Raw genomic sequence first — 124,643 nt, 5'->3', positions numbered from 1 at the left:
AGGTAGATGTTTCATGACTTTTATTCTTTCTTGGACTTTTATTTTTTCCAAAGAACAAAAAGTACATGCACGTTAAAAACACATGTAATAAAACTCATTCTATCTTACAATTACCACATGGGCCCATTGGATCCTTTCATAATTAATGAGCTTAATGGTCACAATTTCCTCTAGCTTTAAGCATTTTGCCATGTTATCATCCTAGGAATTATTTCAACATTACTCAAAAACTATTCCCAACTATGCTAGAAAAGACAAAAATCATAAGAAACCAAAAGAATTCAGAATTGCCTGGAATGTTGATTTCAATAGTAAAATAAATCATCACTATTGCATCACCCTTCTGTTACCGTGTTGTATCGCCCAAAGCACTGTATCATCTTGTAAGAAGGTATAAAAGAATCTGGAGACATTATCTTCGTGTAGTTTTTTTTTTTTTTTTTAAAGCTTTCATTAATTACTGATGGGAATTCAGAAATTTCATTTTCTTCCCATAATGGCAAAGAAAAAAATTAATAGAGGAAAACACTTCAAAAGTAATAGAAACATCAGAAGATAAATGCAAAAAGACAGACAGAAGCACTCCAGATATTAATGATGACAATGAAATTTATCATACAAGTAAAACTGCAGACGATGAGTCATTAGATGATGATATCCTGGATAAATTTTCTCAAACTCAGGAATCAATGATTCAACAATATATATCTAAAAATAACAAGGAAATATGGCATTCTTAACCAGTTAGCCATTCAACAAGAATGACTTAATTATTCAATATTTTGCAACAAGAATGTGAACTATCCTACAAAGATGTGTGGGGGTGACCAGTTAGTTCTGTTCGTTAGAGTGTGGTGCTCATAACACCAAGGTTGCCTGATCCATCCCTGCATGGGCCACTGTGAGCTGTGCCCTCCTTTAAAAAAAACAAACAAACAAAAAAATGTGTGATATATTCTGCCATTTCTTAGGATGTTTTGCATCAAATGTACTTGCTATGTCTTGTAAATCAACAAGGATTAAAGGCAATGTATATATACAAAGCGGACTGGAGGGAAATGCATAAGGTCGAGATGAAAACTTCACTGAATTGCTAATCCCCCCGCCCCCAGATTTTTTTATGTATAATTGACATTTAACATTGTGTAAGTTTAAGGTGTACAATGTGTTTGAATTGCTAATTCTAATTGGTGTTTATAAATCTAAAAATGAAATTGTTTTGTGGCTGAGTAAAGAAGATGGCTTATCCTCTCTTCAGCAAAATTACAGGCCATCAAAGTTTTCACAAGTTTTGCTTTTTTTGATTCAAGTGCAAGGAAAAACAAAAATGATAATAAGCTAGAACCATTAGAAATGTGTGTGAAATCTGGGTCAGTGTTTATAGGATGATTGTGCCCCTGGTTTGTATATTTGATTGATCAATAGTTGTATTATAAGGACATGATGTATTAGGGTTATTTTCCTTCAAATGTAGGAAAATATAGAACAAAAAAATTGAGTTTGCTACATTTAAATATTTGCTAAAATTTGTTAAAAATTATTTTCACTATTTCTTTATTCTTGCGTCTTGTAAATGATTTGCAAAATGACTTAAAAATATGAAACCACAGAGCAGGTCCGTTGGTCATGACTGTTCTCCGTGGTATACTGAGGGTTAAACAGGCAGGGCTCTCACATACCAGCCATCAAGGACAGCAAACAAGACGACCCTCTCTTATAGACTGCTTTTGGTTACAGATAATAGAAATATCATCTCATCGAGTCGGGGAAGGTCAGTTTAAGGTAAAGGGGTTGTGGCTCAATAATGTTATTGAGGACACAGCTTGCTTCCACCTCTCTTGCTCTGCCATCTTGCAGCCCTGGTTTCATGTTCAGGCTAGTAAGTAGCAAGATAGTTGTAGCATTACATGTAGACATACAACCTCCAAAGGAAGGAAAAAAAGACAACGAAAACAAACCCAAACTCCACGTCTCTCTTTATAGGTCTCTACTAAGTGAGGCAACTTTCCCCAGTATCACTGCTCCTTCAGCTCCTTTTCCTCTTGCCTCCTTGGCTAGAATCATCACACATGCTCATTCCTGAACTAATACCTTGCAAAAGGAATGGGATTATGCTTAGATCATTAAGACTAAGATTGGGGATAATGTCAGTTTACCCTGAGGGACCTTGGCCTAAGTGAGGGATGGACACTGGAACAAAACTGAGGTTCTGTTAGGAAGAAGGGGGTAACAGATATTAGATAGGCTGCAGTATCCATGGCAGTCTAATTGTAGAAGCAAAACTCCTAAAGTAACTGACAGAACACACACTAATTAATTGGAGAGAGCTGTCACCAGGACTCAGAATGGAATCGGGTAAGTCAGCCCTTTTACAATTCCCCCTCTCTCATCTTAGAGTTCCTTTGTCATCTCAAGGAATTCAGGATATTGGCTTATCCCCTCCCCCTCTTGACAGCTGCATACAGGAGCAGCCAGCTGAATTTTTTCTGAGACATAGTGAGTGGGATGAGGTGAATGAGATGGATGGCACTGGGAGATGAACCGCACACACACCCAGTGCTGGAGACTTGGGACTCTGACAAGCCTAAGAGATGAGGGCAGTAACCAATGGATGACAGGCAAAAAATGTGGGTTTGAAGAGACTTTGAACCACCAAGAAAAGAAATGATGAGAATGAATGAGGGATTGGAGAGCTGTCTAGAGCTGTCTCCCAGAACCTTGCGAGTTAGGATTTTTGTACACTTTTAAAATCCCAAATGAGAGATGTGGCCAGAACCAGGATGAGAAAAAATGTGGTGCTGAGAGGAAGCAAAGGGAGAAAAGGGAGAGAGGGGGACCCTTTGAGCTCCTTTTTTCTCCCCTAACTGAAGTCTGTTCTTAATCATTTCAAATAATTTCTCCCTTTATTGTTGCCCAGTCAGGACCACAATTGAGGATGATGGCTGGGCAGGCTGTCTTTTTCAACTGTCTCTTTTGGATGATCCTGCACAGTTGAGCTGACCTGGAACTGAAACAGCCCTTGGAGGTGAGGGACAAGGGACACCACGCCAAAATCCTCTCAGTGTGCAGCTACAACAGCTGCTAGGCACACCAAAAATATGCAGATTTTCATTTGAAAAATAAAGGACATTGATTTTATTTGTATACTCCAAGGATGGGGTACGGGATGGTAGCATGTTGCTGGGCCATAATATAACCTGGGACTGTGTCTTAATCAAGTCAACAGATGAGGCCAATCGCATCTTTACAGGATACTGACCAATACTGGCAGCCCTGTGAGGTAGACACTCCCAGAAAACAGAAACAACCAAGTTGCAAATCAGGGTTCTGTGTACACTCCATCGTGTACAAGGAAGATTGCTCACCAGCATGAGTACTTAACCCACTATTTTAACAGTATAAATCTGAAGGAAAAAAGTGAGTTTCGATTTCTATCATCTTTCCCTTACCTTTGTGAAATTTCAGCACGTCATCACTCATAGCTAGTTTCCTACCATAGCCGGAAACCCACACAGTAAAAATTGATAATGCAAATTAAAATGCGCCCAGAAGAGATTTTTTTGATTACTTGTACCTATGGAATACACTTGCCTCTTTGAGTCCCACGAGCCCTCCTCTGAACAAGTCTAAGAGAATCCAGGTGGGAAACTGTTCACTGCTCATGAAGAAGGAGCCAGGAGAGTCAGGGTCCGGAATCTTACGAACTTTATTATCCATAATCAGAAAAGCTGGAGAGCTAAGGTTATAACGTAGGCTAAGAAGCTGCTTTTGAGTCTGGTAAGGTCGTGACCATCACAGGCTGTTTGGACAGTTCTGCACCGAGGTTGAAGTTCTCATGGCGATTGGATGGGACTGGGAATTAAAGTGAACTCAAATATACTCAAATACAATAACTTCTCCCTATCCCAAATCTAATAATATCTGCCATTGATAACAGGTTATTATGTGCCTTGATTGTTAAGTCTGTACTGGGAATGCGTTCCCTTGCTATAAAAGAGCTTAAGTTTTCTAAATCTATGTAGTGAATTCCACGGGTTCAGTTTCACGTGCAACTTTTTGTGTAACTATGGTATGGTGGCCTAAGATGCCAAACAGAGCAAAAGGTTCGAATAAAAAGTTAAAAACAAAAAACGGAGAAATCTAATGCAATCTGGTAAAAACATGCCAACACCTTGGGTGTTGTGAGATTCAAATAGTCCAGTGAAACAGCAACCTCGTGTTCTACACCCTTTTCCCCAACACACGCTTTCTATAAAGGAGCCCTTGCACCTGCACAAAGCGAGGACTCAAGTTCAGGGGCTTTGTCTCAAAAGCACAAAGATCGGCCCAGCTGCGATCTCCTCGTTTCCAAAGTACGAAGCCACCTCGGGAACGGCGCCCCTGGAGCAGCCCACCCCCGCCGCTCGACGCCCGCCCCCGCCCCTCCGGTCCCTTTAAGAGCTTCATCCTCCCCCGCCCCCCGCGTGCCAGGAGCACGGGGCCGCCCGATCCCGGCCGCGCCTCCGCCCGGGTTACGTGAGCCCGGGGCGGGCAGCCGCCGGGCCAATGGCCGCCGCTGGGGTAGCCGCGCTCCTCCCGCGCCGCCGCCTCCGCCGCCGCCGCCGCGGCCGCCGCCGTGGGGCTGCGGGCTCCTCCCGCAGGAGATAACTGTCAGCGCGCGAGGCAGTGGCGGCGGCGGGCCGGCTCCGTCATATGACCGGCCGCCGGCGGCCCCGGCGCCCAGCAGTTACTCAGCCGCAGCCCGCGCTCCCGCAAGGCTGAGCGGCCGTGCCGCCGCCGCCGCCGCGATGGCCCCGCCGCCGCGGCCGTCGCCCCCGGCTGCGCGCTGAGCCGCCGGCCCCCCGAGCGCCACGGCCGGAGCTGCAGCGGCGGCGGCAGCATCATGGCCCCGACCCTGCTCCAGAAGCTCTTCAACAAAAAGGGCAGCGGCAGCGGCGGCAGCTCCGCGTCGGCGTTTGCCCAGGGCAGGGCTCCCAAGGAAGGACCCGCCTTTAGGTGAGGGGGCGCCGGGGACGAGTCTGGCGCGGGACCCGAGTTGGCTGCGGTGCCCGCCGGGGAAGGGCAGGGAAGGAGGGGAGTGGGCCGCCCGGGACATCGCAGCCCATCGCCGGCACCGGGTCCTGGGGCTTGGCATCGTGGACGCGCGGGATCCGAGTGTGGCCCCGAAACCTCCGTGACCGGGAAGCTCCTTCCTTTTCCCTCTCCCTCCCTCTGTCTTTCCGGACTGCTCTGGGTTCCTTCCTCGTTTCAAAGAGTTGTTCCTTGGGGTTCTCGGGCGTACGCTTCCTTGGCTATGGAGAGGGGGGATTCGCTGGGAATTAGGGGTGATCCCCTTCCCGGCAGAGCTGCCTGGGCGCCTCTGCGGGCGCTGCAAAGCTGTAGCTGTCATTTTGAGGGCAGCTCCAACCTATTGTGTACGTGACAGTATTTTGAAGTTGTGAAGGAGCAACAGTCACGAAAAAGGCATCTTCCTTCCTTCTTGCTCTACATGACGAGCTCGCAAACGGATGAATGAAAGTATGTAATTTCCACAGCGTTTGAAAGGTTGATGCCGCATGATGTGTGCAAAGGGGGACTAAAATGATTTTTACGAAATGGCAGAGATTTCAGTTTAACAAAGCTGATGCATGTATTTAATAGACCCGAACTCCGAACACACACCTCTGAATAATCATACCTACTAGCATTTATGGAGCGTTTAAGACCTTAAATGACTTATGTCGATTTCTCGTTTATTTCACACTAACAGCCCTGGGAAGTTGGTGTTATGTTTCCCATTTTACAGGTGAGAAAACTTAAAGTCACAGAGAGAGTTAAACAGTTTGCCCAAGATCCACAGCTGTACGTGGCAGAGCCTGCATTTTGACCCAAGCAGTCTGACCACAGAATCCAGTCTTTAAAGTCTCTTTGCTCTTTTGCTATCAGGGACTAACTTTTAAAAGATGCCTTAAAATGACTTATACTGCCTTTCAGCACACAGGTTAAGTTCATTTATTTACCTTTAACAGTTTTTTTTTTTCCCCAGCAAATTTTTTATTGAGCATCTACTTCCAACTCTAACTCTGCTAGGTGCTTTTTGGCCAAAGTGTCTTGCAAAAGCAGTTTAGTATGGAACAGGTATAGACCCAGTATAGTAAACCTTTTTAAAGTTTCAAGTGAAACTTTGAATAAATTTTGGACTAAGTTTTACGTTCTAGATTTTGCCTTTCACGAATCCATTCATTTAAAACACACACACAGCTCCTCACTGCATTTATGTGAACATTAAAAACCAATATTCTATATTTGCGGGGCGGTCGGTGTGTACGTGATGGTTGGAAGGTGAATTATAAGGACTTTAAACTGTCTTAGTGAAATTCTCCTATTTCCTTTAGGCTAACTGAATCTTTAGAATTTGAGTACAGAATTCTATTCCTCCTACAGCTTTGAGTAAAAGTGATGCTGGCTGGCTGTGTTGCTTCTCAGAATGGTAGAATTACTTCAGACCCAGGGTGTGTAATTTCTTCTCTTCCCTCCCAGTAACCCAGACTTGATCAAGGGAACAAAGCCTGCAGAGAAAAGGGCATGTGTGTTACAGGTGTCTGCTTTGGCAGCCATTTGTCAAGGGCATTTAAAGCCATTTTAATGCTACTGGAGATAGTTGAGTTACACTGTCATTGTTTCCTGTGCTCTCTGCCCAGTTGCCCACCGCTATTTCCTCTATCCACAAATTTAATTCAGTGTATTTTGAACAAAAAAAACCCGTGGCTATATTTAGGGCCTGCCCATATTAGGGAAATTGATTCCCGCGTGGTGGGAGCATTTTCAGTATAGTGTTCTGACTTTCCATTGGTGTCTGATGAAGAGCATAAAATTGTGCCAAGGACTGCTTTTTTGGGGGTGTTTTTTGTTGTTGTTGTTTTTTATTTGACCTGATTAGGATTTTCCACAAGTTTTTGAGGTAAATGTTTTTGGGAGAATTGGAGACCTCAGTTGAACATCTCAACGCGATGACAGCCTATCAGCTTTGTCCCTGCTAGGGGTCCCCATGGAAAGAGAAGTAAAGTAGCTCCGTCAGTAAAGACCCAGGAAGATGGGGACAAATCAGCCAGGGCACACCAGATCAACAAGGACACCCAAGCAGTCTTTCCTCCTGCCGTCTTCATCTCACTTAACTCTTAGATGCTGCGTAGCCCTCTTGGGGGAAGCCTCCTGGAAAATGTCCCCTTCTTGCCTTACAAAATAATGACCTCGTTTTTGTCTTATCCAGATTCAACCAAATAGGAACTAGCACATGCTTTTTGGAGAAGTGGGTGCCTCATACAGATCATTAGCTGCCCTTGGGAGCCCACTCTGTCGTTGAGTAGATTTTGAGAAGTTAAGGTAAAATCCTTAGATTAAAAATCTAGTATTCCTAATATGAATTTGAATTTGTATCCTTCAGTGCCATTTAAATACAGGATGTAACTTGTAGATCGTGAGAATGAAGGGTGCCCTAAAGATTCAGAGGTTCAGGTGGACTTTTTAGGCAGTTTTGTAGCATATATTGCCATATATTTTGGGGGGAAATCTAAGTAAACATAAGATCCAACTTTATTTAGGTGCATATAAATGTGGTACTTTGTGTGTGTGTGTGTGTATTATATATATTATATATACATATATGTCTTTTAGAGTTTATAAAAGCCTTTTATATGTTCTTTCTGTGATGAACTTAGACTAGTTATTTTAAACTTTTCTCCACATCTCTGGAGTTCTGCCCTTCATCAAGTTTTGCCGGAGATGTTCCTCCATTCGCTCTTGGGCACGGCCTAGTCACTGTCCTGGGTTTCTTACTGTTCTCTCATTCCTCCAGGTTTCACATACTATAGCTAATTGGCGAAATGTGTTGTCCAGTATAACTAGCTTATATCACAGATCACTTTCAGATCTTCATGTTTTCTGGCATTCCATCTAAAAAGAGAATCATCACAGTCAAGAGTCCTTCTTAAGTGTATTTCTTTTAGGATCTTGACAAAGAGCCCTTTTCATAGCTTTCAGGAGAGAGGTTGCTAGGAAAACAGAAAAGGAATCAAAAGAGATTGAATTTACATGTTTGGAAGAAGTAGTTAGGAACACTATATAATTATGGCATTTGTGAATTGTAAGCTGTATGTAAAATTATAAAATTGCATCGTGGTCTTGAAATTTGAGAGAATTCTCTTATTTGCTGGTCTTCAGAATGCTTTCACTTTTAATTAAGTGATACATAAATATATATTTGAATAACTCTTTGTTCCACGAAGATAAATTAGAACAAAAATAATTTGTTTAGTAGCTCAAGTTAGAAGTAGAGTTGGGTTCTTGGTTACCTTGGATTTAAAGTCAGCATGTTCATTTAGAAATTTTTAAAAGCCAAGATATGCCCAGTGAAATGCATGTTTGGTTCAAGTTTGAAGTTTTATTTTAAGCTGTTTTTTTTGTTGTTGTTGTTTGTTTTTTTTTCAATGTCTCTGGTAAATTAGTATACTTGTTTCCACCTAAAATGTACATGCAACAGGGAGGTCAAAAAGATCATGAGTTATCAAATGTTTTATTTTGGACCAGTTAGATGAAGTGAGTAAGCATATATATCACCTGGGATACGAGGAGTAAAGGAAAGCATTTCAGCTGCTTGGCAGCTGGCTGTGTAAATGATGGAAAGAGTAGACCCCTCTCCTCCTCCCCTGCAGTCCTGAATGGCCTAGTTAGTGCTAATCTGCATTGCTCTGTTAGAACAACTTTAAGTAATCTGTTACCAGGTTAGTATAAATATAATCTAATCCATTTATCGCCATTATCAAATAGCATCTGATGCCCGTGTTCTTGTGGCTTTGTCCTCCAGTTGTGCAATTCAAGGTAGGACACCCTTGTTCCCACCTACTGGAGTTTACAATCTAAAGGAAAACAGATTTTACACCAAGATGAATAAACAGCAAATAGCACATTGGAAACTATAACAAGAAGATAATTCAAACACTGAAAAAGTAAATCTTTACATTAGGTACAGCATTAAGAACTCACAGTTCTCATCCTTGCTGTGACTGAGGCCAGGACCAGGACTTACTCTTCCCTCACACAGAGGGAAATTACACAAGCGCTTCCAGCTGCCAGGATACAAGCATTTCTAATGAGATTTTTCTGAGGTAGGGTAGAGAATATTCTGGAAAAAATACAGTTTAGTTGCACTAGGCTCATATTTTTAATGCCTATAACATAAGATGCATGAGACATAAATAGCAGTTTTGATTTCTTTTTACTACTTTCTAAAAGTCTTCCTGGAAGTTTCCTTGCCTGTTGTTTTGGTTTTACTGGCACACTCATTACATCATATCTCCTTGTCCTGAAATGAGCCGTATACCATGGGGGTTTATTAGATATTTTTGGCAGAGGTACAAAAGGGATTGTTCCATCTAATGCAGTGTGTTCTGTTAAAAGCACCTGGGAGACAAATTGAGGAGACCATTGATGTAGTGTGGCCTCACGCATCATGTGAGAGCAAACAAGTCTCTTCATTTCTCTCGTCCTCTGTTTAGTCATTTGTAAAGTAATAGCACCTATGTAATAGGGTTGTGGTGAGGAGGTAATATGATGAGTTTGGAAATCTTGGAAAAGAATAAAATGCAATACAAAATGATTTAAGTATTACCAAGAGCCTTTTAAATCATGGAATTCAATATTCATATTGAGGCTTTACTAGAATTGAACCATTTTTCAGAGACTGTTTTCTTTCTGTAGGTGGGAGACTTGAGACAGAACTGAAGTGACATGCTTTTATTTACTTATTTTTTTACCTTGATGTTGTCGATGAAACAGAGACCCCAAGTTTTCAGAGGAGTGTTAAAGACATTTAGCAGGCAGTAACTCAGACGTGGATGGAGGTCACCGGGAGTTCAGAAATATTCTTAGGAGTCTGGTGTATTTGTATTTAGAATTATTTGCAAGTTTTTCTTATCAAGAATACAGTTTTATTTAGCCAAAGGGGAAATTTGTTAAAATTTTAAAAAAAAGATGATACTCTGCCGCAGTCAAATCATTATTTTATATATAGTTTTATATATACATATGTAAATGTATATTTTATATATAAATGTATATGTACATATATATAAATATACATATATATGAGGTGTGATAAAAAAATACAGTGAATGCTGCTGCTGAGTGCCATCCAGCAGAAAGGGAAGGATCTTCAATACAGGAAGTGGCACGTTGAACATTAGTAACAGTGTGTGACAGGTTTCAGCTTGGTCGGTGCAGACAGTCGGGTGTGAGCTACGGTTGAGAGAAGGTGTGTTTTAAAGTGTGCCGTAAATCATGGATCACGTACAACCCATGAAATTTTGTTTCAAACTGCAAAAAAAGTGCTAAAGAAACACACAAAATGTTAAAATTAGTTTATGGTGATGCTGTAGTGACCATGATGTGGCACTGTGTGACTTCTGGCTCTTCCCCAAAGTCAAAATGACCATGAAAGGTAAACGTTTTGAATCAATTCAGGACATTGAGGCAGCCGGGACAGCCCAACTAAAGATGCTCACGAAAGAGGCCTTCTAGAACTGCTTCAGAAAGTGGCAAGGACGATGGCATAAGTAAGTGTGTTCAAAGCGAGGGGGAAGCATTTTGAGGGGGATTAATGGCAATGTGTCTTTAATACTTTTTTTTAATTAACTTAAACATTCACCGTATTTTGTGATCACACCTCGTATACACATATACCCATGCACATATACATACACACACATGTATATGTGTATATATGCACACACACAGAAATGCAGTCTCAATAGAAAAAGTAAAAACGAGATATAAACTGATGTGAGCAATATTTTAAAACTTGAAGTGTGTAATTGAGTATGCATGTGTGGAGGGTTAGGAACACTGCACCAGCATATTAACAGTGGTTGTCAAAGGGCAGGTGAAACTTTTTTTCACTCTTTTGTGTTTTATTTTTTGTTGGTATTTTGGATTTTGCTCTAATGAATTGGTGTTACTTTTTTAATTTAAATTATTTCAAATGTTAAATAGTCTTTGGGGTATTTTATACTGTGAGGGAGGGAGTAAGCATAATATTTGTGGAGAAAGCTGATATAAAAACTATAGAATTTTCCCTCTTTGGTAAAATAACTGGTATTTCCTGTTATTAAAAGTAATATGCTGTGAATTTTAATGTACTTAAAACCAAGTTCATTATAAACCTCAGGAGGCCAATGTAATTGGTCATGTTGATAATTGTAGGCAATATACATGAGCAAAATGTTTATTAGTCGGGCAGGTCGCTGCTTCTCCTGAGCCTCAGAGCCCTGTGGTCTTCACCCTCACCAGGTCTTGAGCTGGTGATGGAGAAAGATCTAATTAAGATTTATTTCAAATGTGTTTAGAGAAAAGCGACACCACCTTTTAGATTTTGGGAAAACTTGGATAAGTTAAGGGGTTTGGATTCGATGTGTTTAAAGCTAGGATATGTGTTACAGTTTTACGTTTTGAAGTCTGAATTGGTCATTTTACACATTGTCATTTGACTTCATAGGGGGTCTTGAGAGATGGTCCAGGCATGTGGTCTTGTACTGCACAGATTGTAGATCTAAAGAGAGCATTGGCTTTTGTTGTGGCTTTAGGTTGTGTGTCTCATGGTTTGCTTGTGAGGTCAGTTTAAGGAATCCACTTTGCTGTTGTGTTTCCTTGGCAAAGGAAGTTGTAAAAGATTGTCTTTGCAACTCAGGAAAGTCTTCAGCTGTCAGTGTGAACTCCTGGTGGGTGAATCTGATTTGGGAACTGGTCCTGTGCTTATTTCTCCAGCCACTGCTTTTCTTGGTGTGGGTGAAAAGGAACAAATGTTTTATCCTGACTGTACAAATCCCTTGCCTAGTGTGAATTGTTAGGCTTGCACTATGAGATCATGTCCTTGGCTGTACAAGTCAGTCTTTTCCTTTGTGTATAACAGTCCTGAAATACTAGGTGAAATCCTACTTTCCAAGCGTTCTTTATCTCAGGTTTGTGAAAAATGATTATTATGTCAAAGAGGAAAACCAGGATGGACTTTTCCAGCTAACTGGGCATGAAATAGTGATTTCCCTCAACTCCACCCCATCTGCAAATGGAACATCCATGACTCACTTCTCAGGGCCACACAGGCACTTTTGTAACCAGGGCTTGAAGGGGAGGGTGGGATGGGGATGGAAGGAGATGGGCTGGCATCCCACTTGTGTTCAGCCAGAATCTGTCCAGCTGCCTTCATAATGGACTTCTGGAAAAGGACAATGTGCCTTCTCACACATCATACTACATATTTTTTTTCTTATTGCATTTTCTGTTAGTGCGAAAATAATACAGTATATTAAGTGCAATAAATGCAGCCATTAATGCTGTAATGCTGCAGATAAGTGTTGCATAGCAGAGTGCTCTGTATGTTACATCAGATTTTAGTATTAGCGGGAGTCTGGAGCCCTGGTTATCATATTCCTCTCCTTTTAACTGTATGCCTTCCATTGCTTTACATATTAAGAATATTTTTCTAGTTATATGTCGCTGGATCTTGCTTAATTTGTAGATTGTGCTCTAGAATAAATGCTCAGCATAGTATTATAAAGGGATACATGTACTGCTTTCTGAAGATGATTTTATCACCACATCTAAAACTTTTTAATCATAAATAAGAGTATTTCTGTATTTGATATACTACATCTTTCAATAAATGATCATTGGTGTTTGATTATCCCCTGATATCTAATTGAAAATGATCACCAATTCATGAGGGACGTCTAAGTCAGAGTGGTCATTGGGGCAGGGAAATTCATCCCCTAAAAGCTGTGGGGGACAGACTGAGAACCTATGTATCTGGTGAGGCCCTCAGTCTAGTTCCCAGAAAGGATAGTTGCATGTTGGACATTAATAATTTATGCAGCATATGTCGACAACCTTAATTCTGTGTATTTTTGATGGAAATATTTTTCTAGGAAAATTGATGGTCTACTTATTTGAATGTACCCGAGGTTATATTGCGTATGTGGATATCAGCAGAAATTGAACATGTACATGAATTTACATGACAATTTAACACAACTTAAGAAATATAACCAACTTTAGGTCTGTTTGGGGAGGAGGATTATCACTTTGTGAGGGGTATAAATGTCTAACTATTAGATTATTTTGTACACCTGAAACTTTAAAAAAAAAAAAGTATCTGCTTTTCTTTGGTTTAGGAATCCTGAAGCCCCTGTGATGCTAAATGCAGCATTGCCAAGGTTTAATGGTCAGTTACTTGTTTAAATTTATTTATTTGTGGCCTATTCTGACCAAAAGGTATGTGTGTGTGTTTTAATATTTCATTCATGAAATATTTTCACAGAACACATTAATATTTGCTTTGACAGTTTTACAAACAGAAACCTAGAATTTGCTTATAAATACAAATATACTATATATCAGTTAAACGGAATTGAGAGGATTTTTGCATTTTGTTGGATAAATTCTACTCACTAAACTTTTCATTCAGTTGTCATGGCAACTCTACTCTTTCACAAGTTGAGGACCAGTTAGATGTTATCCTGCACATTCCTCGAGATGAAACAGGTGTTGATTTAGGATGTGTTAGGAAGCAGCAACAAAATCAACAGCCTAATCAGTTCAGCCTTTAACACACCTATAAATACTTCATATTGCCAACTCTCTTTCCCTGGTGTATCCAGAAAATTGGACATTTTCTTTTTTCTATCTTACACTTGAAAAGTTTGGGGTGATGGGAAAAAAATTCAGCTCTTAATTAACCATCCTCGTTTACTCAAGGTCTTTAATAAAATATGATTGAGAAACTGGAAATATTTTTACATTTTGCCACTTTAAAGCATTCATTTGAAAGTAATTGAATGAAGCAAGGAAATGTACGTGTCATGGTTAGAGCACAGATATGCGAGTTCTAAATCCTAGCCCTGCTTATGTATCTGTAGTGCTTAATGCAGTACTTGGCACGAAGTTGCCTATAATAAATACCTGTTGAATGAATGAATGTAAGAGTTTTACAAACTGATGATTCTTAAAGATTCTCTGGTATTCCAGAATCTGATCTCTTGAAATATTAATGCTTTATAGTAGGGAACTGCCTTTCCTGATGTTTCTGGCATCCATTGTGATATTTTTTTAAAGGGAATCTGTTATAGACAACTCAACTTCCTTCTTTCTATTAATACTAATGAGTTGTTTTTCTGGTATCAGATTCAGAGGATAAATACTCCAAAGGGACCTGTCCCCCTTCAAAACAAGCAAACAAACAAACAAAAAACACACAAAACCTGAAACTAACAATGACACTTAACTAATATATCCACTGAGATCCAGTTTTAAAATCCCACAGCTATTAAACGTGACCTACTGAAAAAGTATTTCACTTAAATATCTGCAAACCTCTGAAATTATTAACTGTATATTGATGAATGTGAAACTCTGTTCTATACTTTTTAGATCTATTTGAATTTTTGTGTGGCTTGGAAAAACTGAAATACATTATAGAATGAAATTAGCCAATTGGTTCTTTCAAATTTAAGATATAGCACGCTTAATTATAAAAGTATCTGAACCCTGTAGAGACTTTGTTTGCATGTTACATGAAGTAAGTGCTTTAGAAAACAGATGGACTCATCTCTGCTTTCAATGTACAATTTTTCCATTTGAAAAAACTGACTTAAAAATGCGTTTATACATCTGACCTGCCGTTTAAGAAGAGTATAGCCCAGACTAACACACCATTAATGATGGCCTACACTGTGTGAGGAAGCAAACCATTAGTAAACATTCTTCCTGAGCATATCAGGCAATGACTGTTTACTTTAGAATGGTACATTGAGTAAGTTAGTTGCTAGGGCAGAAGGCGATAGTAGGAACTACTGTCTCTGCCCAAAGGGGGGAGGTGGACCCTTGGCAGCCACTTGGTTCTTTCCAAGTGTGCAGGGCTCCCTGGACCTCTATGAACACTGGTGCCTGGTGCCTGTTCTGGGATAGTGTACATTGCTCAGTGCCATGTGTTCCTGAAAAATTGTTTACAAATTAAATTATGATTTTATTTTGCTCAAGATTATTCATTTTTAAATGCACCTGATTAAAAATCAAACCATCTAAAATTACGTACATTGAACTTTAAGCCTCTTGCTTCATACTCTTACTCTTCCCAAAGTCGACCTTTATGCCAGTTTCTTTTATATTCTTCCAGAAATACTCCATACAAATACAAGAAAAAAAAAATCTCTTTCATGTCACAGAAAATGATAGTTGCTGTGCACACTGTTCAGCATTTCGCTAATAGTTGCCTAGTATTCCATTGACTAAATGCATGTATAATACTGTATTTGACCCAGAGGTTCTCAAGTCTGCCTGGACATTACAGTTACCTGGAGAGATTTAAATGCCCAGACCGTGCTCTCAGATCCTGATTTAATTGGTCTGGCTTGGGGCCTACATGTCTGTCTTTCTGAAACCCTCCCCAGATAATTTTCATGTACAACCAATCATACTAATTTTAACCAATCCCCCATTGATGGCTATTTAGATTGTTTTCAGGATTTTTTTGTTCTAGAGTGAAATTCCAGCTCAGAAGACCCCTATGCATAAGCTCAAGTACATTTCTAGGATAAGGACCCACGATGGAGTTTCTGCCACATTGCTCCTCAGAGATGCTGCACCTATTTATATTCCTGCCAACAGCATAGTGGCTGTTGAGTGGCGATGATTTAAAGCACCCTAACGAAACAAGTGAAACTCGGTCCCCAGCGCACTGTTGGGAGTTTTCAGTCACTTGTGCAGTCCACCGTCTGTGCCGCGTGTTTGAAGCTCTTGAGCAATTCAGTATGGCAGCGCTTTCCAGACATAAACGTGCTTGTACTTTTTTGACCCCAGTGATTTAAACAAAAAAAGTTCTCTGCATAAAGTTGTTTAAAAAACAAATAAAATTTCATGCATGGAGATGTCCTTTAGATATTATCATTATAATGATAAAAATCTAAAAAGAATCCTAACAGTTGTCTAACAATAGGAAAGTGGCTAAAATGTGATGTTTGCTTCATGGGATGTTATATGATGGTGAAATGATTATGAGGATTGTACTAATATAACCAAATTTTATATTTAATGCATTGACATATGATTAAGTATAATTTACTATAATGAATATATTAATTATATGTAATTATCAACCAATTATAATGAACATATCAATACTTAAAATGTCACTACAATCAAAGGTTTGATATGTTAAATGAAAAAAAACAAAATTGGTGCGTACAAAATGGCTATATAGCAAAATATGTACACGTATGACCAAGGACTACAAAGGAAAACAAAAATACAACAGCTGATATGATGTGATAGCATGATTGCGGGTAAATATCCTTTTAAAAAAATCCTTTATTATAAAATTGTGTGGGCAAATAATAAAATTAGGAGAAAAATTGGTTTTATAATGCAAATAGCCATTGATGGTTTTAAAGATGTACTTTCATATTGATTAGTGGATATATTATGGTATATGTATGTAAATGGTTTCTCTGAAATCTTTTAAGGTGTCTGTAGCTACCTTTCAAGAATTTTAAAAGAGACCCCAAAAATATTTGTAGAAAATGAAACTATCGTGCTGGGCACTGTGCTGAGTTCCTTCTACTTACTCATCTCACTCATGTCCCATTGTTATCCTTTGAGGGTAGACGTTAGCTAATTTGTAAGGTTATAGTAATTTATAGATGAAAAATTGAGGCCTGCTGGAGACAACCGAGTGGTTAGTGATGCTGGGAACGCAAACCCGGGTCAGTGAATTCTTTCCTGATACATCATCTGTAGTCCTCTGCAGATTAATACCTGACGTACCTAAGAGGTTAAAATTCTGTGCAGTTTATAAGGAAGTATAAAGGCTAAATATTATTTCTAGGAAACTTCCTGTTTAATTGTGCAAATAATAGATGTTAAGTTTTAAAAAGTAATTGGTAATACAAAACAGCCGTTCAGGACCATGTCTCTAAAGTCAGGTGGAGATGAAAGGAAGGAGTGAGGGCTATTTAGTCTGGCTGGTTAGGGCAGGCTTTATGGAGGAGACAGACCTGATGAATAGGATTCAGAGAGGGAGGGAGCAGGAAGACTTTTTGCCTTAGAATTGTTCCTGGGTTAATGAATGGACCAGCTCTGAAATAAGAGAGCTCCTGTGAGGCAAGAGCCACTGCGACCAGGTTGGCCGAGCCTTGCAAGCATTATTTTAAGTTTTAAATCTAGGTGACTCCAAAGAGTAGATGGGGGGGGGGGGGGCAAAGGAGAGGAGTCTTCAATCTATGCTTTGAGGGTTAATAGGAAGAGCGGGGACTTTCTTATGGATTTGTATTCTTGACTTCAAACCTGGCTCTTGCACTTGGCGACATAGGGCACATTATCCATTCTGAGATTTTTCACCTGTAAAATGGATGTCAAATTGTTTTTCTTGTAAGGTTGTTCTGAAGACTAGAGATAATGTATGTCAGTCGTACCTACTACACGGTGCTTGGTGCCTATTATGCATTTGATAATAGCGGCTCTTATAACTCTCAGAGCCTTCAGTATTATCTGTCTCTTCCTGCAGCTACTTCCCTAAGTGAATCCCATCTCAGGATTGCAGGGCCGTGGCAGGCAGCTTGTCTCCATCACAAGGTGGGGGGACCCCTCTCTGAAGGCACGGCACTGGGGAGCCACTGCAGTTTGGAGTGGTGGATTGCTGAAGCAGCTTGCTCAGCACCTGCACCTTAACTTAAATTTGGGGGCTGGGCTCCAAGTTAGTGCCGTGTTACCATCTATAATATCAGCAAGCAGAACCTATTTCTGTTTGTAGTCTTCCCTCTCTCCCCCAATCTTAGACCTCTCTTATCTCCAAAGGGAAACAAACAAAAGTGATAACAAGCCAGAGACATCATGCTCCTGCCTTTATGGTTTCGCTCCCAGCCTGTGGCAAAATCCATACTTGGTAAACCTATCAGATCTATCTATATATCTTCATCTCTATCTCTGTCTTTCTCTTTGTCTCTCTCTTCCTCTCTTTAAAAATAAAGACTTCATTTGTTTAGAGAAGTTTTAGGTTTACAAGAAAACTGAGAGGAAGGTACCGATTTCCGTACATCCTCTGCCCCCCTCCCCCTGACACACAGCCTCCCCCCTTCATTATCAGCATCACTCACCAAGGTGGTACATTTGTTACCAAGGACGAACCTACATTAACACAATACTCACCCAAAGTCCATAGTTTACCTGAGGGGTCACTGTTGGTGTTATACATTCTGTGGGTTTGGACAAATGTGTGATGACCTACCATTTTCCCCCGAAAATAAGACCCAGGTGGACAATCAGCTCTAATGTGTCTTTTGGAGCAAAAATTAACATAAGACTCGGTCTTATTTTACTGTAAGACCAGGTCTTATATGATATAATATAAAACCGGATCTTATATTAGACCGTCTTATATTAATTTTTGCTCCAAAAGACACATTAGAGCTGATTGTCCGGCTAGGTCTTATTTTCGGGGAAACAGTGTATATCCATCATTACACTATCATACCGAGTATTTTCACTGTCCTGAAAATCCTCGTGCTCTGCCAGTTCATTTCCCCGTACCCCCAGAAGCTCTTATTCTATCTCAGGAGCTCCTGTTTTGTAAGTAAATTCCCAACAGTTCTTCTCGTATTGAGTAATTTCCCAAACGTGTGAAGAGCCAGTTGTGGCTGTCTCCTAATATTCCATACTTATTCCAACGAGAGGAGTTTGTGTTTAAAGACTGAGTAATTCAGTTACTCACAATAGATTTTTACAAACAGAAAAGGCCGGTGGGGGTGGGACGAGAAAGGCATTTGTTTCAGAAGCCAGAAAAAGGGGAAAGTTCCAGCTGTCCAGTAATCTTATCTTGCTGAAGTGCTAAGTACTGCCCCTAATTCATGGGGCTGCTTGTTTAGATAATGTGCCAAGGGAAATACGCAACTCCTGCTTGCTCCAAATAAAGCTGGGGAAAAGCAGTCTAGTTCCATTAAGTGCAAACCCAGTTTGTTCATCACTGTGTCTCCCTTCTTCCAGTCTTCCTCCCTTCAAACCCAGGTTGTATTGGACTTTGCTCTGAGAGCTGATTGCTGAGCTGCGCTGCTCTTCAGGTTACTCCAGTGAATATTGGGTTTTACAGCTCAGACGCTTAAAGTCAATATTGTGTTTAGCACAGTGGCAGCAACGGGACTGTTTGGAGATTGCCTTGACCCTGTGGCATGCTAAGTAGCTGTTTAAGAGGAATGTTCTTTTCAGAGTGATTGTCAAAATTAGCACTTGATTGTCAGAATTGTTGTGGTCCAGTCAGCAGATCAGATGGCAGGTAACTTCCCAGGGGTTAAAGTATTGCCAGGACGTGTTAGACCTGTTGTGCTCTCTCCCTTCATGTTAGAGACCATTATGTGCAAGGCACTGGGCCTGTAGTGCCCCACATACTTTAGTGGGGGAAGGGCAGTTATTCCCAGGAGAAGATAACGGGGTCTCTCCTCTTTTTCAAAACAAATCCCAAAGTATTGTTAATCTATCAGTTATCGCCCCTCTGTTCAAAAGACTCCCCATTTCTTCCCATTCTAGAAATATTGGGATGTGGGACCTTGACCAACTCTGCCCTAAGCATTGGGGCAAGCAGACTTCATTTTTCTTTTTTCTTTTTACTTTTCTTTTTTATTTATTGATTTATTTATTTTTGCAGGCTGACATTCTCAGTGACAATCCATCAGATTAATTCCTGTGCGGCCTTTGTGTGGCAGAGGAAGAGGTCATTTGACCTACAAGGGTTTAGGCTCTGGGTGGCCTAAAATCCTCACAGCTGGAATTCCCCACTTGGTCCCATCCAGTCCAGAGCCTGGTCCAGGCTAGCTTACTAGGATTTGAGGCTGAGTTTTGGCATCAAAGCTTAGCAAGTAATTAAGGGTTTAGCTATCTTCCATTGCTTTCTCTGAATGTCGTTTCCTTGGGGACTGAACTGGTATGCATGGAGGAATGTACATGAAGCATATTTCAGAGGAAAAAATGACACGGGGGTGTGAAAGTGAAGGAGAAGCAATTGTTAACAAAATGCATAAGTAATTTTAAAAAAGTAGTAATATATGAAATAGTTTAAAGGTTTTTGAGCCTGAGAAACCTGGGAGAATTATATCATCATTAATGGAAATAACACAGCTATAAGGAGAAATGACTTTAAAAAGGGAATATATATGTTTGCTTTCGCACATCCTGAATCTGAGATGCAGTTGGATGGACACTCCATGCAGTGATGTTCAAGAGGCAGGGGTTGTCGGAGGAGACGTGAAGCCAGTGTTTGCCAGGGCGCCCGGCAAAGCCGTATTTTGCTCCTAAGATTTTTTCTGTTCTCTTACCTAAAATTACTTTTGTCAGAATTCTCTTTGTTCTTCCAAACTCAGTTCACGTGCCACCTCTGATTTGTCTTTGCTGAGTGCCCCAAATGGGCGTGCCTCCTGAACCCTGTAACTTAGTGTTCTTCCTTTTTAGGGCACAACATTTTACTAGCTGTTTTCCTAATTATCCAAACACTACCAGGTTATTTGCTGAGTGTAAGGAACGTTGCATGTAGAGGTCTGACAATCAAGTTCGCAAACCTTGCAACGATGTTGCTACTGTGTTTCCCTGAAAATAAGACCTAGCCGGACCATCAGCTCTAATGTGTCTTTTGGAGCAAAAATTAATGTAAGACCCGATCTTATATAAGACCCGGTACCCAGTATTATATTTATTATATTATATCATATTATATAAGACCCGGTCTTATATTAAAATAAGATTTTAAATAAGATTTTTCTTATTTTAATATAAGACCGGGTCTTATATTAATTTTTGCTCCAAAAGATGCATTAGAGCTGGTGGTCTGGCTAGGTCTCATTTTCGGGGAAACACGGTAACTTTTTTTGATATCAGAAGGATTACTCATTATGAATTTGTACCAACTGGACAAACAGTTAACCAAGTGTACTATTCGGAAGTGCTGAAAAGGCTGTGTGTAAAAGTCAGACGACCTGAACTTTTTGCCAACAATTCATGGCTCTTGCATCACGACAAGGTACCAGCTCACATGGCACTGTCTGTGAGGGAGTTTTTAGCCAGTAAATAACTGTAGTCGAACACCCTCCCTACTCACTTGATCTGGCCACCAGTGACTTCTTTCTTTACCTGAAGAGAAAGGAAATATTGAAAGGAAGACATTTTGATGACATTCAGGACATCAAGTGTAATACGACGACAGCTCGGATGGCCATTCCAGTAAAAGAGTTCCAAAGTTGCTTTGAAGGGTGGACTAAGCACTGGTGTCGGTGGATTAACTTCCCAAGGGGAGTACTTTGAAGGTGACTGTAGTGATACTCAGCAATGAGGTATGTAGCACATTTTTTAGGATGAGTTCGCAAACTTACTTGTCAGACCTCCTATGTCTCTGTAGTGTATAGTGTAGTACTGACTACATTAAGAGGAGCTAGAAAATGTTCAAATATATTTATTTGAACCTGTTTATTTTCAACTAGTACCGCTGTTTAGAGGAATACAAATTATGAGCCATTATATAAAGTTCCTTTAAATTTTTTGCACAAATTTGCCTTTTTGTATCTTTAAGAACATCTCCCAGTGTTTGTATTTCAGAATTTAACTAATGTTTTAATCCTGTTTCTGCCTCTATGTTTATCCCTTTTTGTATTTTCTTTTCAGCTACAGAGTTATGTCCTCAAGAGACTCTTCTTTATAGATCATTTTATTTTTTTCTATGCAAGTTCCACTTTCAATTTCTGAGGTTCCCCACCAAGAAATGTGTGACTTATTCTAATAAGAATATACTTGTTTTGGAGTTTTGGTCTGTCGTAAGAATAGCTTGAACAACCTCTTTCCCTAAAGTGACCATGCCTTTGCCCAAACTGAAACTCATTTGCCACTTATCTGTTCAAAGAACCCTGAAAGATCTTACTGTGTATTCCCTCTAGTTGGGCATTTTCCTGGTAAAAATATTTAGTGCCACTGTGTTTCCCCCAAAATAAGACCGGGTCTTATACTAAGTTTTGCTCCAAAAGACGCGTTAGGGCTTATGTTCAGGGGATGTTATCCTGAAAAATCATGCTGGGGCTTATTTTCCGGTTAGGTCTTATTTTCCAGGAAAGATGGCATTTGTAAATACGGCCCTAACCTAGGCCAGTCTGTCACTCAGTTATGAAAATGTTAAGTTCAATCTTCACACCCATCACTGAAAGACCATTCTATTTATATTTCTCCTTCGATAGAAATGGTTGTTTATTCCTACTTTTGTTTTCTGGTCCTAATCCAGTTCTCTGTCCAAGATAAATATTCTCCTGGCTTCATGCTCTTTTAGCCTCATAAAAACAAGTGACCAGGTACCTGTGGGTTAATGTAGTTCACATAGTAAAACATGTTTGGCAGATGAGATTCAGATGAATAAAGGAATGCTTGTTCTGGTTTCTCATGGCCATAGTTTAAAAATACATCCTAAATTTACTAGTAAGTTTATTAGTACATAAATCATATACTCTTACAGCTTCAAGGGACTATCAGAAGTTAGTTCCTCCCATTTGAGCTTTATGCATATCAATTTTTTGAATTAAGTGAACCAACAAGGCCTTGAAAATATTTATTTCACTCATAAGTTGCGGCTGTCCTCAAATGGTGTTGAGAATCGACAGTGGTTTTTATGCCAGTAGTCACCCTCTGCAACCTTTATTCTGTGAGATTCTTTTTCTTTTTTTTTTTTCCTAAAAAAGTAGTGACAAATTAACCAGAGTTAAAGGTATTGCGATTTTGACCTCCTAGGGTTTCCTTCTCCCTGTGACTCTTTGATTTCCTCTTAATGATGCTCTGGCTACCTTTACTTTGCCACTTTGATTGACTTAGATGAGCAAATTTCTTAGTGGGCAGAGGATAGGAAACACACGGAGGAGAGATTACTTTCTGAATCTTGACTCTCAAGGGCCTAAGATTTCTTTTAGTCCCCAAGCCTGTGATTTGAATTTTACATCTGAGACAGAAGCTCCAGAGACTCCAGGTGGCTGCTGCCATCTCCCCGTAGTCTAGGAGGTGGCACATCAGGGATTGGAGGATCTTATACTTAGCTGTTGATGAGAAAGTTAGGAATATACCCCCCCCCACCCCCCATGAGTGCAGTTAGCCAGAGCCTCTCTTAATTGAATCGTTTCTGTTCCTTATCAAAGACAAAGAAAGAGTTGTTTAGCCTGTGAAATGTAGTGGTGACGGTTTCAAAGCAGTAACAAGCCATGCTGGAGGTTTAGGATGCTGGAGTTACGAATTACACGTTACACAAGCCAGTTTTCCCCCATGGTTTCCTTTTCTATAAATAATGGTGAGAGAAGGGTGCATATTGGGTTAAATAGGCTGTTGTGTGCTAAAGACCAGTATTTCAGAGAAAGCGTAATTGATAAGGGACTTAGCTGTAATAACTCGCTCTTACATGGCTTTTATTTTCCAAAGCAGTTATATGTATGTTATGGACTAGGAAACAGGCTCACTGGCCAAGGTCACAGAGAGTTTTCCGTATGGGTAGGGCCAGCTCTGGAACACAGACCTCTTGATTCCTGCATTGGGCCTCAGCCAGTTTTCAGTCCAGTGGGTATGGCAAGTTCCCTTGTTTTGCCCTTGTTAGAAGCTATTATGAATTCATAGCTAAAATGCATTTTTTTGTTTTTAATGCTTATAAATCTGCATTCTTTCGTGTGCTGTTGAACCTTTGTGTTATTTTCATTCGATTGGAGCCCTTTTCTGACATTGCTGTGCTCAGAAGTGCACGTAAAAATCAACTCCAGACTCCTTCACATGGTTTGCCGTGTCTCATTTCTCTTCGCTCTTCCCCTAACACTCCTTACACCAGTCAAAGTGAACTTTTCTCAGTTCCTCAAACAATTTTGAGCTTTCCCTTTACAAAGATGTCTTTGCCTGGAACTCGCCCTCTCCCTTCCGCCTAACCTCCTGACTCCCACCTAGCGTGGTGGTTCGGCGTGGGCGTGGGCTCAGGAGCCGGCCTCAGGTTTCCATCCCGGCGCCATCGCTTCGCGGCTGTGCGGTCTGTGTGATCTACAGAGCTGCTCTGTGCTAGCAGGTCTGCTGTCGTCGTCTTGGCACATTGGGAATAATAGTTCCGGCCTCCTGGTGTGGTTATGAGATTTCAGTGGGTTTGTTCTTGGAAAGTTACAACAGCGCCCGGTACATGGTAAGTGCTCAGAGCGGGAAGCCGGTGCTGATAGCGCCCCCACCCCCCAGTAGATAGCTCTGCTCTTTCTCCTCCTCGTCTTTGCACTTAGCACCCTATCCCGCCCGTTTGGCATTACCTCTGCATGACTCGACCAGGTCTCTGTGAGGACAGGGATGGCTGAGCCATGTCGGTGTTGTTCCCTTTGGGATGGAGCACGGGGCATGGATACAGGTACTTGGGAAGTGTTTGAATAAATGAATAAGCAAAGGACCCATTAGCTCACTCTGTAAGCTGAATGTCTTTGACCTCAGCTGTCCTTTCCTGGAGTGAAGATCAGCTTTTGTTTGGAGCTTTTGATGGCGCTGATTTTAGGAGAGGAAGCTAGAAAAGACCATCTCCTAGTTTAGCCTAGGTTTCTGTGTGGAAGCCTTTGGCATTGAAACGTACTAGTGCTTAGCATAGAAGAGGCTGCACCTATGGGCAGGCCTCCCAAAAAAGGCTCCAGAGGTCACCAGTCATTGCTGACCACAGCCTGGACTTAACCTAGTACCTGCCCAGCCTCCCTGCCCCAGCTCTCTAAACACACTCACGGGATGTCCCGGCATCCAGCTTTTGTTGGCATCAGGTGTGCTGTGGTGGTCATGTCGCAGTACAAGCCACTTGACTTTTCCCCCTTATGTGGTCCATTGTTAGTCAAGAACAAAAACAATGTAAAAGGAAAAGCTTATGCAAGAGGAGAATATCTTCTGTTTGAAAGTGAGGAGGATTTTTTTTCTGCTCTAGGAGTGGTGGTGATCTGGCTTAATCCTGGCGGTTCCTCAAGTGTTGGGGAAATTCAAGGTGAAACACGGCCTTCCTTAAGGGGAGGGGCAGGGAAGGAGGCAGGGTTTGCTGTGCTGCCGGGAGTCCTTTGCTTAAAGCCATTGAAGGACTGGAGGACCAAAGAGTGAGACTAGCAACTAATTGCTGTGGAATCTATCTGATTTTCAGGGGACGGTAGGGAAAAGCAACAACTAACTCAAACTGTTGAAAAACAAGTTCCATTTCTTGAGCTTGCTCCTGTCTTCCTACATCTAATCTGCCCTGATAGAATAATTATAGGGGCTAACAGCACACCAAAAGGTAGAGCTAAGGAGGACTTACAGAAGAGCTCAGTGAACGTTTGTTAAATGACTAAGGTCTCTAAGTTTTCATTTAAGTATGTATCGTTCCTTTTGGAGAATTAGATACTAAGCATATGTAGTTAAGTCGTTTTCATATTTGAGCTCATAATGTTTTTATTGTTGTCTTTTTATTTTATCTGCAGGTGATTTTCTAAAAATAAAGATCAGTTTATCATGATTAGAATTTGTTTACTGGTTTTCTGAAAACCTAACCGAATGGAATGGACAGGGTTGAGGGTGAGAGGTGGATGGAGGAGGGGGCAGTAAATGAGAAGGTGGAGTTTTCTGATAGAATTTGTGGTTTCTCCCTAAATACTCTCAGGCAGTATTGCGTCCAGTCCCTTCTATAGCATCATTTTTATTTTTAGTGTCCACAAATACTTTAGTGTCATTTTTATATGTTCCTTCCACATTGAGAACCCTTAGGATTTCTCACGTTGGTATGTTTGTGATACTAGGAATTTTACAAGTTAAAACCAGCCGCTGCTCAGATGCAGGAAGTCCTCTTTTGGAAAGTCATGGTTTTCCATAGGCTCACAGGGTGGATGGCCTCCCGACCCCGACTGTCAGTGTGGACAGCAGTAATGACCCTGTGTGTTTCATTCCCCACACGTTCTCTGCATTGCATAGAATAAAAAATGAGGGTTATATAAATTAGTTATCCTGAGTGCATTACATGCCACATATAGAAGGGTTGAAAGTAGGTAAAGGTGGAGGTGGTGGGGCAGCTGATGGAACACTGTCCCCGCGCGGGTGAGAGACAATGAGACCCAGAGATCAGGGTCTATCTAGTCTTTTTCTTAGATTAGAAGAAGCAGAACTTTTCCCCATAGAAGGAGGCAAAGATGAATGTGGGTTAACAAACATTTGTTGAGCGCCTTCTATATGCCAAGCACTGTGATAGTTTCCGGGAACACACAGAGGACTGACACATGATGTGCTTTCAGGGGGCGAATAGTTCAGTAGAGGAAATGGTCACAGAATGCCATCAGGGACTAAGTACAGTCAGTCCTCATTATTTGTGGATTCCATGTTTGTGAATTAGCCTCCTCACTAAAATTTGTTTATAACCCCAAGGTCAGTGCTTATGACGCTTTTATGGTCATTCAGGGACATGGGCAGAAGGGCAAAATATTGAAGTCCCTGGATGTGCACGTTCCCTGCTTAGGTCAAACAAGGCAACACTCTGCCTTCTTATATCAGCTCTTATACTGTAAACATTTTCCATTTCACAGTCTTTGGTGTTGAGGTGGGTTTGTTTGTTTGTTTTGCATTTTTATGCTTTTTGTTGGTGATTTTGCTGTTTAAAATGTCCTCCACAATGGTGCTGAAAGTCTAGTGTTCTAAGGCAAGAATGCTGTGACGTGCCTTACGAAGAAATATGTATTAGATAAGCTTTGCTCAGGCAAGAGTTATAGTGCTATTGGCTGTGATTTCAGTGTTTTGATGCAACAGTCAATGTATATATTAAATAAACAGTCTTTAAGCAGAAACACCCATAAAACATGGGTAAGTCTTAATCAGTTAATGAAATGGTTGTGGCCAGAGGCTTGCAGGAACCTACCCTTGTATTTCCCCTAAAAGCAGTGGTGCATTACTCGCTAATTCAGTTTTCACAGAGACTTCATAGAACATGAGTACTGTGAAGAACGAGGCTCAATCGTACCGTGGAAGTGCTGCGCGGCACTCAGCAGCCTGAGGTGGAGAAGGTGAATGGTCAGCTGACCTGAGTGAGTTTTAAGGGCTATGCCAACTGAAGGACTGATGGCTGGGGAATCAAAGCAGTGACTCTGTAGGACTCGAAAGATAAAGCAGTGAAGCCAGAATGGGTTTGATACAGGAAGACTACGTAAAGGCAGAGGGCAGGCTAGGAGGGAAGACGGTAGCTGTAAGGGCAGGAGGCTGTAGTCAGAGTCATACTGGGAAGTGGGTCCGGGTAGAAATGAAGGCTGTGAAAGAAGAGCCAGCAACACATTGGTTGTTGGATCAGCCATTCACAGGAACATGGGGCCCCGAGGGCCAGCACAGTGATAGCTCAAAGCGCCCAGCGAGCTAACGAAGACCACTTCATCGCCCACTGAGTGCAGCTACGTGCATCTTTCCACAGAGTCCAGGAGCCCCAACATGTCCAGAAGTCTTAAAAGTCCGGGTGTAAAAGTGGGTATAAAAGGCCTAAAGCAAAATATCAAATGAGTGGTAAAGTTCTTCACTGCACAGAACACAATGTACTTTTTTGGTGTACAAGCCCTACCCCCTTTGTACCATGGGAAGGACATGGAGGAAGAATCAACAAGATTGTTTATCGATTAGATTTGATTTAGGGAGAGGAGGGGAGGAGAGCAGTGAATGTTGTCAAGGGTTGCACCCTAATGTTGACTAATTGTCATGAGATGCTTTTTCCTCTCCAGAGAGCTAGATTGATGTTATACTTCCAGAATTTTCTTTGTTATCTCTTCATGCTCGTAGTTCTTCAATTTTCAGTTCCCTTGTCATGTGATTTTCATTATGGCATTTGGACTGGCGAATGTGTATGCATATGGTTTGATAAATAGAGGTAATGATTCCTCTCAGTTCTGTTTGTGTGGGGGTTGGGGAGTTAGCCAGCTTCCTCTTGACTCTCTTTAAGGTTTCACTCACACCTCTGGACAGTCTGATTCAAGGCTTCCAAACTTTCCCACGGGCCGCGGGATTAGGTTTTCCATCTTTTCTCATTGGTGGTCGTGGTGATGGGGTTTGGAAATGGAGGAGAGGCAAATCATACGCATCCTCTACCCCTGTAATTCTTCTTCAGAGCTTCCTAGAGCTGTGCCCCCAGTTTGGCAGCCACTAGCCCAGTGGCTGGTGAGTGCTTGAAATGGGACCAGTCTGAATGGACAGGGGTGTTTTCTGTAAAATTCACACTGGATTTTAAAGACAGCATGAAAAAAATGAATGAAAATATTTAATTTTTATATTGATCATATGTTGAAATAAGGTTTTGTATATGTTGTGTTAATCAAATAAATCATTACAATTGATTTCACCTGTTTTCTTTTGCTTTTTTTTAAGTTTGAGTACTAGAAAATTTTAACATATATATGTAGTTCACAGTATTTTCTGTTAGACGGTGTTTCATTGCTTCCTTTGAATTTCCGGGGAATAATTTGAAAATGACTATCAGATGGCACCAAAGACCAAATTGCTGGGTCCACTTGTATTTGTCGTGCTGTTGAAGTTGCTAGTGTCCCTGAATGGAGCACTTGTAAACAAAAGTAATACTGTTATGAATAGTAAAAATACTCTCTGAGAAGAAAACTTCTCCCTAAGACGTGTATTCTTTTTCTTTAGAAATCCTTCTGTAGTAAATAAAGTGCAACATTCATGACAGTTCTACTGGATGAAATATAACTGAATCCCTTTAGGAATTGATATCAAGGTTAGCATTAGCTTGTGTTTTGGACTAATCAAACAGTCAGATTTTTAAATATGTAATTATTTTTCAAAGGAGCATTTGAATCTATGTTACCTTGAGCCAAGATATAATGAGGTTTTGTTGTCCCTGTGAGTGACAGGGACTTAGGTGGAGAGTTGTTTGTGAGCTAGAGACAGCCTGAGTAAATAATGAGAGAAAAGACGTTATTTCTAAGTTAAGAACCGTTTACTAAGTGCCTTCTCTCTCTCCACTGTTAGCTTAATTAACTACACAAGCGAAGAACTAAAGAAATGAAAGATGGCAGTGTCCGTGTCCTCAAGAAGTCCATCATCTGGTTTCTAAGTTTGTAAGGGACATTCTAACACTCTGATGTCTGTGATGGGGTGTGAGGAGCGAGTAACACCTTATACTGGTAGCTCAAGCATTCAAATCTACTCATTATTTATTAAAAAAATGCAGGTTCAAGTTTACTGTGAATCAACACAACTTCCATGGTGTTCTTACATGGGAATTGTGCGTGGCCTGCAGCTGGCCTTGCCTACACTATGACTGTCCCAGGGTACAAGACGTAGGGACTGTCATTCTAAGGTATAGCCAAGGGGAAAAGTTGAGCCATGGCTTTTGGGAAGATTCTGAGCTATAAGAAACAAATAGAGAACCCTTCACAGGCATTGTCCCTTCTGTCTTCCCATTGTAGATTTGAAATAACTTCAGAAAAGCGTCCCTGTGGGGGGTTTTTACAGGTTAGATGGCCTTGGTTTGGATCCTGAAAGAACTTAAGAGGATTTGACTTGGAGAGTTAGATGAAGGGTATTTTAAGAAGGGACATTGGTGTGATTGAAGCTACATAGGAGGTGGAAGAGGAATTTATCCGTGGAAGACAGAATGCCTTATGTTAATTTGAAAGCTAACTATTTCATAGATAACATTTTCTAGCTGTTGCACCAATTTGTTCTCGAGTTTATTGTCTGCAAGGGACTTCGCAATGAGTTTATTTTAGAGAGCTTAATTGCCTGGGGCTTCCAGAGAACTGGCTGTGTTTCGGTGTAGGGGTTAGGGAGGCGACTGACTATTTTGGATAAAATTATTATTTGCCAGATGTGACTGTGGCCAAAGTTATTTATCTTGGCTTCATATTGTGTAAATACAGTACAGTCAACTATGAACTTAGCAACTCAAATAGCACAGTGAGTACTTTTGGATGCATATTTTTAAAAAGCCACATCACATTTGTCTAGACCTGTGCAGTTTTTCAGAGGGACTTCCACAGGCTCACATTTAACAGTTTGACTCCTTTCCAAGATGGGTGGAGTATCATGATCACCCGTGTGTTTGCAGCTGAGGAAACTGAGGCTAAGAGAGACGGAGCATCGTTCCCTAGAGACGTGTGGCTAGTGAGGGACTGGGCCAGCGCAGATAAAGGCTGGCCGTCAAGCCAGGGTTCTTTTCCCTGTGTGACATGCTGACGGCACTGCTCGTGTGCTTGCCGGCGTCTCCGGAGTTCCTAGTTCTCAGCCTTGTCATGAGGAACTGACTCAGAGAAACGACAGCCTGCTGATTCAGAGCTGAATATCCTTTTCCCAGCCTCTCATTTCCAGCTTTCTCTTCTCAGAAATTAATTTCTGTCCACTCCCAAGCAGCTTTCTTTGTCTTTGTAGCTCTTAAACCTCTTAAAGCACTTTAAGAGTCTTTCTTACTTAATTGGCCAGTGTTAAACATATTATAGGAGAAGTTTTTCATTTTAGCAAGATTAGGATTGTGTCACTACTGGTGTCTGTCAAACCAAAACTGAAGGAGGACAGGAGAGAAGCGTCTTCTGGTATCACTGACCTACCTCTATCCCAACCTCTGCACAGATTTATTTGAGAAGCTCTCATACCTTTGTTCTGCTGTGAGCACTGACTGTCCATTGCGTGGATGCACAGTAGGCCAAGAATGAATGGGGTACTGGTGAGCGGCTGCTGCCAGAGTCCTGGTGAAAGGCGGGGCTTTCACTAGGGTGGGAGCAGTGGGAGCGGTCATGTTTCCATGGGCAGGGTCGAGAGGGTGCCTGGGCTGCCACGCATTCCAGATAAAAGTTCTTCCCTTTCTCCAGCTGTCATATCACCAGTGGTGAGTGAAGAAAGTGTCTTAGTACTCTGAGTACTTCTAGTAAGAGACTCCCTCGCCCCTCCGGCCCCCACCCCCCCAACACTGTCAGCCCATCGCACCGTCACCGCATCTGCCCCAAGATGCTTGCTTAGTGCACACATTCCATTTCTCTCTGCATCGTCAGCATCCTGAACAGGCCCTGGCGCATCAAATATTTGAAAGGGTGAATGAATGGAGTCCTAAGTCTTTAGACAGCGTGTTTTAAAGGCAGGTTGTAAATTATTCTGCAAAACCAGTGAGATACCTTTATAAATTGTAGAAAAGTGTCAAATGCTTTTTATTTTGTTCAATCCCATCTGGTGGCTTACTTAATTACAGCACGGATTAATAAATAACTCCCAGTAGTTCCAAAATTATCCCATGGCTATAAGAATTACAGTAATAATAGTTATTGTTTGTGTGATGCATTTACAGTCGTTTGAATTATTTATTCCTCTGTGAGATAAATAGTTGTATCCCCATGTTATAAATGTTAAAAAAAAAAAGATAAATGCTTACAAATGTTTTTAAAACTGTTATACATGTGAGGGAGAGAGAGGGAGAGAAAGGCCTTTTGACAACAAAACTTTTCTCCAGGAAGACTCAGAGACGAGTCTGGTGTGGGACACGGGTGTACTTTACCTGAGTGGAACAAGGCATATGAGAACTGTACGCAGCAATGAGACAGCTTATTGCAGAGGGTCTCAGTGCTCAGCTAAGGGAGCGAAAGCGTCCATGTGGCCTTGGCATGTGAGCTCCTGTGTGAATACCGACGGCATCTTAGGTTGTGATTTTGCCTGTACAGCTCTGCTGTGCACTGAGTGACCCAGGCTGCATCTGTTCCAAGGCATCAACGAAAAGTTTGATTATGTCATAGCCGTACATCCAAATAGACGGGAGATGGAGATAGCTGAGAGTTCTCCCCTAAGTCAGTTTTGAAACATGCTCCTTATGAATTATACAGTTTGGTGAGAATAGTGACAGTTTTGATGAGGAGAAGGGGCGCACCGAAAACTGGCAATACCGCAGAGCCGTTTATGGTCAAATAGGTGTAAGGGAACAGGTGTGTCCCACAGGAATTTCTGTAACAGCTCTTCAAAGCAACCTCTACTTTACTTTGTGTGGCCTGGTCACATGCTTTGTAGAAAATGAGAGAACTGCGAATGATTCCCAAGATGATGGCCCCAACCCAGTAGCTCAGCTTCCAGTGTCTCCAGCAGATCTGGACTGCTGACACTTTCGCTAAGGTCCAAATGCTAGTGACAGCCTGGTTTGAAATCAGAGTTACACTTTAAAAGTAGTGGAATATTTTGTCGCTAACATGTGTCTAACTTTTGGCCGTCTTGAAAATAACGATGTGGTTGTTATTAATTGCAGTGCAATTTGGGCATGGGTTGTAAACATCAAACATAGGGAAAAAAGATTGTAGAATGAGGTCTGATATTGGACCTTAAAAAAAAAAAAGAAAATTTTTATCTACATTGCTGGTTATCTAGCTGATTCCAGAAAGGGTGAATCATTTTACTGAGAAAAAAGATAAGCAGCACCTCTTCTTGTGGGTGGAGAGTTACACTGTAGAGCCTTACAACCTTGACTCAGCAGGCCGGACCTGCCAACCTTTTTTTCTTGTTAAAGGTTAGATACGAAATAGTTACAGCCACAGTTTTATTGTAACTCTCCTTATCAGGACCACTGTTTCACTTATGAGGTTAGGGATCTCCTGGAGTCTCATCTTTCTTTTCCTTATCTTTGTTGTCAGCATGTTGGTACTTGGTTAGATACCCTTGGAATAGCACTTTCCCAATAAAAGTGTAATGTGTGTGGCTTAAAAATCCCCTCATTGTTAGGTATATTTATTGCTGCTAGATACTAAACTAAGTCTCCAAATAAAGGGAAATTGGGGAGTTTTGTTTTTAGTTAGCTATTTTAAAAGAGAATGTTGCTGCAGCTATATACTTTTGCTGGCTTATATAAATATTAATTATAGCAATTCCGTTGAAGGAAAAACAGTGTGAGTAGAATTGCACTCTGACAGGGTGAGTGCTTTGCTTTTCCTTTCAGCTGTCTGAAATTGTTTTGACTGTGACAATTCCCTTACAATAAAGCCTGCAGAATTGTTATACAGTAAAGAAATCAAATGATCATTACTGATTTGGCTACAAGAATTTTTAAAAATGGTTTTACCAATTGTTTGTAAATAATACATACATATTGTTAAAAAATGGAAAACAGAAGACTAAAAGGAAAAGTATTCTTAGTCTCCCTACCCAGACATTCTGATATTTTTTCTGAGTTCTTTTTTCTACACTGAGGTTTTAAAAAGCACACTTGTTATCAAAGTGCATATACAATTTTGTATCCTGTTCTTTTTATTTAACTTTATAAGAATTGTTTTCTATGATTCACAGATTTCATGAAGACATGCCACTCATTCATTCATTCTTTCAATTACTGAGTGCCCTTTCTGTGCTAGGTGCTAAATTCTGTGGTCCTCTTCAAAGTATAGATGTATGAGAGTGGAAAGTAATTTGGATTATAATTAGGAACTACAGATTATCCTGAATTTTCATGTAACTTTTATCTGAATCTGAAAGCTAAATTATCTCCCAGGCGTTCCTCATTTTAAGTCAAAGCAGTAACGCTGGTTGATTTTGTTGTACATTTCAGCTAGCTTTGTACGGATCAAAAAATCACTCTGCGATCAAAAAATCAGTCTGCGTAGGAGTTTGTCCTGCAGCTGCAGCGCTGGACTGGGCAGGGTCAAGCAAGGAGGGCAGAGCAGACATCCTGTGGGGTGCCGCTATGCCTGGCTCCTGCACAGGGCTTGTTTACCAGAGAGTGGGGCGGGGTTCATGGCAAGGTGTCTTAGTCGCCCACGGTACACGTGACAGGGGCCTTGTCCTCAGCCAGGACTGAATGAGTGAGAATCGAAGCATTGTAAGTGGTGTGGGGCTCAAGGTGTAGGAGAAAGGAATCGACATAATTTATCAGTCAGTGACATCCAACTGCCTCCTCAACCTCTCCCCAAACCCGTCCTCTGATGAGCACCTCCCGGCAGAATAGACTGAGGACGAGTGGTGTGGGTCAGCCATGAGCAAAGCTGCCTGGACGTAAAGCCTGCCTCTGCCGTTGACAGGCTCCATTATTTACACTAGTTCCTTAACCTCTCTGTGCTCCATTCTCCTCTGTGAAAAGAACATGTTAGTGCTACCGACTTCCTGTGATTAAATGAAACACTATTAGAACAATGCCTGGCATGTAGAATAAGCACTTGATAAATCTAGCTAGTGATTACCTACTTTGTATGCCTGAGTTTGTACATATTGCCAAATTTCCTGGGTGCTGAGCTTGTCAGATAAGTTTAGGTGGCATTAGGGGCAGGTATGTTATTTTCTGATTGCACACTGGACTGCTAGTATAAGACTGGGCCGCTGCTTAGGTATTTGGAACTGTTCATGATCATGTTTCTGAAAAGAGTCGAGTGTTGACACACTCGAGTGTAAACCTGGATCTGTCTCCAAAACCCGTTGTTCTGAATCACATCAAGAAACCTTTCTCATTCCCTTACCTTCGTCCAATTGCGCCTTTTTTTTTAAACTTTGTATTAAACTAAAATATATTGACAGAAAAGTATACCTGTTCTGCTTGCTGTGCATTACAGCACCAGCGCCCAGATCAAGAAACAGTAGTTTACCAGCATCCCATGAGGATGCTTTTTTGTGCCTCCTTCTGGGGATGACGCTTTGAAAACCACTGGCAGAAAGGCTTGTGATCAGTTGCTCGTGGGTGTATGGAAAAAGCATTATGGAAGAGAGGTATCACAGTAGTCACCCCTACGCACAGTCTTGCTTTCCGTGGTTTCAATTCCTGCAGTCAACAGCAGTCCAAGTATATTAAATGAAAAATTCCAGAAATAAACAATACGTAAGTTTAAATTGTGCTCTGTTCTGAGGAGCGTGATGAAAATTCCGCTCTGCCCTACCTGTGATGGGAACCGTCACTTTGTCCAGCATCTCCATGCTGTAGACGCTCCCCAACGGTTAGTTGCTTATTAGCCGTCTCAGTTATCAGATCAACTGTCATCGTATTGCTGTGCTTGTGTCCAAGTAACTCGTAATTTACTTAACAGTGGCCCCAAAGTGCAGGAGGAGTGATGCTGGCAATTTGAGTGTGTCAAAGAGAAGCCGTAAAGTGCTTCTGTTAAGTGAAAAGGTGAAAGTTCTCAGCTTAATAAGCAAAGAAAAAAACTCATGTGCTGAGATTGCTAAGATCGACAGTAAGAATGAATCTAATGTGAAATTGTGAAGAAGGAAAAAGAAATTTGTGCTAGTTTTGCTGTCGCACCTCAGACTGCAAAAGTTACAGCCACAGTGGGTGATACATGCTTAGTTCAGGTGGAAAAGGCATTAAATTTGTGGATGGAAGACATGACATCGTCATAGCTCAGTGATCCTCTTTCTGACGTTTCGTCCGATGGTCATGAGTGGCTTAATGCCATGTCACTCACGTGCGTCACTCGCTCACTTCATCTCATCCTGTAGGCATTGGAGCACCTCACATCATCACAAGTAGAAGGGTGAGTACAGTAAGAAGATATTTTAAGAGAGACCACATTCATATAACTTATTACAGTACATTATTATAATCGTTCTGTTTTATTTTTAGTTATTGTTAATCCTTTACTGTGCCTGATTTATAAATACAACGTTATCACAGGAAACGTTGCATAGGAAAATGTTGCATAGGAAAAAGCATAGCATATATAGGGTTTGGTACTATCCACAGTTACAGGCATTCACTGGGGGTCTTGGAATTTATCCCCCATGATGGGGGGACTACTGTACCCCCAATAAGAGGAGGGTCCGTTGTGGTGGCTGCAGATCATGACCCACCACTGCCTCCCTTCCTTTTATTCTTCCTTTTTTCTCATTGAGGTAATGTGAATAAGCAGAGAAATACTTTTATAGAAAAAGTCATTAGATGAGAATAATTAGACTGGACTGTTTGGGGAACCATGTTAGGCCTTCGTTCTTCTTCTCTTCAGACCTATCTCTTTCAGTCATTGTTTTTGAGTTAATTTTTCCTTACACACAGTGATCACTGTTTTTCATCACCTGAAGAGTGCGAAGTCAAGTGAATGCAGAATTGCATGAATACTTACCTTAAAATTTTCCTGACTTTAATTCTGCCAACTCTAAATCAGTCATGGGAATGGATTTTTTTCTCAGATGCCAAATATCTTACATTGGAGGTGGGTCCCTGGAATGCTGCAATGGAAGGATTTGGAAGGAGTCGGCACCACAGGAAACAGCGTTCTGGTTGATTAGAGATTTTGGCCGTGGGCAAAGGAGACTGGACTGGGTCCCAGGTATTTGTCTTGTATGGCCTAAAATCACGGGTGTCCAAACTTTTCTCAACGTTTTTTTACCAAGGGCCATATGCGGTAAAACGCACAAACAGCTGGGCCACTCACTCGAGGTGAAGTACGTATTGCCTCACCTGGTTTATTTAAGTAAACTAAATATATTTTTGGAATTTGCTGCGGGCCAATTAACAATGGATTGCGGACCGCAGTTGGCCCGCGGGGCCACAGTTTTGACACCCCTGGTCTGAATGATACGCTATTTCTTGACTCATAAACTTAGCACTCTTCTTTAGGACCACTCAGTTCCTAGGCTGAGGTTGGAAGCAGTACAAATGCAGTTTAAAAAGTCTCCCTTTCTTACATACATGGATTTATGCCACTTCGGCACTTCTCGGGTCCTCATTTCCAACACTGGATAAAGTTCACCTGTATTGTGAAGGTATCTGTAGAAGCAGCAACAGTGCCAGTCAGCTTGCTGAACTGCAGGTGGAGTGTGGGAGTCCAGTCAGTGGTGGCAGATACTTTTCTAAATGTGTAAACACGGCTGAGCTGTGTGAAGGAAATAGCTTTGCCATGCGAAGGTTTATTTGCAGGGCCGATGATACACTTTAGTATGTATATTATTTAATATTTTAGAGCAGGGTATATCCCCCCATGCTAATGAGTAATAGTAGATTGGATTGACATAGAGAACAGAATTTGGGGCACCAAAGACCTAAATATACCTTTTTCTTAGTTACTCCATGAGCTGTTCTAATATCTCAGAATTACTTGTTTTTTCATTTACTGAAGAAAATTTAAAGCTTTCAGTTTAAATATAAAAAAGTTGGAGCTATGTAGTGTACAATGGTTGTGGTTTTGATGTACTCTACTTGATTACATCTTATCAGATTTTGGGCTGTGGAATTTTGGGTTATTAAGGGGAAGAACAGGGGAAATGGCATTTTCACTTTTATTTAAAAGTCTTAAGTCCTTTCTGTTTAGATAACACGAGTCACATTGATTGGAGTTAACATGATATCTTTTGATATAGTTATGAGGGAGGGGAAAATGTCCACTCTTTTCTATTTGTAGTTCTCTTGGTTGGTCTAATAATCAAATTGACATGACACAGATCAACAGAAGAAAATAACCAAGTTTATCATGTATGTACATATGAGGGTTCCATGAAAATATGGGACCTGAGGATAAAGCAAAGTTGAGACTTATATACCATCTTCAGCTAAGGAGAAAGTGGGGGTTGGGGCGGGAGGTGGTGGTTTGGACTTCAAAGGGAAGGCAGGCAATTAATTCACAGGTAGATAAGAAGGAGCAAACATTCAGTCAACAAATTCTTCCCAGCCACCCAGAAAGAGTAGGACATGGAGGGGAGTCACTAGACTTTGCTAGGCATCCTCCCGGTGTGCCACACGGTTCATAGTATGTTAAGGTGATAGCTCCCTTCCTTTAAACAGTTTTCTATCTGATTTCCTTTAAGCAGGTAAGGGAGAGGTAAAAGGCTCTTCTTGAATCTTTTATTTCTTAAAAATAACCAGCTTAAGATAACCAGTATCCCCAAAAGGCATACGTTGGGGTGGCAAACTCTGCTTCCCCTCACAGTAAATGAGGGAAAGAGGTGTGTGTGTGTTTGAGCACAGACACCCTCCTGACCAGAGTCCATGCACAAAGCAGCTCACTGTTGGTGGCAGTAGATTCATATCATAGTTTTAATGTACATATTCACAGGCATCAAAACAATCCAAATGTTATCTGTTGGGTGCCTGTGTAAGACCTGTATGAGTACAAAGCTGAATGTCAAGAGCCAGTTTTTATACTCAAAGAATTTATGATCTAGTTAAGATCATAAGACATGTACACTACTCTATTACAAAACAGTTATGTGTTAAGTGTTAAAAGTGTGGTTTACAAAAAATTATAGAGGAATTCAAGAGAGAAAAAGATCTTCCAGCCACAGGAGGCTTCACGGGGAAGATGGAATTATGACTGAGGAAGTAGTTCCCAAACGTATGGTTCCCAGGCCGGCAGCAGTAGCTCCCTGGGGACCTGTTAGATATGTCAGGGCTCAGACTCCACCCCAGAAGTGCTGAATCTGAAACGCTGCGAGTAGGCCCAGCGATTCATGTTTATAAGCACGCTCAAGTTTTAGTCTCTCTGCCAAGGAAATGGTAGCTGCAAGGTGTGCCTACTGAGTGTCTGGAGAAACGGACTGGCACATAGTGGTGTTTAGTTAAAGATGGCTGCCTGAACGAAGCAGCGCACGGAAGCGGGTGAGAGATTCCTGTGCCAGTTACTTTCTGTTTCAGACGTTTTCCCCAGTGCATCTTTATCCTTATTTCATCTAGATGTCCTTTGTAACCATGTTGTCATTTTCACCTCTTACTATTCTGGTCATTTAAAATGTTTTCATAATCTGGATAGGGGATAAAATTTCATTTTTATAGCAGTATTTGAAGTCTTTGGAAAATGTAAAATATCAGAATTATTGAACAGATTTGCGGCTATTCCATAAATGTATACAAAATCCATATTTCAAAAGAGGGTTTCATGTCCTCTCATCAAGTCCTAGAATAATATCTTTTAGAGTTTGGAGTTTTAAAACTAAAATTTACTTTTATACACAGAAGTGGGATGTGTTCCCCCAGTGTTTGTTTCCTCTACATATTTGTATAAAATTCAGTAACTTTGGCATTTGTAAAGATCCCACCCTGTCAGCGGTGAGCTCTGCTTTCATTTCTCCTCTGATCGTGGACGAGGGAAACCCTAGGTGAGTTGGAGACGCTGGTCTGGGCCCCCCTGGGCCGGGTTCAGAGCACCTGGTGACAGGGAGAGACTTCACGGTCGGCCCGCTCACTGAGCGCCTGTGCCCCGAATGGAAAAGTCTGAGCGCTCGCATAGACCTTCGGATTCTCTTTCAAAAAGAGAAAGTGATTTTAAAAACAGTTCAGGAGGGGGGAAAGGAGAACCCGTGATTGCACTGTGGCTGCACAGTTAAGCTCTCAGTTTAAAATGTGTTCCCCTTCCTGGAAAAATGAACTCATTTTCTCCTAACCTGGTTTTATCTCGCCACTGTCCACTTAACTTGTGCCACAGAGAAGTCTTTCTAGTTAGCCACTGTTGTAGGTGTGTTGTGATCTTTTTCTCAGGAGGATATATTGGAAATCTTTGTTGGGTTTGTTATAGAGGAACTTGAGGGTCACATATATGGTAAAGTCTTAAGGTCATGGAGACCTCTGCTCTGCTATCATGGGATTTTCTCACACTTGTGAGTGAAATAAATGGTGGCCACCTATAAAGATACGTACATTTAAAACCTTGTGAAACTGAAGACTCAGCCAAGGGTTCATCAGACTTTATGGATCTGTTAAGATTTTCTTCAGCCAAAGTTGAGGATGAGGAGGAAGAAGAAAAGGAATTGGGACAATCCGTTGTAGAGGGGACCTATGCTTTTTATTTCTTCTAAAGAAAAGATATTTTTTTTCCGTGAACTCACAATACCATGGAAAAATCATATTCTATAACGTGATTCTCATTTTACAGATGAAGTATGTTAATGTCAGAAGTCAAAATTGAACTGCTTTTGTTCTTGGGTTCTGCTAGTTCAGGGCATTCTCGGCTTGACTGCGCCCAGGAGTTAGGAATTCAGTGTAAGAGTTTTGAGGGTTTATAGCTTCTCACTTATTGCTATTTTTCTTACGAATTTATCTCTATATATTAGTTTAATATGTGTGTTTGGTATTAAGGCAAGGATGCATCTCCACTCTCCCTCCCCCATGTCACCTCCTATATGCTGAGCCCTACATCTGTCTGTTGTGGGTAAACAGCTCTCCCATTTGCCATGGGCAGAATTTTGCAAGGTTGCAGAGTAAGACCTGTCAGCTGACACTTGCTCACATGAGGGCCATTAAGAGGGTGGTGTGGCCAATGTCAGAACAACCTTGCAGCTAAAGGCAAGTCACTGCCTTTGCCCAGAGCCATAGGACTAGGTCTTGTGACCAGTTGTTTGACTACCGCGTAATCTCCAACAGAGGAGCTCAGATGGAGTGAGTCAAGCCAAGCTGCCCAACCTGCTCACTGCTTCTTCTTTTGCTAACAGGAGTACAAGCTTAGGAACAAAAGTAGGAAGTGGCATTTGGACTTGTCTGTTTATAATGGGTTTCCTGAGAACATGTTTTATAATGTGATGGATGCATCTGACTTCCTAAGTCATCGCAAGCTTAATTTACGTAACAAATGAATGTTCCTTTTTTTTTTTTCTTTAAAAAAAATAATACTTTTGAAAGAGGAAATTCATAGGCTGCTGCGGAGTAGCTTGTCTCACCTACTGTACAGGGAATGCAGTGATCATTTGAGGCAGCTGGTCCGTCAGAATATCCCTCAGTCAACAAAGGATCTTCAACATTTGTGTCCAAGTCCATGTTGATAGTCAGGATAACCCGGAAGACGGTTAAAGGGCTCAGGAGATGTGTGGCGGCACAGCGAAGAGCACAAACCGGCCCGGCGGCCTGCAGGATCCAGCCGGTTGTGTGAGTGATGCTGCTTCTGGTGCCGGAAGGACTTACAAGTCAAATTTATGCACAAAGCTTCGAAAACGTGCCCGGGTAGGAAGGGGCACTGATCACACGGAGCTCCACAACAGGTTTGGCACTTTAGTTCTATTTCAGAATCTAAGCAACATTTTTATTTAATTCACTGTGTACCAAGCAGATGAAATTGAGTACTCTAAGTAGGAGACCTGGAGGGTTGGTGGTTGTGCAGACACATGACCGGTTTCTTTGTAGAAAAAATACCGCATGGGTATATTTTTGTGACTGTTTCAATTCTACCATCCCCCTGCTTTCTTCTTAACTTTTCATGACCTCTGCCTGGAGCCAGCTTGCAAGAAATAGTTACCACCTTGCCCTGTGTTGCCGCTTGAACTCGGTGCTATTTGCAGTGGTCATCAGGAAAGAGTTGCAGTCCTGACGTACCACCGCCATTGGTACATGAGCGCCAGATTGGGGGTTCTCGCTTAGTTTGAACGGTGGGTGGGTGGGTGTGCTTTTCTGGTGGAAGGCTGGTGGTGAGGGAGAGCCCGGTCTTCCTCTTCTAGAAAATCCTTTTCACGGGAAGGACGGTGTTTTGATGAACTGGTTTTAATAATGGAGCGGATCTATAAAGGATAACATACTTGCTGTATTCTTTTAGGTTGATTATTGCATTCATTTTGGGAGAATCCATTAATTTTATTAGTAGTAGCTCTTAAATATTCTTTGTAAAGAATTTTATTGCATGTCAATGAAAAGGAAAAATCCTGAGAATTACATTTCATTCCAAAATCCTTTGTAGATAGTAAGGAGAACCAAAGGTTAACCTCTGATTTTTGTAATTAGTACAAAAGTAAGTTTCTAAATCCACTTAAATGTTATGTTTTTCCTTATAGATATTTTCTGAAAATTAGTGTGCCTCATAAATTCCTTATCCCATACATATATTTCTTGGCAGATGAAAAATAATCAGGATATAGTTTCTGTCATAAAAGTCTTTTCTTTCTTTAGTAGAAATGTAATAAAATGTCCACTCCAGTATAAGAGCCCAGTGGATTGGAGGGTTAGGGAGAAGTGTGGAAATCATTTTATGGGTGTTGGGTCACATGCTCTCCGCTCAATTAAAGAGGTGCATTTGTAGAGGAAGAGGTAATGAATGATGTGGTACATTAGAAAAATACATTTGAGCGTCCAGATAAGAATTTCACTTTTGTACTGTTTTTCTCTGTTTTTTATCAAGAAAGGACTGTTGACAAAAGGGAAAGAGTAATGGAATGACACTATTTGAATCTTGATCCTGCTCCTGATCTAAATCCCCAGCTCTGAGCCTGGTAACCATGAGTAGTTACCAGGCGTTTCTGTGTCTCTCAACTGTTAACCCATGTGGTTGATTCACACTATTTTAAAACTCCTTTCCTCCTCTGAGATTCTAAGATGTAGCATCAGGCCCTCTGAACCCAATTTTAGACCTCAAATAGGTACTTGGGGAGAGAGGTAGCAGCCGCAAAAAATAATATGCAGGGCCACACCAATTTTTTAAAAAACTTCTAGCTTTTGGTATGCACTTCTGCTTCTCACTCCCCATGAAATTGCTATTCTTTGGTGGATTTTAATCTTTTAATCTATCTCCTTTCCTTATTTTAACTTCTTTAGATTTACATCTTTGATGCTGAGATTTTTATTTTTTTTTTAGAATTCTGTCCAGTGATGGCATATGCTTGTCAATTAATTGGAATTCATCTCCATTTGGACCAGTTGTCTTGGCAGACCTCATCCACTTTCTCTTCCCCTTCCTACAATCTTGAAACCTTATTGGTGATTTGCAGTGTTGTCTAGTTTCCTGAATTTCTTTAGGACGTGGACCAGTCTCTCGAGGGCAGAGTGAATTGAGAGGAGCTTGCACTGTGAACGTGGCTGCGAAGTGCTCATGAGTTATGTGTCCAAGTCCGTCCAAGTCCGGTGGCAGTCGGTTAGGCATGACCTCACTCAGCTCCCTCTTTGCTCTTGGGTGTCTTAGATCAATAGTTTTAAATGGTCTCCTTAGCTGAGAGCGCTGAGTATATTTTCAATTCACGGTTGGGAATCCACATATGTGGAGGGCTGACTTAAATTAGATGCGGATTTTCGACTGCACTGGCAGGGGGTCCCCGCAACCCTTGCGCTGTTCAAGGATCAACTGTAGTTTTTTTTTTTCTCTCCCTTTTTATAACTTTCCATTTATTCAAAGTTGAAAAGAGAAAGACTCCACAAACAACAGTGGAGATGTGTTGGATACCTAACAATTGGCTGCAGTGTAAACCTGACACAGTTCAGTGCAGAAAGAAACATTTTAATCCTCCCGTTATGCTTCATGTGAAATGAAACTTTGCAGTGTGGAAGTTTGTCCTCTGTATCTTCACTTCCGTTTTCCTTAATCTCTAGAAATGACAGATGTTGGGGTTCAATTTATTTCACAAAATTCCAAAACCAACAAAACCCTACAGAATTTGATGAGGCATCTTAAATGGCTTGTCTATAAAAAATTTCTTGCTAAAACTCCATTCAAATCTCGTAACTCTGAAATATGATGCTGGGTAACAAAGGCACTAGTAACTTGATTTTTCCAACTTTGCCAGCAAGTTAGGCAAGTCCACAGGGCTGTTTACATGAGGAATGGGGCAGTATTTTCCAAGCTTATCTGTGAATCATTGTTTCTCTGATGGCAAGAGAAATTTAACATAACCTTGTCTTAAAAAGTATACCGTTTGCACACTGAAGAGGAACTGAAACAAAGCACTTCAGAGTCAATTGTGCTTTAAGTTTCATATCTTGAAATTTGGAAGAGAGTCTTTGGACTGCATTAGAATCCCCAGGGTGGAAGGAACACGAGAATTAATAAATGTAGATGTCTGATTTACCTACAATTTGGATGAACTAACTCGACTAAAATAGAGCTGTAGGGTGTCTGCAGTCCTTGCTTAACAAGAAAATAAGTACAGAAACCACGGTGTGTTTTTTCCCTGCTGAAGCACTTCACAGAGACAAGCTGGCCATGATTTTACTACCAGTCTTCATTTATAGTACTTGGGATTACTGACTAGGAAATACAAGATTTAGAGAGGTGCTAAGGCAACAGACCACAGAATTCTAAAGATTTTAGTAAAAGGCTATTAAAAGAAAGTCTAATGCAGGTTGTAGGAGTGGGAAGAGTGTTTCTCGTTGTGTTCTTCACTTAGAAACACTGTGTGAAAAACTTCCTGCTTTGATACTGAGAAAAAATGTGGCTGTTGGACAGGTTGAATGAAGTAGGCCGAGAGCAGAAAACAAACCCTGGTCAGCTGATGGTCCTGCGCTGCAGGACAAGCCTCCCAGGGAGGCTCTGTGTGGCTGGGTGTGGCTCTTGCCCATGCATTGGGTATTGCTGTCACAAGTTCTGCCCTTTCTGCATTCCTTCCCTTTTCACTGATTTTAGATGCCTTGAGGAATTTTCTTTGACTAGTTAAAAGAGTTTATTGCCACCAGTTGCTGGTTGGGATTTTGAGGTATAACTTGAGAATGAGTGAGTGAAGGAAAGAAAGTGGTATCTTAGTATGGCTGCAAAGTCATGTCTGATTTAGATTTAAAGAACCTTTATCTTCTCCGTCTGGGCCGCCTTTCTCCTTGGGAATGAATCAGAGCAGTCTTACTACAGGGGTTTTGAAGGGAGTGTGAACTTGCTTCCTAGAAGCTGACAAGTGACAGAAACTTTTGTCTGGGCCTTATTTTGGTAAGTATTGATGACATACGGGGGGAAGCCCCTGCTATTAGTCACCATCTCTGTGTCCAGAATGACAGTGCTCCAGACAGCTGACAAGGTGACTCCGACTCGGGGCCAGTCACTGAGCAGCATCTAAAGCCCCTTTCCCTGGAGTTCCCGCTCAGCTGTCTGCTCCCTGGGAACACTCACTGAGCTAGTCCACGGTTCCTGGTTCTCCTGTTGTGAGTCAGAGACTATGGCTTAGCCTTAGCCTTTTGTTGTTATGGTAACAGAAGCTGACTAACTGCTGAACAATGATGTAGCAAGCCCTGGTGAGAATTGGTGAGAGCACTAATAAACTGTGACCCGCCTAAGATTATAATTAAACTGCCAATCAAAACTCACCAAAGGGAATCCAGCCTGTGGGCTCTGAGAACACCAGGGTTCCTGGCAATTCTCTTCCCCTTTTATGGGATCCCAGTTTTATATGGGATGTTGGGTATCAGGCATCCATCCATCCATCCATCAATGTTTATATCTTGAAGGGTTTCATCCTTATCAGATTAGAAAGTTTTTTTGTTTTTGTTTTTGTTTTTAAATTTTCAGGTCTTGTTACAGAACAGATGTGGATTAAAATCCTGTCTTTTTTCTCACTGTGCCATTTCCTTTCATTTTTGTGTCGTAGCATGCCCAAAGGCCATAAAAGAAAGAAAAACTTAGTAGAACTAGGTTAGCTTTTCTATTTACTAAATTTTTTTTTCTTAGTTCAAATCTCACTAGTAGGAACCTAGACATAACAGATACGGTAGAAGCACCTTTATTTGGGATTCATCTGTATCTTCCTCTCATGATCTGAGGTTTCATCTATGTCTTGAACTCACTGTGTATTTGGAAATGTTACCCATCTCTCTGTTTCTATTTTCTCTTCTAAAAAAATAATAATAATAATAAAGTGGTGGATTGGGTCAGTGGTCCCTAAATATGTGAGGTGTTTTTAAAAATGTAGGTTCCCAGGCTTCACTTCAGATCCATTGGACCAAATTCCTGGAAGTAGAGCCTGTGAAGCTTTGTTGATTACAAATATAAACAAACCCAAATAGCTTCTGGGATAATTCTAATGATGAGTCAAGTCTGGGAACCTCCAGATAAGTGGTATCTGAGGTCTCTTGTAGCTCTAGTATTATAATTGTCTGTCAGTAACCAATAAGACCCAAAGAGGTTAGAGAAATGTGAAGACCTTGGGTAATCAAGGGAGTCAAAACCATCTCAGTGGTGTTAAATTCAGTTAAGTAAATTTGAGGATCTAATTGGCTTTATTAAGGGATTCATGAATCAGGCAGCGTCCCATCTAGCAGCCAGAGAGGAACCCGAAAGGCTATACAATGTGGAATGCTTTTATATAGGCAGAAATTGGGCAGGACATGAAAGTTATTAGCAAAATAACTCCCCCATTGCGGGGGGGGAGGTGTGTCTTGTCAGTCAGACTGATTGCCTCAGCTTCCTCTGGGGGGCGGGGGAGAGAGCCCCTGTGACAGGTGACCTTGTTGCTCATTGGTACTTACCAGGGAATTCCAGACTGAACAATTAAGGTTATATTCCAGGAGAGGGTTGAAACTGCATTCAGGTCAGGTATTCTAGGTACGGTGTCATCGGCTTTAGCACAAGTGACCCCATGTTGAGCCTGTGTTTTTCTCTTTAACAGTAGTAATCTTTTTCCAGGTGAGGGAGCAAGCCATGTGAATATTTGAGAAAGTGTGTTCTCAACAGAGAGAAGAGCAAGTACAGAGATCTTAAGGCAGGAACATGCTTGGTCTGCACCTTTGGGGAGGACAAAGAATGTTCCTTCTACCCTTCTAAATGCCGGCTGGTCAAATAATTCAAATGACACACAGCAGATTACCAGGAGAAAATCACAGTTTAATATGTGCGCATGGGGAATTCACATAAGCACAAAAATTCCAGACATTGAGGGGAAATGAGGTGTATCATTCAGAATTGGGAGAAGTAAGGCAATGCACAGGGAGAAGAAAAGCAAATGTATATCGGCCATCTTGAAACGATGGGACAGAGAGAGGAGTTTGGTCGCATGAGCTTTGCTTGGTTCCTCCCTGTCTATCACACCTAGTTCATACTAAAATATAATTATCTAAGGCGATAACTCCCTTCCCGGAGTAGGTCCTCTATCTCAGTTCTTGAGGGCAGACAGGAAGAAGGCCAAAGTTTTTTTCTGAGTCTTTTGTTTCTTAAAAATAACCAGCATAAAAAATATCTCATAGAGGCATAATTTTGGGTGACAGACTCTGTTCTCCTTCAGACCCTAAAAAGAAAAATGTTGGCTAAGGACAGAGATGATTTGGATTCCGAGAATAAATGGTCCTTTGTGGGGGTGTGAATGGGGCTGAGGTGTGCTGGTAGAGAGGGCTATCCCAGTGTGACAGAGCGGGGTGTGGAGGTTGCCTGCCTCGATGTAGCTCTCCCATTGGCCCTCACTTGATAACAGAAATTCCTGTTATCAGAACCTCACTTTTTTGTATTGAAGCTTTGTTCTCTCTAGGTAGTAACCGATACCTTAGTGTGAACTGAAATAGAACTTGTTCCTCTGTTGGGAAGAACAAGATCACATGAGTGGACTGGGCTCATTCTGTAGAGCAGTGAGGACTGACGGGAGGTGGCCTGTAAGTCTGCTGAACAGAGACACAGACTTTTGATGGCTACATCCAAAGCTCTGGTCATGTGTCCTAGGTTTTCATCTTCACAGAGAATTCTCAAGCAAACTATAGCTGACCAAAATGATCTTCAGAGAAAAATCCTATTGCCAACTTTAAAACTAGTGCCTCTTACTAAAAGTTCCTATATTTTAAAAGTTCCTTGACAACTGAAATATTTTTCCTTTTAAATAGACTTTATTTTTTAGAGCACTTTTAGGTCCGCAGCACAAGTGAGCAGAAAATACAGAGCTCCTGTCTACTTCCTGTCCCACACACCCACAGCCTCCCCTGCTGTCAGCATCCCCACCGGAGTGGGACATTTGTTACAAGTGATGAACCTGCACGGACACACCACTGTCACCTAAAACCGGAGTTTACATTACGGTTCACTCTTGGTGGTGTACATTCTGTGGGTTTTGGCAAATGTATAGTGACGTGTGTCCACCAGGATAGTATCACACAGAGTAGTTTCACTGCCTTAAAATTTTCCTGTGTGCTTATTCATCTCTCCCTATCCCCAGGTGACTACTGATCTACATTTAAGAGTGTGATCCATTTTGCGTTAAGTCTTTGTGAAGGATTTAAGGTCTGTGTTGAGATTCATTTTTTTTTTTCAATGTGGATGTCCACTTGTTGCAGCACCATTTGTTGACAGACTGTCAGTTGACTATATTTATATGAATCTGGGCTCTCTTTCTTTTCTGTTGATCTGTCTATTCTTTCAGCAATACCACACTGTTGATTACTGTAACTTTATAGTAAGTCTTGAAGTTGGATCCTTTGGCTCTCCATATAAACTTTAGAATCAATGTGTTTATGTCCACAAAATAACTTACTGGGCTTTTGATTGGAATTGCGTTGAATCTATAGATCAAGTTGGGAAGAACTGACAGCTTGCATCTTCCTATCCATGAACATGGACTATTTCCATTTATTCAGTTCTTTGATTTCTTTTATCAGAGTTTTGTAGTTTTCTTCATATAGATCTTATACGTATTTTGTTAGATTTGTTCCATAAATATTTTTTGGAGGGGTGCTAATAGAAATGGTATTGTTTTCAATTTTACATTCCACTTGTTAATTGCTGGTATATGAAATACTTAAAAAATATCTTAACAGGAGGTGTGTTTTCAGAGCATGGCTGCATTCATGTCATGCTAGCTATTTTCCCTTTTTTAAATGCCTCCATCTTTTTCTTTTATATCATTACTAAATTAACTCTTAAGAGTTTCTTAAACATTTTTTATGATTATCAAGATGATACAATTTTATTACAAAATATTTGGAAAATAAAAGCAAGTATAAAAATAAAAACCCAAATTACCAAAAATGCTACCAGAAAATTTTACTACAATTAACACTTTTGTTGATTTCCTTGTAGTCCTTTTTGGTACATGGATGTAAGCTGCATTGTATTAACTGAATCAGGCTGTATATCAAGCTGTATAATCTTCTTTTTCATAATGTTTTCCCCGTGTCATTAAAATGTTTTTGAGGACAATTTTTAATGACTTTGTAGTATTTTCTCAAATAGCTTCGAAAATTAGGGTGTGTTCTGCTAATGGATATTTAGGTTTCCAGTTACAATGCAGCGAACAACCCTATTTTTGTTCAAATTTCTGACAGTCTTCTTGGGTGGGAATTTTCCTTGTAGGAAATTTGAAGGAGACCCATTTTTCTTCCCCAGTGGAATTTGAAAATTGAGAGATAGAAATTGGTCAGGTAGATGGAAACCAAAACACCTGTATTTGGAGAATGGCTAGCATGTGTAATAACAAGGGGCTGCCTGGTAACCTCGAAATTAAACCAGTTCGCCCACCCTGCATAGCAGCCTAGGACCCACAGGCCTGATCTCAATAGGGTCTCACCCATATAAAGCGTGATGTTGGGGAGTTAGGATCAGACCAGTGTGTGTGCTCTGTAGGCAGATAGATGCCCACAAATACAGGGAAACTGACCAATCAGAACTCATTCTTCTCCCCTTGGGAAGGATCACAGGGGGGTGCACAGCAGTCAGGAGTGTTACCACTCACAAAGATTGTTCTACTTGCAGGAAACCGGAAGCAAAGGTAAGGAGGCCCCCAACTCTAATGGCTTTTGTAGGACATGAGGGTTTTTTCTTAACCTTTTGAAAAGTATTTTATCTATATATCTTCAGATACGATATATCCACTTGGTTCAACAATAAAATACGTATTTGAAACATATTGTTCCCACCTCTTCATTCTTCCCCATCCCCTTTAGGTAATCACTTTTAGTAGTTTCCTAAAGATCCCTTGTGTATTTCTTTTGTGTATAAATAAGCAAATAGAAATATGTGTTCTTCCTTCTTACACAAAAGATAGCATGCTCTATACTTTGGTCTTTGCTGCTTGGACTTCCCAGTATAATCTTAGGGGTCTTACACTCACGCTCCTGCTTTCTCTCCAAGAGCTGCTTGGTATTGTGTTGAATGATTGAATTTGCCCCACCTGTGTCCTCTCCAGTTGTTTCCAATCGTTTGCTCTTATCAAACAAGCTTCAGTCACATGTTTTTTTAAATCTGTTTAGTTCTAGAAGTGGGACTAGTGGGTTCAAAGTTAAAAATACTTATAATTCTGATACCTGTAACTTAACCATCCATATGTAATCTTACTATTTTGTGCCTCTCCCTGTATTTCTCTCGTGTGGGATATCTAACTTTTGAATTTTTGCTGCTCTAGTAGGTGTATGATTTTAAATTGTTTTTCTCTTTATAAGAGTGAATTTAGCACCTTTTCATGTTTAAAGACCGTCTCTATTTTTGTTTTCTGTGAGCTATCTGAATCCATTGTCCACTTTTCCATTGCCTTGCAAGCCTTTTCCTTTATTGATTTCTGATCGTTCTATATGTGTTAGGGATGTTGGTCCTGTGTGATATGAGCTGCTAATTTTTTGGTGAGCTTTTTAAATAGCTCTTGATAACTTTTTTTTACCCAATTGAGGTCATACTGTACCTATAATTCGGTGTTCTGCCTTTCATTCAGTCTTAACATTATATCACCAGAGTTACTTTTACACCTCAGAAGGAAGCGCAGAGGGAGGTCCTGGAGTGTGGAGGATGTGACCCTCACTTGTTTGCCCCTGATGTTAAGGTGATAGTGCAGTGCAATTGGAAGCGCACAGAATTTGGAGTCAGGAGACAATGGTTTGTAGTCCTGGCTTTGCCACTTACTGGTTATAACCTTGTTAAAGCCTCCTCGCTTCTGTGTGAAACAGATTATGTAATACAGGCTCTCATAGGACATTTAAGGTCAGCCCAGGTGAATTCTGTGAAAGTGTTGGCAAACTCTGAACTGTTAGGCAATTATTTGTGTGTGTGCCGTGCAGCTGTGATCACCGTCTGCCCCTTCCTACATCTAAACATCAAACCTTCTGGAACTAGTGTCACTAGTCTATGAGATTATGCAGTGAAAAAAAAGGCAGTTACTTAATAGATGGAAGTCACTTTGATACAGGACTAGCACAGCAATAACAAACCCAAAGCCATATATGGGTCTAATAAATGAGAAGAGGGATTACTTTTTTAGAAACTTGGTCCTGTCTTTGGGTGAGGCGGGGAATGAAGAAGGACAGGAAAATGTGGTGTATACACGCCGGGAAGAAAGCTCAATAAATGTCGTTGTCTAAGGCCAAACTACATATTTGAAATTGAATCTGAATTCCTTGAATTCATTAAGGTGGTTTCCCTGTAGGAGTTCACCCACTGCCTTGTGCTTCAGCTACCAAGAAGCCTCTGAGAGCAAACAGTAATTAAGGTTGTTCGTTTTAAGGCAATAAGGGAATCTTTATGGGTTAAAAAAAAGGCGGGGGGGGGGAGCGTTCCTGTTGTGTTCCTGTTTCATTATTTTTATTTTTTTAATTTAAATTTTAATATTTCAATTTTTTAATGAGAGATAGGACAGTCATATGGTTAAATATTCAAAACACACAATATCTTAGAGAGTACTTCTAGCACTCTTACTGTGTGCTTGGCTCTGTGTTACGCACTTTACATACATTTAATCCTCAAAACACTTCAGAGGTAGCGACGATTACCCCAGTTTTCCAGGCGAGAATACTAAGGAACAAAGAGTTTAGGTAACTTGCCCAAGTCACATAGCTGGGGAAAGAGGCAGAGCAAGGGCTTGAACCCAGGCTGCCTGGCTCCAGAGTCTGCACAGAAGAGTATTAAGTGTGTAGGGAAAGCCTTTCTCTGTGCTCTGTGAAGAACATGTGACAAAGTCTGCTCACTTCTCTTCCTCGACAACCCAGTTCTCTACTCCAGACACAACCAGTATTACCAGTTCATCATACTCTGTCTTTCTAGAGATACTTTATGCATATATACTAAAATCCAGAGTTTTTCCTTTTTGAAAAAATACGTATGGTAGCATTCTAACACAGTGTTTTGTATTTCTTTTTTCCAGTTAAAATTGTGACTACTCCATTGTATGGGTGCACCATAATTTAAATATTCCGTGTTGACAGTTGTTTCCAGTCCTTTGCTATTCCAAGCAATGCTGCAGCGAATACCTTTGTTCATAATCATTTTGGACCTATGCAAGTGGACTTTTAGGAGTAATTCCTACAAGCAGAACTGCTGGGTCAAACAGTGTGTGTGTGTTTGTACCCATCTCTCTCGCTCTTTTTTTATTTTTTTATTTTTGTTTTGTTTGGCTCCACTTCTGCCCCACCGCTTCCCACGTGCTTGCCTCTTTTAGAGATAATGTTTTACATTATCAGATAAAAGAGACACCCATCTCTTTTAGAGATAATGATTTACAACCAAAATAGGTACAGTTTCTGTGTATTTTGGCTTTCCCATTTTGCAAACAAAAGACCTTATGGAGAGAATCATGCTTTTGACCTCTGGAGACCTCTAGGAAAATAGAATGATTACCTTATTTGTATATAATTTAAATGGATCTAGAATTGATATATAAGGCAATGTCTTAAATATTTAGTTTGAAATGAATTCATCTGTCTGTTATTAGTACATACCTTCCCTGGGGGAGGGGATGCGGAAACCTTACCCTTCAGGAAAAGATAGGAAATCATGTCGATGCTTGTTAGCTTTCAGCGGAGCCATTATACAATTCAGTAATCCTGAAAACAGTAAAGAATGTTGACTGTTTGGGTTATGCTGACAACACTATGAAAGAATTAGCTTAGTGAGTATTGTATTCATGCATACATGGAGATGAACAGCAAAGCTTTTTTTTTTTTTTTTTTTTTAAGTAAAGGTAGTTTCTAGTTAAAAAGAATGACGAGTGCTCTTTTAAGAATTAAAGGAACCATTTTGGAAAATGGGAGCCATATTTAGAGATTCTGTGGGTTTTTACAGGGGAGAAATGAGAGAAACTTAATAACAACAACAAAATCTAGGAAAGGTAGCCGGGGCAGAGTCTTGGTTGGCACAGAGACCTGCCCACTCAGTGTCCCTCTTGATTCAAAAGAATGTGCACTTTTTCTCTTGAAATTGTGTTAGCATCTTTTGAAGGTTCTCTCAGTGGGAGATGTGTTTCTATTAAGTAGCATGATGATCAAAGTATAGAATACACCTAGAAGGTTAAAGGGGTGTCATGCAGTAATGCACATTCATTCATTAAGATTGCTTTCCTCTCAGTACCTGGTTGTGGTCGTCGATTCTGAATTATACTGTGCATGCTTAATAGATAATTTGGGATTGTGGTGTGTCAGAGTTGGAAGAATGAGGACCTTGAGGAATAATTTTAGTCCCAACCTATCGTTTTATAGAGGAAGAAACATTGGACCAAGACGTTTAGTGGGGGGCTCTGCTGCTCCCTCAACGCTGTGGTGGCCCCGGGACAGTGGGGCACGGTGGGGTGCTGCGAGTGCCACACACAAACTTGACCAATTTCAGAGCTTTACCGACATGACTCTTAACTCCAAAGGAAGGGATTCCATCTTTTCCTCTTCTGTACTTCAGATCACTCTGTTCATAGCAGCTGAACCTCAGGCTGCATTGTGACTCGATGTTTTGTCATTGCTGTGTGAACACATTATAGAAAGACTTATGTGGTTTGAGCATGTGACCCTCGCAACCATTTATAGCATTGTTTCTGTGGAGGAGAAATAAGTTCTGAGGTACCAACAACCTACTTGTACATAAACTTTATAGTCATCTTTGTTAGGGATCGGTTACATTCGGGAAAATGTGGGGCCCTGAGAGTTACTTATTTCAGTCTCAATCTTAGTAGGCATTACATTGGTCAACAGTCTCTTATCCTACAATTCCAAAATCCTGAACTGTATAAAAAATATTTTTGGAACTGACCTAAACTGATATGAGGCTATTTATAGTCTCTATCTAATCCACTTAGCAGAAATATTTATAACTTGAGCTGGTGAGATACTAATTCGTTTGATTTGGGGGTTTGACTACACCTCAGACCCTGGAGGAGGCATTACATAATATGTGTTATAAGCATCTTTCTAAAATCTAAAAAAAAAATCTGAATTCTGAAACATCTGGCCTCAAGGATCTCAGTTAAAGGATTGCATATCTGAACTTATCTTTGAGTTATGCTTTACAGTTTTAAAAGTACTTTCATACTTATTCTCTATATTTTCCAACAACCTTGTGAGAGAGATCAGGCTGATACGTTTTGGGAAAGCTGAGCCCCGGAGTGAGTGCTTTCCGAAAGCCATCTGGGTTGCAAGTGGCAGAGACAGAGTTAGAAGCAGTGTTTGCCCAGGAGAGCACTCATCCATGGCCCAAGCATCACGTCCTCTGTGACTTGCACTCGCCCTTCACCCCCACCATGTGGACTTGACCTCTTTATCCTTCAAGTTCCTCATAAGCCATGTAGACACTTACATCTCAGTGACCGTAACAGTATAGTTTACTTATTTATTTATGGGTTGGCTTTCCCATATCCGATTGTAAGCATTTTGAGGTGGGAACTGGCTCTAGTTAATTCCTATTCCTAGGATCTGTCATGGTCCCTGGGTCACGGTGTGCGGAAGGAGTGGATGCAGGAATGCGCTTTGGGTTCGTGCTGCAATGCTCTTTCCATGCCGTGCTGCGGACCATTGGGATTTATTCTTCCTTTCCACACGTTTCTTTTACAAAAGGAGTAAAGGATTTACATATCCCCTGCTTTCTGGAAGACAGAAAAAGTGGCAGCCAACATTGAATATCAGTTTCTTTTGATTAACAGAGGGATACATTTAATTGGGATCATTCTTATTTTTGTTTTATTTATTTTGGAATCATTTAGAAATGATATGTTTAGGTTAGCATTATGTATTAAAGTTTCTAATGAGAATTGGAATCCTTAAGCACTTTCTGACGATACTCTTGACCACAGGACAACAATTCAGTGGCGGATTTTTATGTAGTTCCTCTGAAACTAAACTAGGCCATTTGTGCAGCGAGGGCTGTGTCAGTACAAAATAGGGGAAGAGAAGAAAGTCAACTAATTTGCAAATTAATTTTCCTGTAAGCCATCTTTCTAACCTAGCCAAAAAAAAAAAATTTTTTTTTTCAAATCTCTTATTGCCACCTATTTACTTTTTTTTTTCTTTAAATAAATAGCTTGTTACAGGGTGGGAGCTAATGTACATTTGTGCAGACCGGCTGAATGCTGAGTGCCATGTCAATCATAATCCTGTCTTTTCCTCCACTCCTAGTCTTCCTTTATTTGCATGTAATAGTTATTAGGGCCTCCTCCTTGTTCTTGAGCAAACCTTTTGAGAGAGTTTCTATTTCTATTTAGAAACTTTTTTTGAGAAAGATAAGAAGAAGAGAAGTGAGAGTTGGCAGAAAAAAGAACATAGAACAGGATTTGAAAGTGGCTGGAAAATACCAACATACACGTAAATACAGTGAGTTTCATGGGAGCAGGAGTTATGCTTTGTTCACTGTTTTATTCCCGTGCCTGCAGGAATGCTTGGCAGACAGTAGGCATGCAGGAGCTGCTGGTTAAATGAATAGTATCTGCCAGTTTTTGTTGTGATCATTATTGTTAGTTTTATTTTGTTTCATTTACCATTTCTTGGACCATTGAAAGTTCCCTATCATACCTGACTCTTTAAACATTCACATTCTTGGATCATAAGACTGCTCTTGACTCTTTACGTGACCTTAACTTTGACTGTAGATGGGATGTTTCCTGTGTGATAGTTAGCAAGAGAGAAAACAGTTTTGAAGTTGCCTTCTTTGATCATGCTTCGACATGGGTGTACTTGGACCTGCCTCTAGCCTGATTCCTACACAAGTGTCAGGGAAGAATCAAGCACCAACACTAGAACTGGCCTTGGAGGACATAGCAAATCACCCTGCAACAAATCACACCGATACTACTCTCGTCCTTATTAGCCATGACTCCTCCAAACCCTGGGATGCAGGTCAGCACCACCTCTCCACATGCCCTGAATATGGTTCCCTCCTGAAACACAGGTCCGATCGTGTCATTCCCTTTCTTAGAAAGTTGGAATGGCACACCAGTGCTTGTGGGACAGACATACTCCTCGGCATAGCAGGCAAGGTCCTCCACGAGTAGCCCTGCAGACTCTTGCCAGCCTCATTTCGTACAGAATTCTTCTGCAGTAGACGTGTTCCAGCTACCGAACACTTGGACCTTGTGTCGCTTAACTCCTTATGCGTGTGCCGTGCCCCAGCCTGCAGTAACTCTCTGCGCTGTTCCCATCACGTCTCACCCTTGCTATCCTTGATCACCTCCTTCGTTGGGATATTGCTTCTCCAGGAATTGTTCCTGTTGCCTCGCTTGCCCTCTGTATTCTGCCTTGCCCTCTTGTTTTCCTGTAGTTACCTACATGATTGTCTCTTCTAGATTTTAAGTTCTTTGAGAAAAGGGACTTAGATATTTCTTAGTCTTTGTAGCCCCCTGAGTGCCAGCATTCCTTGGCTTTCCTTGGCTTGTAGACGCCTAATTCCAATCTCTGTCTCTGTCATCACATAGCCATCTTCCCTCGTGTGTCTGTCCAGATCTTTCTTACGATGACACCAGTCATTGCATTAGGGCTGATCCTAATCTAGTATGACCTCATCTCAACTTGATTACACCTGCGAAGGCCCTGTTTCCAAACAAGGTCATGTTCACAGGTACCAGGAATTAGTAATTGAATGTATCATTTTGGGGGCCACAAGTCAACCTCAATACATGGTTATATACAGTTTAAAGAAAATTCTGTTTTCTGTACTTAAAATCATTTGAACTATTGCTTGTCACCTTTCAGGTAAGTAATGTAGACTTTGGTCACTTGCTTCCTGCTCTGGATGTAATAAGACCTGATTTTAGTTCCAACCACCAGATCTTACCATCAGAGAATGTCAAAGCCTAAAACGGTCCATAAAAGTCATTTCGTTTTAAATTTTACAGTAAAAAAAAGGTAGACAAATCTTGTGCCTCAGGTCGTACAGCTGTGACCATAAAGCAGATGCCAGGGACCCCTTGATGCCAGGGACCGTGATGTTTCTTTCCTTGCTTTCAACAAAAGCAAAGAAATGAAGTAGTTCTGATTAGAAGAAATGCCTGGGAGAAAATAGGCAGATACTTTAAGGCAAAAGCTTCAGGCCTATTTTACATACCTCTCTGAATCATGCAGAGTGGCCCTGAATAAACCACCAGGAACCACGGTTGGTGCTTCTAGAAGCTCCACAGAATGTCAAGGTGAATGTGAACATGAAGAGAATATATGTGCCATGTGATTATGAATACCTCAAGCCCTGTGTGTGGAGGGCGGTAGGGAAAAGAGCTGGCAGTGTTCTGGGCCACTTTCCTAGTGCTGGGCGAGTTTCCTAACGCATCTCCTTCCATCTTCCCAGCGTGCCCTGCAGCGATGCTTGGGGGAACTCTCTAGGTTGTAACAGCAGCAGGAGGCAGAGCTGAGATTTCATCCCAGGCCTCTCTCATTCTGAAGCGCTCATTTAATCTCCTTCTGTCCTGCTGTATTTCCTTTACCAAATTACTCAACTGTAATTTCCTCTATTAATATTAGTGATGGTAAAATTATAATTAGGTGTTAAGACATTTATATGGAAGAAAGAGATTAGAGTTTTCCTCATATTTTATAAAGTACTTTTTAAAGTATTTGGGTAAAAACTTGGGACACTCTGACTTATATATACTTTTCCCTTCCCATATCTTTTATTTCCATCTCTTTAAAATTGAAAAATAACATGAAACACTTAATACAGTGCTGTAATCATTATTAAATTTTAGCTCTTCTAGACAGGTTATCCTCAGTTTGATAATTTGAGTCAAAAATAAGGATTGAACAGCTTGCTCTGTAAATTATAATGCTATTTTGGCAAAATGCAATTGTTGGGGCAAAATAGATTGAATAAGAAAACAACAAGGCACTTAGATCTTTGTTGGTTTTTCACTTTTAATAATTTCATCCTGTGTATTCTGTTTTAATAATTTCAGAGGGTGTTTTTAGTGACCTTGTATAATTTTAAAATGTAGTGCTTCAGGGCATAGTCGTCCAGACGTTTTGGTTGTAAGTGACAGAAAACTAACTCCAGGAATAGTGTTCGCTCAGCAGCAGTTGGCTTCAATTGCAAACAGGAATCGGTCTCATTCCATGGCTTACCTCAGCTTTCCTCCATGTTGACTTCATTTTCAGAAATGCTGTCACCTCCTAATGGCCAAAAATAGTCACCAGCAACTCCAGGGTTAGCATTTACCAGCCGAGCAACTAAGTGTGGGACTGGCTGTCACGGCCCAGCTGGGGTCATACGGTCACATCTGATGGGCCAGGCCTGCAACATGGCCTAGCTCTGGACTGAGAGTAGAAGAAAGATGGTTTCCAAAGTCAACTTGCCAGGTTCTTATCAAAATGAGGAGGAAGATTTGCTGGGCCTGGTAACTTGGAACACAGGTTGTTAAAAAAGCAGGTGTAACCAGACATGTTTTTTGGTGCTTAGATTTAAGAAAGTGAATCTGGTACCCTGGAAGAGCACATTCAGTATTAACTACCACTGCCTGAGAAAGGAAAGGACCAATAACGCACAATTTGTAACTGGGTACCACACACTGTATCAGTTTTTTTAAAAAAATCATAACATTAACAGTTCTCTTAAGTAATTATTACCATTTGGCAGCAGTTAACTGTGTGTCGGCCTCTGTGTGAAGCACTTGACGTATGTCATTTAATTCCTACAGCAGTTTTGTGGGACGGGCCTTAATTCTCATTATGCTGATGAAGACGTGGAAGCTCAGAGAGTTTGGATTTAAACCCAGATGGGTCTGACTTCACTCCAGCTATACTATGTCTTAGTTTTACAGTTTGCTTTTGTAAGTCTTATCTGTGGAATTACCCATCCTCCACCTTTCGGGACGTCCCCTTCCAGCCTTCCCTACGCAGTTCCCAGTCTGCGCCGCACACCCCTCCAGTATCGGTCCCCTTCCTTTGCTGTCAGTCTGGCCTTCAGTATGGAGGGCCTGAACTCAGAAGAAACTCCATTTGGCCTCCCTCTTTCTAGTCTTAATCTGTCCCACCCCTGAGTTCTTCAGAGCAGCCAGATTGGACTTTTAAAAAAGTGTAGACTTGGGTTTATCACCCTGTGTTTACCGTGGCTTCTCACTGCACTTAGGGAGGGTGCTTGCCCCTGCCTGCCTCGCAGCCCACCTGGAGCTCTCTTTCTCCCTCGGGCTGGTTTTTGGTTTTTCGTGTTTTTTTTTTTTTTCTTTCTCTAACACATCAATCTTAGATCTTACCATGTCCCTCCCTCTTCCGCTGTGCTCTTCATTCCACACTTTATCTCTTTAACTCTTACTTCTTCAAGTTCTATTTAAATGCCACTTCCTTAAGTCCTTAGGCACTTCCCCGCCCTTCTCCCCCACCCATTAACTATGAAAATGTGAGATTTTTATCACATCCTTTACTTTTCCTTTTTGCACACTTGAAGTCTGTGTTATGCGTTTGTATATGATTCTCAGCCCACCAGCGTTCCCCACTAAGCCGGGTCCTCCACGAGGCCTGCGGGGACCAGGTCTGTTTAGTTCATTAACTGCTGGATCTCAGGCGTCTACCGCAGTGCCTGGCACGGAGGCGCTCAGATGTGTGTTGCAGGGATTAACAGCCTAATAACGGGATATGCCCAAAGCAGCGTATTTTAAATGACTACCCTTTCTCTAGTTCTCGCATTCTGATTTCATGTATTACTCAGGAGCAAACCTATGTTTAGAGCAGTTTTGTCCCAGTAGCTTTTGGTATACTTCCTTTATTTCTGTTTCAGCAGTTCAGAGGCTGTTCAGTGATATAGTTGGTTTTTATAACTTCTGTATCAGAGCCAGCCGTAATAGAGGAAAACATAATGCTAACTTTTCGGATACATAATTCCTCTCAATTTAACCTGAGCATGGGCGGGTGGGAGAGGAAGAGAAAAGGCTCTACTGACTGGCTCCAAATGGTTCCCTGCCCAGTGCCACGGAAGCTTGACCGCTCCTGGTCCTCAGATGTCCCGTCCCAGAACCCAGGCATCCAAATGTCGCTCTCTTCACATGTCCTTGTGATTTCTGGCTATCATCCCTGCCCAAAGTGGCTTTGGAAGAGGAAGCTAATCTCCAGTGATTTATTATTTGAAGCCATCTTCCCAACCTTTGTCATGGACACTGGCAACGTGTGTGGCCCGGTGGAGTCCAGAGACAAGGCTGTGTGCCCCTGTCTGTAAGGCTCCCTGCCTGTGTGGCACGTGTGGCCTTCTGAAGCGGCACACAGACGCACGCCTGGGACACGTCTCCTCCAGGATTATTCCAAGTGCAGCCTGACTTCTTTCTCCCTTTCTAATCCACAGCTGGGCATGTTCGGAGTTTGACCTGAATGAGATTCGCCTGATAGTTTACCAGGATTGTGAAAGGAGAGGCAGACAAGTCTTGTTTGATTCTAAAGCTGTTCACAAGATTGAAGAGGCGGCAGCTCAGGTATGAAATCCGGATTTGCTTTCATCTTGTTTGTGTGTGCTTTTTAACCACCTGTCTGATCAGTCATTTATTAATCCGTAATCGTCACTTGTACACTCCCCCACCCCGGCTGCATTTGTATTCTTATTAATATACACAAGTGAAACTGTTAGCGAGTAATCATGACCGCTGCTGCACAGTGTGCTGTGAATATCATACTCGAGGTGAATTTGCTGGTGAGTTGCAGTCTAGTAGGATTTTGATGCCAAATAGGTGCCATGTGATCGGAAATCTGAGAATCCGAAAATCGTCAAGTGTTAGGTTGAAGGGAAGTTAATAGAGCATTCTGTCTAGTGTGTCTCATAGATGGCATTACAGAGACTGGGTTACACAAAACGAGCTAGCTGTCCTCACTGCAGGGCTTCAGTATGCTAGCATGCATTGTCAGCTTCAGAAGCAAGCGCTTCTGAAACCTCTCTGACCACGGAAGCTTTTATTTATTTCCTTCGCTTAGTGCAAGGCAGGGTGGTGGAGGTGTTGTGGACTGCGGTGCGGGCGTGAGGTGAGGGGGTCTGGAGATGGTAAAGTGAGGACAGAGCCGCTCCTGACACCTTGGGGCCACAATGCGTCAAGTTATGTGTCTTCCCTGAGTCTCTGCACAGCAGTCCGGGCTACTTCTAGATGTCACCTTTAGACCTTTCATTCTCTTTTCAGTAGTTATTCAGCAGTCTGCAAATTAAATAAATCCATTTGTATTCATTCTTTTCATGTTCAATAACTATACTGACCGAATTCTGGCAGTTTACAGAATGTGTAGCTAAGTAAACGAACCATTTCTGTCACAGTCTTTGTCTCATCAGGGCCAAGGGGCTGTTTTCCTGCTTTTGATAAGGATCGTTTCTGCAGGAAGGAAGTGTTTGCTTCAAGGCAGTTTGGCTGGGTGGATTCCATAGTGCTTTAAAGTGGAAGTCTGCCAGGTAGCTAATCATTGTGGTAGTTGTTGGGCTTGTTGGGTAGGTCGGAGTGTGTGGGGGGGGAGGCTGGGGGGGACTTGAAATCTCTCAGGTGATTCACCTGTAGGCTTTAATGGTGGGTTTTTATCAAAGTTTAGGTGAGCCAGCGCTTGACCCTTTGTTTGGGCAGGACATGGTTCCCTTGATTTCCCACATCATTTCCTTCCCTGAAGGCCTTGCACAGATGGTTTAGTTGCACACCCACACTCCATCAGTAGAGCTAATGATGGTAACAGGTGGAGGGAAAAAATTCTCACCAGTTTTCAAACAGCAACTGGAATCTTCAATATAGCGGAGCAGTGAGGAACATACGTTTCTTGGCAGCACTCATTGAATCAAAATGGCATCTAAGTCCAGGAAGTTTTGTAACATGCCCAAGGCTCCAGAAGGAGTCCATCCACTTGGGGCTCTCTCCACTGTACCAGGTGCTATCTCCAATTATAGGCCGCGGAGAACGTGCTGCCCCAGCCAGAGGGGCTAACAGTCTGTGAGGCAGGTGTGGCCTGTGTGTCGCTTTAGGCCCTCTGAGGGGCTGTGTTTCTGGCTGAAGTGGTATTAAGTAACAGCTAGATCTGAAGAGGGTGCTGAGGGAGTGCCAGATGCTCGGGAATAACCAAGCCCAGTCTGAATGCCATCACTGCGGCAGCGACTGTTAGGTACCAGCGCAGTTTGTCATGTCCTTACACTCGTCCCATTTTCAGTCCCCGACCCCTTTGGCAAGCACAAGATGTCATGCGTTTGTGTCCAGCACATGACTGCAGCCATTTGCATTAGACTACCAGTGTGACTGTCACATTGGAGATTAGATAAGCTGCAGTTGCATTCATGTTTTTCCAAGCAAATCTGCGCACAAAAAAAGCAAGTAAGACTTGGAATAGCACCAACGTGCCATAGAAGGCACAGGATGTTTATTTCTGTATGGAGTAATAATGTTTGGTGTAGGAGGAAGGGAAAAATTAATAAAGGTGTACCTGTCTGCCTTGATGTCATAAAAATTAGCAGTGAGCTCTGTTTAGGGAATATACAGTAGACAATCTTCTATTACCCCTAACCTTTAAAGACTGAATTTCCATCATGTGCTGTATAATTCAGAGTTTTAGCTTCATCTTTCACAAACTTAACCTCATGATTTTCTTTCCTGTTGCCTTCAAAGGAGTCCTAAAAGAGGCGTGTCATTAAAAATGCAAGCCCAGTCTTTTCAAATTCATAGTTTTGCTTTCTTAGTTCTATTTGCTTGGTAAAAGTTTAAATTTGAAGCCATGTCTTTCTCATCAATTTTATGTAGTATGACTCTATATAGTACTGAAAGTCCTCTAGTAATGAAAACAGAGATCAGAGCTCATTGATGATTTAAAAATATGAATCGAAATGTGAATAATGCATTATTTAAGGAAAATGAAGTCTTAACACGTAACCCATTACCCTCTGTCCAAAACCCTTCTCCTCCCAAACGTTGCAGACTCTCATTTACCACATTTTTGTCCTCAAAAATAGAAGCTTCTGGTTTCCTATGCGACCTAGGCACAGTATAACAGAATGTTTTAACACAGGAATTCCCAGTGAGGAATATGTGGAGAAAGCCTGGTATGCTTAGCAATACTTTATGTTGCCTGTGTCTCTTAACCAGAAAACAGATGATGTCCCTATTAAAATGTCAGCCAAGTGCTGTCAAGGAAGCAGCAGCGGTGGCAGCAGTGGCAGCAGCTCTTCCCATGGTTCTCCTGGGGGTTCTTTACAACATGCTAAGGAGCAGCTTCCCAAGTACCAGGTAAGCCACCCACGGAAGTGTGGGGTACGCAGGGAGTTGACGTCATTTACTATGATTTCTCCACAGTTACTAATGCCTGCTGGGGGGCTCTACTCCAGGAATATGAGAACCTGTATTACCAAATGTGCTCTGAAATGTTTCACGTCAATGCTATTTTCACATTGTGGCTTTTATGTCTTGATAAAAACTGTAATCGAACAGAGGTGATCCAGTATAATGTACACCGAATGAGGAAGAAATAGTGCAAATGAGGTAAACTCTCTTGTTTTGCTTCCTTTGTTGTCAGAAGCAGATTAATAAACAGGTATTTTTCAGTTTTGTTATAAGAACTCTATAAACGTTATAAGGATTCTAGGAATGTATGTGGGCATCCTAAGAAAATAGCACTTGCCAGTAGAAGGAAGAAAACCTTGTATAGGAGAAGAAATAAGTGGCAAGACCTAACTTGAATGTGAAGGATAGAGGGCTGGTAGCATTTTTATGCTGTGTGTGTGTGTGTGTGTGTGTGTGTGTGTGTGTGTGTGTGTGTGTAGAGGGTAGGGATTAGGTTGTTGAGAAATACTGACTAAAGAGAAGAAATGTTTCATAAATATTGAGTAACAGAAAGGTATTAGCTAGTGGAGGACATATCTTTTTGGTTTTCTTTTTGGAACCATGTAGAATTTTGTCTATCATGTTGCTGGAAAAGCAAAGACAGGAAAATTACCAGCAGCCATAGGTCTATAGAACTTTGTTAATCTCATGGTCAAATTTTTGCCATATGTTTGAGTTTGCCCTTATTTCACAGTGCTCCTGGGTCTCAAAGCAATTGGTGGTTAAAAAAGTATAGAGTGAAATTTTCAGGTAGTTGAGAATCACGGTTGGTATGTAGACCGTATACCCCATGAAAAACCAGAATATAAAGTGGAAGTGGTGAGTGGAAGTTATTAATAAAGAATGTGAAAGCCAGTTGGTTTCGGTCTGCGCGTAGTGAGAGGAGGGTAGTGAGAGCTGTAACCAGAGAGGGCCCTGGTTAAATGAGGTTGATGGATTCATGTTTCTTTCCTGCTCTACAAACACGTATAGATAGGGTGTGAGTGTGTGTGAGTGTGTGTGTGTGTGTGTGTGTACGTACATGTGTGTGTGTGTACTTGTGTGTATGTATGTATGTATTTGGAGTTAACAAAAGATTGAAAAGAGAGTGTTAAGGATGATTCCCATGTTTTTGCTTGAATGGAAAGGGTATTAGCAGAGAATCTGGCTGGTGAGCTGGGTCACAGAGAGACGGTGGTTTTGTTTTGGTCAGCCGGTGCTGGAATTATATTTATCCTGTCCGTCACTTTGTCACCAGTGCTTAGAATAGGTGCTTAGAATCCTATATCCAATGCATCCTTTCACATATCATCTGTTCATAAGATCCAAACGTTATGCTATGTGAATGGATGCCTAGGATAGAGGATTCTAGAAGAGGTCTGGGCAGAGAGACAAAGATGTGGGAGTTATTTCTGTGTAAAGAATCACTGAAATTCCACGAATAGTTGAGAATGCAGACACTGAGGAGGGCGGCCCTCTGAGGACCAGCCCTGTTCAAAGGATGGTCTGGGAAAGAAGAGCTCCGAAAGGACAGTTGTTAAGAGCATCAGATACCGTGAGAGACGTTTAAGAAAGCAAACTGGGAAGCATCCTTTGCATTGGACAGGTGGACGGAGGTCATCATTAGAGCGGTTGGAATAGTGGAGGCTGCAGGCTAACAAGCAGCTGAGAGCGAGGAAAGCGGCAGCAGCATAGGCCACCCTTTGGGGGATGAAAGGAATAAGAAAGACTGGTCAGGACGTAAGAGGGGTCAAATATTTAAAAAATACTTTGGCAAAACTTCAGAGGTACCAGACCATCAGTTATCTTTTGGACCCTCACAAAACCCTGCCTCCACTAAGTGGCACTTTTGTTCAGCACTGTTCATCATGTGGTTTGATAATACGGAACCATACATATTTCTTTTCAGGATGTGTTCTTCGTACCACGAGAAGAGTTACCCCGTTCCTTTCATAACTTAGTCTTTCTATTTAGAGTTTATAAATGGAGATAAGGAAAATATGTGTATCTTGTAACAAGATTAAAAATGAACTCTGATAAAACACTTGGATTCTGTGTAAAGATACTGTGTATAAAGAAGAAACGGTGAACGTTAGTAATAATTTGGGGAAAAGTAGGACATCACCATTATAGATTAAGATGGTAAAGTGATCCATTGTTGCTTTGAGAAATTGTTTTAATTACCCACTAAACTAAAGAGACCCAGAGGTTAATAAACGTTATTTCCTGTTGCGTTGCCCATCATTATTGTCCCACATGCTAACTCTGCTTTCGGTTTCTTTTCACGTGTGGTAGTACACGAGACCAGCTTCTGACGTCAACATGCTGGGGGAAATGATGTTTGGCTCAGTTGCAATGAGTTACAAAGGTTCCACCTTAAAGATACACTATATACGGTGAGTTTGGCCTTCTTTTTCTATTAGTTGTGAGAAGTGGAATGTGATACCGACTTCTTACTTCAAAAGTGCATTTCTCCCTCTTTTTCCCCCACCAGTTCTCCTCCACAACTGATGATCAGTAAGGTCTTCTCTGCCAGAATGGGCAGCTTCTGTGGGAGTACAAATAAGTAAGTGTGGGATTTTGCACCCCCCCCCTCCCATTTTTTTAGTGGCTATTTCTGGGTAGAGTAATTCTGTGAGGGCTGTAATTCGTTTGAAATGGGAAGCAGGATGAGTTCACATTAACAAAGCGATCTTAAAAGTGGCGATTTTCCTACACAGAGTGAGTATGAAAAGGCCTGTGACTTTATCAGATAGCTTTAAAGTCAAATGACTGTTTCCCTGCCTCTTTTGGGTCTCCATCTGTTACCCACTGTGTTCCTAATGCCATCACCAAGTTTTCATTCCTTGCAAAATGAAAAGAGAAGGGAAAAAAGGAGGGACCATATGAATGAGTTTATGGTATTTACCAATATTATTTTATCCTGTAAAAAAAACTTGGAAACTTGTTGGTGTGTTCGTTTATTTCTTTCTAAAGGAATGAAGTAGATAGTGAGTTTTTCCAGGCTGCTGAGGACCTTTGTGGCAAGATGGGCTGCCTGTGCTGGCCATCTCTTCAGCTGTCAGTTTTGCCCCTGTGCGTGGTTGGTACTTCGGCCTTGCAATGTCTTGGTTTTCACTCTCGAGTTTTTTGTCTTCTTCTAATTTTATACTTGTGGAGACAAAGAATGCTGAAATGTCTAATTTAACTCCCATTCTGGTACATTTGTTCATATATTTTGAACTTTGCAAGCAGTAATATTTCGTGTTTCTTTTTTGAGTAGAATAGCAAAACCTTTGTTATACTTCAGTAATTTGAAAAAAAGGTTTGTAATAAAGGGGCATTCTTAGGGGTCAAATAATTTGTTATTTTTTACAATCTTGAGAAATTAAACATATATTACACATACTTGTTTGTAGATTTGGGTGCCGTTAAGTCTGCTTGCTCTTCAACAAAATAATGAGTTTACTTGTTTGAGCATTTAACATTGGGCTGTTATGACTTAAGGCAGTATGGGAAGTGACGTTTATTGTGAGAGATTCTTTTTTAGACTCTTGATATTACCTGAACATTTATATACTAAGTTAACTCCTTGTAATAGAATATTGAGCTCAGATTGCACCGAAAATCATTTTGGCCTCATTCTGCATTATTCTCAAAATCCTGATACTTAGTTTACTTGTTAATAAATGCAATACATTATTAAAATCTGCTTCCCTCACATTTGTGTTGATGAGTAATTCTAACTTTGGATGTTTTAAACTCAGACTCCTATAGAGGAATCCTATCAATTTCTGTTATATCCTCCTCCTGAAAAAGGTTGCTAAGTTGTTCATAGATGTTAACTAAGAGTTCATATTAATTTCATTTTCAAGGTTTATGTAAAATTATCTCTGAAATGAATAGTAACATCTTGGCTGTCAGTCACAAAAGCAAAATTTAGAAATGAATAGTAATGTCTTAGGTGTCAGTCACTGAATCAAAATGTGTAGAGGTTGGTGTCCCATTATGTAATGTAAAACTGTTAGGAATGCGTTGTTTAGTTGTACAGGGTGATCTTCCTCAAAAAGCTTTTCTTGTATTTTCCTCCAGCAAATTCCCCTAACGTTTAATTCCCTTTGGTAGATGTGAAACTGTATTCATTTATAAAGAAAAGTCTGAGCAACTGATAATTTGTCTATATTTGAGAGGGTCCATTAGAAAACAGCTTTATTCATCTCTTCACATTTTTCTCCTCTCTCTCCCTTCCTTCCCCTCTCTGATTTAGCTTGCAAGACAGCTTTGAATACATCAATCAAGATCCCAATTCGGGAAAACTGAACACAAATCAGAATAATTTGGGTCCTTGTCGTACCGGAAGTAACCTAGGTAAAATCAGCCACATGAATGGGTTCTTTCTTTGTGAATACCACTGTTGTGGGCGTGTGTTTTGCTTTATTTGAATTCGTTGTGGTGTCTGTGTGTGTGTGTGTGTGTGTGTGTGTGTGTGTGTGTTTGCGTTCGCGTTATCTTTAATCTGTGTTCATTTTGTGCGTGTACTTTGTCCTCCTCTGTGTGTTTCTGTCCCCAGGTCTGCTGCAGGCGTGCAGCAGCAAGCTGCTACAGGGGGTGGCAGAAGGAGGACCTCTCCGGCTCACCCGGAGTGCTTCTTTCTTTGCAGGTTTGTGTGGAATGCTGAGTACAGTGCGACCCACACACATTAATAACTCCTGTGCAGATTCTTTAAAAAAAGCCTCTTTGGTGCCTCTCTAGAAATCCAAAGGGCTCTTGAGATATTAGTGTCAAATGCAGCCAAGTTCATGGTGTTTTGAAAATTCCACCAGTGAACCTCCATTGTAAATGTCTTTGATAATATCCCAGGGTAAGCTGATTTTGGACTGAAATGAGCCCTTAGTGTTTCTAAGAGGATTATGTTTTCTGATTTTCCTAGGCCGCTTCTGCTGCTGTGACCTTTCCCCTTTGCCATGGTATCTTATATCAATTTATTCACCTGCATCCTTATCTGCACAGAGTTTCTTCAAAAGTCACTCTAATAAGAGCATGGAAAACACCTCTTTCTCTCTCTCTCTCTCTCTCTCTCTCTCTCGCTCGCTCGCTCCCTCGCTCGCATTTAAGTAGTTTAAATACAGTTTCTAGGTTCTTCACAGGTATAATCATTTTGGTTTCTCTGGGTAGGTCAAGTCTGGGATGTAATCAGCCTTGCTGACTAAGGCTCTTGAATGTCTGTTGTAGTCTGGCACGATTAACAAGTGTGGAAACCTTTGTTACTAACATTAAAGGCTGTGTTTCTGGCAAATGGTTTTCTGTTCTTTGTAGTCTAAAATATGCTAAGCACCATGGCTAACTGACACCCTAATGAAACTGACACCCTCCCACCTGCTTAGAGTGAGGATAAAATGTTTATATACTCCCTTTAAAATTGTGAGAATAAACATGATTCAAAAAATAGCTGGCAAGTATAATAGTCAGGCAGGGCCCCGGGCTTCCAGTTTACTATAACAGCATGTCATCTCCCCTCTAGCGCAGTAAGTATCCAGTTGAGATCAATCTGAAACATTCCTAGAAGTCTGTAATACTTTAGAGCTTTGTCTCAGATTCATGCCAGGACATGAGTTTTTCTAAGTAACTACAGTAATACTGTGTATGGGTGTATATGGAAAAGAAGTGGAGGAAGAAATATTTGAAAATGAATATAAGTGTTTTCTATCTGCCAAGAGAGTGGGTTATATAAACAGAGAAGCATTTTTTATCTTTTTTTTTTTCAGAGAAGCATTTTTTAAATTTGTGAAATGATTTTCAAGTATTTCTCTTCACTGAGTTGCCTCTAGCTACTTCTGAAACTGATTATAAAGCATTTTGAAAATACAGTGCTATTTAAATTCTACTAATAACGAGGAAAATGGCTAAAAGTACCTTCCTGAAAATGTTTGCGCGCTGTATCAACTGCATGAATAGTTGATTCAGTTTTTTAGAGATGAGCATCGCTCACAAAAGTTTACATGCACAGTAGGGTAGTCAAGGCAGATAGTTACTTGATTCTGTTTTCTTCTTACTCTCCCCATCATCTTTTTATGTATTTCATTTTGATTTCTACTTAATCTCTATAAACTTACGCAAATCATCAGTAGCAGTAGCCTACTTGAAATGTAAAAATTATTGCAGTCATTTTTTTTTTTTTTATACAACACCTTGTTTGAAGAGCCCAATAACATGGTCTCCTTTTGCCTTTTCTTAGCACATAGCACTCCAGTTGACATGCCAAGCAGAGGACAAAACGAAGACAGGGACAGTGGCATCGCTCGATCAGGTATTTGTACTTCCTTTGAATTGGTTTGGCTAATAGAGTGAACTGTCCATAATGGTGAGGGAATTGGGAGAATGTAACACAGGCCTCAGCTTCCTTCTCCATGTTCTAAAATAGCGTCATATGTCTAAATCTCTACGAATGCGATGTACAGTACCTAGGAGTAATTGTACGACACAGACGGACTAGTTTTTTTTCTGATACCTAAACCCAAATGAGACTAATGTATTTGGAGAAATTTCTTTTTAAAGGGAAGCTTCCTTGAGCCAATTGTACTTGGTGGTTTGCTTGCTGGGTGTTGAGTATAAAACCAGGAAGGAAAGCATCTGTGGAAGTCAGTCTGTCCGCGACTAATGAAGGGCCTGCCAGTTGACTTGGTCACCCTTTCTTCTGTCCTAGAGTCACGCCATTCTAGATTTTATCTCAGGTACCCCTTCTCTCCTTATTTTAAGACTTGAGCTTTTCTAATCCTGCTTTTAGCATCTTTTGGTTTTTGCTTTAGTACATGATTCTGCCGTAGATTTTTGATTTGTGATCGCTATTTGAGGTAGGTTCTGTGCTGTGAAGGAAAGGCAGTGAACTAATGATCTGGAATCTGCGGACTTGGAGATGAGTGGGGCTTCGCCTGATGAACACGTACACACAGCCCCTGTCTTCCACGGGAGACTAGGGGCACCCTGCCGGTTTCACCAGTGATACATGCCGCCTTCACCAAGCAGGCCAGTCAGTCAGGGCTCGGATGTGCCAGGGCTGGATCCAGGCCTCCAGGCCTTTCCTTCTGACCTTTCACTCTTTCCTGCTTCCAGCTCTTTCCTGTAGAAACAGCTTGAAGGAGTCCTGGCATTCCTTCTGTGTAGTACCAGAGCCTGTCTCCCTACTTGGTACAACTGTGCTCCCAAATTATTCAATGTAATTTGGTACTGAATCCCTGTTTGGTTTACATATGTCCCATAATGTAAAGTATGCAGCATTTTATTGATAGTTAAATAAAAATAGTGGAGACGTTTTGGTTTACTCAGACTATTCGGAATTTTTCTGCTTGGAGGATTTGTCTCTTCCCCCTTGTGCAGTCATTCATTTCATTCATTGAGTCAGTCAGTCATGTATATCAACATGGATTCATAGATACATATTTTATACTTTGGGTTGCAACCCAGTACTACTTTTATTTAGTTGCTCAAACTGTTCCAGCCTTGGCCATGGAAGCCATGGAGCTCCTTCAATGGACTCCTGTGTTGCTTTTACATATCCACATCAGTGTGTGTGTGTGAGTGTGTGTGTGTGTGTGTGTGTGTAGTTGAACACTTCCTTACTTTCTGAGATTACCAGATGCTCCAGACTTGTCTTGTATGTTTCCTAGCGCCCCCCCCACCCCCACCCCGAATCAGCCATTTCTCCATGGGGTCTTGTCCTTTCACTGGAGAAAGGTATTAAATTCCAAAGTCTGGATACTACAAGTGCTTGTTGCTACTGGAGTGTCATTTCTTATAACCTCTCAACTGACCAGCAAAAAATATGACTTTATGCTTACTGTATTTATACATATAAATATTTCTATATGCAACATCTGTATATTAAGTTAAACATGAGTTTGTACTGATATCTCCATTATTCATAACCCATTACCACATGGATTATTGTACCTTCATCCCCTTGCTTATCTGTAAATTCTCACTCCAGCCATGAGAAGCCTGGCTCTCACTATTTGCCAACCATTTAATTATTTACACACACACACACACACACACACACACACACACAATATCACTTTTCAGAATTGTTAACCTGTACCCCTATAGGAAACGACTTCATTAACTACAGTACAGTGTAATTCCTTTTACCTTTAATCTTACACACGTCCGTCCACTCTTTTCCAAAGTTACTTAGGTCAGCATCCTTCGAGATGGGGGGATTTTGGCAGTTATATATACCAGGCCAGTAGAATCTCTGAAATCACAGCTGACACCAGGTCATCTTGCAACTGGCTTCATGAGTGCACCCAGAAATTCTGATGATCACAAATTAGGTCTGAAGAATAAGGTTCTTTTTTTCCCCCATTAGTCCAGTAAAGAAGTAATTTTAGAAAAGCTTTTTGTCTGTTTGTTTGTTTTTAAAATCATTGTTTATAGAGAGAAACCTGTTCCAGAATTTTTAAAAAAGGAATTTTAAAGGAGATTTTGCAATTCTCCATCAAAAGGAAACCTGATGCTCTGTCCTCTGCCATCAGCCCCTTCTGTAAGCATCCGTTCTGCAGGCAGCCTTCAAAGGAAGGAATGGATGGAGGAGCTTATTTCACGTTCAGCAGCAGACTTGTTCTGTGCATAGTGTTCTCTGGGGCTAAAAAGAGCCACATGGTTTTGAATTCTTAAAGGGGTTTAAGAATTGTTGCCGAACTAAATTATTTTGGTGGTTTCCACAGGAAGACCAATTTGATACAGTTGAAATTGAGGGAAGGAGTTAGAAGGGTGGTACTGCTTCCTGATTAGCCAGCCATCAAGCCACATTTATTTATTGAATAACGAATTTCTAGCCCCGTGTTATTGGGCTCTACCAGAATTTGGGGTATTTTTGAAGAAGACGAAAGTATAGCATGTGCCCTTGGGAAGAGTTACATGTAAACCAAGAGTTAAAACCAGTGTGATAAGTACTACCCCATAAAATACTATAGGAGCAAAGAAGAAGAGTAAGTACCTTTGCCTGGGAAGCCAGAATGATGGCCTTGTAGAAGAGGTGATATTTGAGTGACACCTTGTAGGTAGAAAAGAACTACATCAGAGTTTAGCAAAAGAGCATTTCTGAAAATAGTTTGTGCAAGGGTGTAGATCCTTGAGAGCACACTGTTAGAATGTTTGCACAATGGCAGGACTGGAACGTCAATTGGGTTAGAAATGTGAGGCCATGTCAGAAGGGTAACGGTGGTTAGGAAAGGCTGATTTTGAATGGCGCCAGTGCCATGCTAAGGAATTGGATTTAATCTTGTTAGTGGGGCAGCTAAGGGACATAACTTGATTGGCTCTATATTTTAGATGCATGCGGTGTTTCATAAACTCTGTTCCAGAAGAAAATAGACTCATATATTCATTGCCAAAGTAGATTAACGGCGATACTTTCTAGTTTACGAAGGGTGAAGGGGTTAGGGGAACTGGGCAATAGATTTTTCCCATTAATTTTATTTCAGTGCAATTTCCCCAAACTTTTGGAGTTTCTCACGTGTGTGTGTGTGCGTATAAAACTAGTGTAAAATGATTATCTGATTTAGCAGAAATTTTGAAAAATAGTCCATTATTTTTTTTCCTCTTTCCTTTTTGGAATAGTGTCTTAGAAAAATATACAACATTTTTTCTGAGTTATTCAGTAGCTTTTTGTAATAACAGAGGAAAGAAAATCTTAATTCTGATCTGTTCTTAATGCATTTTACTCCTCATCATAAGTGCTATAATGCCTCTTTGCATAGTTTGTAACATAGACACACACACACACAGAATAAGAAATAGAGCAATAAAAAGACTTAACTAGTTAGAAAAACTATTTTTTTAATGAAGTTTCTTCAGTAAAGAAATAAACTAATCAGCTCAAAATGTTATTTGCATCGTAATATTAGCAGTTTACTCAAAGATCTTTGCCTTACTCCCTGAATTTCTGGAATGTATTAAGAAGCATAACTGAGAAATATATATATATATATATATATATATATATATATATATATACACACACACACACACACTATTCAAAATTTCATATTCATATTCATAGGCTTTTACTCATAACAAGTTTGAGAACTATTTCTCCAGTGTCATTGTGGAAGATGAGAGGTATAAGTAGGAGACAAGATGACATATTGTTGTTTAACAAAAGATTGGAAGCAACCCAAATGTTCACCTCTAGGGACTGGATAAATTGCATACTTCCCAGTCAAGGAATACCACGTGGCAGTTAAAGGATTGAGGCAGCTTGGCATGCCTTGAAATAGAAAAATTCTCTCAGATACACACATATTTTAAGGAAAAAAAACAAAGGTGTATCAACAGTGTATTACAGGGAACTGTCATTTATGTTTCAAAGAAAGGTATAGCCAAGATCTCCCTCTACATATAAAGACAGATAAGTATATTCATAGGCTGTCTGCAGAAGGGATGCAGGCTGGGACAGGTATGGGGGGAATATGCATTCTCGTGGTATTCTCTTTTGAGTATTTTGAATGGGCCCTCTGTGCATATATCAACCAAAAAGATAAATTATTTTTAAGAGCGTCTGTGAGGGGTTGCCATTAGGAATTTTCAAGTAAAGTCTTGGGAAAGAAGAGGGATGAATTCAGCCTTACTAGGAGGCAGTACTGGCAGGGCTCGGTGACTGATGGGACATGGGCAGGAGGGAGGAGCCAAGGGCAGCTCTCCCGAGTCTAACTTGGGAAAACAGGCGGAGGACGATGGCATCAACCAGTGAAGGGAAAGCAGGCAGCCAGTCTGGGGAGACAGATGTTGAGGTAATTCTTTAATAGAAGTATACATAAGTTCTACAGCTATGGGTAGTCAGCTGTAATTTAGAAAGAGGAATCTGGCTTTAAAGAGAGGGATTGGAGCAGAAGCTAAAATTTGGAAATCTGGGGTGCACGAGTGGAGTAAGGTTCAGAGGGTCGGGACTGAGACCAGAGTCCTTGAGCCTTGTGAATCTGTTGCCCTCACTCAGGTTTAGATTCTTTTTCTTATCAAAATGTCCAAATCTTTCTCTGAAAAACTGCATTTCCTTTGTTCTTAACAGTAGTAAAATAAGCAGAAGATCGGCATGAAGACAACTTCCAATATCTACTTTCGGACATTTTTACTTGAGTGTTTTAAAAGGAACCATCAGGGCAAGAATACACATCATAGATTGTAAATAGGACATGTGTTTTGGCCACTATGCAGGTACAGGATAGACCCCACGCTCAAGATCGGGTTTGGATGTCAAGATTGATAACATTACACATACACTGAAAGGATACGAAAAGGTTTATTCCCCACATAATGAAGCTTTCTGATGAGAGCAGTGGGCTGCCCACACTGGCTAGAAGATGATTTGGGAAAGAGGGAAAGGAGACTATCTTGGTTTTTGAGGGTAGAGCCAGGGTGAGGGGTCTGGCACGTGGTGTGAACTTCCCACTGGCCACAAGGAGGGAGCGCCAAGGCCTTCTCATCAGCTTGCCCAGATACGGAGCAGAAAAGGGAGGGGGGTGGGTGAAGCTAAAAGCCATCAGCAGTCAAATCTCAAAAACTGGAGTCGGACCCTATTACCACATGGGTCACCTTTGGATGATGTCAGATGCCATCCCATTTGTATTTGAACCCTTCCTAGACTTAACTGACACAGTGCTTTGTGGAGTGGGGCAGGAGTCACGGAGTGCACTGTTTTTGTTTGTGGTCTGTGTAGGGGAAAGGCTGCGGCCTTGTGTGTATCCATATAGGCAAATGCTGGAACCACCGCCTGTCAGAGCCTTGGCGGTACAACGCGTGCTCCTCGGGGAACACGAGAGAATGCGAGGCCTCCAAGGAGCGGCCAGGAGGTCATGTGCCGCTCACTTCTCTGTCTGTCCTGGGAAGTGGTCACAAGGCAGTTTCTCATCACCTCCTGGGTTCTGGTGACATGGAGCTTTCTACCCTGCCCGCTCAGACGAGAGCTGCAGAATATAAAACTGCTTAGCTGGAGCCTAGAACTGGCTCCCCAGCGACAGGGGCTCCCCCAACTTGGGTTTCAGGCATCTGACCCCGTTGGCGTGAGGGACAAGGACCACTGGGGACTGAGTGGCCCCTGAGGCCGGGTCTGCTTTTCCCGTCTGTGCAAGTGATGAACTGCCCAAATGTGAGTAATAAGCTGCCTTTGTCCTTACTGTCAGATCTCGACCTTGGGCTTCGCCTTGTCTTTTATGTATGTGAACTTGGCAGTCTGTACTGTACCTTGGGCAGAACTCAATTTCTTCATTTCTGTAGACTGCTCGTATTTCAAGTTTTAGGTTCCCAGCATCACTCCCCAGAATGGTATATTCTACAGGAATAGATGGATGCTAATTGAACAGTTTTTCTCAGGCACGAGGGTGGAGGTGAAAATACACATTTTAAATTAGGAGTTAACCTGGTGCAAAATGTTAACAGTAATCTCCTAGTGATGGGATTTGGGCTAATTTTAGTTTTCTTATTAGCTCTGCTAATAAGTCTTTGCAATCCATATATGTATTCACTTTTTTGTTCAAATTGTAGAAGGATTCTAAAAAGAAAACTGATACTAAAAATATTAAGGAGCATTAGACATAACACTTTGAAGCTGAAACTCAGCCTGTGACTACTTTACCTAAAAGTCTCACATTTTGTAACTGAGGCACCAGTTGGAGAATTTCTTTACCCAGCTCACAGAGCTAATTGGGGGCATAGCTGGGGCTGCCGTGCATCCCCCTTAAGTCTCAGGCGAGAACTCTTGAGTAGCCTGTAGACACCAGGCCCTGTAGCAAAGGGAGGGTGAATCAACTGGGCAGAGCCCATGCAGCTCTAGTTTCATACAGGGTGAGTGGGGTGCACAGAGCTCTAGCGTCAGTCACATCACGCCGCTCTCACGGCCTTTCCCACCACGAGCCGAGCCGGCAGTCCAGTGCAATAAATGTGAATCCAGCCTTTCTTCATGCAAATGGAAAAAGGTTGTGGGCTGAAATTAGTCTTGGTCTTGCATTGGAGAGTTGTAACTATTGTTTTCTAGAGTACCTGATTTACGAATATATGCCCCAGTACTTTTCCATAAAAGTCTGATTAAATAATATTAAAATATTTTTGATGAGGAAATGCTAGGTAGCACTAAGCCAGCACCTTAGCTTAATATTTCATTTGTATGCCGTAAAAATTAATACTCAGCATTTTATAATGAGGAGAAAAGGAATAATCTCTTCTCTTTTTTGTTACTTTAAGTTTTTGCCTTTCCTTTTCATGTCTTCATTACAAGTCCTAGGTTCTTTTCATACTTAACTAATCAGAATTAGAAACCTTTTAGTACTCTGAAATGTCTTACTTAGCCCACATTTTCTAAGAATTACCACAGAGTGAAAACTTACATTTATTGTATGGTGCACTGGGCTAAGCGTTTTGCATGTATTGATTTGTTTAATCTTCATCGGAACCTTAGGAAATAGATCAGTTTTTTTCAAACTTTCTTTTGTTTGCACAGATGCTAATGCATTTTATGTCCAGTAGCAGACCTCTTTAATAAACAAAAGTTTCCTCAATAGTAACACTGCACTGTACTCATTTTTGTTTTCTTATTTTTTTATATGTTGGTTTCGATCCATTAAATAATTCATAACCCACCAGCAGATATCAGCTGTCGTGAAAAATACTGAGGTGTGCTACTTTATTGTCTCCATTTCACAGATGAGAAAGTTAATTGGTGAAGTAAACTATACAAGTGTTCCAGATGGTGAGTGACAGAGCAGGGATTTGAACAAGGAGCCTAGGCTCTCAGTTTATGAAACTGAATTATACAGCCATATAATTTCCAGAATAGATTGGACCTCAGGGTCAGCTCCATCTTGCTTCTGTGATGAGAAAAAAATGTTTATAATGCAAATACATCCCCTCAACTGTGTCCTCCACATGCCAGAAAGAAGTTGACTTGCTCAGCTGAAGACAGAGAAAGAGAGAGAGAGAGAGAGAGAGAGAGAGAGAGAGAGAGAGACAGGGGACCCTAGAGATTTGAGAATAGGGAACAAGGAGCTTTTGGATCTTGTAGTGGACTGTAAGAACTTGGAGGATGGGGCAGGAATGTTTGGGATTTTTTTTATTAAGTAATTTTGAGGAAAAACTCTCTTTTACCTTCTTTCAAAATTCTCAGTAAAATTACCTCCTCACTGTTATTTGAAATGTGGATTTGATTTTGGAGGTTTAAGTCAAGCCTCAAGGTTGAAACCAGGTCAGAGCAGAGGCTACCTGCTGGGGCCAGCCACCTCTGGGTGGCACTTCAGTGAAGAAGTGCCGTGCATTCAGTGGGTGTTTATTGTCTGTTGTGTTCAGGGTAGTATCCTGGGCACCAGGCGTACAAAGATGGTTAAGATCTACCAAACACATTTTCTGTGAATATTGACTTGAGAAAAGCATCCCATAGACCTTTGCTGTGGGAAGAAGCTTAAGTCATTACGCGTTAGCCTGGAAAGTTCTTGATACTCTTGTGGACGTGAAGCTCCATGAAGGCAGGTGTGTGTGTGTGTCTTGCCCACCACTGTGCCCCAGCTGCCTCGCACAACACCTGATGCATCGTAGATACTCAGCATTTGTTTATTGGTCATTGGCTGATAGCCAAGTAACTCTGGTAGTATTTAAGAACTCAAGTCAGAGAGTCAGGTTATTTACATCGGCCATAAAAGTGTAAATAAAAATAGAATAGTTCACTTGGAGAAACTGCCTTACCAAGTGATATCCCTGAGCGCAGTACCGTGTTTACTGAAGTCAGTTTCCTTGGCCCTGTGATTTGCTTGTGAAAATGTTGACCAGTCATCTATCTGTAATACCCCATGTCCTTTTCCTGGACGGAATGACATTTCAGTACCTAATTCCGTAGCCCTGAGGAAGTAAAAGGAGAAAAAGTCTTGACCCCCTTTTCCATTCTTCCAAACCAAGCAGACATCTGCCAAGCAGCTGGGATTTGAAAGAAACCCTTTGCCTACCTAAGAGGGACAAGTTCCTTCCTGCCTGTCAGAGAAGTCTGGGCTGGCGTGTCAGCTCACATTTACTACAAGCCCAAGTGCAGGCACCCAATGTTATGTAGCAGGAGGAAGCAGAGAGGCGTGGAGGCAAATGAGTAATCCAAGCAGAAAACGTAAATTGAAGACTAGAGGTTGCTCTTTCATAGCAAAGGGAGTGGCAGGAGGGCTGCGGGGAAGGAGGGATAAATATTGTGTGTTTGGAGATGGGCAGCAGGAAAGAGGATATTATGTGGAGCAACTACTTATTTGCCTAGATTTCACCTCAAAATATAGAGTGACAAAGTAGTGGAGAGGAGGCAATGTGTGTAAGTAAACTGTGTGTGTATGGCGTTGTTGCCACGTAGCAATCCACACAGTTGTGTTATATGGGCCATTTTACCAGATTATCTGCAATCTACACTCTGATTGAGTGAGTAACAATTATTTTGCATTTGTAATATGGGGCATGATAATTGATGCACTTGCGTTGTCTGTAATCCCTGTTTCTTTTCATTTGTTTTCCTTTCTAAAGAATGTTTTCTTTGCTGTGCAGAGGTCATACGGTAGTAAGAGAGGAGTTATAGTCGCCCCCTGCTGGAAGTGACTGGTAGAACCTGACGATTCAGGTTGCTTGGCAGGAGTACTCAATTTACTTTGAAATTTTCTTCCCCACAGCTTCGCTAAGCAGCCTTTTGATCACTCCTTTCCCATCTCCAAGCTCCTCTACATCTTCTTCCAGCAGTTACCAGCGCCGCTGGCTTCGAAGTCAGACCACAAGTTTGGAGAATGGCATCATTCCTAGGAGGTGAGCTGCAAGTTTCCTCTTGCTGAAAAAGGTACTTGTGTCGGCAGCGCCATGAGACTGGCGGACTGTACTCACCTATTATCAAGGGAAAACAGCTGCTGAAGCATTTTGATTCGCTTCAGTATAGCCTGAAAGTTTATAAGTTAGAAGCTTTCTGGAAACAAAAACGGGGGGGGAAAAGTCTGGTTTGGAAGACACTGGGTAATATTTGGATAGTTGTGCCATGAATGAGCTAGATTTGGTGTTAATTTAAAAGGAGTAGTGAGCGCTCTCTTTTAACAGGTTCCCTTCCAGATGTGGCTCCCGTAAGTTAGAAGGGTGAAATAAATCTCTTCCTTGGCTTACAGTGACCCAGCATGGTCTTTGAAAATACATGAACTCGAGTATTGTGACATGCTCTCTTTGTAAAACTTAAATTCTTAAACTAAACAGTCATGAGTCAGATTATAAATGAGATGGCAGTGAGGTGTTTTCTGCCTTTATTTCAGTTGGTTTTTAGATCTAAAACTCAGTTGTGCATAAAATGTACGTTTTTGGCTTATGATGATGTTACATCAGTAGCATGCAGCCATTTGTTCCTACACGCAAAAAACTTGAAGGGAATTAAGGTAGGTTGTACCTATAAAATTTCACGTTGGTTGATTTAGTAAATTGACTAGTAATAACCATGTGTGGGGATCTGTGCAGGTTTAAAGATGATCCAGCTACCTGCCTGCAACGAAGTAGTTTACAGATACATTCCATAGTAATGATATAAGGATGCTAACTGATGAGTACTGTAGACAAGCATAAAGTGCCTTGGGACTCAGAGACGGGAGAGAACGCTTTCTGGTGGTCATGGGGAGAATTGGGGAGCCCTCCAGGGAAGAGATGGTACTGAAAGGACACGCTGAGAAACGAGAGGTCAAGGTGTGCATATAGTACATGTCACGTTGCTTGCCCCTCTTCTCCTGTGCTCTCACAACCCTAGGGAGCTAGATAAGAGAAAAAATATCGCTGCGTCACTGAACAACCACTGTTTGGTTGGTGAACTTCAAGTGCAATGGTTAAGAGCTTGGGATTTGGTGTGGGGACAAGTCCTGGCTCTGCCACTCACTAGGTGAATGTGAGAAAAGTTAACCTGGATTCGAAGCGTCACTTCCTTATCTGCAATATAATTGTACTAGTGCTGGCTTCCCAGCATTGTTGGGAGAGTTAAATGAGGTAATAGCAAGTCAAGTCAGGCCAGGATGAGATACAATAAGTAAAATATAGGCCAATGTGACTTAATTACTGTTATTGTTATTACTGCAGCTGTCAGGAGAAGGTGTCCTGCCATCCTTACTGTCATTGCAGTGGCTTCTGTGATTGGAAGAAATAGATGGACCTTAGAAGCCTTCCCCGTTAGACATCTTCCCTTTACTAAAAATGCTTTTCCATCCCTTCAGGTTTGAATCCAAAGTTGAATAGCATTCCCCAACCCAGTCCTTCGAAATTGTTCAAAAACTCTAATTTGAATTGAGATCTGGCATTGGGAACTGATGAATTGCTAGTGAACATATACCTAAAATAAGTATCGTAGGCTCAAAAATGAAAATGTAGGGCCCCTTGTTCAAAAAGCAGGAAAAAGCGTTATTAAAGGGTACTAAATGTAAAATGTAAATAATACTTTACTTACAAAATGTAATAGGAATAATAGTGGTACATGAATAATAACAAATTTATAAATTGCAAAAAAGTAATACTTTGTTGTCATGATTTTATGCAATATAATAATGCATGTGATACCTGTGATACCATCTTAAGATTTTTCTGGCTTCTCTGCAAATTCATCTGTGTAGGTCATCCAAATTTATACATTAATCAGTGTAACTGAAAGCAGCTTTACTAGCTCCTGACAAATGCAAGGTGGCAAATATTTTTGATATTTTGTTTACTTTTGAGAAAGATCTTTCTTCTGTTGCAACTGTTACTGGGGCTTTGTAGGTTAAGACAACATTGAGGTACAGTTCTGATAAATTTTCAAAATGTAAATTTTAGTATATGTAGATGATTCTTGAGGAACAGTTTTTCTAAAAAAGATTTAAGTCTTCACATAAATCCATTTAGTGTAAGTCTGAATTTAATTTTAAATGTAAATTTATGCAAGGTTATTTTAATGTTTCCTGACATTTCTTATAACTTACGGAGCTTTTACAAGAAACGGGAAATGTCTTTATGAGTTGATTTACAATGTTGTTGGAGTTTTCCAAACCAGAGATTATAAATTCTTTGAAGAATTTCAGTAACTCCCAGTTATGCTTTATAGCGGTGTCCAGTGTAGGCTCTCCCTTTGTGATTATTTACTGTGCTGGGGCTCAGGTCGGAGAATTAAATATCTGTGCAGACTCCACAGGGGTGGGCTGTGATGATAGATGGACAAGCTGTCCTCTCACCATGGGTCACAGCCCTGCCCAAGTCCTTCCTCTCTCCCAGGCCGTGACCGCTGCTGCTTCTGCTGCTGCCACTGTCACACCCACCAGTCTGGGCCTTGTGGCTCCCTGGATGGCTCAGACATGGGGGTGCGTGCCTGACCGCCAGGCCAGTTGTTCAGTGTCTGGGTTGTGTGCTCTCGAGCCTGAGCCCACCGGGTACTCTGCTGCCTGGTATCTTGACTGCTCACACACTGCTTCATTGTCCCGTCAGACTTCACTTACAGTTTCAAAGACAAAATGATTAAGAATTCAAGAGAATAACCCCAGAACATTACACCAAACCTGGGACCCTTGTGAGAGCAGGGCTCTGTGTGAGCTGGCCCTGGATTCAGCACGGTTCCATCCTGACAATGGAAGTACAGAGGACATTTTGAATTAATGCCTGTGCCGGTGAAGACCCCTTCATTTAAAGGTTGTTGCAGTCGATCTCTGCCTTTTGGCAGGTGTGTGCATTGAGAAATTAGTGCCTTATGCTAGACAGGAGAACAGTGGGTACCAAAAATATGATTTCCTCTGGCTTTGAGAGAAAATTCGAAGGGTCAAAAAAACTTTCTTCCTAAGAGTTAAAGGTAGTCGGGGAAGATAGGCACAGTCCTTCACAGGATTTTACTTGCAATGTTAATGTTGCACACTGGCACCCATGCCACAGGGTTCCGCGCTGTGCCAGGCGGTGAGCTTGGTGGTAACCCTGGACGGAGTCAGACTCGGGCACTTAGCTGGGACAGACGTACTGCCTGTAGTGGGAGAGAGCTGCAGAGATTTCATCCCTACATGAGGCCATTGAAACCCGACAGGAGCAAGGTACAGGGGCCCAGAAAAGCTTTCCACTTGAATTATTAAATTGAACCAACCATATAAAGTTGCCAATGGAGTGGTCTCTGAAATGGCGATTTCATATGTTTCAGTGTATTGATAGATTCCACATAAGTTCAAAGCTGACATACACAGTTAGACTAAGCGCTCCTGATATCCAGCATAGGTCATTGAGATGTACTGCAGTACTCATAGTTTTCACTTTATTTATGATCTTGAAGGACTCATAATGTATGTAAATGCCTGTTCATCAGTGTCAACAAAATTCTATTTGATTTTTAATAAGGAGAAAAATTAAATGGGTGGATGGTCTTTCCTCTACTTGAAGGCCTGTTAGCTGATGTGTTTGTTCCCACCTACTTCCCCTCCGTGCTCCAGCTGGCACAATGCTTTTGATGGCAGGAACACCAGGCGATGGATGACTCATAGGGACCGAGTCCCAGGTCACTTCCAGGAGCCAAGAAATGAGGCTGGATTACAAGACAGAAACCCTGAGTTCTAACTCCAGTATTGTCACTGTGATGTTTTCTCTTCCTGAAGCAAGTTGATTAATCACGCTGACTCAGTTCCTGTATTTGCAACACAGTCTATGGTACCTTACCTGTAGGTGACTTAAGGGTAAAGATAAGATGAAGTATTTGGGTTTATACTTTCCTTTTTAAAAACCTCTGAAACCTCCTTTCATTGTGTAATAATTTTAAAAGTATGATTACAGTACCACATGAGCTGATTTATTGCAGTTTGCATGATTGACCCAAGATTACAGGATGGAACTCAGTTGTTTTAGAATTCGGTAGAGACATATAGTGACGTAAGAGCTACCCATGCTATTTTAGCTGTGGAAGTTTTTCAGAAATTCAGTAGGTGGCACTCTCTGCTGTGTCAAAGTGGAGTTGGTGGTTGTTTATAAGGGTAGAGATGGAGATGATGCATAAATCTGTGTCGGGCTCAGTTTTTTATTGCAGTTTGATTTCAAATTAAAGACCACATTGGCCAAAGATGAATGGACCTATATGGTCATTTTACTTTTTGGAAAAGAAGGGAAAGAGGCGATAACAAGAAAGTGTTGCAAGACAGGTACTGGTATCAGATAAGCTCAGAAGTTCCTATACAAGATAGAAATGAACTGGTGCAGGAAAACAAAGTTATAGTACAGCTACTTGGGAAAAGAGGAGGGAGCGCTGTATGAAATGAAGGAAAATTCTAAGAGAGCCTCAAGAATTGTTTTCTGGCAAGCAGAAGATTAGGACCTAGGAATTTCTCAGAGAAAACGGTTGATGGTTATTAATGCATAGCATTTACAAGAACACCTGGAGATCGCGTCTTTCCAGTGGGATGTCTGTTAGTGAGAGCCTTTTCCTGATTTATCAACCATACCCACATCTCCGGGATCTCGCTTGAAGTCAAGAGAAACAAGAACATACCTCTCTGAGGTTAGAACAAGACATCTGTCTCCTTTCCCTCAAAAATAAAGTAGCTTTCCTGACCATAAAGCTTTTGATGTATGTATGTTTTTTAAAATGTGGATATGTTTGAAATCACAAGCCCATTATAGACGGTAAGTAGAGCACTAAATAAGAAATTTAAGACCAAGAGTAGGAGGCCAACTGCCTCAAATTCTGCCAAGCATAAGTGATTGTCATGTTGTAATTTGTAGTACAGAAAAATGGAGGCAGTTGTGTCCTCCCGTATTTGGCGGAGATATGAGACTAGATGGTAGAGTGCTTGAGAAAGAGAAAGCTTATTGTGTAACTGTCATGTGCCAGGCCAGGCACTGTCGTTTGCAATATTATGTCCTTTGCTTTGATTTCTTTGTAGAAGAAAAACAATTGTTTAGTTTTCACTCTTGCTGTTTATAGCTATGTGGTTAACTTATGCTGGTGTTTCAGAATAGTTAAATAAGAGACATGGTCGGGCCATGTTTGTGAGGTTTACCTCTGAAAATAAATTGAATATGTATTTAGAATTTATTGGTGTCATGATTTTCTTATCATAGAAGCAGTCTCTTGAAAGAATCTTAAGTGTTTTGAGGATTTGACTGTTCCAGAAGAGAGGTGGGGCTTTCTGCTCGGGGTATTTCCCAGAGAGCTTATCAGTCACAGGATGTAATCTGAGCATTTATAGGAATCACTGCATCTGATGGGAATAGTCTTGGGAAAGTGAACCTCAGCTATCAGTAAGCGTCCAAACATGCCCTGGGTGAAGTGGAATACCACACAGCATCCTTTCTCTTCCCGCGTTCTAACGGTGTCTATCAACCAGAACAAAGGGCCCATGTTTTAAGTGAACAGATGTTTCACACCCCTTCCTAAAGACCACCAATCTGATGCAAAATAGTCCAAGGGAAAGGGGCAAAGGATATAACAAGGGGTCATTTGAAATTACTTTCAGTTTTCATTTGTTTCTTTTCAGGTTAGGATAATACTGTGTAACAAGCTGATAGTTTTATTTTTCATGACAGAGAATTACAGAAGAGAAAGAACTAGAGGTAGAGAAAGTCTTCTTAGTGTAGACTCGGAGTGTTTTGGATCGGCTGTCTGCATGCCGTCCCCCCACCCCCACTCCCAGCATTAGTTTACCTGCAGTGTGATACACTGATGCAGCTCTCTCTCCAAACTTACTTTTCCTCTAGATCAACTGATGAGACGTTCAGCTTGGCTGAAGAAACCTGCAGTTCTAATCCTGCCCTAGTCCGGAGAAAGAAAATCGCCATAAGCATCATCTTCTCCCTGTGTGAGAAAGAAGAAGCCCAGAGGGATTTCCAGGACTTCTTTTTTTCCCATTTTCCCCTGTTTGAGTCGCACATGAACAGACTGAAGAGTGCAATCGAAAAGGTAATGTGAAGGTAATCCAGTGTCACATAGCGATGTGATAGTGGGGCTTTAAAGATGGTAGAATCGCTCTGTCTAGGCATCAGATCACGTTCCTAGAGAACATAAATCATCTGCAGCTGTGGTGGGTCCTTGGGCACATGGGTACCAGATATCAGATCCTGCATTGCTTAGGAAAGGCACTTACTGCTTCCTGATGGCTTTAGTCATTCCCACCTCGAATGTTTTGATTACAATATTGTCTTTTATTAATAAAGCCCAGTAGATAATTATAAAGCACTTTCTTCTCAGAGAGTAATTTGGCTCGTTTCTCCTCAATGAAGGCCATGATCTCCTGTAGGAAGATAGCAGAATCAAATCTCCGCGTCCAGTTTTATGTCAGCCGTCTGATGGAAGCCCTGGGAGAATTCAGGTACATTCACATCGTTTGTCAGATCCAATGGGGGAAGTTTATGAGCAGCAGTAGTGGTGGCAGCCATGAATCTCAGGACATATAAAGACCATGACTTGGAAGAATTAGGGGGCAACTCCTTCCTTCAAGATGGAAACTAAGACCAAAGAAGGAAGAACTTAAGTCACCCAGTACTGAGTAGTCCTCACGAGTGCCTGGCAGATAGTCCTTGATGCGATTGTTTTTAACAGGGTGAATGGAGAAAACTAATATTCAGGTGTCTCTTATAAGCCTGTTCATTATTTCCTGTCATCCTCACAAAAGCCCTGAGAGGAAGCACTATTGCCCCCATTCTAAAGATGTGGAAACAAGTTCAAAGATACTTGTCCAGAGCATAGATGGAGAGAGTATATCTGTTGGAGAGATACACCTTCCCGTTTGCCAGGACCATCCTGGTTTATGCTCAGCGTCCTCCCGTAAGTGTCCTGGCCCGGACAGTATATGCTCACCCTAGCGTGCCTTCATTGTTAGTTTCTAACTGATGGTCTTTGTATTGTGGACACGCAATTTCTAGCGTTCTTGCCCCTAATGTCTGGGTGGAAAGGTAACCTACTTTGGGTAGCAGTGGGATTCTCTCACTGGCTGATCTGGGATTGTTGCACCATTTTAGAGCCAATTTCTCAGAGGCCAGGAATCCGAAGGTACAGAAACAGAAGGCCTCACTCACTGTGTACATAGAGAGGTTTTGTTCTTACTTCAGCAGCCCAGCCCTCCAGAAATGGTGACAAAGTGTTAGCGCTTGAAGACCTTAGTTGTAGTCAGTGGATCCCAGTTGCATGTGACCATACTCGCCATTGCTACCTAACTCAGCAAATGCTCTATTTGTCGCCAAGGTGAAATCCTGCTGTGTCTCAATTATTTCATGCATACAGCTGGAAAGTCAAGTCAGAATATGTCCATCTGTCTTCAGTTGGAAGAGTGAATGTGTTTTAAATTCAGAAATAGCAGTGGAGATCCCAAGCTAAGTTAGTGTACTCTTTGGAAGAACACTTGTGAGTCGTAGAGCTTAGAGTGGAGCCCTTGGCACCAGGCGTCGGGAGACCTGCATTCTCATCCTGACCTTGTCATTCAGTGTTTGTATGCCCTACGCAAGTAACACAACTTCTCTAGGCTTCATTTTCTTAATCTGTAAAGTGATAGAACGAGACTAGTCCGTTTCTGTAATAGCTTACAATATTACGAATTTGATTCTGTTAGTCCATATAAAAACTCCCTCTCTCTCTCTCTCTGTCTCTCTCTCTGTCTGTCTGTCTCTCTCTCTGTCTGTCTGTCTCTCTCTCTCTCTCTCTCTCTCTCTCTCTCTCTATATATATATATATATATATATATATATATATATATATATATATATATATATATATAGTGGAGAAGAGCCATTTATGTATTTTTTTCATCTCAAATGAATTAGGGTGCTTTGAATAAATAATGACTGACCAGAAATTGGGAGAATTGTGATGCCCCTTCACATTTTCAGTATAGCGTATACTTCATCTCTTCCTTTATTTATTTACCATAAAAGTGGGCATAAATTCTGACAGAAGGCATTGTGAAAATTGTTTCGGAAATGAATATTGTGTATCAAGTGTTGGTATACCTTTTCTGTAAAGGGTCTCTGTCCTAGCTACTCGATTATACCATTGTGAAAAAGCAGCAACAGATAATATGTAAGCAAACGAGCGTAGCTGTGTTCTAGTAAAACTTTATTTACAAAAAAGGTGGCAGTTGGATTTGGCCTGTGGGTCAGTTTGCTGGCCCCTGTTTTATATTCTGCTTGAATCCCTTGAGCCCAACATAGATCCGGATTTTTATCGTCTTACTCCTTTATATAAAGATTATCCAGAACAGTGTTTGTGACAGTTTGGTGTGTCCCTCCTCTTTTCCGTAGAGGGACTATCTGGAACTTATATTCTGTTCCAAGGATAGCAGAACCCGTATGGCTCACCATGATGTCCAGCACTTTGGAAAAAACCCAGCTCTGCCAGCGCTTTCTCAAGGAATTTACACTTCTGATAGAACAGATCAACAAAAACCAGTAAGTTTTGACTCTGCAGAGCCTGGTACGCAAATTCTGCAGCCAGTGTATGTTCTGTCTACAGCATGCCTCTTGCTGCGTTGACTTACCTAGTTGTGTTTTCTCCCATTTCTCTCAGGTTTTTTGCTGCCTTACTGACTGCAGTGTTAACCTACCACCTGGCCTGGGTACCAACAGTCATGCCTGTCGATCACCCTCCCATTAGAGCCTTCGCAGAGAAACGTACCTCTCAGTCAGTGAACACGCTGGCCAAAACCCATCCGTACAATCCTCTCTGGGCACAGCTGGGTGAGTACCTGCGTTGACTAGTCAGAGACTATATGGGATGGAAAAGGAAAAAGGCTGGAATTTCCAGTTGATATTAGCTATCCAACCCGGTAATGTAGGCAGAGGAGATTGGCCCACGGATTCTAATTGTAAGGCCACCACCACCTTCCTCTTCTTCCCCTGCCAGCAGCTTTGTCCTCCTCCTTTGAACGCTGTGGAGGTAATCCGTCTTCCCACCCCATGCAGCAGTTCACCCTGGGGCAGGGGTTCTTAGCCTCGACATTTGCGACTCCAGATCAGGTCACGCTTAGTTGGGGGTCGGTGGAGGGAGCAGTGCTGTGATGGCAGGATGGTTAGCAGCCTCCCTGACCTCCGTTCACTGGCTGCCAGTGAAAACCCCCCTCTGACGTTGTGACGAACACAATTTCTCCAAGCACTGCTGAGTGTCCAGTGGGGGACGAGCCCTCCTGGCTGAGAACCACGGCCCTAGAAGATGGACTGGATTGGAGAAAAATCAAACAAAAAAGAAAGGAACACACTAGAATTTCACAACCTTTTTCATTTTAGCTTAAGTCAGAAACCTTATCTTTATCTACACTGCTTCCTTGCGGTTAGTTGGATGGCATTTATTTCCTCAAAGCTGTGTAGGTGTCAGTATAGGCCTCTAGTGCTCTGGCATAGTTGAGTACAGAGTTTGGAACTGAAGAGATCGATTTTGTGTATTTGGGTTCACGTGGAGGAGAGGTATACACTAGGACCTCTCACTTACGAAACGTTTAAAGTGACAGATGGAAATTTGCACACTCGCTTTGTCCCAGACCCTGTGTTAGATGCCAGGGATATGGAGTTGAATAACATGCGCTCTTTAGCCTCAGAAAGCTATCTGCTTCATGAGGAGGCAGATTTGTATTCAAATGTCAGGATACCCTGATTACTCCTTTGACGGGGGCATGCAAAAAGGACATAGGAGAGAGACTGTATAGTGTGGAGGCTAAGAGCATGGGCAGCAGAGCCAGGCAGCCTCGATCAGATCTAGTCTCCATGGGCACATGATTTAATCTCTCTGGGCCTCAGTTTCTTCATCTGTACAATGGGGTGAAAATAGTTCAGGGTTGCTGTGGGAATTGAATTAGTTCTGCATAAAGCACCTTTGTTACGGATGCAGCTAATGAGAATATTAACATTGGAAGGGCACCGAGAGATAGAGTGAGGGTGATGGAGGAGCTTTTCAGGGAAGGCATACTTGAGGAAGTGTTCAAATGGCATTTTCCAGAAAAAGAATCACAAACTGAGGAAAAGCACGCCAATCTTAGAAAACAGCATGTTATAATAACAGTAGTGGAAGCTGTCACTGTGAGCCAAGCACTGTTTTAAGTGCTTTTACATGTTATTAATTAGATTTTCATTCCAAAGCCTCTTACAATTGCCCTTATTTTATAGATAATAAAGGTGTCTTGCCCTTGTTCCCAGGGTCTTGAGATGTGTAAGAAAGAGAACACCTCTCTCACTGTCAGGGGGATAACAGGTGCAAGTTAAATGACTTAATAAAGAATTTAGGGTTGTTAACATGGACTTAGTACAATCCATCAGTACTAAGCTCAGAGTACCTGGCTCACTCTGGGTCATCGCTTCTTCCTGGAGAGGACAGAGCATTACTGTTCTTGTTATGGAACAATAGTCTCGAACAAAGGTAGATCATTGAGTGGTGAAGGTAAGGGGGCTGGATATTAAGAAAACGTTGTGTTTCATGCTGCCAGGTCACTCACTTAAAAACAATGCTAGTTGAGCACTGTGCATTTAATTAGATAAATGTATTTATAATTAGGCATGCTTCTCATTGAAATTTAACTAATTGAGAGCCATTAATTCCCTGTGTTGAGCATAACAAGGCAAAGTCCCTTCCTGTGGGCTGACAGTCCCTTTTCAAAGAAGATCGTGTGTCATTGAGTCTCCCATCCTCCCTCCCCCAAACAACCCAGCAGTGCCTGCTGTTGACAAGAGTGGTGTGAGGAGGGGATGAGGCCTGGCACAGAGTGCTGTGATAACTTTGTAAAGCCAAGTGTAAGTGGTGAGTTCCCCCTATTACAGGAGATTGAAGGGCTTCAATAATTTGACAGGGGAAGACAGTTTTCCAGTTACTATTTTCATGAACTATTTACCAAGTCACAGTAAACAGTAAAATATCAATTGCTAGGAATGTGCCCTGATGCAGCTGTCATTTTAATCCAGGTTCCTGAGTAATAGAAAAGATTCTATCTTTAATTACCTCAAAGGCATATCCGAGAGCTTGCCAGGACAGGTACCACGTCGTGCCCACTTCGGCGTGATTTCTCGGCATCCCAGAGAAAGAAGAGAAGCTGCAAGCAGCAAGCCCTTTCACACTCTCCCGGGCTTGCTTTCAGGAGTTGAGCCATCCCCACCTCTGCCTAACACATGCTGTCTACATATGGGTTTTCCAAAGTGTGGATAACCACACATTAGTGGGTTCAAGAAACCATGTTTAGTGGGTCAAAAAAGGCATTTAGAAGGTACAATAGAATAGACAATATCGAAGTAACACATACACGTTTTGTAAAATGTTTGTTTCAGAGGGAGTGTGAGGTTGGGATGGATATATGAAGTTTGAAAGCCCCTTTCATCACTGATTGAAGGAGTTATATATGGGTTTCTTTTTGACCCTAACGACCTCAAGGATTTATGGATATGAAAAGTAGTTTTTCACCTCAAAAAATAAAAGTTTAGGATCACCGGTTTAAATTAATACAAGTAAAAGAGCCTGCAATTTCTTCATTTTTTTCCTCCAAAAGTTTAAATTGTGTTTTTCAGAATGCAGTGGAATTAGACTACAAATCAATAAACTACATGATAAGGAAAAAGTTCCCACCTGCTAAGAAATTAAACAACCACATTTAAATAACCCACAAGCCAAACAGTACTTCACAAGAGACAGTACAAGGAGTTTGAACTAAATGATAATAAACATACAATGAATTCCAATGTGTAGGATTAGGATTACAGTGTTGAAAGGAGATTTCACAGCGTACACACATTTATTAGAATGTAATCAATGAATAAGTGGTCCTTTAAGACACTTAGTTTCTCTCCTTATTAATTTTCTCTGTTTCTCCCTCTGTCTGCCTTTGTTTCTCCATCTCCACAGCCCCCCACCTCTCTCACTCTCTCACTTTACCATCCCCTCTTTACAATGATCCTGAATTCTCTCAGCTTCTCACCTCACTCTCTAGCCCCCCTTTCTTACGCTGTCCTTTTTCTAGTTTCTGTTCCATCTTTTCACTGTTCCCCAGTATCTTCTTTCTTTCCCGCTTCCTGTTTTCCTCTCTCTGCTTTCCTCACCTCTCCTCCCCACTCTGCTTCTCGCTGATTCTCTACCGTAGTTTTGCACCTCTGCTCCCATCGCTTTCTTCGTTCCTCTCTTAATCCTTCTGTCTGTTCTTCCCCTCTTCCTTCTCTGGTCCCCTCTTTCTGTTCCTCTGCGCACTCTTGTCCCCCGTCTCTAGTGTCCGTTCTGTGTCTCTCTGCTGGTTTCCTTCCCCTGAGCTCTCCTCTCACCCTGACGTCCCCTCACCCCTTCCTGCTTCCACGTGCTCTGTCTCCAGCCTTTCTCTTTTTACCACCACCACCACCCTTGTTTTTTCTGTCTCCTATTTTTTCTCTTTTTCTTACATTTAAGTTTGTATTTTATTTTAAATTGTGGTTTAAAAAAGGCACATAACATAACATTTATCACCTTAACCATTTCTAAGTGTGCAATTCAGCCATGGTTAAGTCTGTTCATATTGTTGTGCAACCTGCCTTCACTTTATGAAGTTATACTCATGAGAACAAAAGCATCTACTCTAAAATTAGTCACTTTATCAATCTGGGACTCAAAAATTTGCCTTCAAGTTCCAGTTCCAGTAAATCTTTAATATTACAGGTCTATTATTTTAATGATGCATTATTATTATTTTAAAAAGTTGGACCGTAAAGGCGTTGTTTCCACACACACTGCTCTCGTTACTTTATAGTTTAAATTATTATAGATTGTATTTTAATAGCCTCCCTTTGTTTTACTTTTTCCGTGTATGCCTTAGTTATTAAAATGTACAATACCAAATGCATTGCTCAAAAATAACATTGTCATTCTGACCGGCCCTTTCTTCTTTGGTTTCTTTATGCTGGAGTTCTGATATGTCCTGCTTATCTTCTTTATTATTAGGTTGGTGCAAAAGTAATTGCGGTTTCTGCAGTTATTTTTAACCTTGTAAACTGCAGTTACTCTTGCATCAACCCAATAACTTTGAAAGTGTCCCATGAAGTCCTGACATAACTGTAATACCCTGCAGCAGTGGGCAGATGTAGGGAAGGAGCAATGACAAGTTCTTAGTCAAGAACGTTTTCTCAAACAGAACTACTTGTCCTAGCAGCAGACTACAATTCTGACTTATTCTTTTGAATTCTTGGATGATTTCTTAGTTGCAAAAGCCTTGAAGATGAGGCCCTATTAGCTTGTAATCCAGTCTGTTTAGAGAGAGGATTGTTTGCTGTCATCTCTGTCCTGCGCTTTAAACATTCTCAGGTGCAGTCGCCTCACTCTGGGGAACACTCCAGAGGAGGGACTTCCTGGGGGCTCCCAAAACTTTTTCCTTAATCTTCATCTGTCAGTTTCATTAGTTTTATCCACTACATGCCCTTATTCGTGCCTTCCCTTCTTTCTCTAGCTGCGTTCCCCAGACGGGTTCTAACTTCCTGAGCTCTTATTTACAACTGTTACCATGCATCTCTTTTAGTTAGTGTCTTTTCACGTTTTGATTTATTCTAACATTTTGCTTATTTCCGTAATGGTTTCTAACTCAGGGTTGGTTATGCAGAGATGTAAACGAGATAAATCCATGTAAAACACTTAGCACTGTGCCTGTACAATCTATAAACGTTGGCTTTTTGTTGTAATTGTCATTATTATTATAAAAGTATCAAATATATAACTGATCAAATGTAATAGTAAGGTCATCAAATGCAATAATTTTAATAGTTAGGCACTTGACCAATACGTTTCATGAAAAGCTTGTACTGATGGGTTTGTTGACACATTTGCCCTTCATCTTCCACCTTTAAGCCAAACGTTCATGGTTCATTAGCCAGTTTTTAATCAACTTGTCAGAATATAACTTACGTGACGTATTTTTTACGGTAGAATTTTCATGTAAAGTAGTAAAACTATTCAGATTTATTCATATTCAGAATCATATTATTCATGACTAAGTGATTTTCTTCTTGTTAATCAAATTGGTTCTACTGTGTGTGTGTGTGTGTGTGTGTGTGTGTGTATAATTCTGAGCAGGCCATTTCATTAAGTATTTTGAACTGATTCACTGTACTTTGGTTCAGAGATCCCTGAATGTGGATCTCACCCCAAGGCCTATTGTCCAGGGGTGCTTCTAAAAAAGTCGCATCATTCTAGTTGCCAAGATACAATATTTGATTTGATCACATATTCAGGTCTCTGGCTTTAGCTTTCCTTGTGGGGAGGGAGGAGTTGGCCAGCTAGTGAGCTTTGTGGGGAGACCTAAGCAGTACAGCGAGGGGAGTGTACACCAGTGCTGGCCCCTGCGCCAAGAGCAGCGCGCCAAAGCCTGTGTCAGGCCTTTCCAGGCAGACTTTCCACTACGATGTTTCCCTGAAAGTAAGACCTAGCCAGACAATCAGCTCTAATGCATCTTTTGGAGCAAAAATTAATATAAGACCCGGTCGTATATAAGACTGGGTCTTATATTATAGTAAAATATTATTATACTATCTTATCTTATCTTATCTTATCTTATCTTATCTTATACCCGGTCTTATAGCAAAATAAGACCGGGTCTTGTATTAATTTTTGCCCCAAAAGACGCATTAGAGCTGATTGTCTGGCTAGGTCTTGTTTTCGTGGAAACACGGTATACGGGCAAAACTAAAACAGTTATTCCCAGGAATTACTTCTTTGCTTCAATCAGGTGTGTGAAGAAGTGATTCTAGTTTGGGAATATAAGTCACCTGTTTTACTCTTGTGAAGGCTGATATATCCAAGCCATGCTCACTGCAGACGACCTTGTCTTTGTGTCCACTTTGCTCTGTAGGCGACCTCTATGGAGCCATTGGCTCTCCCGTGAGGCTCACTCGCACCGTGGTTGTGGGGAAGCAGAAGGATTTGGTCCAGCGCATTCTGTATGTCCTGACCTACTTTCTCCGTTGCTCTGAGCTGCAAGAGAACCAGTTGACCTGGAGTGGGAACCACGGAGAAGGTGACCAGGTGTTGAATGGGAGCAGCATCACGACAGCCTTGGAGAGGGGAGAGGTGGAGGAGTCCGAGTACGTGGTGGTCACCGTGAGAAGTGAGCCTGCTCTCCTCCCACCCATGCTGGCTGAGGAGAGGAGCCCCGGGCCCGAGGGGTCGGCTGGGACCCGAGAGGGCGCTGATAGTAGAGACCCGTGTTCCAAACCTGATGAAGGAAGCAAGAGTTCTGTGGCCTGCAGCCTGGGACACCAGGAGCCAGCACTGGACAGCTCGTGGAAACCTCAAGACGCATTTTGTGGGGAGGAAGAAAGTCGAAAAGAGCTACCCCGAGGTGGCTGTTCCAGGCTCGCCAGTTGTGACAGTTTGGGGGCAGGACTGAAGGTCAGTGAGGAGCTGAAAGGGGAGGTGCCTAGGAAGCTGCCTGACCGGTCAGCAGCCTGGCCTTGCCCTGACAGACGTTCCCAGGAGAAGGTCACTTTCCAGATTGGAAGCTCCGCATCTCCAGAGTCGGACTTTGAAAGCCGCAGCCGGAAAATGGAGGAGCGGCTGACGGCCTGCAGACAATATCCAGAGTTAGGTTGTTGTCCCTCAGCTGAGCCCAGAGTGGCTGCTGACGTGGCCCAGGACCAGCAGGTTTCTAGGTGCTCCTTCCCACCTGGCTTCCACAAGAGTGTTTGCCGTCCTCAGGATCCATCATCTGAGGGGGTTGAGGGTGAATTTGACAGGGGTTACGCTGAGGACAGAGGCATCAGAACCCAGGAAGCGGCAGGGGCTGCCGGGCAGCTCGGCCAAGCTGCCGACTCGCTTGTACCTGACGCCCGTGTGGCAGGGACTGGACAGAGAGCGCTGGAGGCCGAGGAAGGACCTTTGCTAGAACCTGCCCCGGGCAGGTGTGTACAGCAGGACTCAGGTGTCTCAGTCTCTGCAGATGTCCCCTGTGGGGACGCCGAACGGAAGGACGACTTCAGGACTGAAGGAGACATTCCCAGAAATGAAAGTTCTGACAGCGCTCTTGGGGACAGTGACGACGAAGCATGTGCCTCAGCCTCGTTGAATCTAGGTCACAGCGGCGACCTGCCTGACGGGTCCTTGGAAGTGGAGCTGCCTCTGCCAAGGTAATACTAGCAGGCTGGGAAGCAGAGGGAACTAACCAGGTTCAAATACTGTTTTCCTCACCTCACAGCATGATCATGTCAGCTGTTGCTGGCTATTTTACACACACAGTTTTGTTTGTTTTTTTCCTCCTCGCGTATTAGAAGTGTTATCAAACCGATACAAACGGTTTCCAGCCTGCCTTTTCTCCAAGGACGACCACTGGCTGAGTGCATCTGGGCTTTCTGAGCAGGGAGGTGACTGGGGGCCTTTGCAACTTCTGTGACATTTGGGGGGAAGCTATGGGGGGTAGTGGGAGCAGGGAGTTTAATTTTCTGTCATCTGGATGGAAGCTGGTGGCTGGCACAGATGCCTCGCCTTGAAGGCGGTGGGTTATGCTGGCTGGGCGGCTCCTCTCCTGCGGTCGGAGCAGCGGGAAGTGGCTGGGAAGCAACACCTTCCTTAGCGCTCCATCAGGTCGATTATCTGGTCTGTGATGACTGGAAGCAGAAACTAGAGACGTCTTCTGTCCTGTTGCACTGGCGTGGGCGCCAGCCATGCAGATGTGTCAGTTCCTATAGCCAGGGTTTGGCAAGTGCGCCCCCCCCCCCCCCCCCAGCAGACTTTTTCTTTCTTCACTCTTCACTTCACACACTGCCTGGAGGATGTTCCATATGAGACACAAAACAAACTTGTAACCAACCATTAAAATACTATTTTTTCCTCCCCTTCCATTTCAAACAACAGCTCCTGCCCCTCTTCCAACTCCCTCCCTTTTCCCACACCAATGATCTGCTTACCAGAGCTCTGGTGAAATGGACCACCCAGAATCTCTTTTTCTTACCTGTGTCGTTGGCGTTTTTGTTCCCAGGGTGACACAGAAAGGAAGCCCATTTTTGATTGTGTATTCTAACAGATCGATATTGTTTTAGGTCTCAGATCATCAGCAACCCGAATGTCAGAAACTTTGGCCGCTCCCTTCTGGCAGGTTACTGCCCCACATATATGCCTGACCTGGTGCTTCATGGGACCAGCAGTGATGAGAGGCTGAAGCAGTGTCTGCCGGCTGACCTGGTCCACACAGTCCGGGTAAGTGATCCCCGCTTGGAGCCTCCAGCTGCTGACAGCGTGTCACCAGGATCCTGGCTGGCGACAGGTGTTTAGACTGTTTTACACTGAAGAGAGTGCGGTGAAGGGATTGTTTACAGAGACGTGGGCAGGATTGCAGGAACCGACAAGGGCTGGTGAAGCACCCAGGGATTAGCGGAGGCTGGAAGCTGTGAGCACGACAGCAGAGCTGTGCAGAGCCGCAGCTGGAAGAGCTGCCAGAGCACTGAGGAGGCTGGGGGGGCTAGCCCCCTGATGTCTCTGTCCCCCACCACTGGGCCCAGCTGGAAGCCAGAGAGCAGGGTCCTAGCTGATGCACATGCAGTGCTGCTGCCCACAGAGGTCAACCTCCTGGGGCCTGCGCAGGACCGAGAAGGGCAAAGAGTGGGTCTTGGGGGTGGGGGGGTGGGAGCGAGCACGTAGGCTGGGCAAACCAAATAAACAGCACAGATGGTGGCACTTAGATGGCATCACAGGGACGATCCAAGAGATGTCACATGTGGTTCGCTTTTTATCTGATCTTTTACAAGTTCCTAAAAGTAATTTATTCTAACTGATTTGTCATTATGTTCACTTTGATGGCTGCATGAGGATGACTGTATAAAGATTAACAAGTCTTACTGGAAAATTGCCTTGTGGCTGCCGCTAAGTGCTTTTCTGCTATCTGCAGCGTGACAGGAACTGAGCAGTGAAGGCAACTCTGTCAGTCTGATGGGCCTGTTTTTAATTGAGCTGCTATTGGGCAGATGTGCTTTGGAAACATATTGCATCTGGTGCAATAGGGAAAGTCCTCATGGCATTAAGACAATTGAAACTGGGTTTGTTGTCTACCTCCTCACCCATCAAGTGTTTTTCTGGGAGGTGAAACCGGCATTGCATGTTATCTTTGGCCTTGAGCATCTCCTCTGTGAAGACTAAACATATATCAGACTCAGGCTAAACAGGCTGAAGATTTGTCTGAAATGGGAAGAAAAGCTCAGTAGTGATGCAGATGGCCTCATAGCCCCCCTGGACGGGGAGGGAGAAGACTCGAGGGAAGGTACTCTGAAGCTGGAAAGCCAGCCCAGTGGCCGCGTTAGTCCCCAACATTCCTCACCCGGCCCTACTTTGTGGTTGGACACCAGCCCTCACCAAGGTATTCCTGGAATGAAGCTGTGAAATTGCTCTTGTCTCTATAAGGAATGTCGTAACATTTTATTTTCATAGTTGTCATGAACACTGCACACTTTATCATTTCGGAGGTCTATCCATCAGTGACCTTCGAATAAGAACAATGCCCTCGCTGTATGATACTCTCTTTCTAGGTTGTCTGAAACCATGTATGGAGCTTCCATGACTTGAGAGACTCGCATACATCTGTGGCCATCTGCAGCATTAAGACAGGAAATTACAGGCTCTCCTTTCCTTTTCTGTCAGCACCTCATGTTTATATCCATAGATGCAAAAGCTGGGAGTTTTTCTCTCTGCTCTGCTGGCGGTTTGATTTGTGAGATCATTGGTATTGCTTGTTGAGCCTTCTTCCGTGAAGCCCGGTGTTCTGCTTCTGACAGAGGTTCCAGGAGAGCGCGTGTGAACTAACGGGGTTGTCTTCAGTGCCATGAATCCTACCGACTTGGGGGTGTTGTCTAAATGGCCCAGACTTGCTCACTGACCACTGTGGAAATGTAATCAATTGACTAATAGCTCTCCTTGAATTTATCTGCCAAACCATTCATGACATTTTTTATATTTTCCCGTAGGCTGACAAGTTCTGAATTTTGTGGGTGAGGTTTTCATGGTGACCATCTAGCTCTGTAATTCTTATATACTTGAAAAAACAAAATGATGTTTCCTCTGTTTATACTCTTAAAGATTTTTCCTTTCCTTTTAAAAGGAGTGTTTTCATACTGTAGCTTTTCTCTTTAGACTATGCAATCACCCTGAGAGACCGACATGTATTAAGCATAATAACCTATATTGTGTCAAATTGTGGGTACATCCAAGTGCAGCCATGCATGGGTGTTAATAGGGAATTATGAAGGGTTCATAAAAATATCTTCAGAACTTTAATACATTTAGAATGTATCCAATTAACATTAGTGGATTTCTAATTTCACTTGGCACATTCATCGTAATGAATTTTGCTTTTGAAGTAGTGTTGCATTTCAACTGCCTCTCAGACTGGGACTCTGGTCTATGGGAGTGTTTAAATAAATAATAATTTTTTTTAAAAGGCCATCTACAAATATTTGTTGAAAAATAATTTTTTTAACATTACATTGAATTTACTGCTCTATAAAGCCTAGTAATTATTTAAATTCTTGAGTAGGTTGCCAGCGAAAGAAGCAAAGATCCAAGAAGAAGTAGATGGCCAGAGTTAGAGCAGAAATAATAGCTTTTTCAGGAAGAGAAGATTTGGATCAATTGCTTTATCATAACTTGCTTTCAAAAACCTTTATTTTGGGGATGATAATACTTTTTAGTGTTCATGCTTCATTGGGCTTTGTTATTCCTAATTGTATTTAGAGGAGGATTTTTGATAACTGTTTAAAAGCATTTGACTTAAGTTATTGATCTATTTTCTAGATGATACACTCTGTCTTACGTAAACGGGCACTTTCATAACCACAGTGGACCTGTTTGTGGGGCTTCTTCCCTCACTGAGGGATTGCTTCCTGGAGCTTCCATACTAAGGATTTCTCTTTATACATTTCCTTATTCTAGTCTCTTATGAAAGAAACATGTATTAACTTCATTTCATGTATTTCCATTTTTATTACTGGCTTTCGCATGTTAAGATGTGGTCTTTAAATGTTTAAACATGTGTTCTTGTTTAATCCATGTACTCCCTCTTTTCTGTCATTTGAACTGTTTCTCTGCCTCCTAACATATAGATTACACAGCTGCCTTAAATTAGGCTAAAGTAATATTTAGTTTCATTTTTTTCCTGCCACATCTAAATGTGCATTCTTTCCTCTGTTTTCCTTCTGACTTTCAATGGTAAAGTAAGAGAGAGAGCCAGCTTCGCTGTGTACCTGTGACCTCAAGTAGCTTTTTCTCTCTTCTTTTTTCCTCTTGTGTGTTTGCCCATGAATACTGCTGACCGGGCAGTGTCAAGAGTGTGAAATTATGGGTCAGTGGAGGGTGGTGGCGGAGCACTGGCTTAGCACTGATACTCATTTGCTGATACTCAAGTAAATCAATTGGCATCGCTAAGCCTCAGAGAAATGTACTTAGAGGAACAGATGAAATATAACCCAGTGGTTAAGAGTTTGGCTTCTGAAGACCGACAAACCTGAGTTTGAATCATGGCTCACCCCTTAGTGGCTTCGTGGCCTTAGGCAAGTTCCTTTGATTTTCTGAGTGTCAGTTTCATCTTGTATAAAATGAACAGTATTTATAGGTCTGGTTTGAAGACTCTGTGAGATAATGCATATCAAGTGTTTAGCACAGTGCCTGGCACATTACTAAATGCCCAACAACTGTTAGCTATTAAAATAATATATGATAAAGTGCTTTGTAGATGAGTTTCCCGGGAAACTCCTGTTGGAGATGGCAGAACAGAACCCATGCACATATCTGTTCAGGGCTGAAATTGTCCCCTTTCCCTTTGCCTGTGGTATTTATGACAAGGGGCAGGCCGGGCAGTTCTAACTCTGCAGGGTACGGTCATCAGTCCCAAAATTAACATCACTTTTTAATGTTTTTTTTAAAAAGACTGTGTTCCAGGGCTTCAGGCGTTTTGCAGAATAATTTATGAAATGAAGTAACAGTTGGATATGGCAGCCTCTTTCATTTAATTTTAAGAGGAACAGCAGATTGACTCCAGAAATACCATGTGGAAATCAGTAGCACAGATAAAGAGCTTTGCTGAAAGCCTGGCTGTGATATATGCTCATGAATGCCTAATTAAGCCAAGCAGTGTAATCAACCAGGAAGACCACAAAAGAACAGTAAGGCACATCGAGTGATAAATCATCGCTTAAGTAACACAGAGAGCATTCAGCGCCGCAGGTCAACAACAACCTTAAAATCAATAGTGTGGCGAAAGAAGCATCTGTGAGGACAAATCCGCTCTTTTAGAACACCTCTTGTTGCTTTCATTTCCCTGTGTAGGGTACCGAGCCTGACCACCCAGTTGTGGGCCTGTAGCACTATCATACTGTTGAGTGAAACCTCTGTGTGCGTGTGTGTGTGTGTGTGTGTGTCTGTGTAGCACATGTATTCATGGACATGTGGAAGCATACATACTGAATTATGATGGTATTGCTTATTGTGAATTGTGATTTTAAAATATGTGGAAAAAATACTGATCTCCGGGTGTGGCCGACTCCAGTCTGAAATCGTGATTCCCTCCCCTTCTCACTGTGGCTGCAATCTTAAGTTCCCCGTAATCTTCCCAACTAATAATCCCTGTGTCCAGTTTTCCACCCCTCACAGTCATGTTGCATAGTGCCACAGGAGGGCTTTTTCTAAAACATAAATACAGTCATTTATTCTTCTGCTCAAAAAGTTTCCCTTTCTTTAGAGAGAATATAATATAAACTCCTTAGGTGGAATTGCCCCATTTACGTCTTTCAAATACACACACACACACACACACACACACACACACACACACTCAAGCACACGCACGCGCATACATCTCCTTTTATGTACCAGTTGCACTGTTTGCCCCTCTTTAGTTGTCCACCTTTCCTCGCACCTCTTTCCCTGTGCACATTTGCTGACTGAGGCACGTTGAACAAACCTCTGTTCATTTTTGAAGATCCAGTTCAAATGTTGCCTCTCCTTTGAAACCATCCCAGGCACCCCCAAGTAGAACTCTGCTGCTCGCACCTCCAGGCTCCTTAGCATGTTGCACTGGACGGTTGTTCTCTTTCTGTTTTGCACGTCTTTCTCCCACTAGGGCTGCCACCACCTGAAAGCAGGGGGGACTGCTTTTCTTTCATTTCCCCAGCACCTCAGCTGGTACCTGGCACATACAAAGTGCTCAGTGATGTTAGTTGACACTTCCCCAGAGAACAAGTGTGTATTACTGTGGAGAAAACTATGATGATCAGTGTGTCTTCTGAGGTAAAGAGAAATGGCAGATCGTCTTTCTTTAAAAAATAAAGGGAAAGAGTAACGTGTTTTAGACATGATGCCTGTGGCTCTTTGTATTAATTTTCTTTACCTAACGGAGAATAAAAAACTTGTTACAGGTCTCTCAGGCTTCATTTCTCTTGCATTTTGTAACTATTAGACACATGGCTAATTTTGATGTTTTCCCCATTTTGTTCCCGCTGTGTACAAAGTATTTGGACATCTATGCCATTCTCTACAAAAAAATCTATCAACCTTCTCAAATTTTATTTTGGAGTTATGCACATCCTCACGTAACTTTATTCTGATGACCCTTTTTTACCTTGAACACCTTTCTTCTACTTGAAACTGTTTCTTTTCTCAGCAAGTGACCACCTGACAGCTAAGCTATCCCCAAGGTTGCACACTGTGTCCCCAAGGCCACAGGCTGAACTCGGGTGTCAGACCAGCGAGCCTGGTGATCACAGCCACAGGCACCAACACACAGGGGTCAGATGTCTCCTTGGGGCCCCCAGCTCCCCAGACCACCTCCCTGCCTCTGCCCCCGGGTCCCTGTGTCCTCATGCTGTCTCTGGGCTTCCCAGGGTCCCCACACTGATGTATCTACCAGGATTCCTCAGCAATGTTCCGTAGTCCAAAATGAGTGACTATTTTTCTTCTCCACTTTTTTACAACTTTTAAGCTTTTAGTGACTGACTTTGAACCTGTTTCCAATAAGAAAAAAAACTTACGATAAACAAATGCTTACAGAGTTTTTGTAACATCAATAAATACTGTCTGGTATTTTCATATGTTAACAGTCTGCTTGATACACTAGAAATTTCTCATGGTGGCGTTTCAGGTGATCTGGCCAACTTGTTTGGCCAACGGGGACAGGGAGGCTGGAACTGGCTTTTGGGCAGGAGGAGGAGCAGTCATGCCTTAGAAATTTATTTACTAAGTACCTTGTATGTGCTAGGGATTGTATTTACAGCCACAGTGAAGAAGATACGACGTGGAATGATTCCAGCAACATGTATGGATGCAGATGGTATCCTCTTCTCTAAAACTGTAAAAAATATGGATAAAATATTACCATCCCCACCTCAGCCCCTTGCTCTAATGCTCGTGTATGAAAAGAAATTGGAAATATTGTCGTGCCAGAAACATAGAAATGAAAGCCAGAACAGTAAGTTTGGGCTGATGCAACTGTGGCCCTCTGGCATTTCAGTCTGGATGCAGGTCCTAGGAATTCAGTGCTGGGTTCCTAAGGTCCACTCAGGATAAGAGATGTGGTCTCACATACGCATAAGGCTTGGGACCTGGAAGTGATCCCCTTACCTACAGCCTAGGGCTTCCAAGAGTTATCCTTCCATGAATAAAGGTACTAGAAAACCCCAGCCTGAAACAGTGAAGCAGCAGAGAAACAAGTTGGAAACTTGAGTGGGGAAAAATAAAGTCACCCATGAGAAGTCAAAATCCCAGGCCTGTGTTATGACTATGTTTGGGGTTCAGATTTATTCCACCTGAGTGACTTGGGAATCCCCACGGAGAAATAAATGGGAAAGCCAGAAGCATCAAAACCTCTAGGACTCTGGCAGAAGAAGCACCGTGGGCCCTTTCACAGCCACCGGCTTATAAGTCACATATAGCTGCTTTTCCTCTTCCCCACCTTACTCCAGTTACAGTTCTTAAGCCTTTAGTCACTGGCATTGACTGTTTCCAAGAGCACATGAAACAAACAACTCCGACAAGAGGGTCTCATGTTCAGAAAGTACAAACCACCTATAAGGAAACTTATGATAAGGTAGAGTGAGCAAATGCAAACAGGAGAATTAACACTACTAGAAAAATCTGAAATATGAGTAAGTAACTGTTTAAAAGGGTCACAGTGGTAAAAAGAAGGATTTGGAACATTAGAAAAAAGGTGAGATAATGTGATAAATGATCGATTAGATCTGTAAAAGAACTAAAAAGATCTTTTAAAATTGAAAAATGTGGTTATTGAAACTAAAACTCATGGGATTGGCTAAAGAGCAGAGCAGATTAAATACAGCTGGAGAGAATTAAAAGTTTGTGAAATGAGGGCCACATTTGAAACTATCTCTTTGAATGTAGCGCAGAGACAAAAATACATTAAAAAAAATATGGCAGAGCAAGTAAGAGACATAGAGGCCAGAATGAGAAGATATTAAGCTTATCAGCATTATCTCACATAGAATTATTAACAAACTGACGCTCAAATGATGCCAAAGAATTTTATTTTTTATTATCCAGAGTATTTCGGAGAAAAAATACAGGGAGTTGCATCCAATGAATTACCTGAATCCTTAATCACCTGCTCGCTTTGTGTTTGAAAGAGGCTGCCCAGTGGCTCGTCCCTCGTAGTTAAATCTGCACTATTCTAACTAATGTGCAGATTGTAGAGCTGGTTATAAGTACAGGCATCTGTCTGCACATGAGTTGTGCATAACACACCAGTGGGCTGGTCATCTTTGAGGACTGACAGGGGGTTACGTTAGAGTGTGTATTGGGCAGTGCCAGCAGCGTAAGGATGGAGAAGTTTCTTAGCAAAGTCATAATAGAGATAACTGTGTTTTCTCCTGTTGACATTAAGTTGAGACCATCATTCACACTTCTTGTGATCTAACCTTCTGATCTAAATTTATACCAAGGCAAGGTTAGGATTTCAAAGGAGAGGTCTTGGCAGACTTACCCAGCTAAAAGCTTGAATGAGTTCCTAGCTTCTGCTTGTGACATGCCAGGATACTTAATAAGTGCCAAAATGTTTTGTCCTCAGTGTTCCTATCTGTAGAGCAGGGCTGTGTTCCTGGCCACTCCACAGGAAATGCATGATAAACCAAAGGATAGTTAACAGGAAGCATATACGCATACGTATGTGAGAACGGCATTTTCCTGCTCTTAAGTTAAAAATAGGTAATTACATGAAATGTTAGTCATTTAAATGTGGTATGTGGAAAATAAGTATATTAATAATTGTGTGGATGACCTAATAGAACTGAATTGAAAACAAAAATAAAGAAATCTGAATAGAGCCTTTTGCAATGGAGCCAGCATGCATTAGATATTTAGCATATGCCTAGCATTTCATTATGCTCACTTCCGTGGCTAAAGAAGAAAAATAAAATGTAATTTCTCTCCTTGAGTTACTTACGAAATCACTGAGTAGACAAACAGATGTGAAATCGAGAACAAATTAAGACAGTGTGATGAAACACCAAAATGTATTGGAAATTTTAGAAGATGGCAGGGAAAACATTCCAGACTCAGCCTGAGTTAAGAGGCAGGGGTCCTCCCTGCTTGGCAGATGGGCTTCTTTGAGAGCCCTGGGAGGTGAATGTGTGTGGCTGAAGTTGGGCCCAGACTGTGAAGAGCTTTAAGTATGGGAAGAGAAACGTTTGGACATATATGCGCTGGAGTAGGTTTTTGAGTTGGTGAGCAAAACGATAATGTGGTATTTTAGGAAGTTTGAAGGTTTAGTGAACATGATTAATACAGAGAGGGCGGTGTAAGAAAGTAAATGGAACGTACCCAGTAAGTGTTAGGCATTATGCTATATGGCTCGTACTAAAGAACCATATAGTGCCATTTGTGTGCCTCACAGCCTCTGTGAATTAAACCTCATAGAAACTCTGTGAAGGAAGTACCGTTACATTATACAGGTATAGAAACCGAGGCCCAGATGAATGAGTTGCTAACGTCCCACAGCTAGTAAGCGACAGAGGTAGTATTCACACCCAATCCTGTCCGACTTCAGAGCCTTTGCCGTTTGTTGTCTCATCATTACCTTTTGCTGAAATATCAGAACTGCAGCTCTTCTGATTACCCAAACCTTGTAGAAATTTCTTGTTCTGAGTTTAAGTTAAGCAGAAGTCATGTGTGTATAAGTCAAAGCAGCATGTTTGGTATTCTCAGATCTGATCTAGAACCTCGAAGTTGGAATGACCGAGATATCTGACACTCCCAGGAAACAGACCCACAAATCCTCAGGCTAGAGATTAACTACTTATTCTGTTGATTCCACAAGACATAATAGCCAAAGAGTACTTGAGAAACCTTTAAAGATCTATAATGCAAATATTTTCATTTGTTAATTTGTCTTGAGAAATCTTTACAGGAAAGTAGTTTGGATAAATTGGATATTGACACTGTAGAGCTAAATAAATGATGTTTCTGACTCTCAGAGTAGAACAAGGTGGAAAACGATAATGGCATGTTGCCACTACTTCATTCCTCGGATGGAGATTCCCATTAAGCCTAACACTTGCCTACAGCTTTTTATTGACCGCCACTGTTCTTTCATCTCCAGGCTCTGTCCGAAGTTACTGAGTTGCCCAATTAAGTTTCTGAGGGAGGTGTGGAAACTGCTGGCAGCCATCCAGAAGAGGTGGCAGGAAGGCATTAGGGACTGTTGAGGGCTGGTGACTCTGAGGTGCTGCCTGGGTTATGGATGGGTGAGTGCTCAGCGGGCTGTGGGCACTCGGGAGGGTGGCGATAAGGCAGCGCTTTTGGAAGTCTAGGATTATGAAGGAAGTAGAAACATACTGCAGACTCATTCTGATAAGAGAATTCAACAAACTCTGGGCAAGAAACTTGCTTTTAAAATTGATTCCCTTCAGCTTGAGAGAGAAAAGGAAAACTGATATATGTGTCTGTAAGGTTTGTGAAGTTTTCAACTAACCAAATAAAAGCATTTTAAGTTGAAATGAATGTAATGTTAACATTTCCTTCAGATTTTTGTTCAGAACTCAAATGTCAGAGGTCCTGTTTAATCTGAGACCAATAATGGTTGGGAGGAGAACTTTTGAAAGAGTAAATATGTGCCCTGGGCTTATTTGTTTTTCTAATGATATTTAATCAAAATAACAAAGCCCTTTTTTGTTAAAAGGGGGGGTATTTAATATTAGGAAGAAAGATCTTACTAAGTAATCTTACTTGCCAAGATGTATAGTCATTTATTCTGTATCCCTGAAGATCCATAGGAGGCCAGACTGCTTTGATTCATGTGTCAGTTTCCAGAAGCAGCCAAGCCTCACCTGCCTATTTCTGTTTTTCTAGTCCCCAAGCCCAAACTCTTAGGAATAGCAGAAGGATGGATCAGGCATTTAATAGGTGTTTCAGTCATTCCGTCTTATATTTTATAGCATTTCTCAAAGTACTTAGTTTCTCAAAAGTACTGCTCTATGTATGTTACTGCTGGTGTGTGTGTGTGTGTGTGTGTACACCCTGGTGTGCATGTGAACTTGATAAAATGTGAACCTAAAAAATCTCCCTGACAGATCTCACTATTAATTGTTTCTACAGTTAAGATATGGCTAATAAGAAAAAGTATTAAGACGTGTGCTATAATTCAGTGTTTCCTTTGTTTATTGTGAGTCTGTATATGCCTTAAAAGTAGAGCCTTTCCTAAGAGGAATTTTAAATTGAAGACCAGGGCGCAGGGTGTGTGTGGGTGTGTGTTTCTGTGATAAATCCAAACATAGCCTTCTGGATCTTAGAGTTCTTTAAATTCTAAAAGCTTAGAGATTGACTAATAAGCTTTTTAATGGAGCTGTGTTTCCTTTGGAAAGATATATATCAGAAATGTCCAGAATTGCCAGAACTTAAGCTTCTACTCTCCGACCCTGTATAAGTTCAGAACAGGTTAGGAATGGGCAGCCAGTCAGCCGGTGCCCCGTAAATTGTAGCTGAAGTAGTTGCTGATGAGATTTTTATGTCTGTCCAGCATTCATTTCTTTTTCCTTGACTATTTACATTTCCCCTTATTTCCATCTACTTTTAAAACATGTTTCTGTTTCAGTAAATAAGTGAGTAGCTACGAAAGGGTTGTAGTAAGATGGAGACAGTTGGGTTGCCCTGTGGACGAATGCAGGAAATTGTGTTAGGTATTTCCTAATTGTGTGTTAGGAAATGGTGTGTTGGATATTGGCCCAAGAATGTGTAATTCTTTGAGTTTTTTCCTGTTTGTTTGTTTGTTTGTTGTAAGGTAGTCTTTTGAAAACGTTCAGCTGGTTCTTTTCAGTTTCTGGAGCCTGCATCCATGAAAGTCAGTCAACCTGCTGGTTTGGGAATGCATCGGGTGTCATTTGCTTGTGCTTAACCTGCTTCGTCGTAATTTAGGAACATTTGTCAAATGCCAGGTCCTGTGCTAGGGGCTACAAGTGCAGGGAGAAAAGATTCAGCCCGCATTTAAGGAATGGGCTCCCAAATTCCTGTCAGTTTGTCCCAGCCCTTGGACCCATTTGTCTTTAGTCTCACCTCAGGTTTCCCGTTAGAATCTGCCTTTTTGCTCCAGTGATTTAAAAATGACTTGTGCTCATTTTTCACATTTTTTTTTAACATTCTCATGCCCATTTACTTCCTCCTTTTAAAATAATTGTGCCAACTTCTCTGTCCCTTTTTGTTAATCGTGTATGAGTCTACAACCTTCTAAAGTAACTCATGCTTGGAGACTCTTCCATCCATCACCTCCCCAGGAAGCCTCATTGCTCTTATTCCAGCAGTTTATTGCTTAAAACAAATATCTCTGCGTTGGTGGTGGTGGTACCATATAATGTATAGCCCATGTGCTTTCCTTGGATTGACACACACTTCCCTTCCCTACCACTGTGGTGGGGAAATCCTTTAGGAAATTGAGTTCAATTGGAAACTGAGCCCAAATTATCTACTCCAAATATATATATATATATATATTTTGTAAAGCTGGATCTTACACCAACCATTCTCAGACTTCTATCCTCTAGCTCACAGGAACAAGTGGGGAAGGAGTATCTAATTGGCCTAGCTCGGGTCATGTTATTACCACACCTTGATAGAGGGAGGTGATTGACATCTAGGTGAAAGCTGATTGGCATACCTTCAGCTCATTGTATATATGAGGGCATCTGATCAGTAGAGATTATATATACTCTCGGACTATAAGTTCCTTGAAGGAAAGGTTCATAGTATAGATTATTCTGTGCTATACCCAGCACACTGTGAATCTCTGATAAATGCAAAGCATTGAAGGGGTTTGAGCTCAAAATACAAATCTTTTTAGTTTTTATATTTCCATTTCCTTTGTTCATAAGGACCAGGTATATTGCTGGCGAGTCATCGTCATCTTGCTATGAATTAATCACATACTGACTGAGCAAGAATGTGCAGGAATTTGTAAAGGGAGCTCATTGAGGCCCTGTTTTAGCTTTGCATTTTGGAGAGTGTGTATGTGTGTGTGTCAGAAGCGTAGGAGTGAGGGGTCACAAAAGCTCTTGGATGAGAGTGGAAATACGGGGTCATTACGTGTGTGAGATAACCTTTGTACTATTTGGTTAATGAGTCTAGAAAATGAGAACTATTCCTTGGAAACTGGGCTTTGTTAATTCAAGAATCTGCTTTGTCAAGTTCTTTATTTCTCATGTTTAAGATTATTTGACCACAAGCTTAAATAAATGTTGGAATATTAGATTTTGCCTAATTTGCTATTCTTTTCAATGAGAAAAATATTCTAAACCCTGAAAGTTTCCTCTTGGATATAGTATAGGAAAAAATGTTGGTCCAAACTAAGGTTTCATTTAACCTACCACTCAGTCACTTCTTTCCCATCTGTGAGAAAGAATATAAAGGTGGATAGACTTCCAGAGAAGCCCAAGACTTAGAAGCCTTGGACTTCTTTATTAAACAGGGAGCCAAATTACCTGTTAAAATGACAGTATAACAGCGTACGTCTTCGGTTTCTATTGCAGCCTTCCCACTACTAGTATTAAGTCTTAAAATTCTCAGGTAGTCATCTGAAGCAAGGTTGTGTATCTGCTTGGGTTCTTTATCTCAAGCAGCAGGAACCAACTCTCGTTAACTTAAGTAGAAGGAACTTTATTGGAAAGATATTAGGGATTCATAGAACTGATGAGGCCAAAGAACTAGGCTTCAGAAAGACAGGAAACGAGGTCACTGAAATTCAAGGAACCAAGAACCACCTAAAGGTATTTGTAGTAGTTGCTATCTGGGCAGGAAAATGGTGGCACCAACTTCCTGTCCCCCAGCTCAGAGGGAAATCGCGGGGAAGGAGAATCTAATTGGCCTAACTTGGGTCACGTTACCACACCTCGATAGAGGGAGGGTGGGGCCCTCCAGGTCTTAGCCAAGGAAGGTCATTTTCCAAAAGGAAATTAGGATCTACTTATTGGAAGTTACGCTAAGCAGCCAAAAGCAACAGATGGCCAGGTTGGGAAGGTTGAGAAAATGTGCTCATGTACAGGGGCTATGAGGTGTGTCTGTTTCTGTCCGTCTGTATACCCTCCCTACCTCCACCCCCTTCTTTCTCTTTCTTTTAATTTGGGCCCTAGAAAGGCAGTCGTGTTGTGATGTTGATTTGTGCACGTGTGGGATACTAAATGTATACGTCAGAGGTGCTGGTGGTGCAGCAGTCATACTTGGATCAATTTCAAGACATTTAATTTTTTAAGGTCCTGTTCCTGTACTCCTTCAGTGTTTACCATTTGCCCTGTGGCACAGTTTACTAGTTAAACTGCTCTCTCCCTAACTGTTCAATAATTGAGAATTTTGTATTTTAAGTATGTTCACCAGTAGCTATACTTTTACCTTTTAGACTCTCTAGAAAAATAAATTCTGAGAGTTTATTATTTGGTTGTTGAAGTTGATTTATGTATGTAGTGCACAGTTACTAAATAAATATTGCTTAATAATTAAAGCTATATATAACTTTAAGGGAATATGAAGTTATCCTGCTTGCACCTTGTTATTGGAGAAAAGGCGAAAGAATCCTACAACTTTTTCTGGTACTCTCCATTTTAAAAGGAGAGTGAAGTCTTTTAAGAGGAAACGAATTTTAATATCCTGGAATGTAGGGAGGGCATGTATCTTTTCACTTACCTATGAACATTTAACAACATTTATAGCATACCTTCTGGGTATAAGAAAAAAATAATGATTAAATGCAGTTTCTATCAAATTAATTTTTCAATGATGATTTAATGACACTCCTATTTTGGTCCCTGTAAAGCTCTAAATTTCTATAGATTTTACCATCACCTTCTGAACTGTTAGTCTAATGCTAAACAGAAGCATTCTAGACGTGTTGAGTATTATTTGGAGGCAGTGTGAAAAGTTGACCTATTGTGTTTCTCTTCCAGCATCCGGTGCTTGATGAGCCCATAGCTGAAGCTGTCTGTATTATCGCAGACACGGATAAGTGGAGTGTGCAGGTGGCCACAAGTCAGAGGAAAGTGATGGACAACATGAAACTGGGCCAGGATGTCTTGGTGTCTAGTCAGGTGTCCAGTTTACTTCAGTCCATTTTACAACTTTACAAGCTTCACCTCCCTGCTGATTTTGTAAGTATTTGTTCTTATTTCACCAAAGAAATAGAGTTAAAAAAAACAAAACATTTTTAACAGTACTTTGATTATAAAATCACAAGTTCACATGTACTGTTTTTAGGATAATTGGATGTTAGCGTAAGTAAGAATGTAATACTCAACATAAAACCAGCAAACTGGGTAGATTTCAGTAACAATAGCCCTTGCATGAAACAAGTAATACACAGTGACATAAATCTTTTTGAACAAGGTACTTGTTAAAGGAAGTAAGGTATGGGAGTAGGAATCAAACATAAAAGGCAATTTTAAATCCTCCTTTGGAGAACTCAGTAATTGTCCTTTTATTAGATCGATATCAAGCAAGCCAGTTTGTGAAGGGATTGGAGTTCTTTTTGTTCAGGGACTACCTTCACAAAGTTGTTATAGACAAAATCGAATATTGTTTGTGTAAACACTTGAAATTTTGAAGTACCATACCCATAGAAGATGCTGCCAGTTATTCCTTGTTAAATGGGATTTTAAAATCACTTTCATGACATTGTACTAAATATAAATAACAGAGCCTATAAACGCCTAGAAAATTATCAACAGCTCTCCCTCGGTCACTGAAATAATATACAAAACAAATCTTTTTCATATGTGTGTACGCGCGTGTGTGCAGAGGGAAATTGAGAGAAAGTATGTTAAGAGAGGGAGGGAGAAAGGTTTCAAAAGTGGAAGCGAGGCTTAAGGGTGCCTAGCTAGGAAAAGCGTGGATGAGGCGACCTTGGGGACGTGCCCTTAGATGGAAGAGCTCCCCCTTCTCTGCTCCTTCGTCCCCTCTGCACTCTAACCCCAAACCAAAACATGGCTGTCTCCCTTCTGGCCTCCACAAAGATAGAGAGCTATTGAACAGCAAGATGGTAGGAAGCTGAATATTAATTACCTACACTAATTGCCAATGCAGTGCTAATTTTCCTGAGTTCTTATGACTGAATCTACGTTGGCACCACATTCCTCAGAAGTCGTCAAGACTTTGAAGGCCTTGAAGGAGGTACTTTGAAATACTGTCTGGTTGTCCTCTGTGTGGTGGCACGACAGGGAGACCAACTACCTGAGTTAAAGTCTAGGCTTTGCCATTGATTGGTCGTGTGATGGTGGGCAAACCCGCGAGTCTGAACTTCCGCTTTTTCATTTGTAAAATGAAGACAGTACTTTTTCAACAAGCATGTTGTAAGAATCCTCTGAAAATTAGGGCTAAGGCCCTGCTTTCTAAACCAAGCAATATTTAAACAGCCAGTGTGAAGTAGTGGCCAACGTCTGGTCCTTAGGGCCCAGTAGCCTGGAGTCAGATCCAAGCTCTCCGGCTCCCTCATTGTGTGACTGCTCAGAGTCTCAATTTCCTTATCTGTGAAGCGGGGCAAATAATAGAACCTGGCTCATATGGTTACGAAGATAAAATTAGATAATTCATGTAAAACTCTTGGAATGGGGTTAGATGTTATAAGCATTCAGGAGGCTGCTACCACTAGTATGATTGTTAATCATTCATTTCAAAAAACAGTATTAAGGGCCGGCCCTGTGGCTCAGGCGGTTAGAGCTCCGTGCTCCTAACTCCGAAGGCTGCCGGTTCGATTCCCACATGGGCCAGTGGGCTCTCAACCACAAGGTTGCCAGTTCAACTCCTCGAGTCCCGCAAGGGATGGTGGGCAGCGCCCCCTGCAACTAGCAACGGCAACTGGACCTGGAGCTGAGGTCCACAACTAAGACTGAAAGAACAACTTGACTTGGAAAAAAAGGCCTGGAAGTCCACACTGTTCCCCAATAAAAAAAAAAAAAAATCTTAAAAAACAAAAAAACAGTATTAATGGCTGTAAAGACTGACAACACCTTTTCACTAAAATCTTTATTTGGACTTTAAACTGAAGCCTACTCTTGCAGGACATCCCAAGGGGTAACATGAGAAGCATTTAGGGTTACTACAACCTGACTCTTGTTCAACATCCATAGGCAGTTGTTCTTTCTAGTAGCAAGGTGCATCATGCTGATTTAGAGGCCGAAATCTCCTTTTCTGTAAGTCAAAGAAGATATATTAAATTTTATAGTTTCTTACTGTTATAAGTATTTACCAAACTTTTATATTTTATTCTATAATACATAGCTCTTGTTACTTTTGACAACCTAGTTTTCCAAGCAATAAATTACTATAGCTGATTCTTTTTACTTCATTTGGACAGATGTTTAACCACTTAATAATATGTATGACTTAGGTAACCTGACAAAACCAAGATCAAAGGAAATTTCATCTGCAGTTTAAAATTCTCCTTAAAAGTCAGCTGAATGGAATACATGGTTAAATAACTATTAGAGCCCTCAGTATGAAAAGAAAAAGCAGCTATTTAAAATTGCAGAAGTTAAAAATGGAAGAAATGTATCTCAGGAATAAAATCCCAGAAAAGAGAAGGAAGAATCCACACAATTCTATTTGATAATCAAGTCTTTTAAAAAAAAATTTCTGGATGCTTCAATTTTAAGAACAGTATACATTCCATATAAACCAATGTTCTCTTTATGTTGACAGTGCAATGTATAGTTTTCATGGAGACTATGAAAACACTGCAAATTACCTTTTTTAAAACAAAGGATTCAATGTAATGTGACTTCTTTTTAATATTTTATAGCACTCTTACTAAAAAGTTTGTATTTATAAGGAACTGAAACTTAGCAGGAGATTCTTTCACCACTAAACTCTTTTATTTGGGGCAACATTTTCATGAGAATTGGTGAAATCCTTCTTGCTTTGATTGTTAATCTTAATCACTTACCAGTTGTGTTCCATCCACCCAGCACAGTGCATTTAAGATTTTAAGCCAATGAAAAATTAAAAAGATTGCATCTCTAATGGATACTTTTTCTATGTCATTGATCAGCCCAGATGGTCAAGATCAACATTTTCAAATCCATCTGTTAATCTTTTTACCTTGAAAATAATAGGCGTAATGGTCTAGAAGAAAATTATGTTGGATGGAATTTCCCTTGCCAGAGCCATCAGGTATCTTACTGAAGTTGCTTGGCTAGCTCTGCCTGCCAAATGCAAAAGCATTCGCCTCTGGTGAAAGACACAGATGGTTGCTATTCTCTAAAAAATGAATTTGGACACAATTCCAAGAGTAGAGATGTCCTGAAAACAATTGCCCTTTCTTCATTGTTATTAAAGACCTAGTTAAAATACACTCTTGAGAGAAAAAGGAAAAAAATGAATTTGAAAATAACCTTGTTCCCATCATTCTCCTTCTGGGAATACATTGTGCCAAAATAATCTGAGATATAGGGGAAAAAAAACAACAATATAGATGTTCTTTATAAAATTATTTATAATAGCAAAAATGCAAATTGCTATGTGGTTAACTAAATAATGGTCAATTCACATTCTCGAGAATTATTTAGCTATAAAATTACATTAATAAAGAATTTTTAACTTTTTAACTACATGGGGGAAAGGATTAATATAAATTTTTTTTAAAGCAGGACATAATTGCATTTCGAATGATTTCAATATGTACAAAACAAATGCTTTTTAGAAAAACAAGAATATAGTATATATAAAAATCTTAATAGTCATTGGAAAAAAATTTTTTTTTTTTTTTTTAAACAAAAACCTATTCTTATACCTACTCGTCATGATAGGGTTTAAAATGGCTTGTAATTTTTTTAAGTGTATTTGAAAGAGATGCAGTTATAGTTGTGTACTTCAAAATGAAGTAAGAGAATTCTAGCTCTTAGCGTCTATTGGTAGAGATTGGAATTCTAGCCTCATTGTGTGTGTTTTTGGCTTCACAGTGCATCATGCATCTTGAAGATAGACTACAGGAGATGTACCTTAAAAGTAAGATGCTGTCTGAATATCTCCGTGGACACACCCGAGTCCATGTGAAAGAATTAGGTGTCGTACTGGGGTGAGTTCCGCGATGTGCCACCATTTCTCCCTGTGATGGGGCCGTTGTGCCCACTGATGCATGTAACCTGTGCCTCGTGCACTGCAGGCCCTGCTGCCCCACTGAAGTGTCTGCTGCTCCCCGGAGACCGCATGTCTCTTGGTCTGATACCGGCGTTGCACGCCCACAAACAAATGCAGAATGTTCAGCTAGCAGTACTTTGTTAGTCTTCTCCCAGGATTATTTTATGCTTGAAAGTAAAAACCCTAATCCCACTCTGCCCATTTCTAGTCATTTCAGTAAGATGTCGAAGTCACAAGCAGTCAGACACAGCAGTAGCTTGTGCCTATATTTCGCTTCCTGCAGGAGGCAAGAAAGGTCATTCTGGGCTTTCAGGGGCCTGGCCGCATGTGTGTGGGGTCGCTGTGCTTTCCTCCCTTGGGTGATAAGCCCCCCAGAAGAGGAGAGGTGCTAATGTATAGGAGATGTTACTAATGCATAACGTCTTCCTGAGGGTCCTCGCCATAACTTCTCTTGGAGAAATTCTGACTTTTATTTTACTCTCTGCTTAATTTTGCAACAGAGAACAAAAAGGCACTGTGTATATGGGGAACTGTCTCCTGTATCTATGATGATGAGTCCCCTAATTTGGGCAAGAAAATGTTGTGTGTGTGTGTGTTGTCGACCTTGAAATTCTCAATGAAGCCTGCTACGCAAAGCATTATTTCAAGACTCAGGCCTTTGCGTTGTTGTCAGACTTTTCATCTTTCACACCCAGGATATGACTTACTGTGCTGTTTGGCTCTTCACATTTCCTGGCATACGTTGCCCTTACACACTTCATTTTTAAAATGTTTCCCCTTCTGAGGCATTTGCTTTTGCAGTTAACTTACAAGAGTATCTTTTTGTTGTGTTTTTTGTTAGTTTGGGTTTAGATCTCTTTACCAGCCTCAGACTTTCGTCTTGCTACATTAGGTTTCCCATGGCCAGATGGGTACCTTCCATCTCTAGGACTTCTGCCTGGTCCCTGACTCGGTCAGGTGTCCCTCATCAGCACCATTAGAAGGACCATAGGGTTACTGTACCTTCTCCCCTCTAGTTCCTCCTAGTCCATTATTAGTGGGGATCATAGTCAGCCTGTCCTTAGCCTCCTCCTCCGTCGTCAGGGCCAGCCCGGAAGGGGCAGGAGAGCTTCTTGTCCTCACTGCAATTAAGGTCTGCAGGAAGCATTACTGCAGAAAGATAGAAAAAACTCCATGGAGGAGTGCCAGCTACCTTTTTTAAATTTTATTTTTAATTTTTCGTTTTTGGAATTCAAGTGAAAGATTAAGACATATTTCATAGACTGGAGCAGTCCTCATTTTTTCCCCTCAGGACACTTGGCAGCATTTAGCATGTGCCCGTGTTGTATCCGCCTCTGCTTTAAGAGAGACAGCCAAAGCCGCATCCATTGGATGCCACGATGTCTCTTGATTCTGTATCGGTTAGTGTCACTTTGCTCTCAGAATTGTGTAGCTCACGTACCTAGTGAGGATCTAACTTATATAACCTGTTGAGCAAACCCCCAAGGTTTTTGAAGACATTGCCACCTTTATCATGTTCCTAAGACTAATTTGAACCGAGGTACAGAATCATGTGCATTCAGGATGCTGACAGGAGGAAGAGGGAGATCCTGGAGAAAACATAAAAGTGTAATGCATTACAGGGCATACGGAAAAGTGAGGGACTTAAAATCGGGTGCTCCCTGCTGTGAGAAGGGCTTTGGGTCCACAGGTCTGCACAGCACACCTGCGTCTCGCCTCGCCCCCAGGGCACAGTCCACCAGGAGATCAGATGAAAAGAACAAGTTTATCATCATCTTTCCCTTTCTTCTTTTTCATTAGTTGTAAGCAATGATCTAGTAAGCTTAATACCTAGCGGTCATACTTAACTGTAAAATCATGCCACTTTAAAGTAATAATCTTTTCTTTTTCCTATATCAGGATTGAATCGAATGACCTGCCTCTGTTGACTGCTATCGCCAGTACGCATTCTCCTTACGTCGCTCAAATACTCTTATAAGCTAAAGCTCAGGACAGTTCTTCCTTGGAAGAAAAAACAAAAACAAAACATTCTCAACTGAAGGAGAAAGGAATAAGCTCTCTGTCACGTCAGAAGCAAACAGAAACAGTCATTCCAACGCTTTATTTTGTTTTATTGTTTTCAAGTGGATGCTTTCTTGGAACTTAGGTTTACTTGACATAACGGCGTTTGTGTTTTTTTATGAATGCTCTAGGCCTTTTGTTACCCATGAATCAACCGAGAGAATGACCTTTTTGGCAGGAAGCAGCGTAAGCACTACACTGAACACTAAGCTGATGGTACAGGTCGCCTTGTGTGTTTGGGCCGAATTAGGACGCGTGACTTTGGAGCAGAGAGTAAGCGATACGCGTACCATTCCAGACGGCAAATGCTTCCCAGCTGAAGCATGAGCTCTCCACACTGGAGAAAGCATGTTTTGCTATTCCAAACAGACAGTCAGAAAAAGGACTGCAGATTCCAGGTCAGAGTTTGCTTTGTACAAAAGGTGAAGTAAAGAAAGCCACACTGTGCCATCCTCAGCTCTGGTGACTGTAGGAGTTACACTGTGAGGATTGACTGTTGAGAAGAGAGTTCTGTAGGGACCCACTGTTTTCACGTCTTCTCGGAGTTTACCGTGTCTCAGACGCAGCCACAGGTAGGTTAGAGATGGATTGTTGGTGCAATAAACCCAAGAATCAATGTAGCATCTTAATCCCATCAAGATGGAATTTGTAGCAGCAAAGTACACAGTCTGATACCATATGTTTAACCTTAGACTTCAGAGCTTTCTGCAGCCTCTTTAAGAGAGGCCATTTACCAAAGTGATTTCTGTAAGCTCACGAGTGTTTCTGTTGCTAAATTCTTCCAGCCAAAGCCACTTTTTCCTATAATAGTTAATACAAATGACTATTTATACTTTAAAAGGCACAGCTGTCCTAGTCGGAAATGAAACCTGCAACAGTTCAAGATGACTAAGGGAAGTAATTAGTTTGAGCATTTATAAACAATTCATACACGGTCCAAATTTTTACATCATCTCTGTGCCTTCTGATCCCTACATACTTTCCAAAACACCTTTCCAGAAATTAACTCACCCACAGTATAAAACCAAAATGAGGAATTGTTTATGTGTTAGCAGAGTTCCATTAAAAAAAACAAAAAGCTTAATTTTCTGTTAATATAAAAGAAACTTTCCTGAGTTTACTGACCGTGGACTCTGACCATGTCAGATGATGTACTGACATCTGGGGTAAAGGAAACGACTTTGAAAAATGGATCATTAAAAGATGAGCTAATCTCGTAAAGCAGAACGTTGTTAGCACCTTGAAGATTTTGAGTACAGCCAGTGATAACCCTGCTCCAATTTCCTTTCACTCTTTTATGAATTAATTCCAATCTTCCCATGTATCCTTTGTACCTAAGAATATGAAGTAACTTCCCTGCTAGGGGTGAGAATGACTTCAGATTTTCTATTTGTTAAAACCCTAAACAGCAAGTTACATCAGTTGTCTCTTCTTTTCCAAGTGCAAGTTAATTCTTTGTTTGAAAGACTATGGTAGCAGTACCAGTGGAGAAAAACAGGTGAATTACTTCTTAGGAATAATTCTTAGGAATTATTATTAGAACTGCTACCTTCACTCCTCTCTCTTTAGGATGTGAAATGTAGATGGGTGCGTTAAAACTCTGAAGATCTTTACTTTTTATTGTATGTCTTTCTTTCATAAAATTGAAGCTTTCCATTCTTTTTCAGATTTTTCTATTTCCTTTTGCCTAACATCTGAGTTTAGTCTTTTAAATTCTCTAGTTCCATGACATCATTGCTTGTTGTGTTACACAAAGAGAATGAATCTTACCTGTGGCTCAGCTCACTCATCATTTGGTTTTCATTACATGCAAATAAATTGTAATAGCTGATGTTACATCATTTCCATCTGTACCAGTTTAAAGCATTCCCTCATCTCTAGTTCCCGTTTCCTTGTTTACACATTTTGGGCACTTTCCCTCATTCACCACCTTCCAGGGTTTCATAGAAAATAACTAGATACAAAATCAGTTCCGTTTTAACGTGGACATAGTGGCATGTTGAAAATTAGACCCATATCAGGGGAAATGGAGCTTTAAAAGGTTGATTCTAAACTTCATACAGAAAAGATTTAGTCCAACCCCCTCAAAGCCTGAGAAAATGTAATTTGCCTCTTGCTCTCCTGTTCCAAAACTCTCTCATGGAAAATGTCTTGGGAAACTCCAGGTGGGTCACACGTGGGGATCGTCTCAGTGACGCTCAGGACTGCAGCCAGGACCTCATCCTCACGTCTGTCGCCTGCAAAAACAGACGGCGAACGTTGCTGCTCTTCTAGAATCCTCCTCTAAATAGCATTCAAGTTTTGTTTGTCTTAAATTCAACCTCTTCCCAAAAGTGGGAAAGAAAGAAATCTCATGGAATTGTGTTGCGATCCATCCACTTGCTCCCCGAACACCACCCACTGGCTTCATTCTGTCTTAGTCGAAGAGGCAAGAAAGGGGTCCCGCCCGCTCCATGCCCACCTCGAGAAAAAAAAATAAAAATAAAAATAAATGGAGAAAACTACCTCAGTTGACAGGATTCCACCTGTAGGGTGTCTTCAACTTTTAAGTCTTCCCTGTTGAGTGTAGCTTTTGTAGCATCTTGCTTTTTTAATAAGCAAGCTAGTGAGGCATGACAGAGCAGAAGTGTGTAATGTTACTGTGATGGACCTCTTCCTAGCATGTCGCAGTTTTATTTTTCATAGACTGACGAGTGATATGAATGTAAAGATAACCGTGTACGTTTAAACGTGACAATGAAAATGTAAAATGTAGCTTCCATACCTGTGCATAATTCCAAAGTATTTTATTTTTATCAGTGTTAAATAGCTTTTTGTACAGGCTTCAATCCATTTTTCTGAAGTGTGCTGTTTTTTAATGAAAGTAACTATAATCTTTTCACATCTCATGGAACTGCCGTTTACACATTGCAACTTTTTAAACTTACCATATTTTTCAAAAGTAACTTTTTTGGAGGGAGGAAAATCCCCGCTTGCGAAATGATACTAAACTGTGGTGTAGGCTCTTATAATTAGGTTCTGAGATTTTATAAAAATTTAGTCTGTAGCTTTTTAGGTTCTTCACTAGAGTTGATTGTACATAAAAATAAAGAATATAAAGTGACCCCAAAATCCTTTTAAATGTCTGGGTTTTTTCCACTCACATGCACATTTGAAAGTATTTTGTTCATGCATACTTTCACCATTAAAAAAGAGTCTTTAGCTTCTCTTGGTAAATGTGAACCATTTGTTTTTTTATTGTGCTTCAAGGGAGGGAATATTTTAATATAATAATTTGCCTAAATCAAACAGCCCCCTCTGAATGTCAATTTTTTAATGTCAAAATTTGGTGAACCATATATCTTGGAAAAAGATTGCAATATGCTGACATTTAAGTGGTGTTTAGAAACGGAGAAAGTTTTGAGATTCGTTATAATTGAAGCTCCATTAAGATAAGTTGATAGGACTTTCTATTTTTGATCAGTTAAAAGAGATGTCAATATCAATGTATGGAAAATTTTTCTTAAAACTTGTTCATGTATTATTTTGATCTGTTTTTCTGTGGCATTTTGTGCAATAAACCTTTTGAATTTATCTTGAACATTTGTTTGTTACATTAAACCTTAGGATTTAAGAACTTAGAGGTTTCATTTCCGTTATTAACTCATGTCGCTGAAACAATTTCATTATGTCAGTGATTTTCAACAGAGGTGTTTTGGAAATGTAGGGACATTTTTGGTTAGCATAATGCTGGGTGAGGGCTCCTGGGCCGTGGTGGGTGCGGGTGGTGGATGGTCGGAGAAATGCCTTGCAGTATGTGTGACACCCCATAGAAGGATGAATTGTGACCTCTTGCATCACTTTGAAATATCCTGCTGGACATTCGTGTGAGTTTAAAAAAACACCTATAATTATCTAAGCTGAGAATTGAATTCTGCTTTACATAAACGCACATGTATTTTTCACATGATTTTAATATATACTGAACTTTCCAGGAATGCCACTGTTGTATATAAACTGTTGTGTATAAACTGAGGGAAGATTTTACCTTGTAAGGGTCAGAATTTTAACAAGAGTTGACATGGTTTGGAAAACGGCATTGCTACAACAGCTGTGGTCCTCAATGGGATTGGCGTCATCGAGGCAGTATGTCTGTATCGGTCTCCATTTGTAGCTGTTGCATTCATGGAGACCATGGAGACGTAAGCACCTGCCTACTTCATTATATTTTCTTACCTACTAGTGCCCCAACATCTGTGTATTAAAAATGTATTAATATAACTTACTTTTTAAATAGTAAGTCTAGTGCAATGTATTGGTTTGTTATAAATTATGCGTGTAAGTAGGTTATATTATTTATGAATTTTATTTTAGGAAAGTAAAGGGCATTATAAAATATTTACTATGAAACGGATGAGATCGTTGATACCCATGGTCTCAGGAAAAAATATGCTGTTAAGTGTAACTTTGGAAGCAATACGATGCCATACTGCATTATGGTGTTTGAAGACTATAGAGAGAAGTCGCATTAGGTATTTCAAAATCCTTTTTGGATTAAATGAAAATTTCAAGTGTTTCCCATATTCCCTCATGCAGCTTTAAAAGTGTGCTATTGATAAGAATTTAAACACATAACACACCGTGTTGCTTTTTTGTTCCCTGGTGTCTGGACTGTTCGGTCAGACATTTTATGTATGTTACTTCATTTAATCCTGGATGAGATGGGTACCGTGATAGTTAATTTTATGTGTCAATTTGATTAGACTCTGGTACCCAGATATTTGGTCAAACACCAGTGCGGATGTTGCTGCTATTGTATTTGTTCAGATGAGATCAACATTTAAATCAATATACTTTGAATTAAGCAGCTTGCCCTTCCCCATGTAGGTGAGCCTCATCCAGTCAGTTGAAGGACTTAGGAGAAAACAGACTGAGGTCCCCAAGGAAGAGGGAATTCTGCCTCTAGACTGCCTTCGAACTTGGGCGACAAGATCATTTTTGCCTGGGTCTCCAGCCTGCCGGCCTAGTCCACAGATTTTGGATTTGCCACCCTCCACAGTCACGTGAGCCAGTTCCTTAAAATAAATTGATCTTTCTGTGTATCTGTCCGTCCTAGTGGTTCTATTTCTCTGGAGAACCCTGACTAATACAGGTACTTCAGATATCATCATCCAATGCTATATATGATCACTCGAAAGTGGAGTTGGGTGGTCAGACTATCGTCATACAGAGTTACAGGAAGTAGACTGGAAAGCAAAGATACTGAACCCAGTGAACAGTGCAGACTTCAGAGATATCCCTTAAGGGTTGAGATACAAGTCACATAGTCTCTGAATATGTGCTGCAAAGGAGGAGCTGGAGAACAAGAAACATGTAAGTTATAAACAACTACCTGAAATGGCAAGGAAGGAGGGAACCACAGTGGAAGGAATAAGCCTCCTTCCTGTAAGTGACTCGTGACCTTGTGTGTTAATTGCTGTCACTGTGCACTTCCTTCTGCTTTCTTGGCATCTCAAGTCAGCAGTTATCCCTTCCTTTTGTTTTCAAGTTCTCAATCTACTGACTTTTTCTACTCAATGTATAAAAAGAAATTTTCACCGATATTAACCTTTTCTCATATGTCCCTCTCCCCCGCCCCTTTATCCTAAATTTCTCCTTCCTTTGACAGCTAAGCGTATTTGAGAAAGGTTTACTTAGCATTCACTTCTTCACTTCCTATTCATTCTCTATGAACTGCCACCTGCCTCCCCCCACCTCTCACCCCGATTACAAGGTCTGAGCTTCAGCCCCCACACTCTCCATCCACACGGTAACTGAAGGCTTTCCCCACATCCACTCAGCACCCAGAGAGCTGTTGCATCTAGTACTTTCTTTGGGTCTCAAATGCATCATCTTTTCTCCTTTTCTCCACCTTCTTTTAGTCCCTTCTCATTTCTCAATTGAGTTACCAAAATGTCCTCCGAACTCACCTCCTTGTCATATCAAACAGTTCTAATCAATCTTCTTCCAGGTGGTATCTAAATAATGTCTCCAAAATAAAGTTTAATCCTGTCGTTTCTGTTTAAAAGTCAGTCCAGTAAAATCCAAGTTCCTTAGCAACATGCACTCAGATGGCACTGCTGGTCCCTCTGCCCCATCCTCATCGCCAGACACCCCTCTTTGCACACTTATCCAGGCACATTGGACCACACGCACTTCCCCCAAAGTGCTAGGTTACCTTTGCCCTGACAATCCGTTCTTCCTAGTCTCCCTCCCCACCTTGCTCGGCACGTCCTTCCTAGTCCAAGCTTGAAAGGCAATTCAGTGTCACATCCTCTAGCCCTTGCTCCTCAAGGTCCCTGGGCTAGTAACAGATGCATTGCTTGGGAGCTGAGAGAAATGCAGAATCTCAAGCCACGTCCCAAACCTTCGGATCAGAATCTGCGTCTAAACGTGATCCCTAGGTGATTCACACGCACATTAAAATTTGAGAATTACTGCTTTTGCTCTCAATGTGAGGAAAAGAATGTATCCATTACTGAGTTTATGTCCATGTATGGAATGAACGGGGGCCATGAGAATATTTATAAACAAAGAAATGAAATAGAAATGGATGATGTTGTTGAAAGTATCTGTTGCGTACACATAAATTTGATAACACTTAAGTGGCTATTATTTAAGTGGATAAAAACACATTAGCCAAAAATCGAGAAGGGAAAATAGCAATGTACTGGAAGATAGAACTTGAGAGACATTTTGTGATAAAAAAGGAGAAATTTAGGGAAATACAGTAGAAACAGTTTAGAAATTTGCTCAATTAGTAAATGTATACAAGAATAATACATACTGTTAAATATCATAAATTGCATTTCAGAAATATTGCAATTAAACTCCAAACTTACGTTTATCAGTAAAAATCCAAACTCAAGCACCTGAATATGTAAAATATTCCCATCATCAACCATCTGTCTTGATGAGAAAACGTGATATTGTGTGTAGGTTTATGCTTTTAGGATTTCCCCCAAATCATCCAATACTATTAACAGATATTTCCTTTTTTGGAGGCTTCTTTCAATGTGCATGGTTCTCAGTCTTCTAGCATAAGAATGGAAAATGTACTGGCATTCCTGATGCGTATAGTAATGGTAGCCACTCATTGGTGGCTAGTGTGAGACATTATGTTGGAGGCTTTACACACATTGTATTCATTATTTGCTTTTGAATTGATAAGGACACTTGTTTCAAGTTATTTTAACTGAAGAGGATTTATATTAAAGGGGTGGGGGCTTGAGCACTTATTGAGGTATCATCCACAAGAACCACGTGAGGTGGTGCAAAAACTGGACTTGGGGAACAAGTTTCTAAAGCATCTCTGAAAATTTAGAAGAAAGCCTAGTGATAAAAAAGATGATTTTGAATGATACAGTATTTTGTTTATCTCTGGAAGGGAGGAGGTGTGTCCAAGTGATCAATTACCGTCACCAACAGTGAGTGAAACCAATGTCAGATGCCTCTTTGATGGATGGCACTGAGAATGCCATAATGTCACTTACCTGGGATTCCTGCCAAAAATTCATAACCTGAATTTACTCATGAGGATACATCAGGTAAACCCAGATTAAGAGGTATTCTACATAACTGGATACTCTTCAAAATGTGTCAGTGTTATAAAAGTCCACAAGTGAGAAACTGTTCCAAATTGAAGGATGCTAAAGAGACATGAGGACTAAATGTAATATACGCATATTACCCCAGATGCGATCTTGGATCAGAGAAAATACGAAGGATATTATTGGGTCATTTAATAATATTGGATTATGAGCTATAGATTCGATGATAATACTGTATCAGTTGTAAATTTCCTGAATCTTACAACTGTACTGTGGCTATGTGAGAGAACTCCTTGTTCTGAGGTTATATTCCCTGAAATATTTAGGGGTAAAGGAGCATTATGTCTGCAACATAGCCTCAGAAGGTTTGGAAAAAAACAAAGTGTGTGTGTGCCTGTGTGTATAATACACACACACACATAGAGAAAGAAAGCATTAAAGCAAATTAACAACTGATTGCATGGAGTGAAGAATGTATCAGGAGTTCACCTTCTACTGTTCTTGCAACTCTTCTGCATGTTTGAAATCATTTCAAAATGAAGTCTTTTAAC

At 41.2% G+C, this 124,643-nt stretch overlaps 1 protein-coding gene and 1 long non-coding RNA gene across 9 annotated transcripts; both read left to right on the top strand.

Moving 5' to 3' along the window:
• The first annotated feature begins 4,599 nt into the window (after positions 1-4,599).
• On the top strand, positions 4,600-121,561 carry FNIP2 (folliculin interacting protein 2). Of its 8 annotated transcripts, XR_012498163.1 has the most exons (19): positions 40,332-40,923; positions 60,024-60,150; positions 62,770-62,910; positions 65,278-65,378; positions 65,477-65,548; positions 67,229-67,329; positions 67,532-67,621; positions 69,197-69,268; positions 78,636-78,765; positions 84,664-84,865; positions 85,186-85,274; positions 87,199-87,345; positions 87,464-87,633; positions 93,729-95,001; positions 95,911-96,067; positions 110,281-110,481; positions 114,286-114,401; positions 116,363-117,096; positions 121,391-121,558. XR_012498163.1 is itself a non-coding variant. In XM_019733168.2 (18 exons), the coding sequence occupies exons 1-18, from the start codon at positions 4,883-4,885 to the stop codon at positions 116,439-116,441; spliced, it is 3,381 nt and encodes a 1,126-aa protein (XP_019588727.2). In that variant the 5' UTR covers positions 4,679-4,882; the 3' UTR covers positions 116,442-120,104. The 8 variants fall into 8 exon arrangements, 6 of the variants coding, with proteins under 6 accessions (XP_019588729.2, XP_019588727.2, XP_074194488.1 ...); XR_012498164.1 differs by lacking the exons at positions 40,332-40,923; positions 67,532-67,621 and adding an exon at positions 4,600-4,995 and having other exon boundaries at positions 121,391-121,561; XM_019733168.2 differs by lacking the exons at positions 40,332-40,923; positions 121,391-121,558 and adding an exon at positions 4,679-4,995 and having other exon boundaries at positions 116,363-120,104.
• LOC141572729 (uncharacterized) lies at positions 69,277-70,279 on the top strand. Its single transcript, XR_012498165.1, has 2 exons — positions 69,277-69,692; positions 69,817-70,279. It is a non-coding gene; the product is annotated as an uncharacterized LOC141572729 (long non-coding RNA).
• Positions 121,562-124,643: the final 3,082 nt, after the last annotated feature.

Source organism: Rhinolophus sinicus, linkage group LG07, assembly GCF_036562045.2.
Source record: "Rhinolophus sinicus isolate RSC01 linkage group LG07, ASM3656204v1, whole genome shotgun sequence".
NCBI classification, from domain to species: domain Eukaryota; kingdom Metazoa; phylum Chordata; class Mammalia; order Chiroptera; family Rhinolophidae; genus Rhinolophus; species Rhinolophus sinicus.
Note: the sequence above shows the minus strand (reverse complement) of the source record. Positions and strands in the feature narration are given on the sequence as shown.

What these genes read in the sequence shown, in the direction of transcription:
- FNIP2 (XM_019733167.2), top strand. Translation starts at nt 40,748, where the DNA reads ATGTGTGGCGGCACAGCGAAGAGCACAAACCGGCCCGGCGGCCTGCAG. An exon ending in CACACGGAGCTCCACAACAG is followed by an intron (nt 40,924 to 60,023) that starts GTTTGGCACTTT and finishes TCTAATCCACAG; the next exon opens with CTGGGCATGTTCGGAGTTTG. An exon ending in AATGGCATCATTCCTAGGAG is followed by an intron (nt 78,766 to 84,663) that starts GTGAGCTGCAAG and finishes CTTTTCCTCTAG; the next exon opens with ATCAACTGATGAGACGTTCA.